Source organism: Apodemus sylvaticus, chromosome 1 (genome assembly GCF_947179515.1).
Source record: "Apodemus sylvaticus chromosome 1, mApoSyl1.1, whole genome shotgun sequence".
Classification (NCBI taxonomy): domain Eukaryota; kingdom Metazoa; phylum Chordata; class Mammalia; order Rodentia; family Muridae; genus Apodemus; species Apodemus sylvaticus.
Genome location: NC_067472.1, coordinates 20,800,294 through 20,906,658, shown reverse-complemented (window position 1 = coordinate 20,906,658; position 106,365 = coordinate 20,800,294). Strand labels below are relative to the sequence as shown.

The window sequence follows — 106,365 nt, the reverse complement described above, 5'->3', positions numbered from 1 at the left end:
ACATTTTAACGTTCCTTTAAAACATCCTGTGCTCTAAGGAACTTCTGTCCATGATGGAAGGTTTTGTCTCAGAGAAAATTGCTACATCAGACAATTACCAAAATTTCTATTAAAGACTAAAAGCTAAGAACATATGAGTATTAAATATTGAAGGCAATGATTATTTCTTTTGTATTTTTATCAGTATAGTGAGATATTGTAGGTAGAGCAAAGTGACAATATTTTCATCTTGCTTTTTGTATCTTTTTTTAATTCTATTCTTTTTCATTGGATATTTTCTTTATTTACAATTCAAATGTTATCCTCTTTCCTGGTTTCCCCCCCTCCCAGAAACCGCCATCCTATTCCCCCTACCCCTGCTTCTATGAGGGTGTTCCTCCACCCACCCCACTTCTGCCTCCCCGCCCTCAATTCCCCTATACTGGTACATCTATCCAGCCTTCATAGGACCAAGGACCTCTCCTCTCACTGAAGCCTGACAAGGCAATCATCTGATACATATGCAACCAGAGCCATGCATACCTCTTGGTTGGTGGCTTAGTCCCTGGGATCTTTGGGGGGGGGGGGTCTGGTTGGTTGATATTGTTGTTCTTCCTATGTATGAGGTTGCAAACCCCTTCAGCTTCTTCAGTCCTTTCTCTGTCTCCTCCATTGGAGACCCCCCCCCACTCAGTCCAATGGTTGACTTTAAGAATCTGCCTCTGTATCTGCAAGGCTCTGGCAGGACCTCTCAGGAGACAGCCATATCAGGCTCCTTTCAGCAAGCATTTCTTGGCATCCACAATAGTGCCAGGGTTTGGTGATTGTATATGGGATGGATCCCCAGGTAGGACAGTCTCTGGATGACCTTTCCTTCAGTCTCTGCTCTACACTTTATCTCCATATTTACTCCTGTGAGTATTTTGTTCCCCTCCCAGAAGAACTGAAGCACTCACACTTTGGTCTTCCTTCTTCTTGAGCTTCACGTGGTCTGTAAATTGTATCTTGGGTATCCTGAGCTTCTGGGCTAAAATCCACTTATCAGAGAGTGCACACCATGTGTGTTCTTTTGTGACTGGGTTATCTCACTCAGGATGAAATTTTCTAGTTCCATTCATTTGCCTAAGAATTTCATTAATTCACCCCAGTATATTGAACCATCCCTGCATCCCTGGGATGAAGCCTACTTGATCATGGTGGATGATCGTTTTGATGTGTTCTTGGATTCGGTGGGCAAGAATTTTATTGAGTATTTTTGCATCGATAGTCATAAGGGAAATTGGCCTGAAATTCTCTTTCTTAGTTGAATCTTTGTGTGGTTTTGGTATTAGCATAATTGTGGCTTCGTAGAAGGAGTTGGGTAGTGTTCCTTCTGTTTCTATTTGGTGGAATAGTTTGAAGAGTATTGGTGTTAAGTCTTCTTTGAAGGTCTGATATCTTGGGGTGACTCTAACCAAACAAATGAAAGACCTATATGACAAGAACTTCAGATCTCTGAAGAAGGAAATCGAAGAAGACCTCAGAAAATGGAAAAATCTTCCATGCTCATGGATTGGCAGGATTAATATAGTTAAAATGGCCATCTTGCCAAAAGCAATCTACAGATTCAATGCAATCCCCATCAAAATCCCAACTCAGTTCTTCATAGAGCTAGAAAGAGCAATTCTCAAATTCATCCGGAATAACAAAAAAAAAAAAAAAAAAAAAAAAAAAAAAAAAAAAAAAACAGTATAGCTAAAACTATTCTCAACGGTAAAAGAACTTCTGGGGGAATCAGTATCCCAGACCTCAAACATTACTACAGAGCAATAGTAATAAAAACTGCATGGCATTGGTACAATGTCAGGCAAGCCAATCAATGGAATAGGATTGAAGACCCAGAAATGAACCCACACACCTATGGTCTCTTGATCTTCGACAAAGGAGCTGAAAGCATCCAGTGGAAAAAAGATAGCCTTTTCAACAAATGGTGCTAGTTCAACTGGAGGTCAGCATGCAGAAGAATGTGAATCGATCCATTTTAATCTCCTTGTACTAAGATCAACTCCAAGTGGATCAAGGACCTCCACATAAAACCTGACACACCGAAACTAATAGAAAAGAAACTGGGGGAGACCCTTGAGGACATGGGCACAGGGGGAAAGTTCCTGAACAAAACACCAATAGCTTGTGCTCTAAGTTCAAGAATTGACAAATGGGACCTCATAAAACTACAAAGTTTCTGTAAGGCAAAGGACACTGTCAAAAGGACAAAACATTAACCAACAGATTGGGAAAGGATCTTCACCAACCCTAAATCCGACAGAGGGCTAATATCTAATATATACAAAGAACTCAAGAAAGTAGAACCCAGAGAAACAAATAACCCCATTAAAAAGTGGGGTACGGAGCTAAACAAAGAATTTTCACATGAAGAACTTCGGATGGCTGAGAAGCACCTTAAGAAATGTTCAACATCATTAATCATTAGGGAAATGCAAATCAAAACAACCTGAGATTTCACCTCACACCAGTCAGAATGGCTAAGGTCAAAAACTCAGGAGACAGCAGGTGCTGGTGAGGATATGGAGAAAATTGAGCATTACACTTCCAAAGGACCCTGCTATACCACTCCTGGGCATATACCCAGAGGATTCCCTGTCATGCGATAAGAACACATGCTCCACTATATTCATAGCAGCCCTATTTGTAGTAGCCAGAAGCTGGAAAGAACCCAGGTGTCCTTCAATGGAGGAATGGATACAAAAAATGTGGTATATTTACACAATGGAGTACTATTCAGCTAGAAACAATGAATTCATGAAATTCTTAGACAAATGGATGGAGCTGGAGAGCATCATACTAAGTGAGGTAACCCAGTCTCAAAAGATCAATCATGGTATGCACTCACTGATAAGTGGATATTAGCCTAGAAACTTTGAATACCCAAGACATAATCCACATACTAAATGATGTCCAAGAAGAACGGAGTAGTGGCCCCTGGTTCTGGAAAGACTCAGTGCAGAAGTATAGGGGAATACCAGAACAGGGAAGTGGGAAGGGGTAGATGGGGGAACAGGGGGAGGGAAGAGGGCTTATGGGACTTTTGGGGAGTGGGGAGACTGAAAAGGGGAAATCATTTGAAATGTAAATAAAGAATATATAGAATAAAAAAAAGAATTTCATTAATTCATCGTTTTTAATAGCCGAAGAGTACTCCATTGTGTAAATATACCACATTTTCTCTATCTATTCCTCTGTTGAAGGAAATATTGGTTCTTTCCAGCTTCTGTCTATTATAAATAATGCAGCTATGAACATAGTGGAGCATGTGTTCTTATTACATGTTGGAGCATCTTCTGGGTATATGCCCAGGATGTGTTTATGTGTTTTGCCCACAAGTATGTCTTGTGGACCATGTGCATGCACTGCCCAGAGAGGCCAGCAGGGGGCACTAGATGCCTAGGGACTAGAGTTAAAAAAGGTTGTGAGCTGCCACGTGGGCAGGGGGAAATCAAACCTGGGTCCTCTGGAAGAGCAGCCTGGGCTCTTGACTGCTGAGCCATCTCTCCAGCCCCTACTATGCTTTTTAATCCTGTCATAACAGTCTTGTTTTACTAACATGGTTTCTCATTCTTCTTTATTTAGATCGTGAAAGTAAAAGAGTCATCATGAAAAAAATTTCAAAGAGAAGAGAAGAGATTTTTAAAAAGGTAAAGTATTAATGAATTTTTTGAGGGCTTTAAAAAATACAGGTTTTTATAGCATTTTACCAAGATGTACGGTTCCCTGAACGCTGCTCATTTGCATTCCATTACTTTTATGCTCTCTGTTATACCTTCTGATTTTTAAGCAGTGTGTAAACAACTCGGTTATGATAGCATTGAAGAGTACTAGGCTTACAGGGGTCATTAGACACATCCCCTCCTCCCCTCCCAGGCAATGGGAATTTATCTTATGAATTCATCCGCTGGAGGCCATTTCTGCCCATGAGTAGGACAAGAATAAACACAATACCCAAAAATGCTTTGGCTTTTGTTTTGTCTTTTTTGACACAGTTTTTTATCCATCACCCTGGCTGTTGACTGTACGGAGATCCGACTGCCTCTGCCTCCTGAGTGTGGGATTAGAGGCACACACCACCATGCCTGGCTGTGAATGCCTTCAGCATGTTGACTTGAGTTGGTTCTATTCCAGGAATAGGATAGCCGGATCATATTTTCATTTCGTCTGCAGGTTTTCTCGAAGAGTCTGCATACTGCCTTCCCTAGTGGCTGCCCCAGTTTTCACTCCCCACCAGTGCATGAGGGTTCTTCGTTCTCCACATACCCAAAGCCTGATTATGTTGCTGTTTATTCTCTCAGGGTGGCCTTTCTGGCAGGAATGAGATAAAAATCTCATGCCAATTTCCCTGGTGGCTGGACATTTCTAGTGCTTTTCCAGATATTGGCCGGCAAGTCACAGTTCTTGTTTTTGAAAGCTGTGGAGAGCACGGAGCCTCTGTTGGCTGATGAAGGGACCGACTAGTGTGCAACTTTGCAGTTCTTTACCGACTGACGCTAGGCTGTCTTTCCTTAACCAGTTATTTTCTTTGCAGCCCTTTGATGTCACACAATACTATTAATCAATTCCGGTGATCATTTTCTCTTCTGTTGGAGTCCTTTTCAGAAGGCCTTTGCCTATGCTTCTATCTTGTAATGTTTATCCATGTTTTCTAGAAAAGCCCAACAGTTTGTCTAGCAGTTTAAAGGTTACACTAAGGTCTTTGACCTACTTGGAGCTGATTTTTGAAATAAGGAAAAAGATGAGGATCATTCTATATATAAACATATGGTTTTCCTAGCATCATTTGTTGAAGATACTGTCTTTTATTTTTTTATTTTGCAATGTATGTTTTGACACCTCTTTCAAACACTGGGCAGCTCCAGCTGTATGGGCTTATAGCTGGGTCCCGAGCCCACCCAACTATATGGGTATGAGTATGGGTATTGGGAGACTGAGGAAACTCGGTCCTGAGGTCAGCCAAGGGCAGTAGCAGCTGTGACAGCCGCAGGGCAGATGCACTCATCTCAAGGAGAGAAGCGAAAGCTGTGACTTTGGCTCTCTTTATATGAGATCCAGGCTGCTCTAAGATGCCACGCATTTGAGAAGGGGCCTTCCCCTCAGCTGATCTGTCTGGGAAACATCCTCAATGACCCACCCAATGGAATGTCTGTTTCTTAGTTCATCTCAGATTCGTTCAAGTTGACGACCAAGATTAACTATCAAAAGGGCTTAGCAGTCTTGTTTATTTTTTCCCCAAAGAATCAACTCCTTATATGATTGATTATGTATATCGTTATTTTAGTCTTCATTCTATTATTAATTTCTGCTGCCCTGATCTGTGTCTGCTAACAATATTTATGTCTGGCTGATTCTTGTTTTCCTAAGACCTTGAAGTAAATCAGCATGTTATTTATTTGGGAATTCTCGGATTTAAAGACTTTTATATCTGTCAAACTATGATGAGCCTTTTTACCTGTAAATCTTCCTTAGCAAATCCTATAGTTGGATAAACTGTGCTTTCATTTTAAGTGGACTTTAAGAACATTTACGTCTCCTCCCTCAGTTCTTCAAGGATGCACTATTTTTTGTTTTTTGTTTTTTTTTTTTTTTTTTGAGAGAATACATTTCCATCTCCAAGTGTTGGTAATTTCCAGGGTTTCAGCTGCTGTCCATTGCAAGTGTCTTCTATGATGTGATAACAAGGAATTCTTTTGATCGTTTTGTATTTGCTAAGGCTTTAATGAGCTAAGAACAATGGAACACCAGCAGATATCAACAAGCAAAGAAATGAGCAGGCTGTGTTCTCAGCAGCACTTCCTCCAAGTTGGGATGTACATTGCTCTGTCCTTCCCAGGGCCTGTCAGTTAACGCTTCCTCTGTGGGTGGGAGAAGGGCTGCCAGTCTCCTTAATCCAAACAAGGTAGGTCAGAATGCCCTCCCAGTTGAGCAATGTTTGATAAAATTGTTGGGCATTAAAGCTAGGTCTCCTTACCAGTCTCTTACCAAGGTCAGTAATCCTCCATCACCTCAGGAGTCACTACACTGGTGTCTTCAGTTGTCTTGAGGTTTGTGATTAGTGAGATGGGCATATACACTCATGGTGACCTTAGGAGTTTTAGCCATGATCAAGAGTCACTGGCAGACTTTGAAATTCTTCCATAAAATCTATTGACTAGATTCTGTTACAGTAATCTTTTAAAAATTGGGAGTGTTTGATATCCTGTTTTGATTTTCAACAAAAGTCCATTCTTTAAAAATGTTAATATATTTATGTGTATATGTATATATGTATGTATGTATGTATGTAAGTATGTGTTTGGGTGTGTATTCACACATACATATGTATGCCATAGCATATGTATTGGAGGATGTTGGAGGACAACTTGTAGGAACTGGGTCTTTTGCTCTACCGTGTGGCTCCCAGGGACAGAACTTGGGGACCCAGCACTGGTGACAAGCACCTTCACCCCCTGAGCTACCTCACTGCCCCTGAATTCTCATTTTCAATTCAACTGTGAAGCTAAGATGTATCTTTTTTACTTTTCCCGTGCCAGCTTCAGGCTATTTTGGTCAGCAGGTACAATTTTTTCAAGAGTCGTTGCTATTATATATCTTAAATTTAAAGTTTAAAACAAACTCAGACTCCAAATCACTAGAGAGTGAGAGCAGTCACTTTATAAGACTGAGCTCTGAAAGACTGAAAATGTTCACTTTCACATACTGAAAAACAGTAACGGCCCTCGGCTCCTCCTACCAGGAGGGAGCTGGACTGTTTTTTCACATGTGAGAGGGAAGTCAGAGCTGGACACACACATTTGGGAGGCCATGCCAGCACACACTTACCCAAGCCTTGTGTATACTCTCCTTTCTGTGCTTGGGAGCAGGGTGGCCACTGAAGATATGGGGGGGGGGGGGACAGTTAAGAATTGGAGGCAACATATAGATAGTTTTCAGGAAGGAAGGTGTCTGCCTGGTCAGGTGCTGCAGAGAAATCCCTCAAGCAGTGACACTCGTGGGATGTTGGCCATGTTTAATTTCACCAGACTGTTCCAGAAGATTCTGGAGGCAAGCAGTAAATAAACACAAAGAGCTAAGCCTTGATCCGATTTTAATGTTTCTTGTTTTTGGGTTTTTTTTTTTTTTTTTTTTTGAGATTTCAGGTGGCAATGACTTCATTTTAAAATAAATCATATATAAAGAATTCATCTAGGTTAGTAAATACTCCGACTTTGAGCAGACAGACAAGAGAGTGTGAGTGGATGTTTTATAGGCAATGATGTTGGATCTGACTGACATAAGACAAGCTCTTCTGTAACTGCCAGATGTCTCCTAACCTTGCCTGCTTCCCCCACAGATGTCAGGAGCAGCAAACAGCAGCACAGAAGAGATAACGGACAGGCGTCTGTCAAAAGGTTCTCCTGCCACGTGCCACAGTTCCCATATCCTTGGGTTTTAGCTTTTAAGGATGTAATGATTATTTCCATCCCTGCACCTCAACATTCTAGAGAGTAAACATAAACTAGACTTCCTACACGATATAAGATGGGCCCAAGGCAAATACATAGACATTGAACTCACCATGTTCCACTCTCTTTATCATTAACTATGCACATGGAGGATTCAGTGGTGCCCAAGACTGGGTTAGACCTTAGGTATGTGTGGATGGTGCCCAAGACTGGGTTAGACCTTAGGTATGTGTGGATGGTACCTGAGACTGGGTTAGACCTTAGGTATGTATAGATGGTGCCTGAGACTGGGTTAGACCTTAGGTATGTGTAGATGGTGCCTGAGACTGGGTTAGACCTTAGGTGTGTGCAGATGCAGAACCTGCTTCAGAAGACCTCTGTGACTTAGCTCTAGTCTTACTCCTTATTCCTACCAGAACAACTTACAAGTACTTGACAAGAGCAGGAGGAAAAGACCAACTCAAGAGAACACAACCAGTTCAACTTCCTTCTAAAAATTGTATTCAGAACTGCACAATTACTGTCTTTCTCGTTCATCCTATGAGTAGCAGAAAGCAACAAATAGCTTGGAAGGTCCACACTGCCTTTCCAGTTCCATTCTTCCACTTCAACAACAACAGCAGCCACAACAAGCGCCACCACCACCACCACAACAACAACAACAGCAACAACCACAACAACCACAACCACAACCACTACCACCACCACAACAATAACAACAACCACCTCCACTGCCACAACAACAGCAACAGCAACCACAATCACCACCACCACAACAACACAATGTGGCTTTGATTTTCAATCATGTCCCAGGGCTTTCTAGATGGAATACAAATATTCACAAGGAATTTTTTTTCTAACAAAACAGCATCAGAGGTTGTTTGTCTGAGCTGTTTCATGCTTTGCTCGTCCACAAGAAAGACTGGCTCCTACCTGATAAAGCAGCAAGGGAAGGTGGCAAAGGGTAGAGAAAATGTTGCAAAAGAAACACATTTTATCATAGATAAAACTGCTTGTTCCCGATAAGAAGGGAGAAGAGGCTCAGCCTCCCAAGTGCTCCTGAGACTGTGACCGCTTCTCTCTGCTCATCATGATGGGTGGGCACAGTTGCAGCTAAGATACACAATGAGTGCTTTCACTGTCACTGCTGATTAATTATAGTAAAATGAAGTGAACTCCATGTAATGCTGACGTCTTGCTTTAAATGCAGAAGAAAATCGAAACATAACAGAGACACTGAGAGGCAAAGTAAGAGAAAAACTGAAAAACGCTAAGGTAATGCTTTTCATGGCTTTCCCCTGTTTTCAGAATGTCTGTTTTAAGTGGGACATGGATCACAAAAATGCTTTTTTATTGTTAAGAGCTGAAGTTGCCTTACGAGGCTTCAGTTTGAAAAAGCCTCTCCTTCTAGCCTGCTCCATTTTTTCTTTCCTTCTATTTCCTTTTGCTTTCATGTCTTAATACCGTGTTGTAGTTAGAGTTTCAATTGCATTGATGAAATACAATTGAAAAGCAGAAAAGCAGGTTGGGAAGCAAGAGCTTTTTTTTTTATTTTTTCTTTTCTTTTTTCTTTCTTTTTTCTTTCTTTTTTCTTTCTTTTTTCTTTCTTTTTTCTTTCTTTTTTCTTTCTTTCTTTCTTTCTTTCTTTCTTTCTTTCTTTCCTTTTTTTTTTTTGGCTTACACTTCTCTATCACTGTTTATCAGTGAAAGAAGTCACAACAGGAACTCAAGCATGGCAGGAACCCGGAGGCAGGAGCTGATGCAGAGGCCATGAACGAGTGTGGCTTACTAGCTTGCTGCCATGGCTTGCTCAGCCTGCCTTCTTACAGCGCCCAGGACCACCCACCCAGGGGGTGTTACCACCCACAATGGGCTGGGCCCTCTTCCACCAATTACTAATTAAGGAAATTCCCTACAGGTTTGTCTACAGCCAGATCTTATGGAAGCCATTTCTCAACTGAGGTTTCCTCCTCTCCAATGACTCTAGCTTGGGTCAAGTTGACATAAGACTAACCACCACGTTACCCCACCCCCACCCCCATGATATTAAACCTAACCCCAGAGAAGTCAATCTGGTTATTCTGGTTATAGTATTATTATATATGACATCTTAGGTAAAGATAAATGTGTGTGTGTGTGTGTGAACACACCATTAAAAAACATTGAGGAATTTTTTATGTGAATTTTCTGTAAAATTTGTGTTTCAGATCAGTCAAGGTGACAAGCCCTCAGCTGAGCTGCTCACAGATACAAAGACTAGTCGATGGTCTAAGGTGAGTAACTCTTTAAAAAATACTTCTTAAAGACATCTTTATGGAGGTATAACTTACACAACAAGAATTCACCCCCTTTTTAGCTTACAACTCAATGACTTTGGGTTAAACTGTGGAACTGTGTGGTTGACACCAAAATCCAGTTTTTGCGAGCAGATAGCAACTCAAGAGTTGGGCATCTCCCGATGACAGGTGATTAGGGGTCCACCAGGGACGAATGAAGGGCAATCAATCACGGCATGCCTGAAGAGGTAAGGCAGAGAAAATATCTGACTCAGCAAATTGGGAGAGTGACGTAAAATCCTGTGTCAGGAGGTAGCTGGCACTTTGTAATTGGAAACTACCGTTTGTGTTCCTGGCATAGGAACCGGGTTTCAGTTTGCTTACCTAGGAACTGAGGACTCTGCAATCACCTAAGAACCTCCCGGTGAATTATTCTAATAGCCTTCGAGATGCTACCAAACTTACAGACTTGGTGCTACAGTGTGTGTGCAATTGCATTTTTGAAATGACTCAGATTTGAGGGAGTATCTGTGTTAGAGTACAGGCGAGGCTGCAGGAACAACCCCACAAGGAAACTTATGAATTAATTAAAACCAAAAATGTCTGCCTTCGGAGAGCAGTTTTACTCCTCTCCAGTTTGCCAGTTCAGTCACTCAGGCTGATGGGTCTCTCAACCCCTTCAACAAGCTTCTCACCTGTGAGTCCACCGCACTTCTCCCCTCCTAGACAAAGACAAAGAGGAAAGGAAGAAATAAGTTGTAGGTTGCTTTTTCCTTTGTACAAGACAGACGTGCAAACTATGCATATCATTTCCAGTAAAAGAATATGGCAGAAGTGGCTTCATGTCCCGTTAGCAGTGGGCTCTGTGATTAGAGACGGGCAGACACTGCTGGGAGCTGGTTGGTTTGCCATAAGTATGTGGGACAGTTAGCTTTGCAGATATTAAAACACAGGAATTCTTCACACACGTGGTGCACACAAACTCACATAAGCACACACTCATGCATAAGTATAAAATGAACTGACTCCATGAAATAAGAATCCCCACACTAAATGCATGCTTGTGCATTCAGGAAGCAGGAGACAGTGGGCAGGTTGTGTGTGCAAATGGTGGCCAGACTCTAGATAGAAACAGAATATAAGGTAAAGTTTTACATATTGCATGTTTTGAAATTGTTTGATTCCTAGTGTGACTTTTGCTTTTTCGTGGAACTGAGTCCCCTCTAAATTTCTCTTAAGGCAGTTATATATATGCATGAGAAAGAAGTGGTATGTGGGTTTTTTTTTTTAATTTAAAAGAATTTATGAATCATTCTGTAACGAAGAATATGCCATCAAATACTGTGGCATTAGGATGGTAAGGGGTATGTGTGTATGTGCGCGCACGTGTCCACAAGAACACTTGAACACGGAGAACATTGGTCAGAGCCAACATTTTGATTAAAGTGAGAAATAATCCTCTAACTACTCGGGTTAGGGTGAGAGAGTAGAGAAGGAGATTTTGGCTTTGTTCTGTTTCAGTTCTCTCTAGAGTTACCAACGCGCGCGTGCGCACGCACACACACACACACACACACACACACACACATGGTGAAAGGTGAGATATGAGTCCAGGCTAGCTGTGCGATAACTGCTGTGTTCTTTTCTACTTGCCACTAAGCCGCCATCCGCCATGTTATGGAAAAGCGTCCCTCCCCTTACATGCAGACAGTGTGTGTCCATTACAACATTCACCGCTGGTCTGCTGCTGTTTAACCCACAGACTGAAGTCTTGCTGGACGAAGGGCTCTCATTTTTCATCCTGAGTGGAGAAGAAGATTCAGCAGTGAGCCGGTCTTCGCAGCAGGTTGGATTTCTGTCTCCATTTTATAGCTCTATGCTCCCCTGAACCAGCTATTTATTAAAGGCATTGGATGAGAGCTGGTCAGGAAAGCATTCATGTGTGTGTGTGTGTGTGTGTGTGTGCGTGCGTGTGTTGTTTCATTTTGAGACACAGTCTTTTCCCTATAATTCACCTTTGGCCTGGAACTCTGGACTCTCTGGCGTTCTGTACCCTCATGTCCGACTTGGGAGATAAAAATTTCATTGTTAAACCTTCCTCCTCTCTTGGAGTTTAGCTGCCTATTGTAATGCCTAGCATTGACAGTGTGACTGACAGCTTGCCTCCTGGATGTTCAGTGATACACTAGATCATTGAAATGGATTGTGTTAGTCGATGCTCATAGAGGAGGTCTGCGAAGCTAGCTCGGTGGCAAACGTGCTTGCCGTCCGTGTACACGTGAGTTTGATTCCAGAACTCAGGTTAAAAAAAGAAAAGCCAGGTGTAGTGGCATGCGTGTGTAACACTGGTACTCCGGAGAGGCAGGACCCTGGATGCAGCCTAGTCTACTTGGCAAATTCCAGGCCAATTAGAGACTGTCTTAGACTGTCTCGCAGAAGAGGATAGACAGCACCTAAGGACAGCCCCCAAGGCTGTGCATTGCCTTGATGCTCATGAATGCGCATGCGCACACACACCCAGCTCTGTGAGACCATCTTTATTGTTTGTAGTCAATAGATAAGGAGTTGCGCATGCACACAGCATGAAAGTGTGGGTATCAGATCCCCGGCCTGTGTTCTCTCTTGTGTCTTATTGTTCTTGTCCTTGTCTAAAAGAGTGTCTCCTCACCGTTGTGGTCTCCATTACTCCTCACGTCTCTCCAGTTTTCGTTCCTGCACAGTCAGCCTCAGACCGCTCTGTTCTCTCACATCTTCCTGTTCCTTCTCAAACTAGCAGGCTCTCAGCTGGTTGCTGCCGTGTGCTCGCCCCGTCCCCCAATCCCAGTTCCCATTCTTACCCCTTCCTGATTCATCCGTCTCTCTGCCTTCACTGTCTGCGCTGTACTGTGACTTTCTCCAAGTCTTTCTCCTTCACCTTTGCATTTTCTCAGGGCCCTGCCACCCAGAGCCTGCTGCTCCCAACTCCCCCATCTCTCTGTGTATCACCCAACTCCCTGGGTCTAGGTCCTCCCTGCCCTCTCCAGTTCTCTCCGTTCTAGTTCTCTATAGCTCTATTATCGATTTTGTTGGCCTTGGGTTTTTTCCCCACCCCACAGGATAACACTCGTCTACCCACAGCTGTCCTTTACAGGGCATGACCGTCATCTCATCGTTTGAGATGAGGCCAGCCTGAGATGCCTAGTGAGACCCTGTCTTGGAAAACAAAACCAACGAAGCGCTCAGAACATCAATAAAACGTTACCTTTAAAAAACTTGGATAAAACACAAACACCACTCAGAACCTTAATACAGAAACAAGAAGGGAAAACTAAAATGTGAAATTTTCTATCCTGAGAAAATGTCTGTTGCCATGTCGCACAACGCTCTCTGCGCGCATGCGCCCACCGCTTTCTAGAAACAAAACATTCATTGACAGGAAGAACTAGTCAGCGCCATTTCCATTTCCCTGGTTCTCCAGCCTGACCCTGTTGGTGCTATGTTGGCGTCTGTGTCATTCTCACACCTCATACCTACTTCCTTGCACGTCTGTAGGTTCCACTTTCAGACTGCCCGCCGTCAGACTCACGTTTCTGTACCTTCATGGTGCCGCCGCCCTGGTGTAAGTCATCCCAGACTCTCACCTGGATCATCGCCAGGTCTTCCTCCCACTCCCTCCTCCACCCCTGGGACTCACTGTGTACGCAGAGCAATCCCTTAACTAGCAAAGACCATTCTCTCCCTTAACCCTAAGAGTTTCCTGGTTCACATAGGAGGAAAGCAAAGGTCTTTTCAGCATTCCCTGGGGCTTTCCTGACCTGGCCACTTAGCAGTGAGTGCTTTCTGTCTCTCACTTCTTCTCCTCTGCCATCTAACCCCAGCCACAGGGCTCCCTCCTGCTCCTCACTTACTGCCCTCCTCATGCCCCCCCCCCCCCGGGCTTTACAGTTATGTGCCAGAAGGCCGTGGGAAGCCACTGTCCCTGTCACACCAAGACATCTATTTTGCAAGAGGCTGAATTTGAGCATGGCTCTTTCCGGCTGAAAGAAAGATGGTCCACCCTCATCCGTGAAGCTAGGGTGAAGTCTGCGGATGAACTCTGAAGGTTCTGGTGACCACTTTGTGGCCAGGGAGGAGCACTCCTCCAAGATAGACCAGCATCCTCCCTTGTTACACGATGCTCATTTATGTCCACCTACATTTCGATCTTCTCAGCTTAGACTCCATCCCCTGGCAGACGCTAGCACAAGGAATGTTCTGCTCTGAGCTGCTTGCTGAAGACCAGGAAGGCGATGATTTGGGATAGCAGCTGGGTTGGACTAAATGAGAAAAAGTTGGGCAGATGGGTGCTTATTGAGTCAAGAGTGTGCCTTAGCCCAAACTGAAAACAAAGATGGGTCGGTAAGGTCCACAAATTGGGGACCCCGCTTTCCTCAGCCACCAGGATTAAGAACCCTGGCTTATACCAGGAGTGTAGATGAGCACTGAGTGGGGGCACCAGCTGGGGCAAAGGACCCTTCATACTTCATAGTTGGTGGTCAGAATATTTAAGGATCTCCCCTCTGTGGAGATTCCCCCAAATCTTACCCATGCTTCTTACCGTTACACCTTGTTTGACTTCCAAAAAGACACTACAAAGATAGCTGCCCATAAACTATTCCTGTGATTTCATAAGAGGGACAGGAAGGCAGGAGTGACGGCAGAACTTGACACAAACCCAAGTGGTGCCCAACTGTCCTTCAATTAACGCAGGAAGGACATGTGGGGGGAGGGGAAAGAGGAAGATGGCTGAGAGGAAAACAACAAAGACTGTTTGGGAAAAGGAGCTGGGCATGGTGGCTTTAATCCCAGCACTCGGGAGGCAGAGGCAATTGATCAGGGCCAGACTCTCCAGAGTGAATTCCAAGACAGCCAAGACTGCACACAGAAACCCAGTCGATAGATAGATAGATAGATAGATAGATAGATAGATAGATAGATAGATGGATGGATAGACAGATAGACAGACAGACAGATAGACAAATAAAAGAAAAAGAAAAATGTCATCATGTATAAATAATTATTGAGACCCCCAACTCTAAAATACTTGCAAATATTTTTTGCTAGACTTGGTCAAAGAGCAGGTAAGGGTCTGTAGTCATGAGAATTCCATGATCCGGTTGTGCTAGCACATACCGCTTGTGTTGGGTGTGCAGCTCACAGCAGCTGTTAGGAGACTGACGCAGGGGAATCTGGGGAATCTTAGATTTTTATTTTAGCTCAGGGTCTGCTACAAAGTGAATTCTGCCATGGCTAGAGCAACATGCTGAGCCTCTCTTAAAAACCAAACAAAAATAAAAATGATCCTGCAATTCTATTTTAATACTTACCCTAAGTGTATATTTTTAGAATTAAGAGGCTTTTTTTTTAATTGCATGATATATTTGGATGGTACTTTGTTCAATCCATGAAGATTTTAAATTATATAGTCATCTGAAGCAACCTCATTTATTCAGCTTTTGTGCACAGATCCATACTCATGAGAGAGGCACTTATCAATAATAACATGTTTTCATATCAATACTCAGATTTTAAAGCAACGTTCATAAGTAAGCTTATATTTCAGAATTTCACTGTAACCACTTAGCCATAGACTTCTTTCTTTCTGCTTTGTTATTTTATCTTCAATACTTTGTAGAAATTAGTTTCTCTGTTTTTTAGGTAGTGCTACTTTGGGGATGATGGAAACCAAACAGGAGGAGGTTTGAGGACCACATGGACCTTGTGGCCTTAGACCTGCCCTTCCCGTATCAGGCCTTTTTGCTAGGGCAGAAGGGGCCCAAGGTACCATTCCGTTTCAGCAGCATTCACTGGAGAATTGATCAGTGAGCTATAAAAAATATAGCATAATATTAACCTCAAATGAGTTCCTCTTTGTTCAGCAAACCTTATTTTATTAATTATACATACATATATATTTACCATGCCTCCAGGCACCTGCTGGCCTGCCAACTCTCTAGCCCCTGCTGGGCCATCTCTCTGGTTGGAGCCCTGAGTTCCTCTTGCTTCCACGCAGGTGCACGCACCCCCACGCACCCCACAGTCAGCCAAATCATCACCTAATTGCCTGGCAGAATCAAGACTCTTAAAACTTAACCAATCAGATTTACATATCAATAAAATTACAATTTACAAGATGCCGATACAGTACTTTCAGAGCCAATTGATAATGATAAAAGCTTTATCCCAATATTTCTAACCTTGTGAAATCATAGCTATTTGTAGCTGTTAAAACCATGAGGGATAAGGCTCTTTCTGTCCATCTGCCTCCATGTTGGCTTCTCTCCTCTCTCTGAGACACTCTGTATCTCCAACTCTTAGCTCTGCCTCCCTTTTCTCAGGCCTCCTCTTTATTAATGTATTTAGACAGGGAAAATCCTGTGACACACACACACACAATATATTTATATACATACACACACACAATATATATATATATACATATACATACATATATATACATATATATATATATATATATATATATATATATATATATATATATATATAGAGAGAGAGAGAGAGAGAGAGAGAGAGAGAATGAGAGAGCGCACACTTGACCTGGGCTAAATGAATTGAAAGGCCACAGGAAGACTCCAGAATGTGACATTTATCTTCATACCAGTCATGGGAGGAAAGCATGCAGACAGATTTTTATTTTTGATATTCAACAGAAAACCGTAAGTGAGAGTTACTTCAAGCACTCTGCATCTGGTGGTAGTTTCCAAAACGCTGCTGAGAGCCAAGATGAGGATTTTATGGAAGACGTGATTTTAACGGATTTATTTGAAGTGAAAGCCGCCGAATACGACGATGACCAAGAACAGATTAAAAAACAGGAGGCAAATGTTTTTGTGCCGAGTAGTTCTCCAGGTAACACAGTCCCCTGAAATGCACGAGTCATGGGTGCGCCACGTTATAGGGCACCAACTTCTGTGCCTGTCGGAGCAGTAAAGGGTATTGATCTTCTCTGTATCTGTTCTCCCACTGTGGTCTTTAAAGTGATTATCTAAGTTTTGTCCTTAAGTGGCCAGCCAGCAGAAACTCCCGAAAGGCATGCTGCCTCGCATTTTAGAAGATGAAGGACTCTACATTCAGAAAAAGCCAGAGACCTATAAAAAGATCTGTAACAAAATGGAAAATCGCCTGCTCAGCCTGCAGGAGGCAAGTATACCAGCTGATGAGGTAAGCCAGTAGCAGAGAGCGTGCTTGTTTTTTAGTGAAATACTCAGTTAATGTATTTTGTATTTATCTCTGATAGGGAAAATGTTGGTTTGAAGAAAGTGGGGAAATAATGTCATTACCTTCACCTATTAGACAGTCTTGGAATTTTAGGCTCTGCGTGAGCAAGGAATCTTTGAATCCAGCACTAAAGACTATACACAGAAAGGTAAGCAACAGTGATCTGCTTGTAATGACGCTTGAGTAACGACTTGTAGCATCAATTATAACTTAGGTCTTCATGGTTTTATTTTACTTCCTAAGAATACTGAGTTTAGTCATAAAATAGTTAACATCGGATAAAATGTTAATTATTCTTTGAGGTTATTGAGGTCTATTTAGTGATGGGAAATGCTCAAATAAAATGTGATGTGAAAACCACGATACAAAATTTGTATGATTCTCACTTTGTACATAAAAAAAAAAAAAAGCAGCGAATGAACGGTATTCAAGGAATCACCACTTTTAACTCTTAGCTCTGTGGATTACTCTCTCCCTGTTAGTTTTGCCCATTTTATAAATGGAATCATAAAAAAATTCTCTATTTGTATGCAGCAATAGTTAGCTTATTTTTTTCTGTATAGAAATTAATTGTAAGAAAACCACATTTTATTTATCTATTGCTCTATTGATGAATATCAGGTGATCAAGTTGTTGGCCATTGTAACAACACTGCTGAGGAATGTCTGCACACATTGTTTTGACTATACATGTAGATATATTTTCTGCTAGCTAAATATCACAGAATAGAAATGCTAGTTGTAGGTTTCTATGTATTCAGGTTTGCTATATAACAGTCTCTGTGGTGGTTTGAATAAGAGTGGTCCCCATGGGCTCATATATTGAATACTTAGTCATCAGGGAATAGCACTGTTGGAGGAAGATTATGAGGTGTGTCCTTGTTGGAGTAGGTGTGGCCTTGTTGGAGGAAGTATGTCACTGGGGGTGGGTTTTGAGGTTCCAAAGCACAAGCGGGCCAGGCCTAATCTTCCTGCCTCTCTCCCTCACCATTCTCTTCTCTCCATCTCTGTCTCTTCATCTCTCTCTGTCTCAGTCTCTCTCTCCATCTGTGTGTGTCTCTCCTACCTACAGATCAGGATTTAGCTCTCAGCTACTGCTCTAATACCATGCCTGCCACCATGCTCCCCCTCATGATGATAATGGACTAAACCTCTGAAACTGTAAGCCAGGCCCCACCTAAATGTTTTCCTTGTTAGGAGTTGGTCATGGTGTCTCCTCACAGCAATAAAACAGTGACTAAGCCAGTGGTTAATAAGAGAAATGGGGAATTCCTTGATTTATGAGTTGAGTGGATGGATTTTGGTACTGTATACCAAGATGGTGAATTCTTGGGAGTGGAAGTTCTAACTTATTATCTCCCCCAAATAATGCATTCCTGTGTAGCATAGTTCTAATTTTTTCTACTGTTGATTTAAAATCTGCCTCCTGAATGCTGTATTTATTTGAATTTGTCTGGCCATAGAGAACTCATAAAGCACTTTACTCCCATGACAGCTGAACTACTTGAAGTCTATAGACTATAGTCACTCCCTCTTTTAGATTTTGCTTACAGCATAAACTCACTTCCTCTAGTTACTGTGCCTTAGCTACTGCGGACCACAGTCAGTAAGTATCGAGTGAGAGAAGGTGTGTCATATCCAGCTAGTGCTTCATTTACTAAACAAAAAAAGCTTCTCTAACTTGAAATTTCCACAGTTTATCATCTAATAGTTTTAAACTTAAACTGTTATCATCTTGGTGTTTTTCCAGGTCGTGGCCAATTTACCATTATATTAGCTGATAAAATCATTGGAATGACTGTGAGTTGGCCATTATATAGAGGTCAGGGACTTAACAGATATGGTTAGTAAAAAACAAGATTTTATGGCTTTTCTCCTTCCTCCCTGAAGCCCCTATAGATGAGTTCCTAGTTCAGTTTCTAAGGAGGCAGAAGTTTAGGAACAATACCAGTGGCCTCTAGTCCTTAGAGAGCCCCCAGACTGCCATCTGGCTTGGGGCAGAACAACATTTATTCCAGCTCAACAGCAGGTATGACGACAATGGCAGAGGCCGTGTCAGAAGCCATCTAGGGAAAGCAAAGCATGCAAGTGAAATTTCTGGAGATGGTGCACCGTTTTGCATGGCCTGTGACAGGTGAGCTCTAAGAATGCAAAGTCCTTATTAACTTCATCCCAGGATTGATTCCTGCTGATAATATGCCTTTCCTGTCCCCAGTACATAGCCCAGTGGTTCCTGGGCATTAGTCTACCCTATTGGGCAGATTTTCTGCAATATCAGTACGAAAGTGTACTTTTATGTAGTAATGCTGTGTAGACAAATTGATGATTCCATAATTCCTGATGATTTTTTAGAATTCCAAAATTCATACAAGTAATTTTAAACCCTCTATAGAATAAAAGCTGCAAATAGAGCTCTGTAAACCTTCATGTGTAACAGGCTAATTGTACTAGAAATAGAAAACAGGCTTAGGACAAATTTACGACCAAAGAAAACATTCCTTCTAGGTTAGATGTGAGATCATTGTCTGGTAACTAAAGGTAATAAACTAAGAATGGACAATTTATTTTAGCTGCAAGGACAGAAAATAAAATATTGACTGGTTAATCTATACAAGATGTCAAAACTAATGAGATACAAGGTAGATGATTTGTCTCTTGACAAATCTGTGCTAACTTGTAACATAAAAATTATTGCTTTAAACTTATAATGAACTTATGGGAGGCTAGTAACAGATAATGAATGTTTAGTCAGATACTAGTCCTAACAGAAAGATATGTAAGTAATTCTGTTATAACTCCTAAAGCTTTATCAATCTATGACATAAATTATTGCCTTAAATTTACTATGAATTTATTGGAATGTACAAGTATTTAGAAGCTCATGTAATCAATTCTGCTCTAATGGTTCTACCTGATAGTTGTATGAGATAATTTTTAGAGAAAATACAAAAACTAAGAACCACAATAAAATGAAGGTGCAGCTTTCTTCAGCTTCATCCAGTGTATGTCTGCTCTCTCTCTCTCTCTCTCTCTCTCTCTCTCTCTCTCTCTCATTTCTTTCTCTCTCTTTTTCTTTTGTCTCTGGTTCATGAAGAGTTAATGAACTCTGAGCCTTTCACCTGGCTAGTGAGGGGCCCTTGAGCCAGAAAAAAAAAGAGCCTGGTAACTGACTTTTTCTCTTAATCCCTTGCTATAAGCAGGAATTGATTGCCAGAAACCAGCTGCTTTTAGCCACAGCATAGCAAGATAGAGTCAAATTTCCAGAGGCCATCAGCTTCTGGCCCCCAGAACAATGAAGAAGACTTATAAGGCCAGAAATCATATGCCTTTGGCCTTCATTAAATGCTGTGTCCCACCTCAGCAGTACCTGACCCGGCCAGGGCTGGCTCTCAGCAAGGCTGGAAGACAAGGTCTTGGTCAAATTTCTGTTTAAATAACATAGTATCATAGGCCGGTTTACGGAGTCACCCGATTCCTCTTTAGGAAGCACATCTGATAATGACCAGGCTGGCAGAGTCCCAGGACAGGGCAAAATGCTGTGTCCCACCTCAGCAGTACCTGACCCGGCCAGGGCTGGCTCTCAGCAAGGCTGGAAGACAAGGTCTTGGTCAAATTTCTGTTTAAATAACATAGTATCATAGGCCGGTTTACGGAGTCACCCGATTCCTCTTTAGGAAGCACATCTGATAATGACCAGGCTGGCAGAGTCCCAGGACAGGGCAGAGTGTCATGGCAAGAGGCAGGAAGCGTGCAAGACTCAGACAAACAGGTTTTTATGGCTGATGACACAAGCTTGAGATAATCAGTTATCCATTTGTGCTGGTTAGGTTTCTTGTCAACTTGACACAAGCTGGAGTTATCTGGGAACCCCAACTGAGACAATGTCTTTATTGGATTGCCTGCAGGACATGAAGTCTATAGGGGTGTGGGCCACATAAACACTTTCCTCTTCATGTCATGGTTTTCATTACAGCAACAAAGGCAGAGTAAGGCACCATTCATGGCATGCAGCTACTAACCAGTGATTAATATGTTCATGAGAAAAGCAGACTAATAACCTTCTAAAGTCCCACTTAGTCCAACTTCTAAATAACCCCCAATAGCAATCAAATTTCAGTGTGAGCTTCAGAGGGGAAAAGCCCCTTTCAAGCCTCAACAGTAGGTTTGCTATACCAGACTGATCCAGAGGGAAAGCTCAGTGCCATCCATCTGAGGTGGATTCAGTTCTGTTAGATTAGACTGTATGTGCTAAGGAACTTACTATCGCTCTCAAATTGCATCACTAAAAATCCACCACACATATTTAGACATACATGTTTAAACTGAAACAACAGATTAAAGCATAGATGAACCATTTTGCATATAATCTAATACCTCTAGAGTGAAACAATTATAATCGAGGTTCAGTCTAATATTCAAGTAGAGATAGTGTTCTACACAGAAAAAGATGGCGTCCTTAGACCACTTAGAGAATCTGGGCTTTTTGTCAGATGATCACCAGTATATTCAGTTTATAAATAATGTTTTAATAGATAATTCCATTTAACTCTGACTCACAAGACAAAATTCTTAATGCAAAAGTTGAAACACAGTTTGCCATGGTGTTCCTATAAAACATTATTTTGGGTCTTGTAAATAGAAAGTCTGATATCCATATAAACAGTAATGATGTAGATGATAATAATTTACAGCAAGATGACTAAGATGCTGGACTAAATAAAAATAAGCTGTTATAATAAAAAATATAAATGTACTATAAACCTATTTTATTAAATCAAGAGTCTAAACAAATTTCAAAGACTACCAACTTGCTGCTTTTATAGTCCTGTAGCTCTGGAATTTAAATGCTCCTGGCATGCTCTTTTATATGGAAAAGCTACTTGTGGTCTCAAAGGCAACAAAATCGAATGACCTCCATGCATACTTTTCTTTAAAAGGCAGTGAAATCTGACGTGGGATGCTGTTTTAGAAACAGGATGGAAGGTCAAAGGGAAATGTACCAATTAGACCTTAACATCGTGGGCTTGCAGTTCAGCCACCACCCTCTCTTCAATCAAGAACAAGTCCTGTGTGCCAGGCTGCTCCAGCTCTGTGAGTCTTTCCAGGACAGGCAGAAGCAGAGCTTGTCTCAATTGCTCTATGAGAAGGTGAGGGGGTCTTTCTAGGGTCCAACCCTTGATAGTGGGAAAGGATGCTCTTGCTGAAGAGCAGGTAACAAAGAGCATTGCCCTTCAGTGCTTCTGTAGTGAACCTGTCAGAACAGTGATTTGAGAGTAAAATGGAAGGTCTGATTTGTTGAGGAGATATCTCAAGCCTGCTGAGGACATCCACAAATCCAACCATTCTCAACCTATGAGTCATGAGCCCTTTGTGTGTAGAATGACCCTTTCATAGGGGGTCACCCATAGGGGTCATAAGGCCATTGGGAAATAAACACATTTACATTATAATTCATAACAGTAGCAAAATTACAGCTATGAAGTAGCAATGAAAATAATTTCATGGTTGGGGGCCACCATAACATGAGGCTATATTATTATTATTAAATTATTTAAAGGCCACAGCACCAGGAAGGTTGAGAACCACTGCATTAATGCTACTCTTGGCTCTACGACTCAAGAAGAGCATCTGAAATCACAATGACTTTAAGAGGCACCATTTTTAATATTACATATTTAATATTACAGTTTAGCGGTTCTCATTAAGACGAGTAGCAGTCTTGAGCCTCCTGAGAAATCCAAGCATCTTCTTCTGAGGGTGACAAATCTAACTAGTCATCTGTGGCTATCAGGAGGAGAGTCATAAGTTCTGAAGAAGCATCAGAGATGTATCCATTGATTATTGTGTCTCCTCTCATCTAAGCCTTCCTGGGGCGCTTGGTACCCAAGCATTTTGTTAAGAAATGTTCCAGAAAAAAAAAAAACCTGTAGGTCTCATTCATTTAAGTATGCTTAAAATTAAAGAGTATAGTATTTACAGTATTTCATTAACCATGCCATGTCGACATCTCAAAGAGTTGTATCTGAATTGTACAACAGGTTAGATCCTTAATAAATGTCTGCTTGTTAAAAACAAGTGTAGCCTTCTGTGGTGGTACACTCCCAGAGTATCAGTTTTGGAAGGCTGAAGGAGGAAAATTGCCTTGAGTTTAAAACCAGCCTGGGTTAGATAGTGAAGCCTTCTTTAAAAATACATACAAGTGTAGAAATCCTAGATCTGACTTTCTCTGTTTCCCGAGTGCTGGGATTAAAGGTGTGTGCTACCACTACCCTGAAAAGAGCCTGCTTTACATTTATGTACTGTTATGTAAGGGCCTTTTCTTGCCCTCACATATTGCTCCAGTCTTACCTTGTTCTTATTGCCAAATTTAATGGTTAAATTACAAAAGGCAATAGGGCAAAATTTACACTCATGTGATTATGCTGCATACATGTGGACTTCAGTCTCAATTTTGTAAGTCAGAGTGGCAGCCACAGGTCTATGCAATACAGCGAGATTCTCTTTCCTTGATTGCAGCTGAGAGCCCTGAAGGACGCTACCAAACTAGCAAGCAAAAACCCAGAAGTAAGTCAGTTTACCAGGAAATCGCTTCAAGATTATTATCGGCAGATAAGGTAAGTTTTGAGTGAGTCCTGCGTGTATCAAACTTTTATTAAATAACTTCTTCAGAAGTTGTCAATGCTTTGAGAGATATAAAATTTGAAAAAAAAATGCAACTTCCTAGTCTTTAGGGGATTACAGAAGCTAGTCTTTCCTTAAGACTCATGTTTCTGTAGAAACACTAATAGAACTACCACAAGAAGACACTGGCAGGTTTAATATCTATTGATAAAAGATTCCTTAATGAGAAACTTTCCAGAATTCCCAAGGAGAAATTCTGGAGCCGGGAAGCAGAATAAATGAGAAGGAAACTCGCTGGAAGATGCAGGTTTCAGCAGACAGAAAAGTCAAGTGAACTTGGAGATAGGAACGGTAAAAGTCTGAAACAGAAAAATCACAGCCTGGGCAACCTGAGAGCCATTATATAGACTGACCCTCGTCATAGAAACCCCAAAAGAATGAGATAGACCTATGGAGGCTTGAAGCCATGGCAAGGAAAGAATGTGTCAGGGGAGGATACTGACCTGATATCAAGCAGACAGGAAGCAGGGAGAGAAGAAAGGAGAGAGGAAGGTCTGGGTGCAAGACTCATGCCAGGCCATATGCTAGTGAGGCAAAGCCCACCACCCGCCAGTGGCACAGGTGGCGTATGTGTCCACCTGTTAGTTAAGTCAGAATCCCCATGATCTATTCACGTCACGACACCATCAGTGGGGGATCCATATGTGTCACTGTTAACAGTGCTGGGAGAAAGGCGGGCCCTTTAAAGTTGATAAGGCTACCAGGGGCCCATGGTCAAGGATGGTGGGTCTCAATGTCCCAGGAAAGGGCTTTGAGAGCGGACTCTGCCCACCCTCGAGGAAGTGATACAGGTTGGATCCTGAATGGTATTTCTCTACCCTCAAGTATTTCAAATACCACCAGCCCCTCCCCAGCACCCTCCCAAAGTGTCTGACACTCAAGATTGTTCTCAGACTTGCTTCTTATCAAAGCCTCTTGAGATTCCGAGATCCAAAATATATGAACTGTTCCTAAATTAGTAGCTTTAGGGCTGCCCACGTGGAACTTACCAGGCGTCAAGATAAAACTTATGGGAGCATGCACACCCTTGTCATCGGAGCAGACGAAAGCACTGACTGGTTTATACCATGTTGTCATAAAAACTAGAGTACCAGCCAGAAAAGATGGAATCATCACACAGATAGCAAGGAACATCACAAAGTGCCAGGGCCTCCCAGACCCTTTCTCTCAGTGGTCCTTTCTTCCAGCATCTTCTCTATGTTCCTTTGGGATTTTGTGGAGTCCTCAGCTAGGAGAGTTTCCTTTTTCCTGAAAGCTAACATCTTCAGCAGAGCTCTTGCCAATAGTGATAAAGCCTTTTCAGTATACACTTCTACTGGGTTTTCAGTGGATAAAAGAAAAACACCCTAAGACAGAGGTTTCCAATGTGGGTAAAGTGAGTAGAGAGGATCCGTTCCGTATGATACGTTCTACGATGCTCCACATGACTTACAGTTCTTAGAGTTCTAATCCAGGCAATGATTTTCCCAGTGACACCAAGCAGCTGTATGATGCAGAAAGGGAGAAGGACCACTCCCTGCTGCACAGCGTCTTACAGACTTGGAAACAGATAAAATCTCTCCGGCAAAAGCAAGGATTTACAAGCACCCCAGTAAAGCTGCAGTTTCATAGGTAAGTGGCCGCTCTCTGTGTGTTTACTGGTCTCTGGGGGAGTCCTGTGAATACCGAGAAGTCACACTAACTAGGAAAAGATGTCCAAGAAACTTAACTATTTCGCATACTCAATAAAGGCCTGTATCTTGACTATATAAACAAACCTTACAACTCGGCTAGAAAGCAGCTTGATTTAAAGGTGAACAAAGGGTAGACGTGGGCCAGAAGGTAAGAGGGTGGGAGGGTGAACGCATGAGAATGTGGCCTTAAGTGTCTTGGAAAGGAGGAGAAACCAAACACAAGGCAGAGGAACACCAGGAGCACGTCACCATATTCAGCCCTGGGAGCCCTGAATATACAGTAGGAAAGAATATCTAACCATGCTTAAGGCCTCTAACATCCTGATTGAATTTCTGAGGTGGACAAAATGGCTGTCTCAGCAAAAGCATTTTTTTTTAAAGATTTATTTATTTGTTATATGTGATAGTTACACTGTAGCTATCTTCAGACTCTCCAGAAGAGGGCGTCAGACCTCATTACGGATGGTTGTGAGCCACCATGTGGTTGCTGGGATTTGAACTTAGGACCTTCAGAAGAGCAGTCAGTGCTCTTGACCGCTGAGCCATCTCTCCAGCCCTGTGTTATAAAGTGTCTGAGATGAGCCAGCAAGAAGTTGAATATAAAGCTTGCCATCTTGTTCAGGCTGGAAACCCACCCTATCAAGTGTTAGCATCACTTTGTTGAGCTTAGAGAGACCTGGGCTGGTGGGATGGCTCAGTGGATAGTGACACATCCTGCTGAGTGAGACAGTCTGAGTTCGGTTCTCGTGGCCCATGAGGTAGATAGAGAACGACACCGCATGTTGTCCTCTGACCACCACACACGTGTGTGTGTGTGTGTGTGTGTGTGTGTGTGTGTGTATGTGTGTATGTGTGTATGTGTGCTTTTTTACATGTGGAGAGAAACTGTCTGAACCAGTTGCTACCAGCTACTGAATCCAAACCACAACACTGGTAAATACAGAGAACATAGGGTCATGTAGATCAGAAGTTCTCAACCTGTGGATTGCGACTCTTTCGGGATTGAACTATCCTTACCATTCAAGAGTCACCTGGGAGTCAGAATAATAGCTGTTCCTTTTAACAGTGCGTGGTCTGAGCACAGGAGTCTTAAAACTGAATCTCCCTGAGTCTGAGAGCCACTGAATTAAAGGACAGTAAGTCAGCTGATTCACTATTAATGGCTGTGACTCAGAGAAAAGCAACTACCGTTGTCCTTTGTCCTGCTGAGGCTGTTTGGGTGTGTACTTTATGTAAGACACTGACTAAACTGAAGCCCTCATATTACCTGACTGTGAGGCGAAAGTAGACCTAGAAGCTTCAGTCATTTGTCTGAATCATGAAGTGACATTAATGAGGCTCAGGTTTCAATACAGGTGCGCTGGTCCCAAGCCTGTGCAGATATTATACACAGCAGCATCCCTGTGTCCCGTTTCAGAAGGAAGAAGCGTGCACTCTTTTAAACAGCTCTTCTAAGATGTTCTTCACAGTCTATCACTTCTTCTTCTTCTTCTTCTTCTTCTTCTTCTTCTTCTTCTTCTTCTTCTTCTTCTTCTTCTTCTTCTTCTTCTTCTTCTTCTTCTTCTTTTAGTATATCCCACAGTCCCCTCACATGTGTTGAATAAGGGTCATTTTTCTCAGGAGCACACCTTGGTAAGGATTTCTGGATCACACGACAATCTTCTTAGCATTCTGAAGAACCACCAGATTGCTCGCCAGAGTGTCTGTGCCCTTTTACACACCAAGCAGGTCATACATTGCCCCAAACGCATCCCTAAGGCCTAAAAATAAAAACTGAAACTTTTAGCCGGAAAGCACAAATCCCCTAATCAAGAAAATTCAGCTTCCGGGGCAGTTACTTTTGAATACGGTCCAGGTAAGTGGAGCTTTGTTGAACTGCAGTGAAGCCGCCTGCATGGAACTGAGAGTGGAGCCAATAGGTATCAAGTGCAAAAGGCTTTGCCTGACGCATGCTCAGTAAGTACTCAGTTATTTGACCAATCGTAGCTCGAACAGTCCACCAGTACTGAAGTTCTTCCTGTTGGTGCGTCAGCCCCAGTGGTCAGCTGGGACACGCACTTTCTATCATTGGCCACCTACCTCTACACCAGGTTGTTTGCACAGCTTAAACCATGAGAGACAAAAGTGAGATTGTGGCCTTTACCCTCCAGTTAACATATCACCCACCCCACCCCCAGTTACTTTTCTCATTTTTCGTTCAAAATGTACAACTATAACAACTCCCAAGTTACCTACATCACTTCTGCTCTAAACAATTTTATTTGTTGTTAATTAGGATAAAGACAGACACGTGGGATGAGCAGGACCAAATGGGAGTGTCGGAAGGACCTGGGGAGGAAAGTGAAGACACGCCACTTCAAAATGAAGACACGCAGGAGGTGCGTGTCGTGCATGTGTGATGAGACCCTCTGGTCTAGTGAGTTAGACTGCCTCATTACTCCATACAGGTTTCTTGGGGTTCTCAAAAGATACCAGACAAGTACAACTGTATGTCCTTCTGTCTCTGGTTCCTAGGTTCCCTCCCATCCAGCCTCAGACTCTGAAGGAATGGAAGTCGAAAGAGCAAAGCCAATCAGTCTGGTGCCACAGCTTTCTTTCACAGCAGAGTTGACAAACTTGTCCAAGTGTTCCTTGTAAGCACCGTAGAGAAGTGTCTCCTCATCACCGTCGCCGTTACCGACTGTGCTGTTCCTAACAGCAGTGTCAGGTTTCTCGAATACCTCGTGCTCCACCCTGCTACATTTGCATATATACATCCTCACATTTCCTTGTCCCCCTAGCTCAGTGGACTGGGATGCTATCTTAACTTGGAAGGGAGAGAGTTTATTCTAATGGAAGGTAAAGTTGCTCTGGACCACATATCAAGTGCACTCCTGAGGGAGGACACTAACCATTTTAACTCAACATAAAACCTGTACTGCCTAATACATTAGTAAGTTTTATACTTTGTCATGATAGTATTCTTATTCAAGTAGAGATAGGGGATACAAAGCCACTATTAAATAAGATTATAGAAGGACGTAAGTATCGCCGCCCTTTTCCTGAGGAGAGGGGTGCAGGAGGAAAGCAGCCTTTCATTCGTCCTTTAAATGAGGGCCCAAGATAATGTATTAGGTAAAACAAGTGCCCATCAAAAGCAAGGCAAGAAAATGAACCATGAAAAGAAATTGGAGGGCTGGAGAGATGGCTCAGCGGTTAAGAGCACTGACTGCTCTTCCAGAGGTCCTGAGTTCAATTCCCAGCAACCACGTGGTGGCTCACAACCATCTGTAATGGGATCCGATGCCCTCTTCTGGTGCGGCTGAAGAGAGCAACAGTGTACTCACATACATACATAAATAAAAAGAAAAGAAAAGAAAAGAAATTGGAGAACATGTGGGATGGGCCACAGTGAAGACACTGCCAGCGTGATGGCGCCACTTACAGGGAAGGCTCTTGTGAATAAGAGAAAATATCCAGAGGCATCTGGCAGAGTCCAGAGCAGAGAAAGAGACTGGGCATGGCCAGGACTGTCTATGAAAGGGGAGGGAGCACCAGGGAAGAGAGAGTAGAACACAGCGAGAGTGGGCGGACGGAGGGGAAAATCAGGCAGAGGGTTTTTAATTTTTATTTTGTTTTTTTCGAGATAGGGTTTCTGTGTGTAGCCCAGGCTGGCCTTGAGTTCACAGAGATCTGCCTGCCTCTGGTTTCCATGTGCATGAACCGCCACTGCCCTTAAGGTTGGGGTAACGAAATCATGCAGATTTAAAGGAAGATGATTATATTATATTAACAGTGGGTGGTGGGAGGGAGGACTCCTTCTGGGGGCGGTGAAACCTATTTCAAAAGTTCTGGAGGGGTGCTGGCTTGTACCTGTCAGAAATCCTCCTCTAGTCCAGCTTGAGCCCGTTTCTAGGCATATGGAGATCCTGAGACCTGACAGAGAGAAATGTCAGAAAACCTAGAAAAGTCATGCTGGGATTAAGGCAAAATACAAGAAATACAGCCTTCCAAAGAAGTTGCCATCAGACAACATGGCTGCCCGTTTCACAGATCAAAGTCAGTCCTTTAGAAAGGGGGAAAATGATCATGCCGAGGCTCAAAATGAAAAGAATAGAGGCGAGGAAAGGATTAAATGACAGGGAAACTTAGGGGTTCTATGGAAAGCCAGTTGTGTTGGATTGTGTTTTGCTGGGGCACACATGTGAAGGAGTGTTTTCCCAAAGTGGACACAGGTGAGAGACTAAGGCAGACTCATGAAGGAACTTTTAGCTGAAGCAGACACAGGCGAAAAGATGTTCTGTTAAAGCTAGCACGTGAAAGGAGACAGGATGAAAGAGTTCTTGCTAACAATGTGCATGTGTTGATCCGCCTTACATTGCGTGGTTAAGCTGCATAGAGAGAAATGCATAAAAAAAAAACCCACTTCTGGTGGTGTGCTGCAGTTTCTCGTTGCTTCTGGAGACTCTGGCTGATTGGCAGAGTGATGTCAGCTGAGGCTAGACCCAAAGGAGGACATGTGATATCTGGAGGGAGTCTAAATAGGATTCAATGGACAGTGACAGAGGTACAAGGCTTGTGGGTCTCAGTTCTCACAGATCTTCACTTCCCTGAGAGGCACAGCCAAGAACTTCTCCTGGCCCTGGTCCCTCCTGGACTCCAGCTGAGGCTGAGGCCTCGCTGTCTCTGCTAGGTAGCACCATCGCTGCTGATTCAGTTTGCTTTCCTGACTCTACCAAACTGGACTGCTGGTGTATCTGTGAGGTGTTTGTGAGTGGATCAGGCTGCTGCTGCCTGCTAACCTGTGAACTGAACTGCTGATTTCCAGACAATGCAGACAGGACCTACTCCAAAGAGCTCCACCCATTTTCATTTTCATTTTCATTTTAAACAGGTCCACCCCCACCCCCATCCTTTCTTTTTTTTTTCTTTTCTTTTCTTTTCCATTACCTCTGGTGTGTGGTGGGCTACAAGGGAGGTTAAAGTGTTTAAGAACCATCATTAAAAATAAAGTTTGAAAAAATTAAAGTTACAATTAAAGATTGTTTACAACAGAAGAAAGGGGGCACTGTTTCCTGGAGATAATATAATTCTGAGTTGGTAAATTTTCATAATGTGGAGAGCATAGCCCAAGGTCTGCAAGGGCCCTCAGCAATTAGGATGTCCACACAGGATTTGATTTCAAATATGCTCAGTTTATTTGCACAAACATTCCTTATAATGTCATGCTAGTATAAAAAGTTAAAACCAGCCATCTCACGGAGCAGGGAACACTGGGTTTCACTGGGGTATCTTCTCTGGTGTGAACACTCTGAACCTTGTAGGCCCCACACGCATCTTCAGTGAGGTCCTTTAGCAGGCAGGAGGATGGCACTGATGGATGTCAGAGGTCAGGATGTACCCAAGAATTGTTTTTCAATTTTCAATTTTACAGTTCAAAAACTGTAAAGAGGATATTTTTATCACATAAAAATATTTATGGTGCTATTGGACTTAAAGATAGAATTTATTTTCTGAAAATAGGTCATTCTCATATCTTTTTAAGACATCCTAAGATAATTTGGGGGGAAAAGAGCATTCATTTTACATGGTCTCTGCTTTTGTGGGTCATTGATGATTTGTTTGATTCTTTTAGATATGAGCAAAAGAGGAGAGCCAAAATGCAGAAGCTTAAATATTTTATCAAAATATTTTACAATGATAAGCAGGTTTCCCGCACCTCAGTATCTCCCCTACAGTTTGACTTTAAAGTCATGTTTCAACAGATTTTTAACATTCAGCTGATATACTGGCCGGAGACCATCTGCTTGGAGGTATGCCATTGTCATTTACCTTTGTCTTGTTTCATACCACACGTGTCATTTTCTCTTGTTGATGCCGGTTACATAAGGTAGGCTATTTCTTTTATATTAAGGAATGTCAGTTTTTATGTTAGCCACGTATTTACGCTAATAAATGTATAACCTACCTCAGCTATGGTCTTTCATGTCATAAGCACAAAATCGTTTGTGGGCGCTCCACATAATCCCGTCCCCAAGATTCCTGCCAGCCCGGACATGCGGCGTTACCATTCATTCTGAGCGAACTGTTGATGCGACAGTAAGCCAGAGAGCTATTGTGTCAGCCCTCACTGCTCATTTCCCACCCACCCCCCGACTCGGTGGCTTCAGTCTCTTGGAAGGGAGTCTCTTCTCCACCCTCCCTTTCTCTTCTTGCTGTTATTCTTAAGGTACCACCAGGTAGGCGAACACACAGCAGACCCCCGATCTCTTAGGCTTACGTGTTTGGACACTTAGTCTTCCATTGGTGGGATTATCTAGGAAGGCCCTAGCAGGTAGAGCCTTGTTGGAGGAAGTGAGTCCATATAAAATATAAAATTGAGGATTCTCTGGCCTGCCTCTACTTCCTGTTCTTGCTCTTCTTTAAAGTGCAAGGTCACCGCAGTGTGACCTACCAGATTCCCGTGCCTGACTTAACTGTGTGAATGAAATGTAATAGGACAGTACTATTTTAATTATAGTATTTTTTCAAAAATGATTCAAGTGAGTTATTGGGAGTTCTTCTATTTTCCTGTTGTTCCTGTTTTGCATTTTGGTGAGTTGTCAACCATTTGTTTTATTTTCAGGTTTATGAAATAAGTAAAAGATCGACTCTACTGGTTAAACTGTATCTGCCTTTACCTAACAAGACAGAGCTGAAAGGCAAGACTGTCCTGGAATATACAGAATTTAGTTCTGATAAACTGGTCATACCTATGGATGGAGGCGTAGGAAGCAGTGAGTTTATTTAAAATTTCCTCCCCGTGCTTTTTTTTTTTTTTTTTTTTTTTTTTTTTTTTTTAATGTGTACCAAATGCTGAGTACTCTAGCTGGGTGTTCTGAGCAAAACTCTTCCTGGGGAGATGCAACACACATCTATTCACCCTAGATAGGAAGCCCAGGACAGATCAAAGTATGGGTATCACCGCAGTCCACTTTGTGAACCAGTGAGTTTTACTGAGGTTCAGAGATGACTCAAAGGCAGAGGCATCACCAAAGCCCAGCCAGCATGGGCGACAGCTCACAAAGCAAGGAAGCCAGAACACTGCACAGCCTGCAGACAGCTCACCGGGTTGGAGGGCGGCCTTGCTCGGTGCCTCTGTTGTTCTAAACATCTTCCAGGCAGCTGGGCTAGTTTCTGCTCCTCTCGGGCAGTTCCCTTTCCTCTCAGAGAGACTCCGCTTTTATTCTTATTCTTGTAGGGAGGAGCCTAGTGAATCTCATCAGTTTCAAGGACTTCCTGAAGCTATTTTTGAGTTGTTTACCATTTTGTTTAAAGTTCCCCTGCAAACTAGAATGTTTCAGTTTGAGTGAAATTTACACAACACTGGTTATGGTGGCATCTACCTGTAATCCCGTCTCTCAGAAGGCCAAAGATTGTGAGTTCCAGGCCAGCCTGGGCTCCATTGTAAGCTTCTGGGGGGGGGGGGGAATCCCATTTACATTATTTGGTTATAAAAAAATTACTCCAGGTGTCAAAAACTAACTTGTTTAACACTATCTTGAATCAGGTCTTTAGGGAACTTAAAAATTGCCATGAACACCTATGCTTTTTCTAGTCCTATGGAGAAAAAGCATTGTGGATTCTGGAATATGAGCTCTGGTGTGTCTGTGTGTGTGTGTGTGTGTGTGTGTGTGTGTGTGGTGCATGTGGAATATAAGTGTATGTATTCACATGGTATGTATAATTGTGTTGTGTGTATTTGTACAGTGTGTATCTGGGTGTAAGTGTACGTATTTGTGTGGTATGTGTGTATATGCTTATTCTGTAGGCTAAAGGAGGCTACTAAGTGCCTTTTGTTGATCATTCTTTACCTCATTTTTGAGATGGTCTCTTACTGAACTTAGCAGACTGGTCAGCAAGCTCCAAGGTCTGCCTGCCCTTACCTTCCCAGGGCTGGGGTTACAGAGGCGGACCTCCATGCCCAGCCTTCTCCTAGGGTGCTGGAGGTCTGAGCTCAGCTCTTCTTCTGAGCTATTTTTCCAGTCCAGGGATTTGCTTCTGACTTCCTTTCTTTCGTTGACTGTAAGGATGCTGCAGGCTATATCTGCTGTTCTTCATACAGTATAGAAGGTAAAGAGAAGAAGGAAAGAAGAGGTTTTCTATCCCTTTGTTACTCGATTGACTTCACTCTTATTATGCAAGTAGATTGGTTATCACATCTCTGAGAACAAGGCCTTTCCTTCTCCCCAGGATTCCTTTCTTGCATCTTCTTAGGAGTTTTGCATCTGTTTATGCCTATTAGTTGCAAAGGGAGATGTGAACAAGTGAGCAAGGAGAAGGCCGAAGAAAATGTGAAAGCAAAAGAACCAGGAAGGACAGGCTGGAGAACGCAGTCCAGCTCTGGTCCAGATGGACTGAGCATTCTTTCTCTCGTAGAAATCTAGAAAGTAAGACTAAGGACACAAAACATATGGGAATATAGCAACAGTTTCCCATCGTAGTGGTAAATTCTTTGAGTGTATATGTTTTGTGTGTGTGTGTGTGTGTGTGTGTGTGTGTGTCTGTCTGTCTGTCTGTGTGTGTGTGTTGGAGCCTGTAGTGGGGTGGTTAGAAGATACAGGAATGTAATGTAAGGAAAAGGAGGTCTGGCTCATTTTTTTAATAAAAGGTTTTGTGTGTGTGGAAGGGGTGTGTATGTGTGTGAGTGTGTGTGTGTTTGTGTGAATGTGTGTGTGTACAAAAGTGCTCATGCACACTCATGGAGGCCAGAAATAGGCATTGTATCCCTTGGAGCTGGGGTTACAGGTATTTGTGAGATGCCCAGTGTGAGTTCTGGGATCCTAATTCTGGTCCCCATGGTCAGGTATGGCAGGAGCTTTTAATCACTGAGCCACCCCTCCTGCCCTGTCTGTGTCTTCTTCTTCTTCTTCTTCTTCTTCTTCTTCTTCTTCTTCTTCTTCTTCTTCTTCTTCTTCTTCTTCTTCTTCTTCTTTTCTTCTTCTTCTTCTTCTTCTTCTTCTTCTTCTTCTTCTTCTTCTTCTTCTTCTTCTTCTTCTTCTTTTTTTTTTTTTTTTTTTTTTTTTGTCCCTGCCAATGATCCTTACTGGAAGCCAGTCTCAGGTAGAATGGTTACAAAATCCCAGGCATAAGAAACAGAGAAATGCTCATCTCTGTGTTTGGCTCAGTATTTTTCTCTCATCTGCAGTAGGAGTCAGTCCTCCTTTCAGACTCTTAGAGGGGCGCTGGGGTGCCATGAGGGAGGCCAGAGGCTGCCCCTGGGTGATGTTCCACCATTGCTCCGCACCCCACCCCTTTAGAACCCGATGCTCACCAGTTTGGCGAGGGGAGCTGGAGAGTGCGGCTTCAGGGCCCACGGTCTGCCTCCTCAGCTCTGGGCTGCAGATAAGCTCTCTGGGGGTTCAAGCTTCATCTTCAGGCTTGCACAGGGGACAATTTACACAGAGTCGTCTTCCCATTCCCTTAGCCCCTGCGTTTCCAATCCAGTGATGGGTTCTGAATGTCTTTTTAAAACAGATGTGCCTTTTAATCTCGAAGAAAGTGAGAATGAAGAACTTTGCCTTTTAACCTCAGGGAAACTCAGCTACTCCCTCTCATGGGCCTTAGATGAAAATGGAATCCCTTTGACACCCGTGTCGCAGTCGCTGGGCTCTGCATACTGTAGGTAATAAACTTTTCATGTTTGAAGCATGCTTCTATAGCTCAGCGCCCTATGGAATATGCATGTGACGGGGCATGCAAATAGCAGTGCGGTTGAAGGTTGAAGGTTTATTTGAGTCTTCCTCTGCGACAGTGTTTTATGTGGAGGATGATGTGTTTCTTCACTGCTTAGGTTTTACAGTCACATGGACAACTAGAGAGGTCTTCTCATAGTCCTTAACTTGCAGGCAGAGGTCCAGACTCTGAAGGAGTTCATTTCTGGGTATTTAAAATTTTCCCAGTCATTCAAATCATCAAAGAATCATTTACAAATTACCAACTTGGTGGAAAAAAAAATCCTAGAATTCTAGAATGTTCTTTGAGTACTCCATCTGCACAGTGCAATTACTCACGTCTCCAACTGGCCTTGAGCCAAGAGACTGTGAGTGACTTGGTTCTGAGGTTTGTGGTAGTTTATGAAGCAGATGTCATGGGGCTGTGGTAAAATCCAATGGCAGTCTCCTTTTTTAAAAGATAAATTGCATAAGTTTCTCCAGTTTACTTGTGAGCATTCAAGTTTTGCCAAAGCCGCATGTTCTGGGGCATGAGGGTTACACTGTCCCAAGAGGAAGGAAAATTTGTTGCAAGATGCCAGGGGTGTAGGGTTTAGAGGTCTTTTGTAACAAACATAGAAAAATAATTCAGCTTCGAGAACAGAAATAGGAAATAAAAGAAAAGGCCCAGTTCTACATGTGGTGGCTGTGAATTCATTCACAGAGCCGCCATATTGTGGGGTGGGCCCACCACCCCTTGATAACAATCACTGGAGAAGTAAGAACAGACACTGATGAAGAGAGAATTTATACTCTTATTATTACTTCGTGCTTGGGCCAAACCGTTACAGGATCTGTCCAAACTGTAATTCTGTGAACCCAGTTGACAGATGGGAACTGTTCTTGGATGCTTGAGAGAAAAAAAAAGCTTGGAAACCCATTCCAAATTCTTCTAATTATATATGACATGATAACTTATCTATGACGACATCAAGTTAGTTGACAACTCAAAGTACACACTCCAAGATTGCCTTCTTTCTCTTCTTAGTCTATAGCTGATACAGCTGAGTCACTAGGAGATATCATGACTCTAGCTTATGTGTATAGCCCCATGTTTGAAGATAGTGGTTCATGAACAAAGATTCTCCCTTGGCCTAGCCTGCCTACTTAACCACATGGCTCTCTGTTATATTCCAATTATTACAGAACAACCTAAAGTCAATGCTTTCAAAATATTTTTCACACTTATTTGTTTTGTGTATTTGTTTTATTTTCACATACGATAGCACCAGTGGAGGTCAGAGGACAACTTAGAAGAGTTCTTTCCTTCTACTCTTTGGATTCCAGGGACAGAACTCAGGTCATCAGACTTGGCAGCAGGCACTGTGACTCACTAAGTCATCCTGCCATTCCCTCAGGTTCACTTTTTACATTGTGTGCTTTCTTGGTTTTGCACAAGCAGAGATTTAGATTAAATTTTAATATTGTGCATCACATAAAATATTTAACCCATTATTATGTTTAGAGTTTATAAAATATACCCAAAAAGTACTATTCATTTAAAGCACTGTTCTAGTGCATTTCAGCTACTCTGCAAATCGGAGATGGCACAGATGAATGTTTATAGAGTTTTATCCTTAACAAGCTACATTGTCTTTTAATGGGAGAGTATACACTTTATTAGAAAGCTATGGTGAAACTGGAACATGGATTCTCTTTTATCGTTAAATACAGGGTGTGGCTAGATTTACCTCTGGGTTCCTACCGTGGGTGGGCTTTAGCCTGTGTAATGTGTACGTAGAGTCACAAAATATTTTCTCCACATTAGTGTGCTAAGGAATGTGGACGCGAGAGGTGTTCCTGGACTCCCGTGGATCGTGAACTCACAAAAGCTTTGTGACTGGGCAGATGATGTCAGGATTGATCCAAATAACCCCGAGTACTCAGATATAACAGAACTTATTATGGTAACTTTTAGAAACTATCAACACTATAAATATATTTTATTTCCTCATATGTATCCTGTACCTCCCTCCGTTATTTGCTGTGTATTTTTCTAGACACTTAAGAGTATATACAGAGGTAAAAAGTGGGGCACATATGGTTTCCAATGGGTTTAGAGTATTGAAAAGGCATTAGAAACGCAACAACTGAAATGACTACTTTAGACCTGTTGGCAGGCTAACCTTTAAGCTAACATCTGTTAAAAATCTGTCACACACCAGCCATATTATTAGGTACTAAAAAAATGCCACGATGATTTATCAAGAGGACTTAAAAATGTTTTCTTGCATGTGGCCACCATTATCTGGTCATCTGTGCACATCCCTTCAGCCAACTGAACTGCTCTGTGTTCCCAGCATGCTTTACTTTGGCCTCCCTTCATCACTGGCAGTGGCTGTCACACCCACCTTCCGGGTCCGGCACTCATATCCCGATGATGCCGCCATCTGCCTTTTGTTTCTATACAACACTGACATTTTCTCCTTCTCTTCAAGCCATGACCAGACAGGGTAGAAAGCCATGTCAGGCAGCGTGTGTAGTTCTGCAGGTCACATGCCTCCATGAGTTCAATTGCTCCCTCCCTACTCACACCGTCCATGGGGTGAGTAATAATAATTTAGTAATAATTAACAGTAATAATTGTGATAACAACAGTAATAATTTCCTAAGACTTGACATGTTCATGTTTTACAGTATCTGAGACACAAAGGTCAGGAAATCCCCAAATATTTCCGTCTTGAGCAGTTGCAAGATGAATTTAACTTTGTGTCTGAGGAAGAACTGAAAAGGAGCAAACGCTTCCAGCTGTTGGAGCTGAGAAACGCGGGCCAGCTAGATCTCTTCCTCCTGCAACAGATGCCCCTCTATGACAGCGAGATCCCAGACATAGTCTTCCAGGTACCCGGCTCCTCCTCAAGCCCGACTCGCCGCCGGCGAGTGATAGAGTTAATATCATGCTGCTTCAAACCTGTCTCCATTTCTGTATTAATTTTGGTAATTAACAATCAACCCAGATATTTTTCCCTTTCTCCATAGTCACTAAAAATGTACAGATCACCTAAATCCCATCATGCCCTTAGCTTGACTTTACAATGCAGTACTAGTCAATCTACTAAACAGCCCACATCCTTTAGGTTTATTCCAATTTGATGCTACCGATGTTATCGTAAAATATATAACCAATTTTACAGCAGTTCTGGAGAGGAGTCAGGAAAGACACACTACCACAGTGAATGTGGATATTAATTGTAAAACATATCTCAACTTAGATCTTTAGAATCCAGAGAGAGAGAGACAGACACACACACACACACACACACACACACACAGAGAGAGAGAGAGAGAGAGGGAGAGAGAGAGAGAGAGAGAGAGAGAGAGAGAGATGAGAGAGAGATGAGAGAGACGAGAGAGGTGCCGGTCTTGTTGGGTTATGTGCTGCAGCCTGTGATACGAGTCCCTCCCCAGCCACATTTGCAGGGAGCTCCTGGTGGCTGCCTTCAGTCTGCAGTCAGGGGAGTGTTCATATGATGGATCAGTAAATGTTCCAAGTAGGAGCTTCTCTTCCTACTTCAAAAGAGCCTGATTTTATACACTTCAGACACACTCCACCAGTCTCATAGGAGGAGTTTGTAAGAGCTCATCGCTGTCAAAGTGGCCAGGTGCCATAACCCAGCACTCAAACATTCTGATAGTTCAAGAACAATTGTTCCCCCCACCCCCATCTCTAAGGAACACCCCTGTGTGGTGGAATTGCTGCTGTAGGCTGATGACAGCCAGCATGGATTAAAAATGCCAGATGTGATGCCCACTCAGCCCTTTAGAAGCTACACAAAAACTACTCATCATAGTTAAATCTCAAGCCGTAGGTGGAAGCTCAGGTTGTAGGCTCAACAGCCCAGTCAGGAGCACCATGGAAGCTCCGTAGGGGTGGGCGGCACAGGGAGGAAAGGAGAAATGCAAAGTAATGACTTCTCCTCATCTTCTCATTAAGTCTGTCAAATGGTTCAGAGGACAAAGGCTCCTATGGCCAAGTCTGGCAGTCTGAGTTTTATCCCTGAGACTCACATGGTATCAGGAGAGAACTTACTCCTGAAAAATCATCATCCACACACAGGTGCATGTACTAAGGAAATAAGTACAAATAAAAGATCAGTGGGCTTCATACCAGAAGAAAATGGAATATAGTCAGAAACTGGTTTGGGCCAGTTTTCAGTGAGAGAGTCAAAACACTCTGAAGGAGTGTTTGCCACCATCTTTGTGCTTCAATGGAAACAAATAACAGTATTTTTGTCAGAGCACATCAGATTGATCCCTGCATTACAAGCTAACCCAGTTCTCTATTTAGGAGTATGAAAGTCAGGCGCAGAAGGATATGTCCATTTCAGATGTGAACTCTATTACTGCGCAAAGGATTAATTCTATCAATTTTCTGAAAAAGGTAACCAATGTGGCATTGTCAATGTATTTGATTTACCTTTGTGAGAACCCATTTGCTAGTTCTATATATGCTGGGTATACACACACACACACACACACACACACACACACACACGCCATAGATGGTACACAGAGTTGGACAGACAACTCTCTTTAATTTACTTCATCACCAGTGAGTACTCTGAGAGCACAGCCCCAACTCCTGCTTATGCAAGAATGTTCCAGTGTTGCCCTTGTACCTCATCCTAGAGGAGGAGGAGGAGGAGGAGGAGGAGGAAGAAGAAGAAGAAGAAGGAGGAGGAGGAGGAGGAGGGGGGAGGGGGGAGGGGGAGGGGAGGAGGAAGAGGAAGAGGAAGAGGAAGAAGAAGAAGAAGAAGAAGAAGAAGAAGAAGAAGAAGAAGAAGAAGAAGAAGAAGAAGAAGAAGAAGAAGAAGAAGAAGAAGAAGAAGAAGGAGGAGGAGGAGGAGGAGGAGGAGGAGGAGGAGGAGGAGGAGGAGGAGGAGGAGGAGGAGGAGGAGGAGGAGGTCACGGCCCCAATTCCTGCTTATTCGAGAATGTTCCAGTGTTGCCCTTGTACCTCATCCTAGAGGAGGAGGAGGAGGAGGAGGAGGAGGAGGAGGAGGAGGAGGAGGAGGAGGAGGAGGAGGAAGAAGAAGAAGAAGAAGAAGAAGAAGAAGAAGAAGAAGAAGAAGAAGAAGAAGAAAGTCACAGCCCCAACTCCTGCTTATGCAAGAATGTTCCATTGTTGCCCTTGTGCCTCATCCTAGAGGAGGAGGAGGAGGAGGAGGAGGAGGAGGAGGAGGAGGAGGAGGAAGAAGAAGAAGAAGAAGAAGAAGAAGAAGAAGAAGAAGAAGAAGAAGAAGAAGAAGAAGAAGAAGAAGAAAGTCAAAGATTTTAGCAGCCACAGCAAAACGTTAAGCTCTGGCTGACTCTCTTGCCATCCTGGTAGAATAGGGAATAGGGACGCAAAGTTAGCTTGAGGGAAGCACACAAGTGCAGATTTCTTTTAGTCTGTAGGTCAGGATTTGTGTTGGTCACTAGTGGTTGTTGTAGAAATGAGACCTCAGGACTGTCTTTTTCCTGAGTGAAGACCTGTTCTGGCAGTGCAGACTGCGAGTCCAATGGGAAAACTGAGCAAGGACAAAAGCAAATGAACGAGAAAGAAAAGGGTGTAGAGAATTTGCCTTGGTATAACTGCATTGAGAATGATTTTAAGAACACTAGAAATAGCCCTATTTCCACTCACCGAGCTCCCTTCCTATTCACTGCTTGAAATATCAAGGCATGAAATACATAGTAGGCCAGAAACATTGTAAATACACAGTTTTAAATCAGGAACACTCCATTTCTTTTAACTTGCGGATTTTTCTTTAGGTGAGAAGGTTGATCATGAAAAGAATCGTCAAAGTCAGCAAATTTAACTTGTCAGATATTGTGGCTGACTATGAAGAAATTGTATCTACAAGGTACCTCACAATTATTAACTGTGAAATTAAGGCCCTGAGCTGGTGGTATCTTCAGAATCCTCTGGGTTCTCTGTATGTTACAAATATTTATGTCACACATCAAAACTGCAGAGTGTCTCAGAATGCAGAGTGAGATTTGGTGACAAAATGCATCTGTCCACTTTAGGTCACCTATCTGACCTTGTTGTAGTTGTATAATACTTGAGAGAATGTGGGGATCTTCTTTTTGGCAGTTTCTGGAACAAGACAGATAAAAAAAAGAACATCCCTTGCCATCTCTTCTGTTGTTCTGAGGTTTCTCTTGGGATACTGCTCCTGGGCGAGCCGTGGTTGGCAGCAGTGCATAACCCCATCCTCTGCCCCTCGGTGGTGCAGGGCACTGAGCAGCCTGGGCAGGTGGTGGAGCCTTAGAGGAATTGTCTCCATTCTTCAATGCCCATAGTGAAGTCCAAGGGGGGAGGGTCTGAGCCCTGCAGGGGCCACATGCAAATTCTCAGCATCTCCCGTAAGATTCTGACTGCTGCGGGGTGCTGAAATCCACTGCTGTGTATTTCCAGACCTTGAACAGAAACTGCTGTAACTATCAAACTATAATTTAGGTTGTCAGTATGGGCAACTAACTGGTTAAGAGCAATGAAGAATATTGGGATATTAGTCATCTTTAAGAGAGTGATTGCTTTAAAAAGTAATAATAATGGTGAAAGGGAAATGTTTTATAGCTTTATCTTGCTTCCTTTTACTTTTTTTATTTTTTATTTATTTATTTTATTTATTTATTTATTTATTTTTGGACCATGTAGTGAAAGCGCTGGTGCAATCGTATGCCCTTCTGGCATGAGGGGATACAGTTACTTCCTTTGTAAGCTCAGGAAATGATTTCTACTTTGGGTTGAAAAGAGCTCTGTCCCCTTCTGCAATGGATGTAATATGGTTCAGAATAATGGCCTCATGAGCAACTATTTTAAACACCTTGTTTTATTAAACGGTGCTATTTTGTATATATGGAGCTGATCACTATCAACCCTTAGCCAGTTGACAGATGCGATTTGTAAATTCATTGAACCACGACGGAAGTTAAAACCTCAGAGGAAAGAAAGAAGAAAAGTCACAGCCCAGAGTGTCTCTGATGGAGATATCAAGATTCTTGTCAGGATCCTGAGGGCCTATAACATTCCTACCAGAAAAACAGTATCTTATAGGTAGGTGGTGGGCTCCAATGTCTGCAGTTGCAGAACGTCTTTCTTAAATGTGGTAAACATCCTTATTACTTACGCTTAATGCCTGCAGATGTCACTCAGTGCTTGAGCACTTGCCTAGTGCCTGCAATGCTGTAGGTTTGATGTCTAACACACACACACACACACACACACCATACAAATCTTTCATAAAATGAACAAACCTTTAAACCTTCATTTGGATAGTCAGACCTATTTTTAATGTCACATATTAAGAGTCCCCATAGAAGCTCAGAGGTAGGGTGTCTGTGTAACAATCTCAAAGCCCTGGCCCAGAACAAACTGCCCAAACCAAACCAAACCATCACAGGGACACAAGACTCCCAAAGTGACTCAAGGCACACAGGAAAGAGAGGTGAAATTCTGCTTTAGGCATATTCTGCCTAATTTCTCCATCTTTCTGCTTCCTAGTTTATGCTTTGGAGATATTTGCCACACAAGCATCTTTTGTATCACCAAGTAATTTCCTCTTGTTCCTGTTCCCTGTTGGAAGTTTTTGAACTTTCTACTGCCTACCACAGCGGTGAGCCCCCCATGTCTAAAGCAGAAAGACTGGAAAAGTTAGGTAGAACACAGTTTGTTTCTGGTCTTCAAATGGAAAGGTTTATGTGGTCAGAGTCACCACGACAACCTGCTCTGTTTAGGTTTTATAGGACTCTAGCAAAGCAGAATTTCACCTCTCTTTCCTGTGTGCGCTGAGTATGTTTTATTTGTTTTTCTTAGGACAAATCTAGACATTACCTACTGATGGCCAGTGAAATTAAAGCATTATGGATATTAAATATTCATTTCATTAAATGTATCCTGGATATTTAGTGTCAAAGATGATTGATAAATATGAATCTTACTACCCAAATGCCCCAGAAATATCAAGTACCTCCCTCTTCCCTGTTTACCACATATGTTCTCTGCTTGCTTTAGCTAAGTATGGCTCATGGATTTTGTCTATGAAAAACAAAAATTTTGATTGCTAGCTGTTAATTTATATCTAAAACCTCTTAACAGTTTTGACTCTGTTTTACAAACTACAACCTTATTCCTCAACACAACTAATTATTTTTACAACCAATGCACATTGTAATGGCTGTTTGTGAGGAAAGAACATAAAACTGCTAATGTCATTCTTCAGAAGAAAAGATTGTAACATCAAAAAGGAAAAAACCAAAAAACAAACAAAACAAAACAAAAAACCTAAAATCAAACAAATGAACAAAAGCCAAGAAAGGCTGTTTTTTCAAAAATATCACTCAACTCTACTTTTCCCTTGATGCTAAAAACCAGTGGACACGTTACCACAGACTACATCTAGCTTATACTTCAGTTAGGAGCCACTCCTCCACAGCAGTGATGATCACCAATGTAATATGATTTAAAAAAAAACAAACAAACAAAAACAAACAAAAAACAAAAAACAAAACAAACAAAAACAAAACAAAGAAAAACCTCTGTAAGACTCAGGGCAACCCTCATGCCTACCAACACATATTAAAACTATGTCTCCATGTTGTTTTTCCTGAAGAACTTTGAGTATGCCTACTTACCTGAGGTCATCCACATCTCACCTCAGACATCAAAGTGCGACTAAACAAGTTGCCTCGAATGAAGTCATAAATGAGGTATTTAGTATCTGATAAGCTCTAATACAGGCTAAATGCTCTCTGTCGCATCTAGCTCCCGACTGGTCTCTTCATGTCTGTGTCCTCCAGGTTTCAGTTATTTTCCTCCAAGAAAGGAAAGGTGTTCTTTATGAATATAATTCATATTATCCTGTTCTAAGCCCTCAGGCATTATAAAACAAGGTATAAGCTCCCCCGATCACACACAGAATCTTTGGTAATCTTGCTCTTGTCTGTCAGATGTTCTCCTGTCTGTCCACTGCACAGTCATGTCGTCTTGGCTTCCAGGACTTGTTCCCTTTGCTGGGAATGGCCTCTACCCATCTCCCTGCTCTTGGTCAAGTCTCTTCTCTTGCTGCTTTGCTCCTGGTTCTTACTTGGTTGTCTATTTGTTTGGTGTTTTTTCCCTGACAAACTTTAAAATGTTCTGTCTGTCCCTGGATCTTTGAAGAGTGCCTGACATAGAAGAGGACTAATAGATATGTATTAAGCCAATGACTAAGTAATGGCTATTGAAAGGAAGAGCTATAAAAACTAAGGAAACCAGTTACCAAGTAATCCCCTAACTTTTTGCTTTTCTCTATTATGTAAGACCTTATGAAAAAAATCTAGTCAGTGTTTACTCTGCTTTCATTTCAGGACACTGTGCACCCTTTCATAGAAGTTTCCTTTCAACACACTGTATATCAAACCAACATTGCAAATGGGTCTCATCCATGCTGGAATGAAGAAATCAAAGTAGATTTTATGTAAGTTGGAATCTATTTTCCTGCAGTTTCTCATCAGAGTAACTTTGTGGTGAGGGAACATGTTCATATATGCTTGTGTATGTGTGTACATGTAGAGACAGGTACCATCCACCTTCTTCTTGGGAGAGAGCATCGTGTGAGGCTTTTTGTAGGGAGGCAAAAACAAATGTCGGAAGACAGACCAAAGAAATAATTCTATCAAAACCAACTTAAAAATCCAATGAATGTACTGAGGCTATTGGCATGGGAGAGGGATTACTTACAGGAGCATGGATGATTCAAAGGCAGCAATATCACCAGAAAACCCACCCAGCCAGGATATCAAATCAGGAAAATTGCAGTTCTAGAGCACTCTGCAGAACCTGTAGGCAGCTTGATGGGTCAGAGTATGCGTTCCTCAGTAAGGCTTATTGCTTATATAACCTCTGAAGTGGGACTTGTGAATCTAGTATGTTTCAGGGACTTCCTGAGATTTATGAGTCGTTTACTTCGTAAGTCTTAAACAGCCTCCCTCTAGGATAGAAAATGTTTCCGTTTCAAGGGTATTACTGTAGAACACAGGGTATTTCATTGTCCTAGTATTCACCAGCCCTGATTAATGACTTGATACTGTTACATAAAGGGGTGGGTTTTCAGGAGAGGGTTTTCTTCTTGAGCTATGTAAAGAGACAGCAGAAGACCCTCACCAGTCACTTCGTAGGTTCTGTATTCCCAGCTTCCAGAGTTGTGAGAGAGAAGTCGTTCTCTACCTTTTCTCAGGTGTTCTGTAATTGCAGAGTTAAATAGACTATAAGACACTTTCATTCCTTTATCTGAACTTCTACATACTCTACTTTTGAGCAAAGACACCATGGTTATTTAACCCTTTCTTGTCTTGATGTTTTCCTTTGCAAACAGCATTGTTCTGTACTTTCTTATACTTGCCCTCTGAAGCACACTGTTTCTTTTAAGTCAGTGACTCTTAAACATTTTGTGCATTGTAGTTACCTAGACAGCTTCTTAAACATAGATGGCTGGACCTACCTTCTTAGTTCCTAAGTTTGTAGGTTTAGGGCAGGGCCCAGTAGTTCTATGTCTAGCAAGATTGTGCAACATGTATGTGTGTAATCATCAGTGGATTTCCTTCCTTTAAAATTTGTAGCCATTTATATCAATGTTTTAGAATACTTCCATTTTGTCAAGAATGAGCAAAATCACATTTCCTACAATATTCTTGCACATAAAAGACATTTTAATAAAAAGTTGGTAACTCAGATTTTAACTTCAGAAGAAACATGTCCTCATGCTTCTGCTTGCTTCCAAGAAGAGAAAAATGAGTATGGTCTTTGAAAAGCCCATAACTAAGTATGCTTTGAATCACCCTACATATGACCCAATAAAAATGGGCCAAACACCATGTCTGCTTTTTCTGATACACTGTGTTTTACTGCTAGGCACAAGGTTACAGTTTACTTCATATCCAAGTGTTCATAGTTGCTAAACTATGAAGAGTGGAAAAGTTGAAATTTTATTCCTATATGTGTGTCTTAGTCTGGGTTTCTATTCCTGCACAGACATCATGACCAAAAAGCAAGTTGGGGAGGAAAGGGTTTATTCAGCTTACATTCTGCATTGCTGTTCATCACCAAAGGAAGTCAGGACTGGAACTCAAGCAGGTCAGGAAGCAGGAGCTGATGCAGAAACCATGGAGGGATGTTCCTTATTGGCTTGCTTCCCCTGGCTTGCTCAGCCTGCTCTCTTATAGAACCCAAGAATACCAGCCCAGGGATGGTACCACCCACAAGGGGCCCTCCCCCCTTGATCACTAATTGAGAAAATGCCCCACAGCTGGATCTCATGGAGGCACTTCCCCAACTGAAGCTCCTTTCTCTGTGATAACTCCAGCCTGTGTCAAGTTGACACACAAAACTAGCCAGAACAATGTGAGATCATTTTCTATGAATATTTTATATCATTTCATAGTCCATATGATATTGCCATCATTGTATGTAATTATTTATATGATTTTATCTTATTTATATGTTTTATCTGCTTCTACGTTAACATATAACCTCTTCCAACAAATGTCAAGGAAACTCAGAAGAACTAATATAATTGTCATGAGCTCTATGGTAACATCTTTCAGGTTATATGAGCTTTCTCATGCAAGATGCCTCTCTCAAAGTGAAAGCTACCAGATACTGTCCAGGATGTATCAGAGAAGGCGGGAGAGAGAAAGGTGGATGGGGAGGGGAAAAGAGAAGGACCAGTGTGGAGAAAATGAAAGGAAAATGTATTTGCTGGAAAATTTGTAAATTAAGATAGTTGATTATGTGTGTTTGGAAATACTTGGATTGTTAGTGTATAGATTAGAGTTTGGAGTTGATTCTTGGAGGTTGTTTGTTAAGACAAGGCCTTGCCATGTAGCCCAGACTGGCCTAGACTTTGCTATATAGATGAGGCTGGCACTGAACTCCTGTTCCTTGTGCCTTTGCATTCTGAGTGCTTGGATTATGTCATGTGCCCCTGTGCTAAGACAAACACATTATGTTAAAGTAGCTTAATTAGGAAAACATAAAAGAACCAGTAAGAAAAATAAATTTGTGAGTGAATTGAAGGGAAGATTCTAGAATGTTGATAATTTTATGATTCTAACAGTGAGAAAAGTCAAAGATGCAGTAGGAACTAGAAAGTCAGCTAAGGATTCAACTGTCACCTTTTGTTGTCTGTAATAACAACTCCGTTCCATCTCCTTGTTCCCTGTGACATTCTAGTGAATAAGAACTGTATGAAGGACCATAGTGTAGTATAGTGTTTGCCCAGCATACATAAACCACTTCATTCAATTTCCAGGTCTGGAAAAGTGGGGGAAACCTACATGCAAATAGTGACAGTAAATAAAGAATAATTAGCAAACCCTACTTTGGAGTGAGAATTGTGGCAAAATTTGAGGAAAGTTTGAATAGACTATTTAATATAAGCCAATGCAGAGGACTTGGAAATTTAAGATATATACCAAATGGACAAACCGAAAGGTGTCTTGAAGTGATTCTTGTCCATTCTCATACTAGTAGAGTGCTGTAAAAGTGCATTGCCTCCCTGACTTGGCCTAAGTACTCCTAGCATGAAATGAAACCCCAGAGGACTAATGTAGGGGAATTAGCTTATTTCATTTCTCAGAAAAATAGGGAGCATTCGATTTAAAATTATCACAAAACTCAAACACTGTTTTTCAGTGGTCACTGCCAGAAACTGTTATCGGATAATTATAAGCATTATTGGAGATTCCTTAAAGTAGTACTTGCTTTATTAAAAAAAAAGTTTTAATAATGTCAGCACCAATGGTGTGGTAAAGATATTACCAGGCATGGGGCTGGGCTGCTTGCCACTCAGAACCCAATAGTTGCAACCTGAGAGTTTGGGAGGCAAGAAATAACTTTTATTAAAGGGCCAGCATCCTGGGCTGGGGGATCTGTGATCCTCAAAGCTCTTTCTTGGAATACTCAGGGATACAAAGGGCTCTTAATGGTAGGGAAAGGAGTAGAGCGAAACCAGGAACCACAAGGCTACCACTGGGCAAGGCCATCATCACCCTGGCCAGGATATCTCAGCTGGCCTGGACCTCCTGAAACTAATTCCCACATTGTCTTCAGTGAGGTATACTACTTTTCTACAAGTTAAACCTCACAGCAATGTCCTTGCTTTGTGTAGTTGTTACCCAGAACTGAAGTCTTAAGAAGGGTGTCACACACTCTGGTGCAACGCAGTCATCTCCAGCTGGTCTAGGAACTGTAAGTCCAAAGAAAGGCTCTCTGCAGCCTTGGTGATTTTGATGAGTCTTCTCTTTAGGACTGGCAGTGCCAAGCATTGTCTTTCTCTGCCTGGTTCATTTGGCTTAATATGATCTCCAGCTCAACCTGTGCTGTTGTCTGCTTGTATTTTTATCTGGAGAGTAAATAGGATAAGTTACATAAGAGTAAATAAGGCAGGCTGGAGAGGTGGCTCAGTGGTTAAAAGCACTGACTGCTCTTCCGAAGGTCCAGAGTTCAATTCCCAGCAACCACATGGTGGCTCACAACCATCTGTAATGGGATCCGATGCTCTCTTCTGGTGTGTCTGAGGACAGCTACAGCATGCTTCCATATAATTAAAAAGTAAATCTTTTAAAAAATAGTAAATAAGGTAAATTATAATGCAGGCATAGTTGTAATAAACAATAGAAGCAAAGCTTTAAGGCATATAGTTTTTTTCTAAGTTTAAACTTTAGAAAGAAAAAGATCATAGCTAATTTATTGTACTTTATCAATGACTCAATGATGCACTTAGAAAATAAATGGATTTTGAAAAAAAAAAAACCCTTAAACACTCAAATATGCTTTTCTTGTTTTCAGCTCACCAGGACATGACTACAGCTTCTCTAGTTTATCTAAAATAAAAGATAACATACATATCAACATTTTCGATGAAGTGGTAATTGAAAAACATGAGGTAAAATATAGGAAAGTGGCTGACTAATATGGAAATAATTATAAGGTGAAACTGAATGAAATCTTGAACATATTTGTGAAGTTGTCTGTTTCTGAGACAGGGCTCCATATGTAGCCCAGGCTGGCCTTGGAGTCACTGTGTGACCCTGGCTAGTCTTGAACTTGTAGAAGTCCCATAACCAGTGTACACCATCACACCTAGGGTAATTTGCTCTTGATGATATATGCAATATTTTCTTAAAAGAATTTGAGTCAATGTGCAATGAAGTCAGACGGGTGACAAACTACTCTAAATACAACAAATTGTAACATCCAATAAGGAGAAGAAATGGAAAACAGGCCAAGGACTTGGGAGAAGCAGGTGTTTATGATGGAACATTATGTTTAAATATGAGCTCCTTAGTAAGAACGGGAAGATAGGCAGAAAACCTTACATAGTTTTCATTACTGACCAAAGAAAACACACCACTCTATATAAGACACTAAGTTACTTTAAGACCAGAATTTTGTTGTTTTCTATAATTCCTAAAATTAATAACTGCCTTCCCCATACATTAGTGAAAGGTCTCAACCCAAAGCCTAGCACCACAGCAAGTGCTGTAATAAGTGTTTCCTTCCATTTAGCTTGACATGAAAAATGCAAAGGTGTGTATCCACCGTAGCTACTGTCTTCAGGCAGATAAGTTAAATGCTTTCATATAACTGGCTTTAAAAGTCATTGGAACAGCTACTAGGGTGAGGTCTATCCTGCTCACTGCAGAAAGGATCAGCTACCTGGTGCTGTCTCCTGTAGTCCTGTTTAGACAGACGCCTTACTCTCCTGCAACTTAAACTGTTGAGCAGTGTACATGTGCTGTGTTCTGTATGAATAGAACAGAAGGGGCATTATAAAAGTCAGCAGATGTTCTGGGTTATGTAAATCTACATTGAAAGAAGTATTATTTAGTACCTTAGCCCTTTAGGTAAGCCTTCTCGTGTAGGTGTGTCCAACCTGTAACCCACAGGCCACACACATCCTGGAAGAGCTATGATGAGGCCCAACCCATCTATAGATGATATCATATATGGCATCAAAAAAAAATCAGACACACATACTTTAGAATTTAGAAGGCCAGGGAAAAGGGAAAGGATTGGCATGGTGCGTATAAATAACAAACTTGTAAAAAGGACAACAGGAAGGGGAAGTAGAAATGGCTGTGCTGAAGACAAATGCCCTGAAGAACTGGCCTCATTATCTCGGTTCTGTTGAGGGGACAGACAGTTCCACCTTGGGGGTGGGGGATGGAGGCTCTAGGTCAGAGGGCTTGGATGAGACCTTACAGTGCAATGCTCAGAGTTAGATCACGTGTAAACAGTACTGAAAATGTTCTTACCAGCAATGTCTTCAAGCCAGCTTTCCAAGAGTGTACAAATATTCACATTAAGACTGTAAATGACTTCTTAGTAAAAACAGAGGGTAGGCCACTAAATGGCAGTTTCTTGATGGCTTACATCCAAGGATTTAAGCTAAGTACCGGTCTTGTTAACTGGAGTATGTCAAGCTGGGACAAGGGTTTTTGTGCTTACAAGCTCATCCTGAAAAAGGTTCAGGGCTACACACTGGGATGGATTCCTAACACCCAGTGTAGTTGCTGGCTGATAGACTTTCTATCGGCTTACACCCACTTCCAGGCAGTCTTCTCCTGAGAACATCCCACAAGAGCAAACCCCCATTTGAAAGACAGTTTGGGTTATTATTTCTTACTATTATATTCCTCTTTTCCCCTCTATTATTTTCTTGTTATCAAATCTTTACTCCCCACAGATCCCCCCTTTGTTAGCTTATGTGTTAGCAGAACCCTGAAGACTTAAACAAGTCTCTCAGACACAACGCTGATTTTCAACACTAGAGGTGGCAGAGCTGTTTGAACAGCATTTGGGGCCTGGGCTACATTCAACTATATCATAAACCTGATAGGCATAGAATGAACATAAATGTATCCAGCATTCAGATGATGGTTTAAATGCTTAGGAAAGGATACAGGTAGGAGGAGGAGGAGTGAAGAGCGAGGGGATGAGGGGGAGGGGACGGATGGGAAGAAAGGGGAAGGAAGAAGAAAGAGTCTTTTGAAAGACTTCACACTCTCTTGTTTCTCTCTCGCTCTTTCTCTGCTTCCCTTCCCCCTTCTCTCCCCTGCTCATGGCCGCCTCTTCCCCTCCCTCCCCTCCCCTTCCCCCTCTCTACATTTCTCTGCTTCTACTATCCTGTTAACTCCCTTCCCTATACCCTGAATAAACTCTATTCTATACTTAAAAAAAAGAAAGACTTCACATCTTTAGCATATCTTTGCCAGTGTCTTATAATCTCTAATACTTCGTTAGCTTCTTGTTATTCCTCACTTTATCCAAGTGCTTTGTTTTCTTCTGATTATATTGTTTGTGACTATTTTTAAAATATTTGTGTTCCTATTTACTCATGTGTGCATGTGTGTTTACATGTGTGTGTGTGTGTGTGTGTGTGTGTGTGTGTGTGTGTACAGAAGCCAGCAGGATGTCAGCTCCCCTGAAGCTGGACTGAGTTAGTTCCTGGAGTCAGTGAGTTATTGATGGTGGTGAGCACCCTGGTGTGGGTGCTGGGAACTGAACTCAGATCCCTAGGAGAGCAGAACTTGCTTTTTGACTACTGAGCAATCTCTCCAGCCCCTTGTATCTGTTTTTAAAGACAAGATCCTAACCTTTAAAGATCCTAACCTTTAAAGACAGATCCTGATCTGTTGTTCAGACTGATGTAGAACTCAAAATTCTCCTGCCTTAGTGCCCCAAAGGAAGGGACCACAGGGATGTACCAGCACACCCACGTTCTTTGAGATCATGGAGCTCTGAAGTAAAGGTGGGAAGCTTATTTAGCTATCCCAAGGAAGGCGGTCGTTGGGCAAGGTCCTGCTTCGCTGCCAGCAGCATAGCCTGTGAAAATGTGGCTTAGGAGAGAGCAAACCTCACACTGAACTTACATTGGCTGTAGAAAAGAAGGTGGGACTGCACAAAGCAGGAAAAGCTGAGGCAGGAGGATAGCCCATAACAGAGAGACTTGCTTCTGCATGGGTCTTTGCCAGCAGGGCGGACAGCACTTGCTGCTGCAAGTCTGGAGTGGCCTGGGTTCTGTTTAGCCTGTGCCTCCATAACTGATTTATGTTCCTGGTTTTTTCCCCTCCTCTGGCCCTGGTGCCTAAAATTAGAATTTCATCGAACTTCTATCAGAATTCTCATTTTTTTTAAAAAAAAAACACCAACTATTTGAATTTTTATATTTTACTCTGTGTTTTCTGTTTTATTTCTGCTTGGAGTTTTATTAATGTACTTGTGATCAGGATTTCTGAATTTATTTGGTCAAATGTATTCAGTATCTATTTATTTGGTTGGGTTTTTTTCTTTGTTTTGTCTCTGACTCAATCCTGAATGATAGAAACATTCTAAAATTATGACCTCATCTTCAAATCATCTTGGTCTGCATATTTTCTGAATAGCTATATTTTTAATTTGTATTATTTTCTGTGTATGTTTTAATTATATATTCTTCTTTAGTCTATGACTTTTGAATATTATGCTTTTACATTTTTAAATGTTTGAGAGGTTTCAGTGTAAACTTCCAGTTTTAACTTTTAGCCACATTGTTTAGTTGCATAAGCAATCATCTCAGTTACTTCCTGGTCTACAGTTTTACACAGTTTTCATGGTCCTACTCTTTGGCTGCCATCTAACAGACCCTAATAAAAAGAGAAGGGCCCATTGGGCATGGTAGGTTACAAAGAACTCACATCCTAAGACAAAGAGGAAAGGGTTATTACAGTTTGCAAGGATTGTGTGCTGAAATGTCAGCACTGAAAATGTTAAACTGACTCTGAGAATCTATCTCCTCCTGACCCACACTAATTGATACAAGTGAGTCTTCAAACTGACCATCTTAAAAATCAAATTTGTGTGGTGATTCAGGGTCAGACTACAAGCACCTTCGAGGGAAAGGCTCACAGCTCAAGGTCAGTCTCAGTTACATACATGGTCTCAGGAAGAGACCTTGCCTGAACACACACACACACACACACACACACACACATCACAGGCACACATGAACACACAAATGCATGCACTGAGAGAGAAGAGAGGCGGAGAGAGGAGAGAGAGAACAAAAAATGAAAAAGATTGATTTGTCATCATTACCCATGAGTTTGTAAAAGCATTCGTCTTATAGGAAACATTTATGTGAGTTTAACTTAAATTTGCTTTAATAGGATCATTGTCTCAAGAGCTGCAGTGCCCACTCATACATTCAAAAGAACTGGCTGGGCTCCATCAGCTTCCCTTTCTCAGCACTTCTACAACAGCCTGAGGTAACAGAAAAGTTCTTTGCTAATTATCCTAAGATTCCTTTCTGTCCAATAAAAGCACTTTCTGGTGTTTTTGAGTCAGATTCTGTACTGCCAGGTTAAAAGGTTAGTAACTATTACCAAGTACTTTGGGGTCTGAGAGGGCTTGTAGGGCGTGACCATCTCTAGGGGATACCTATAAACTTATTTCTTACATTTTTAAAGTGTTTAAAAAGACAGAACAAAACAGCTAATCCTAAGTCTTAAAGCAAAATTTGTATTTGCATGAAGGCCTTTGTAAGGCCAGATCCAGGTACCAAGAATTTCATCTTCCCAGCCTTGCTTATCAGTTATGTCAGGTTGATGATGAGACTGGACTCTGCAAGGCGGGGCTCGACTGCTGGATTCAACGGCAGCAACCAGCCTGCATGACCAGCACGTATGAAGCTCTAGTCCACGCCCCACTTTAGGCTCGGCTACTTACAGAAAGATCCCGAAATCTCAGAAGCTCTGCCAGACCCTAAGGACTGGAAGAGTCAGAGTGAGTTTCATTCTGGTGAAGTGTGAAATGCTATAGTGTTTCTGCGGTGGGATGGGATGGGTTCTCTGAGGATGCAGAGCAGTAGCACCTTGCTATGCCTGGGCTGCTGGGGCAGTGGAGGCTTGGAGAGTTTGGCTGTAGGTAAGAGAAATTTGTTTCTGTGGCTTATTTTTCCCTTACTTGTTTGACTCTTTGAAGTGTTTTAATGAGTCTCGCAAGCACTTGAGGCCATTTGAGTAAAAATGAATCATTTATTAGGACCTGATTTAGGCCAGATGCAACAGGAAAAAAAAAAACGCATCTGTGTAAGTCAGGGGTCTCCTTACCTCTCCAGGAAAGAAGTTCAGATGCCCGGGACCAGCTGCTCAAGGACATTACCAAGCACCTGAGCTATCTTTATCCTTCTGTCCCACTGTCCTCTTAGTCCTCAGAGTTGTAAACTGCTCACTGCAACTCCAGCTTCATAGCTGTGCCATGGCAGGAGGTGGGGGAGAATCAAGACAGCCACTCCCCATGTCAAGGAAGATGTTCTCCTGCCACCCAGACTTCTGCTTGCATTTTATTGCTGGGACCACAGCCCTTCTGTCATGGTACCAACTGAAACTGTTGCCTATTTTTTTTATAAAAGGAGGTGATCATAGATAGTAGTTGGAAGATAGAAAGATGCTATGGACAATCGCATGAGGCCATGATAGAAATGTATCACTGATAAAGAGATCCAAGGGGTCAGAGGTATAGGGTTTGCTAGACTTGCAAATCTCTTCAGACATCTCTGCCTCGGACCAGGCTGTATGATGGGGGAGGTAGCTACAAAGTATGGGTTTCAGAGATGGCAGAGGCTAGATTATAATCCTGGCTCCACTGATTAGTTCTGTGATCTTTCACAAATTGCATCAGCTCTCTGATCCTCAACTTTAATACTTTAAAGAAAGGTAAGGATAGTAGCCACCTTGCGGAATGGAACACGGTGTTCCAGCATTTGGCACACTGGGCACTGTGTACACAGGGCAAGGATCTTGTACACAGTGAGGGCTCCTGACCATTAGCTGCTGGTTGTCGCTCTGACAACCACCCCCTACTCCCCACCCTCCACCCAACATGAGCACTGAGAAACGCCCCAGGATCTCTAGAATAGCAACATACACTCCAGCTCTCCCTCCAGCCCCTTAAAGTAGATTTCCTGAGAGCTCTCATCTCTGTGGCATGGCAACCAGGCCTCCTTGATTCACCCTTTTCTTAACTTTTACTCTCTTTGAGTAATTCATAATTGGTCAGGGTTCCAAGGTGCCAAGAGTGTCCTTTGATTTCCCCGGAGAGCCTGGTCATTCTCTGGCAGGAGCCCATGTCCGTGTGTAGGCCGAGTCTCTCCTGGGCAGAAGACTGATCCTGGATATAGGTTTAGCGGTTTCTTGTCCTGTGTTCTTTCAGATTAGTGGGACGTTTCAAGTGAACCTCCCACCCATTTTGCTCGGGTACACCTGGAGTAGCACCTACGTCCCTCCTAGAGAAGACTACAGTGGGCAGAACCCCAAAGAATGCACCTTCCTAAACATTTTTGCTACAATTGAACCTCAGATATCATATGTCACGTACAATCCAAAAGTAGACGAGGTAGGTTTCCTGCCGAATCATCCTGAAACAGATCATCAAACAGTGTAAACTATTTTAAAGACCAGTGGAGATTTCAAATTTATCAGAAGTAAACATTGGTTTTCCCTTATTTTATAAGGGGGAAAGGCACAGTGTTAAGCTATTTTAAATCTGATTTTTAGTTTTCAGACCAAATAGACATTTTACAGAGAGCGCAGACTTTTACCAGGAACTGTAAAGCCATGTTTCCTAACCGAAGAGTCGTGGCGACTGTTTTTAATGGCGAAGGGATGTACATCTTAGTCACAAGATACATCAAAGCATTGAATCCACCTCAGCAGCTTCTGGATATATTTCTTCATGACTCAAATGCAACACTTGTGAGTAACAAGTTTTTCTTTGAGTTATTGTTTATAGCAGTTTCATCAAGATTATAGAGAACCTGTGAAGATTCAAGAGTATCTTGTGTGTGTGTGTATGTGTGTGTGTGTGTGTGTGTGTATGTGTGTGTGTGTGTGTTTCTCTGTGTAGCCCTGGCTGTCTTGGAACCTACTATGTAGACCAGGCTGGCCTCAAACTCAGAGATCTGCCTGCCTCTACCTCCTGAATTCTGCACACTACCACTGGACTCAACTGTACCTTTTATTTGGGGGTCAATCTAGGCGATTGGTTATCCTTGGATAATTTATGTTATTTGTGAGTTATAAAGCTCTCTTAATATGACCCTTTGACCTGAAAAATCTATGCCTAAATTCAGGTAGGTTGCTTTTATTCTGTACTCTGCATTTCTGTCATGGTTTCTTCCTGTCTGTCTGTCTTAAGGCCCACTGTCCTGGAGCTAAGGGTTCTCTTGGGCATTTGTTGAACAGAGTGGGGCATGGGACTTAACTGCATGAAGTCATTAGTGCAAAATGTCGTGGCTGTGCATAAAGGGCACCTGTTCCGCATCACTTTGAGCATTAAAGAACTTCCTGTGTGTTGTCCTTTCTCCTGCCTTGCCTGAGTCTTAGTCTGCCTCATTCTGGTGGGGAGGGGACATCCTTAATGTAACTTGTGTTCAGGGGAAGCAGGTCACACCTCTCTGTGTTTCTGGTGCAGCAGCTTATATAAGTTTATAAGAGGAGTTCAGAAAGATGTTGAACCAAAAGCAAGTCAAATAGTCCTTGTTTCTCACCTTTAAAAAATGCTGACCAGTTAAAAAGTACACATTTAATGTTGATGCAGTGGTATAGTATTTTTAAATTGTAATAATTTAGTACAATAAGACAAGTATTCTCTGAGTCAGGCTATTTGGGCCCAGTCCCCAGGGGCTCACCTAGCGTGTAACCTTTGTGACTCTGAGCAGGTGATCTTATCCCTCTAAGCTTGTTCCTTCTGTCCCCAGACACCTGAAGTGTGTTCTGGGGGAGAGGCTGTGACGAACGGTGAGCATGCTCAGTGAGCGTCAGTTAATGTTCATTCCAGGACCTCATCGCCCGGTTTGTATCTCTGATTCCTTTTGCGGCAGAGACATTGGATGAAAATGACAGTTCTGACATATGGATGACATCAGAGGTAACAAAGGACAATTTATAGTTAAAATGTATACGACTTCTCACTTGTCTTTCCTCTTAAGGAAGCACTTCTTACGTAGTAGTCTGCCTTGTGAAATATGAGAATGTCACAGGGCCCCAAGCCTTAGCAGGCCCTGAGATCTTAGCACAACTGACTCCATGATGGAAGTACCATTCACACTCTAAAACTCAGCACATAGCACCACCTGCCAAAACTAAAATAAAGGCCTAATCCATCAAAGTCTATATAGTTCTGAGAAAGTTTTTAAATAGGTACTAACCTTGCTTTTTGACTTTTGTACTTCCAATTCTGGCTAACTATTCTTAACTGAAGTATGTCAACCCAGAACATGGTTGCTGTGCTAAAAAGCTCTTCCTGAAAAAGGTTCAGGGTTACATTAGGAAGCCAAGCATCAAGTGTAGCAGCCAGCCAGCTTATAAAGGCTTTCTATCAGCTTAAGCCCACATCCTGGCAGTCTCCTCTGGTAGGCACCTCACAACAGAAAGTATCTGATAATTTGTGTATACTTTCCTGCTCCATAATCATTTATGAAAATAAGTCATTAAGGTGATTTTCTATTCAAAAGTCAAAGTAATACCGCATGGCTATTTCTGTTCTGTGGGAATGTCAGCAGTGCCCTATTCTACTCTCCCCAAACCCTGTCACGTAGCATCAGATGTGGCCAGGGCACACTGGTGTGGCTGTATCTCTTGCTATGCTGTCATAAGGTGTTTCCATGCTGCTGAATAAACAGTTGGTGCCGGGAGCTCACCGGCCTCCTCATCCCACGCCATCGCCCTGGCTCTCTCTCTAGGGCTGTCATGAGCATGCGTCTCATCTGCATGGTATCACTGGCACTCAGCAGCAGATTGCTACTGTATCCCAGTGGGCACAGTAAAGAAACTGCTGGCACGACAGATCACCCCATGATCTGGGTAGGGGTTTTGTTGTAGATAGGAGAGAGAGGACAGACAGAGCCACCTGAAGGAGCCCGGGGCGGAGAAAAATGAAGTAGACAACATGGCCAGGAGACTGGGCACGGCCAGGGCTATGTGCGAGAGACGGAGAATAGCAGCCGTTAGGGGGGGAAAACGTGAAATAAAGAGAGTTAGGGGGAATCGGAGATGCAGAGAGAAAGTGGACATCAAGAACTAGAGAGAGAAAGTGTGTAACAGAGAGAACAGTGCAAATGGCCAGGATAGAAGAAGGACAAGTGGCCATGGGGAGGGGAGCCCTTAAGCTGGAGGGAGGGGAGAGGACAGGAGAGGAGGCCTAGGATGCCAGCATGGCTGTGAAATGTGCAACAGGTGCTTGGCACACTGGGGGACACAGAGGCCAGCATGGACTTTGATATCCTGATAAATAAAACAAGTAGCCGCGTGTCCCTTCTAGAAGTAAGGGAAATGACTCCTTTTGGAGTCGGTTTATTTTTTGTTTTTATTTTTATTTTTATTTTTACTTTATTTTTATTTTTATTTGAGAAGGGAACCAGTTTCATAAGTTCCTGAGAAATTCTGTCTTTTATCTAAGTGCCAGAAATCCTATAATCCAGTGTAAGCTCATTTCTGGGTATTTGGATAGCCTGGGAGACTTAAGAGCTACCATTTGAACATGTAAGCCCAATGTTGCTAATAGATAGTCAGAAATCTAAAGGTTTACACAAAAGTTTTCTTTTAAAAAAAATTCTAGGGCCAAGGCTGGGAGTAGCGCGGCCCATGCCTTTAATCCTGGCACTCAGGAAACAGAGTCAGGCAAATATCTCTGAGTTTGAAGCCAGCTTGGTCTACATAGTGAATTCTATAACAGACAGGGACTCAAAATAACAACAACAACAACAACAAAACAAAAACACACAAAAAATGTCTATGGACCAAACAAAACATACTTACATTGGCACGGTCATAGGCCACCAGGCTGCCTTTCCTGCTGTTCCCATTCCTATTTGCCACACTCTTACTCAGTATCCTGTGTCTGATCTCTTACCTGTATATAGCTCATCTGTCCAGCACTTTAGGGTAAGAAGTTTCCATTGTGCTTCCTGATTGGACATCATTTAACTTATATCTCTTCCTTTCTTTGAGTCAAATACTGTATTGGTATAGGACGCACTGTAGCTCCATTTCCCCCGGATCCTGTGTGATTCCTTATCTGATACACTCCCTTGGAAGTTCAGGGCAGTATATTTGTCTTGAGTGAAAAGTCTCTCATTGCAGATATAAATTCTCTGGCCACTCCGTATAATATTCATATCAACTGTCCCATTATCAGAATGGCCTGGTGTTCCAAGTTAATATTCTCTTCTTCTTACACCTTGTCAAAGTCAGAGTTTTCTGCCTTGCTTTTGTATTAAGAGCCTGATAAAGTGGCTGTCTGGACCGCAGGGAGTGTAAGGCTCTAAGTGCCTCGCTTACTGGACTCAACTTTCTCTTTCCATTCTCCTCTTCTCCCTCTCCTACTTTTAGAATACACTGTTATTCTTGTTCCTTTTTTGCCCCAGTGCTGCATTAGTTTGGCCATCGGAAATAAAGAAGAGCACGCTATCCTTCTCTGTAATTTCTTTCTGTACTTCGGGAAGAAGGCATTGGTGATCCTGGGAACTTCAGTACTAGAAGTAAGTGCTGGGAAAGTGTGAACGAAACTCAACCAGACTTAAGCTGCTTGTCTGGTAGACTTCTGGCTAACCAGAGAGCTTCATGGGCAAGCATTTGTGACCTGAGGGTAATGCTGGTGCACCAACATTTCTGCAGATTTTGCTTTTCTTCTTGTACAATGGCGCTCTTGACATGGCCTCTGGGAATATTAAATCACCTCATATCACAGCAGCTGTTTGTGGTGAATATGTAGCGAATGAGCTAGGAGAGAGGGGTGCCGTGCGGCATCGCGCGCACAGCTCTGTGGCTATCCTCATCCACCGCCACCATCTGATCTCAGAAACTACATTGTGAGGCTTGAACAAACACTCTAATGGTGTCTTCTCTGCTTTTACATTGTGCTTCTGAATATATCCCTCCCTGCTTTAGGCCCTACAGGGATGCCTAGTCATATGTCAGCATTTCTGGTCTTGCTTTTTGTTTGTTTGTTTGTTTTGTTACTATGATGTGACTTATTTCCCAAGATCCCTTGCCATAGCTTACTATTTGTCAAATTTGTTAATGTCCCCTTTGATCCACTACCCTGGTTGTAAGTGCAGTAGGTGGCACTAATACCAGTGGACCCAGCTATACCACTCCTGGGCATATACCCAGAAGACACTCCTACATGTAATAAGGACACATGCTCCACTATGTTCATAGCTGCCTTATTTATAATAGCCAGAAGCTGGAAAGAACCCAGTTGTCCCTCAACAGAGGAATGGATACAGAAACTATGTTATATATACACAATGGAGTACTATTCAGCTATTAAAAACAATGAATTCATGAAATTCTTAGGCAAATGGATGGAACTAGAAAGTGTCATCCTGAGCGAGGTAACCCAGTCACAAAAGAACGCACATTAACTCACTAATAAGCGGATGCTAGTCCAAAAGCTCAAAATAAACAAGTTACAACTCATCAAGCTCAAGAAGAAGGAGGACTTAAGTGAGGGTGCTTTGGTTCCTCTAAGAAAGGGAACAAAATAGTCACAGGAGCAATAAGGGAGACAGTGTGGAGCAGAGACTGAAGTAAAGGCCACCCAGAGACTGCCCTACCTAGGGAGTAATCCTATAAGATCTCAATAAATAACTGTAATTTGATCCATTGAGGCACTCCACGGTGAGCAGGTTCCAGCTCAGTTGGTGGTTGGGGTGAAGCGAGGCACAGTAATGAAGAACAAGTGCTCTGGGCCGGAGACTTAGAGACGCAAGCTGGGCAGAGCAGTGTGGAGACTGGCTGCGGTTATTTGCCTCTCGGTCCTGTTAACCTCTGCCCGGGACTGAATGTTATCATTACTTGAAGTATTGATTTTTCCACCAAGAAAGTCTCAACACTATGAGAAGATACATGCAGAGCAAAATAATAACTATTTTTTAAAAAAAACTTTTAAAAAAAAACTTTAAAATTTGTATTTATTATTCGGGAGTCACATGCCACAGCACACCTGCGGTAGCCAGAGGAAAACTTGAGTGCTTTCTCCTTCTGCCTGGGCAGGTTCCTGTGGCCAGGCCAGCAGGCTTTTACCAGCTGAGCCACCTCACTGGCCCCATAACTAATACTTAACTGTCTTTTTCTAAATACATATCTATTATCGTTATTAGTGTGTAAGTGTATGGGTGGCAGGAAGACATGCCAAGGCACACATGTGGAGGTCAAAGGGCAACTCTGAGGAGTTTTCCTTGAACTTTTTCATGGGTTCCCCAGGATGGAGCTCATGTTACTAACTTAGCTTTCCATGGCAAGTGCCTTCGCCCACGAAGATGCTCCCCAGCCCCGGTCTTCTTATCCATTAGCTTGCTTTCCTGTATACTTGACCTTCTAGTTGATTCCCTCTGAGCTTTAGACCGGTTTATCCTACTCGGCCTGGTGCTCAGTCTCCAGATATGTGCTAACCAAAGTGAGTCCGCACAGTACTTTTGTGAGAATTAGACAAAAGTGACCCTGTCACAATGCTTTAGGACTGTCTGCTAGAGAGTCATCGTAGCATACTGAGTTTGTTAGAGTAACATGTTTTATTGCCACCAGTGTGCCCTACAGAACCTCTAACAGTGGCACTGGCTCACAGATTCTCTTATTTAAATCTTACTACTACCTAGGTCTAAGGATTTCTGAAACTTTCTTGACTTTGATTTTGTTGTGGTTGACGTTTGTTTTTTGTTTTGGGGGGCTTTTTTGCTGTTAAGTTGTTTTTCTTTTTAAAAAACATTGTTTAAGCCCCAAAAACCCATAACTTGGAATAATTATAATTTCTACATATAGAAGGAAGTCAACAAACACATTGTGTGATGACTCTTCTCCCTTACGCAGGGCCATGTGGCTTATGTATTAACCCAAGAAACTGGCGAGTGTTTGCTTTGGGATCCATCAACTGGGCAATGCCATAAGCAGTTTGATCCATTTTGTCCCTTGCAAAGTGTAGATTGCTTGTTCAATGATAAAAATGTAAGTATGTGAATAAAAAAACTTGAGTTATTTCTTCACATCATCCTGAGCACACATTAGATTCTCCCAGGAACTTTGAAGTCATGGTACCCCCTAGTCTGTGGGGTCAGGGATTAGCCCATCTTTTACCCTTAAAGCTAGTTTGTAGAGCTTCTAATGTTGGCACTACCAGGCTAATGCTGCCCTTTCAGAGCCCCGGAATCTGTTCCTTCCTCATATCCCCCTTGGCTTCAGCCACTTAAGTTGACTACAAGCCTATAAAATTTTGTATCATTCTTCCCCGATGTAGTCTTGTGTTTCTGTGGGCTTACAGTGTCTATTTGTTAATGTTTTCATAGGTCTGGTTTAATATTCAACAAAATAATACACCAATGGCTGTACAATTTGACTATTCAAAAGAAAGCTTCTGGAAACAGCTGCTTCCAAAAAACTTTCAGGGGAACAAAGCCCAGAGTGTACAGGTAAATACTCCTTCAGGTGTACCTGTGTGAGTGTTACTATTGCTTCTAATCTTTGTTATTTGTAACAGCCCAATTGTTGAATTACTCAGCAATGCTCACCCAAAATGAATCTTCTCTGCCACCCAGCTTATGTTTGGGCTACTTTGATGCCTTTCCTGTTATCTTCAGAAAAAAAATAATTTGAGGAAAAGAATGTCATTGCAAATGTTATTTAGGTCTTATAACCTTTCCCATCAGAAATAAAACACATAACATTCAAGATGGCATGTAAGTTTTCATGTCTTGTGATGATCAAGTATAAAAACTGATAAGTAGAAGTGCTTCTCTGGACTCAAAACCACAGTGATTATCTTGCAGAATGAAAATAGGACAGAAATGGTACGAGTTGGTGGAGGTAACGCAAAGATGGCAGCAAGGTCTAAAACCACATCAGCAAGGGGAGGAGCTAGAGTGGGCATCCCTTCAGAAGCCGGACTCTGATGGCGCTCTCTTCATTTACTTTTGAAATAAGACAGGAGGAAAACGGCTTGGTGTCCGGAGTCAGGAGACCAGCTTGACCCGGTATCTACGTCATGGCTGAGCATATGTGTACTGTGATCAGTAGCACTTTCTGGATTGAGGGCCACGGGATAGCAGTGGGAAGGCAATGCAGAGTCCACAGACTAGGAGTTGCGAACCAAGAGAAAAGGAAGGGGCTGTGAGGAGGAGAGAGGGAACAAAATGAGAATAACGGATGAAAGAGTGCATAGAAGCAGAAATTCAAATGTTCGACCTTACAATCAGGGGAACATAACTTAAAAATAAAAGATGTGTGATCATAGAACTATTAACAAAAAGCCGAGAAATGATGGAGGTATACATTTCCTGATAGTATGATGAGGTTGAACTTGCTCAACTTGCGATCTACCAGTTGAACCATCTAGCTGTGCGCCCTAGAAAATATGCTCAGTTAGAAAGCACAGTGGACAGCTGAGAATCATTTGAAACAGCAAGGAATTGGAAAGCATTCCCAATTAGGAAATTAGTCCGTGAGTTGTGAAAAAACGCATATGATGAATTTGTCCATGGCAGTGGAAAATGTTTGAACAAGTTTGCAGTAGTTCTCAGTCTATACATCATTACCTTGGGATGGATGGGTGAATCTGCACATCAGTAGTTTTTCAAGCTCCCCAATCCCAATTTCCAGCCAAGGTCTAGAAGCACTGGCCTAGGGCTAGGCATAACAAGAAGAATGGATATAAAAAGTGTTATAGGAAGAAAAATAAAGAGAATGTGAAATAATGCATAAGTACAAAAATACTTAGTGAAGTTTGGAAAAGACATATGTGTACATAATAGTACACACACTTTTATATACAATAGATTTGTAAAGGCATTTATAGGAATGCTAAGTACCAAATGCCTCTTAGAAGTCACCTTTAGATGGGGGAAGGGGAAGAAGAGCGATCCAGAGAGAAGTATACACAGCACAATAAGGAGCTTGGTATACATGTGCCGATGCCAAGCCAACACTCCCCAATGATTCCACCTCCAGGATGCTGGATTCTTCTTAATCACAGCCCCAGCTGACCAGACACCACAGACCATTCACACAAGTCTTTGCTTACATCTGGAAGTCACAAGCCAGACCTTTCTCATCTGCATTGTGTGACTCTTATCTTCTAAGCTCCTATCGAACAGCCAAGGAGCTCTTAACACTCGTCAGCTTTCCTAGCCCCAAAGTTCCAGAGTCTTTCCACAGCATAGTCCTAAAACAGCATGGTCAGGTCTTGTCACAGCAATTTCTTACTATCCCGGTACCAGTTTCTGTCTTCATCACTGTTCTTTTGCTTTGAAGAGACACCATAACCAAGGCAGCCATCATAAGAGAAAGCATTTAACTGGGGGCTTGCTTACAGTTTCAGAGGTTTAGTCCATTATCATCATGGTAGGAAGCATGGCAGCATGCAAGCAGACCCTAGAGTGGTAGCTGTGAACTACATATACCTAGAGTGCTAGCTTGCCTTTCTTCTTCTTCTTCTTCTTCTTCTTCTTCTTCTTCTTCTTCTTCTTCTTCTTCTTCTTCTTCTTCTTCTTCTTCTTCCTTTTTCTTCTTCTTTTTCTTCTTTTTCTTCTTCTTCTTTCTTTTTCTTCTTCTTTCTTTTTCTTCTTCTTTCTTTTTCTTCTTCTTCTTCTTTATTTTTCTTCTTTTTTCTTCTTTTTCTTCTTTCTTTCATTCCTTCTTCCTCTTCCTCTTCTTCTTCTTCTTCTTCTTCTTCTTCTTCTTCTTCTTCTTCTTCTTCTTCTTCTTCTTCTTCTTCTTCTTCTTCTTCTTCTTCTTCTTTCTCCTTCCTCCTCCTCCTCCTTCTTCTCTAAAGGGCCAGGGATACAGTTTAGTGGTAGAGCATTTGGCTATTGTGCATGAGACCCTGGATTCAGTCCTCAGTACTGCAAATAAATAGAAAATAAATAAAATAGAATAAATTTGAAATGAATGAGTAAAAACCTAGGCAGATATAGAAGGATACAATGGTTACATATAGCTGAGTGGCTGGCTATATGTTGGGGAGGTGTCCATTCTGTCATGCTCAATGACTGTGTGTGTATTCAAGGCAACCCTCAACAGCAAAAGAAAAGCACAGTCACAGGGGCCAAAGTCAGGATTACCAAGGAATAGAGAGTTTTCCCCACCTTCAAAGAATCCCCTTTTCTTTTAAGTACTAACAGAAATAACCCCTGTCGATCAGTTCCTTGTGCATCCTTCTAAACAGTCTCCATGCAGATCAAGCTATGTGTGTATTTTTATATTTCCTGTTTGAAGTGCCATTTTTTAAAAAGGGAAATGTGCTTATCTTTCTTGTGCAAACCACAAGTAGTGGTTTCGGTGCTGCTGCCTCCTAGAGAGAGTGATCTGTTCAGAGGTTTTGCTTCTGGTTTTTTTCTGGTCTGTTTATTTCTTTCCTTGTCCAGTCAGGTGGGGTTTAGCAGTTTCCTGTTGGTGTTGTGTTAGATATAGCTGCCACAAGGTAAAAGATACACCCCTCTTCTTTGACCTTCCATATTCAAGGAGGAAAATCCATCAACAAAGTCCCAAGCAGTAGCCACAGGAGTGATGAGAGCCTCTGCAGAAGTCCTGAATGTGGTTTGGGGAGCTCACAGCAGGAAAAGGGGGGAGGGACTTGGCAGGGGGGTATGGAGGGGGTGTTTCAGGAAAGTGGGTGACAAGCTAAGTGACCAGAACTTGCCTCCCTTTTTTAAAAAAAAAAAACTGTTTAATTTATTTACATTCCAAATGTTGCCCCCCTTCCCAGTCCCCCCCAAGAGTTCTTCACTCCCTCTCCTTTGACTCTGAGAGGGTGATCCTATTCCCCTCCCCCCAAGCATCCAAGTCTTGACAGGATTAGGCGCATCCTCTCACAATGAGGCCAGACAAGGTGGTTCTCTGCTACATATGTGCCAGGGGCCATGGACCAACCAATGCATGCTCTTTGGTTGGTGGCTTAGTCTTTGGGAGCTCCCAGTGGTCCAGGTTAGTTTGATGCTGTTGGTCTTCCTGTGGAGTTGCCATCTCCTTCAGTTCCTTCAATCCTTCTGTTAGCTCTTCCATAGGGGTCCCAATCTCAGTCCAATGGGTGGCTGTAAGGATCTACATGTCTCAGTCAGCTGCTGGCAGAGCCTCTCAGAGGACAACCATGTGTCCTGTCTGCAAGTACAATATGGCATCAGTAATAGTATCAAGGTTTGGTGCCCGCCCATGGGATTGATCCCAAATTGGGCTGCTCACTGTATGGCCTTTCCTTTAGTCTCTGCTCCATTTTTGTCCCTGCATTTCCTTTAGATAGGAATAATTCTGGGTCAAAGTTTTGAAAGATGGGTGGGTTGCCCCATTTCTTCACAGGGGCCCTGACTATCTACTGGAGGTGGTCTCTTCAGGTTCCATTGCTCCAGTATTGGCTAAGGTCACCCCCACTAAATCCTGGGAACTTACATCCCAGGTCTCTGGATTTTTAGAGGTTCTCCCTGCCCCACAACTCCTGAAGCTGCATATTTCCATTCATTCTCCTGGCCCTCTGGGCTTCTCTCCCCCATACCTGATCCTACCCCCCTCCTTTCCCACCCAGTTTCCACTGCCTCACATGATTATTTTGTTCCCCTTATAAGTGGGATTAAAGCATCCTCATTTGGGACTTCCTTCTTGTTAAACTTCTTACGAGTTGTAGCATGGGTATTCTGTATTTTAGTTTAATATTTACTTATCGGTGAATACATACCATGCATGTCCTACAGAAAATGTGGTTCATTTATATAATGAAATACTATTCAACTATTCAAAACAAGGAGATCATGACTTTTGCAGGCAAATGGATGGAACTAGACAATATCATCCTGAGTGAGGTAACTCAGAACTTGCTCCTTGAAATTCAGGGGAAAGAATGGCCTCTAGGGGACAGCTAGCAGTGAGCTCTGCAGTGGCCAGGGAGAGTCTCTAGGAGCTTCCAGAGCTGCTTGGTTGCTGCAAGAGCAGAGATGGGTCGAAGGATGAGAAAAATCCTGGTAGAGACCTGAGCCCTAATCTTTAGGGAAGTCAGAAGCTATCATCACTGCAGGAGGCCATGATCAAATCCGACCGCTGGACTTGTATCTTTATTGACTTTTTATGGTGCTTGAAACTTACCCCAGAGCTCTGTGCTTGTAAAGCAAGCACTACCATCGTGCATTATCTCTCCCTGTCAGTCTCCTGCCTTACCACATGCATCCCAGAATAAGCTATTATCTGAATGACCACTACTTTACATGATCAAGAACACATGTTTCATTGTGCAATACAAGCACACCCAGATCCAAGATTAACAGGAAAACTTTTTGAAGTTTTGAAGAACACAAAATCTTGCAAAGAAAGGCCCCTTCAGTGAAATTGGAAAGCTCACAAAACCCCATCACAGGATTTACCGAGTCAGCATACTTAGGCCTCATTCTCAGACCTGAGGGTCTCACTGATCCACAGGAGTCACCTCGTGGGTAGGTAGTGGCTGCTGGATCAGGGACTCAGTCTCCCTGCTCTGTCCAGTGTGGCTACAGCCCCCTCAAGGTGTTTGGAGTTCAGACTTTTGTTTCTTGCTCTGCTAGGCCATGTTCAATGGGCCTGAGTCTGCTCCTTACTGTAGCAGCTGTCTAACCACAGCATGCACCAGAATCACTGGGGGACTGGTTAAAACAAGGACCACTGGGCCTCACCCTAGTTTCTGATTCAGTGGCTATGATAGCAGAGTTGAGAATTTACATTCTTAATAAGTTCTCATGTCTGGGGTTGGTTGTAGGGCCACAGTTTGGGGATCTAGAGACCCGATAGGTCCTAGTGTTCTTCCCTTTTACACAACTTTCTTTCCACTCTGGGGATCATCTGTCCCCATCCCTTCAGCTGCCACTATTCCTTGGTTCAGAAACTCAAAGTAGAGACTGTTGAAAATCAGCTCCTTAAAACTGGCCTTGTGAATCTCACTTGGAGCTAGAGTAGCGTTAGTTAGGAACGTGAGATGTGAACCCACCGTGGGACAGGAAATGAACAAACATGAAGGACACTGCTCCCTACTGTAGGACAGAGTCTACTGCGTGGAGGCTTTGAGATGGAGGCATGAAATCTGTGTATTTAAGTACATATACATATGCAGGTACATATAGGCATAAAGAACTGATTCCTGCCAGCTACAAGAAACACAGACCCAGAGAAGAGTGGTTATAAACCATGCCAGAAGGGTAACAGCATTATCTGATGTCTACTGAGCCTGTTCTAATGATCAAAGCAACTGAGGTTCAGAACTTTGCCAAAGTGACCATAAGCATGAGAGACCAGTGTGTGAGGTCATTTGGTGCTTTCAGTAAGTATTCTAGATACTTGCCTAAAAAAAATTAGAATAGCAAATGTGTTTTACCCATGAAAGCTATCTTTTACAACCCCACCTCCATGCTGAGTAAGTAGTATGGAAATCGAAGGAAATGCGTGATCTCTGAATTTGAAATGGCTTTTTCAAGACAGACTGGTTTGGGTCCTGCTTCTCCAGACCCAGGATTTCAGGGGTGACTTGGATTTAAAGGTGGTCTCTAGAGTTGCTGCTAACTTTCAGCTGTCTGCATTTCAGCCTGAAGAGATCGTTTACTCGGATACCGATAAAAGCATGGTAGAAGATCTGAAGAGCAGGTACTCTGTCTTCCCTCACATCTCATGCCCAGCCATCTTCTAATCATCTAGCCCGGCCTCTCAAATTGCTCATTAGACTTGACAACAGTGGAACTGGAGTTACAGATGGTTTTAAGCCACCATGTGGCAGCTATGAATTAGGCCTGGGTCCTCTGGAAGAGCAGTCAATGCTCTTAACTGTTGAGCCATCTCTGCAGTCCTCGTTTCCCAGTTCTTAAGAAAACAAGGAGTAAGCACAGTAGAGAAAAGGTTCCTTTTGCACTGTTTACTGTTTGCACTGGAGCTACTGTTTACTGTTTGCACTGTTTTACTGTTTGCACTGTTTTACTGTTTACACTGTTTACTGTTTGCACTGGAGCTACTGTTTGCACTGTTTGCACTGTTTGCTGTTTGCACTGGAGCTACTGTTTACTGTTTGCACTATTTACTGTTTGCACTGTTTTACTGTTTGCACTGTTTTACTGTTTGCACTGGAGCTACTGCTTACTGTTTGCACTGGAGCTACTGTTTACTGTTTGCACTGGAGCTACTGTTTGCACTGTTTACTGTTTGCACTGTTCGTACTGTTTACTGTTTGCACTGTTTACTGTTTGCACTGCTTTACTGTTTGCACTGTTTACTGTTTGCACTGGAGCTACTGTTTACTGTTTGCACTGGAGGTACTGTTTACTGTTTGCACTGCTTACTGTTTGTACTGTTTTACTGTTTGCACTGTTTATTGTTTGTACTGTTTACTGTTTGCACTGTTTTATTGTTTGCACTGTTTACTGTTTGCACTGTTTACTGTTTACACTGCTTTACTGTTTGCACTGTTTACTGTTTGCACTGCTTTACTGTTTGCACTGTTTACTGTTTGCACTGGAGCTACTGTTTACTGTTTGCACTGTTTTATTGTTTGCACTGTTTACTGTTTGCACTGCTTACTGTTTGTACTGTTTTACTGTTTGCACTGTTTATTGTTTGTACTGTTTACTGTTTGCACTGTTTTATTGTTTGCACTGTTTACTGTTTGCACTGTTTACTGTTTACACTGCTTTACTGTTTGCACTGTTTACTGTTTGCACTGCTTTACTGTTTGCACTGTTTACTGTTTGCACTGGAGCTACTGTTTACTGTTTGTACTGGAGCTACTGTTTACTGTTTGCACTGTTTACTGATTGTACTGTTTTACTGTTTGCACTGTTTATTGTTTGTACTGTTTACTGTTTGCACTGTTTTACTGTTTGCACTGTTTACTGTTTGCACTGCTTTACTGTTTGCACTGGCGCTACTGTTTGCACTGTTTTACTGTTTGCACTGGAGCTACTGTTTGCACTGCTTTACTGTTTGCACTGTTTACTGTTTGCACTGGAGCTACTGTTTACTGTTTGCACTGTTTACTGTTGGCACTGTTTTACTGTTTGCACTGTTTTACTGTTTGCACTGTTTTACTATTTGCACTGTTTACTGTTTGCACTGTTTTACTATTTGCACTGTTTTACTATTTGCACTGTTTTACTGTTTGCACTGTTTTACTGTTTGCACTGTTTTACTGTTTGCACTGTTTTACTGTTTGCACTGGAACTGCTTCCAGAACTGCCTGAACTATCTGTTCTAAGGGCCCAGAGTCCACTGGCATCATTATCAGAAGGCAAAGCACTCTGATGCCAGACCCCACTGAGATCCACTGCACACGCCAGCTGACATACCATAAATGCAGGAGTTGCATTGTAAACTCAGTCAAGAAGAGACTCTCAGCTGCTTCTCTCTGACAACCTGTAGACACAACCCCACGAGGCCGTCTCACTCACAGCAGCCCATGATCCAACTTACACCCTTCTCCCTTTTTCCACCATGGTGCCACCAGGCACTAGTGCAGGGGTGGTCCATACCTCTGCTCCTGTGGAACTGCATTCTAGTGTGAGTGTGTGGCTGTGGGTGGGAGTGACCACCAAATTTAGTCTCTCGCCTCCCTTCCTTCCAAGTCCACATCCTGAATTGACTGAACTAATGATGCCACTCCTGCTAATCCCAGAGACTAGATATCTGCATTTTTGTAAAGGCAAGTTCCTGGAAACACTACACCCTTTGTCCAATGAACCTTTAGAGGTAAATGTCTCAGTCAGTAATCACATGGCAGACACTGTCCATCAGCAACTGTTTATACTGGGGTCTGGAAGAGATGCTCTTAGTAGACCCCATTTCTGGCTATGCACGGAAGATTCTGGCCTTCCTGAGCCAACAAGAACCTGCCTCTCCATATCTGATTGATCAGTGTAAATCGTAGTTGGCACCCCTCACTGTAAGTGCCTGGTTTCCTCCTAAATCCCAAAAGTTTCTTTCTCATTTATGAAGTGACAAAGTTCTTGTGACAGTGAGTGAGTCGAGTCGCAGTTTGTCACTAAATTACTCTGCGTTCTCACCATAGGATAGAAAGGGCGCTGAAATGTAAAATGATGGAATGGCGACCCAAGCACCCGACGCGCTGGAATCGACAGTGCACTTCTGTCCTACGGCAAATCCTTCCGAAACTAGAGTTTTACACGGGAAGTTTTGCTTCATTTGAAGACAGTGAGCTGGAAAGGCTGCTACAGTTTTATTGGGTTTGTATATGACTTAATGTGCAAATGACATCTGGTTTTAACTGTCATTAACTGGAAAATAGCAGCACTCTAAACTATCTCTGAAATGCCTAGTTTTTTTTTTGGTCACCAAAGACAGATAATTTGGAAATCCAAAGGTAAGAATCTCCTGTTCAGGGAGATTAGATGTCTCCCAGAACTCTCTGAGACAGAGTAGAAAGAGATCTGTTAGGCGCTGGGTACTTCGACTGTCAGGGAGGTGTCTGCAGGTATCATTTATTTGGAAATAGGAAGGAAGCTGTTAGCTTTCTTTATTTTTAATAGAATTTGAAGTTAAAGAGATAAGTAAGATATGGTTAGCTATAAACTAAGGTGTAAAGCTTGGAGCTTCTGTGTAAAAATATCTAAGTAATGAAGCATAGTAGACAATAATTAGGCTGAGACCGAGCTCTTCAGCCTGGATTCTACTTACTTACAGATCAAAAAGTTGTGGTGTAATCACCATCCCATGAGTGGAATTTTCTTAGAACCAACTGTATGTTTCATGACACATAAATGATGGTTTTTGAAGAGAGATGTTCCTGCAACGGGGAAGTTGAGAAATGATCTCAAATAATGTATTTGATTCTGTGTCATTGCTTCTGGGCAAGAGGAATCCAGGAAACCTCAGTGTCTTCTGTGCGCCAATTACTTCCAATTTCATACGCACCAACGTCACTGTTTACCCTCATCTGCACACTGACATCTCCCCGGGTAGGGAAAAGACATCTCAAATTCAGCAAGTCCATAAACAAGCAAGGCAGACGTTTGTTAGTTGTCCTTCTCCTTTTCTTACTGTCAGCACCGGCGACCCTTCACTCACCCCACTGCTCTCTATTGACTGGTCCACTGGGTTCTTACACTCTCCACTCTCCCCCTCCAGGAAGCTAGATGTCTCCCAGGAGAACTCCCTAAGAGAAAGAATGAGATCTGTGCAGTTGAGTCTTTCAGCTGCCAGGGACGGGTCTGCAGACACCATCATCCATTCAAGAATAAGAAGGAAGCTGTTCTTACTTTGTTATTCTAGTTTTTAATAGAGTTTGGAATTAGAGAGATAAATAAAATATAGTTAAATTTAAGCCAAGCTTTAAAGCTTGGAGTGTCTATGTGAAAATGCCAGACTAGTAGGTGTTGACCTGTTGACACAGGTAGCCTGCAGCCTGTAGTCAGATCTTATTTTGACCATTTGGTGGTTTTTACAGAGGTCAAGTCACCTCACCCATCTCGACCTTCCACCCCATTGGATAACAGGGGTAAAATTAGTTGTTTTGTGGTTGTAGTAAGGATCAAATGAGTTTATATTTAGCACTGTGCTCAGCTTCTACTATTTAGTAAATGCTAAACATTGTTTCTGTTCTGTGCCAGGACTTAGGCAGTGAACAGTGAAGATATAATCAAGTGCATTCACACAGGCCTGGGCTACAGTGGCAGATCAGAAACTCTCAATGATGAAATCTTGTTAGGTGAGCTAGATAAAGGACAGCACATGGGAAAGCAAGTGAACAGATTTAATCCTCCTTCAGGAAGCAATGGAAGACTGGCGGGTTCATGGCTGTCATCTGTGTCCTATTATGTAGTGTTACTTCATTCCTTCGCACAGTAGGGACTCCATAGAAACTTGGTTGATGTTGCATAAACCCCTCAGATTTCCACTTAATCCCTCCTACGTAGGACCCCGACATTTCTTTGATGGCAGTTTGATATCTAGAGGGTCCAAGTTTATGCCATGACAACTGCACACATTCCGACATCTGAGAACCTTGGTTGTGCTCCAACCCCGTCTGTAGAGCAGGGATGACGACAGAACTTACCTCACACGGTTACCTGTGGCTTATTTAACACTGTATCCAGACTATCATAGTCACTCACCAAAGGTAATTACTGTTATAACTGCCACACCACTAAGGTTTCTGTGATCTTTCTGCATACCATAATTCCAGACTACTCCTAAGACTGTAACGTACCTGTGTTGTTCTAACCTTGATCCAGGTCACAGGATTTCCCATCCAGATGCCCTACACAGATGTCCAGGCAGTCATTGATGCTGTATACCAGACTGGGATTCACTCTTCTGAATTTCCCCAGACGGAATTTGCTTTGGCTGTGTACATTTATCCATACCCGAACAACATTTTATCTGTGTGGGTCTATTTGGCTTCCTTAGCCCGACATCAGTGAAACAGAAGACAAGAAAAGGCAAAGAGTCCTATGGTCTCCTAGACCCAAGTTTTCCTGACACCTTGAGATTTTGCTGTTTATTTTCAAGTTTATCAATGCTGGGCATAATCTGGATTCCTGTATTGAGTTGAGTACTATGGAGACCACATCAGCACCCCTTCTCCAGCCTTTGCTGATGAGTCTAGGTGACCTCCTGACCAACCCACCTCTTCTGGAAGACTCTTCAGGTATGACTGCTTTGTGTACTGCAATCCACATTAGATCTCCTTCTGGAAAAGAAGCAATTCTGGGCTGCTTCATGCTGCTTAAATTGTGGAGGTCACAACACCTTCATCTGAGCCATCTGGAGAGTCTTATTAAAATGAAGATTCCTAGATCCACCACGACTTCCTGAGTCACAGCCTCTGAGAGGAAAGCAGCACTATTTTCGACAAGCTCCCAAGCAACTTGGGATCTTGTCCCAAGTTCCCCCATTGAATGAGAGACCACCCTTGATCAATACTCATGAGACATGGGTATGTTCAATGCTAGTCCTAGTACAGTTCCAGGTGAGAATTTCTCAGAGAGAACCCTGGGGTCATATTCTAGTCTGAAAGCCAACAGGCTCAAGATGTAAGAAAAGCCTGTTTCAGTTTGAGTTTCAAAGCCAGAAAAGAACTATGTCCCAGCTTAAAGAAATTAAGCAGGAGGAAATCTCCAATCCCTCCTACTCCATTAAGGGAGGGCAATCTTTTAACTCTGCTCAGACCTCCAGCTGCCTGGCTGAGGTCTACCCACACACAGAAGGGCAGTCTGCTCTCCTCAGCCTAGCAAGTCAAATATTCTCCAAGCCAGCATTCCCACAAATATCCAGGGTATATCCGTGATGTTTGATCATTGGTTACCCCACGGCCCAGTCATGTAGATTCCTAATAACGATCTACATCCATTTTAACCAGAAGTAAAAATTAGTATGTACAATTTTAATTTTGATTAACTCCCTGGTAAATTACATATTATAAATATCTGTGGATTTTGACTCCGTTTCCTGAGACTAGCATAATTCTGCACTGTAGTGGCTTAGAAACAAGATCTAGCCGGGCGGTGGTGGCGCACGCCTGTAATTCCAGCACTCTGGGAGGCAGAGACAGGCGGATTTCTGAGTTCGAGGCCAGCCTGGTCTACAGAGTGAGTTCCAGGACAGCCAGGGCTACACAGAGAAACCCTGTCTCGAAAAAAAACAAAAAACAAAAAACAAAAACAACAACAACAACAACAAAGATCTAGGCTCTTCCAGATCCAGTCCATTAGAGGCGCGATTTACCTTTACTCAACGCTCCAAGTGCCAAGTGTCAAATGTTTTAAAGAAGGACAACAGGTGTCATAGCAATAAGAGCAGTTAATGGGCTTATCCAACCTACGTGGGAGATGATGGAAGTGTAGGCAGACACTGAGTGTGAATGCGTTTGCAGTGACATAAACAGTGCCCGGGTGTAGAGTTGTACTAAGGAAACAAATCAAGAGCACAGTCCGGGGCTCCAGGCTCCTCGTGAGTGTTCCGTGTCCAAAGGAATTTGGCAGAGCCTGAGAAGAGCCCCGGACGTTCCCCGGATGTTCCCCGGACGTTCCCCGGATGTTCTACTGCAGACAGCTCCCTAGACTGGGACGTATGGCTGAAGCGAGGTGCACAGTACACCTTGGGGTAAGCTACCATTTTACACGAAACGAGGCAAGCGGGCTATACATGCTATAAAGGCCTGTATACTTCTGGGAAGATACAACAAAAACCACAGCAGTAGTGGTGCCTCTGGGAAAGGCCACCTCTGGAAGAAGTGGAGAAGGGGGTCTGCTAGTCTGCATGGTTTTATGTTGGTTGGATGTTTTGCCTTTTGCTTGCATTTATTTTAAAGTGTTTTCTCTTTTTAACAAAAAGCAATGGCTTTCTCTCTCTTTTTTAACATTTAAATACATTCTGTGTATTTGGTTTACAATGTTTTGGTTTTGTGGTACTTCAGTAGCCTGAAGCCAGGGACTCAGGTACGCTGGGCAAGTACTGTCCTGCTGACCCTCCCCTAGGTCTCAGCACACAGCATTTGATAAACACATGCATCAGGCATAGAGAGCTTCATGAAGAATCATCTCCCCTGAGTGCTCCGATTTTAGTGTCTGCGCTGCCAGAGCGTGGCGACTTTCTACCACCTGAAGTTCCCCAAGTTCACAAAAGCCTCCCAGAGACTCTGTTTCCCCCCAGCCCCCATTTCTTGCAACCAGAGGTTCTAGAACCAAGGTTCTATTCTCTGTTATTCGGGTGCCTTGCCTGGTTTACTTTGAATCCTTTGCTAGTCACTTTTGAAGTTTGGAGTATCTTTCCTGAAGACGAAAACTGTCCTCCATTTTCCTTCCAAATGTGTTTTCTCCTGAGAACCCTTTCATGTTTATTCTCCCCTGTGTCTGGCACACCCATCCACCAGCGAGATATCCAGTCACTTCCCCTCAGGCCTTTGCATGGCTTCCCCATCAGAAAACAATGTCCACCTATCTAGCCTTGCACTTTGTTTTCCTCAAGGCACTTGTTACCCTGTGGTATGGGTTTATCTTTCATTTATTATGACTTTCTCTTCCCAGTAGAATGTAAACTATGGGAACACATAGTTAAAGTAACTGTTTTCTGCCCAGCTCACGCTAAAGGAATGAAAAAAAAAAAAAGACTGAAATTCCTTTTAGGAAAGTAGACTCTAAGACCACCAGAGACATCCAAGAATGAATACTGGCATCTTATAATGAGCCATCTAAGTCTAGAATAATACATGATTTCTGAACCAGTATCTCCCTGCAAACAACATCTTCAAAGTAGAGACTGTCGGACAACCTGCTCATTATAGGATCACATAGACAATTACCACCTGTGACCCACTTTTCTGGAAAGGTTCTTAAGAAAGGTCGGGACTCTAAATCATTTGGAAGCCAAAAGCTGCTTAGTAGTCATGCATTGGAAACTGAGGACGTGGGTACTATTTAAATACCATAAACGACATGGAAATTTTAGCCAGATAACGTCCTTCTTTCTCTATTGGTAGTCTCTACCCAAAATGCACCGGGCTAGGCTGGGTTCTGCCAACTTTCACTTGCGTGCTTCCATTTTTTTTTCCCATCAGTTCCCGCATCCTGGCTATCCTGGGACATCGTGTGATGCTGTCACCCAGGGGTCCGCAGCAGCCCTTCCGCGATGCATGCAAATACCAGCATGCTAAGTCATGCTCCCACAGTGTGCGCTCATCTTTTTTTGTAGTAGTAGTCCTTTGTCACTCTTCCTCTTTCTAAACAAAATATTCAAAGTAAGGGGTGAGGTCTCATGATTTATGTTTAAATATTGAAAGAAGTCGCTCTATAGTCTCTGGAAAATTGAAGGAACCCATCTACTTCTTTTGTGGTGGTCCTGCTGACGCTTTCAAATACTATTGATGGGGTTTCTGCTACTCACATCCCAGCTCCAGCATCCCCTCAAAAGACGCTGGAGTGTTCCCACCGTTTAGGGTTTCCTCACTGACCACTACAGGTGGTTAATTACATCCATTATGGATTTGACCAGTCAGGACGTTAACTCCAGTCACAACTCGCGTGAAATCGCTGAAGCGAAAGCAACAAGAGCTGATCTAGAAGAGCTAAAAGAGGTTTAGGGGGGGAGACTGGAGCAGAACTTGACAACCAAAGCGCTTTGGGGTCTGCTAACAGCTAAAGCCCATTTGGCAAGCTTAGGGTAGGGGCGAGGACCCCGGAGAGCAGCCCCTCGGAAGCCAGACAGCGGGCCGGATCCGCGCTACCCCAATTTTTAATCGCAGGGCTGAGACATCGCAACTTTCTTTGCCTTCATCCGGGATCCATCAAAGATTCTCTGCAGGTGAGCGGCACTCGGGCGCCGACCGAACGCCAGGGCTGCAGAGCCAGACTGCCTCCGCACCGGGCAGGGCCCGGAGACTGGCTCGCACCTGGCTCGGCCCGGCCGCCGATTGGACGGTGCGTTGCGACCCCGCTGTATCGCGAGAGCGGATTGGCAGCGCGGGGCGGCCCGTGCCTCGGCGCTGGCTTTGTACCGCGAGCCGCCTGCCGGTCCTTTAACAATGGGCGGCGCGAGCGCCCGGGTGCTGGGCCCTAGCTGAGGCGGGGGCTTCCCGCGGCATGAACGCTGCCGGCTCCCCGTGCACGCCGGCCGGGCTGGGGCTCTGAGGGCCGCGGTTCCGGGTAAGAACCCGCGTGGGCCGGCCAGGCCTGCGGGAGGGCAGCGAGGGGAGGCGAGGCGCGGAGCACGACCGGCCCGGCCTCCCGGCCTTTTGTTTGCCGCTCCGGGGCCGCGCTGCGGCGGGCGCACGGCAGACCCCCGGGCTGTGGAGCGTGCCGGGCTGCCGGCGCAGCCCTGGCCTCGCGCGCTGGTCACTCGTCCTCTATTCCTGCGGCGTCCTGACAACGTCAGGGCACCCGCGCGTGTGTGCAGGCGGCTGAGTTCGAACCCAGAACTCAGAGAACCCAAAGTGGGCCGTCCCGCCCGGAGCTTTTCGGAGCTCGCACTTTTCTGCCGTTCTCGCAGCGGGCGATTGCACACTAAGCCCGCGCCTCCCCACTGGGTAGATCAGGCCTTGCTGGCATTGGAGGATGGCTTGGGGTCGGGTCAGGCGAAGATGAGCAGCCGCACGGGGTGACCTGAGATCACATCCCTGGAAGAGGGGGCGCAGAGGATCGTGGGGGGACGTGGGGGAAGTTGCTGGCGGTGACCGCGTCTGGGGCGTGTCTTCCAGACTGAAGTTGCGGCGTCTGGCCGGGCGCGCCTCCGGCTTCCATGGAGCTGGAGGGGCAGTGGTGGCGAGGACAGCTGGCTGCGGATATTCACCAGGCGCTTCGGTACAAGGTAACCCCGAGGCCCGACTTTCCCAACCCTGCTCTTGTGCTTCCTGGAAAGGCTAGTCGGATTCTTTACTCTCTGCCTACCTTCCAGGCCAGAGAAGGAGAGTTTGCTTATTTGTTAAAGTTAATTAACTTCTTCCCTGGGCTGCATCAGAAGAACCTGTAAATGTGGAGAGGACTGGGGCGTGGTCATTGGGAGAAGGAAAGTGGATGATGTTCCGATGTTGCCAGGTTGATCATGGTGTGGGTGTGGGTGTGAATTTGTACCTAGAGAACGGCCATCCTTGCTTCATACTTGCTGTTGTGTATAGCTGGTGTAAGTTCGGTACATAACTCAGTTCTCTAGCTTTCCCCAAACTTGCTGTGAGACTTCGGACTACTTAGTTTTCTGTTTCTCAGTTTCTTTGTCTGTAAAAGGAGAAGTAACAACGACGGAACGTTCTTATAAGGTGACTGTGAAATCTGTTACGAATGTACAGTACGGGAACTTAGAGCAGTGTAAGAGCTATGTGCTAACTTACTGATGCTTGGTCCTTCAGATCGAGGCTATTCAAAAAGCCTTAAGGTGGAAGGAGCTACTCCTCGATGATATCGAGTGTCGAAAGTAGATACAATGTACTTAATAAACACTGAAAAAGGAATACACTCTTTTTGAACCAAAACCTGTGTATTCTTATCTAAGTAATGATTATAGGATGAATGTCATAGGTCAGATACATGAGATAGCCCTGCTTCTCTGACAGGCAGAAGAAAGATCCAGAAAGATCAGCTTAACTCAGTTTCACCTTGGATGAAAACTGGGAAAGAATCAAAACAGCTGACTCTTTAATAAGATCGTGTAGCTTGGGATTTAAGGATTTTAGAATGATAATAGATTTGTATCTGATGTATATGACCAAATTAAGCAGATTAGGACATTGAATCTTGGCTTAAGTTGTTAAAATTGCATCCAGACGCACACCCCCAGCTTGAAATTTCCAAAAGTTCTTTACTAATCCTGACACTCGGTCTCTTACCCCGAGTACATCCTAGACCCCTATGAGATTGCTCTACATAAACGCTCCCAGTGTGGAAAGGTTCTTTGGAATGTTAGAGGGAAAAGTTGTCCCAATTCACTTTTGATTTTTGGGAGGTATATTTGGATTTTCTAAGTGTCAGTCTTTTTATCTCTCTAGTGTGTAGCAAAACTAGTTACTTGGTATAAATGATACTCTGTGTGTGTGTGTGTGTGTGTGTGTGTGTGTGAGAGAGAGAGAGAGAGAGAGAGAGAGAGAGAGAGAGAGTTTAAAAGTTGTTTTCCCCGCCATCCCTGTGATTTTAAGTTCTAATATTTTATATGTAGGTAGTTTTAATCATAAGTAATTGTCTGAATTAGTTTTGCAGGTGATCCTAGAAGTAGACTTTTCTCTTTTTTTAGGTTAGGGTCTGTTGCATGCTTAGGTAGTCTCTGAAGGAGCCCTGTAGTTAGGTGGATGTGGAGGGTTACCTCTGAAGCCTGTCTCAGGCCACCTGTTGCAAACTACCTGGGGTTGTCTTTATGTTGTCTTTAAGCTCAGTTTAGACAATGTTCCTGCTTTCAGGCAATCGTAACCATTTTATAAAGGATTCGCATTGATTGGTGTGGCTTGAACTTTACAACCGGAGAGGTTACTATTTGTAGTGCACTGGAGTCAAGGACATTAAATAAACTTTTCTCATTAAAGATGCTAAAGTCAGCTATTAGTGGTTTGACCATTTGTTATTAGTACTTAGCATATGCAAGGTGATAGAGCAGTAACTAGTGTCACCGGCCTGGCCCTTGCCTCCAACAGTCTGTTTTATAAGGTGAAGGCATCTGAATGTAGCGCTTCCCCAGGGCAATTGCCATTCAAGTGGGTGGAAGATGACCTAGGTTTAGACCCACCAAATTTTAAAGAGATAGTTGATGTGACTAACATTGTATTGACTGGGAAGAAGTGAAGTATAATGACTGCCAACTGGGCTACTTTTGTAAATAAGGTTTCCCACTCCAAAGGACTTTAAGTGCCTGTCTTGTTATTACTGTGCCCCATATTCCAGGCTTGTAACTCTCTGGAAAGTGTTTGAGAGCTGCAAAGACAAATGGAAACAATCATAGTGTTGTGAGAAACAAGAAAATATTGGTCCAGGGAGTTAGTTGTAGTTGTACTTGCTAGTGTCCTGTAGGCCTTTATTTCCAAACTGGCTGGAGAGGAGACTTTAGGTGGTAATTTGGCTTCCCTGACCTCCAGATTCTTCATTTGATCCCCTGGGATAAGGGTGTTCCATTCTAAGGCACTGAGTAAGAGAACAGAGGAAAGTTGAGCTGAGAAAAGTGTAGTTTATTTTCCATACTTGCGCAAAGACAACAGGTTCTGACAGTCTTCTGGTAAGCACTTGTACTTTCCCGCTGAAGAAGACAAATGAATTGTGTCGTTGATGCTATTTTAGCTCTTCTGTGGAGGCTGGGGACATAGATAGCGACATAGCTCAACGGGTAAAGGTGCTTGTGATTCAAGCTTTCCCCAAGTTCACGTAAAGATGGAAGGAGGAAACCAACTGTACAAAGCTGGCCTCTCGTCTCCATGCGTGCACCATAGCGTGCACGCCTACCCACAAATACCATGACTCACACAGTAATAACAGTGTGCAAATAAATCTCATGCTGGTGGCCCTGGGTTCCAGGCTCTTTTAGTAATGTTGGTAAGATTAACATAGCTAAAAATAAACCCCACCAATATTTTCCAGGTATGATCTCCAGTTTGACTTTTCTACTGTCTTTGACTTTTTTTTTTTTAATTTATTTATTGTATGTAAGTACACTGTAGCTGTCTTCAGACAGCCCAGAAGAGGGCATGAGATTTCTTTATGTGATTGCTGGGATTTGAACTCAGGACCTTCAGAAGAGCAGTCAGTGCTCTTAACCACTGAGCCATCTCTCCAGCCTTCCAGTTTGTCTTTTAAGGTAATGTTCAGGCCTCTTTTTCTAGAACTCCCTATCCCTGTGGCCAAGCTAGGTCTTCTTTACTGTTCTCAAGCATATTGTATGACCTCTACATTCTAATGTTTTGAGACAGTTTTCACTGTTTATCCCCGGGGATAGAAGTTATAAGTTTTCAGATTTCTAAACTAAAACTCAGTACTCATTGTGCAACTTCCCAGTTCTCCAGTACCTCCCCCAGTAACCACTTTCCCACTTTGAGCCTCTATGACTTTGACCAAATACTTCATGTAAGTGGGATCATATTACCGTAATAATTGTCCTTTTGTGTGACGTAGCGTATGATCTCCAATGTTCACCCTTACAGCATATGTCATAGTTTCCTTTTGGAAGCCTGCTCATACGCGTTTGTGTTGTTAGTTTACTTTTTGCTCATGTGGGTAATGGTATTATGGACATGGGTGTACAAATGCCTACCTATCTCCCAACTTTCAAATATTTGGGATGTATAATTAAAAATGGAAATATGGAATCATGGGACGATTATTTTGAAAACCACTGGACTGTTGCCTCCAGCAGTTACCTCATTTTACTTTACCATTAGTGATGGGCAAGGATTCTAGTTCCTCCATAGCCTCCTCAGTGCTTGTTATTTTCCCTTTGTTCGGGGCTTTTGGGGGTGGGGTTGTTTTTGATAATAGCACTCTAAGCCGGAATGAAGTGGTAGCTCGTGGTTTTGGTTTTGCGTTTTCTTAATGATTAAAGATGTTGAGCATCTATTTATGTGCTTGTTGGTTTCTTTATGTTTTTTCTTGTATGTTGCCATGTTACATTGAAGTTGTGTATGTGTGGTGTGTGTACATAGTTAATACTCTCGGTGTCTTCCTCTGTTCATTGTGTTGCCTTGAGGAAGGATCTCTCACTGAACTACAACTCTTTATGGCTGAGTTGGCTGACCAGCAAACCCTGTGAATCTGCCTGTGGCTGCCTTCCCCTCGTGCTGGAGTTAAAGGCCTGGGCAGCTCTACTCAGCTTTTTATATAGGTTCTGGGGATCTGATTTGGGTCCAAAGCTCTCTTGTCCTCTCAAGTTACATTCCCAGTCGCAAAATCTCCTAATAATATAGAATTTTGAAACAAATTGTTTAATATTGTCTTGATTAGAAAAAGTTAGGTATATGAAGGATGGTGACAAAATAAAGATCGTAAAGGATGGGAGAGAAATAAGATTAAAAGATGCTGACAGGTTCGTCCTGGTCTCTGCAGTCCTGCAAGCATATTGTCTGCACAGTTCCAGGAGGCTGCTCACCAGTCCACTCCCTTTCAACCAAAGTTTTGATCTCCTTGGAGGAAGAGTCTATTTACAGTGTGGTTGGCTATGTGTTTGTTTTCTTAAAGCCGTACACTTCCCACTCAACTTGATTTCTGCATCCTCTCAAGCAAAGTGGGCCTTAAGCTCTCACTACACGATATGTTAGGAAAACACTGTTAGGCTTTGATATTATGAACATCTGTCTATAGATGAAATATTCTTCCTCTTAAATCCAGGAACTGAAGCTGCCTTCTTACAAGGGCCAGTCTCCTCAGCTGAATCTCAGGCGGTATTTTGCCGATTTGATTGCCATCGTGAGCAATCGCTTCACGCTCTGCCCTTCGGCCCGACACCTCGCCGTCTACCTGCTGGATCTGTTCATGGACCGCTACGACATCTCCGTCCAGCAGCTGCACCTGGTCGCGCTTTCCTGTCTGCTTCTAGCAAGTGAGTATGAGTCTGACTTACATGCTTATGTGATAAAACTATAGAGAACTCACTGGATTATTATCAAATCCCATTTTCCATTTATTGCATTTAGGAAATGTATATTATAGTTATTAGTGAGATATTAAAAAATAGCTCAGGCATTTTTTTTTTTAAAAAAATCCCCATTTGTTGTTACAAATGCTTAAACCCTGCCTCGTCAAGATTGATACAAATACAAATTCTAGTCGCCACATACAATACAGGTAATTGTCAACTAAACATGATTCTAAATCTCCTAGGAGATTCTCCTCTACAATGAGAGTCTCCAGAGAGGTTTAACTAAGGAAAACCTACTTTGAATGCAAGGGACACTACCCCACAGGCTGGGGCTAGGACTAAACAAAGAGGAAAAAGAAAGACAGCTAACCCCGGGCATTCCCTTGCCTCTGCTTCCCTGTTCCCACCACGGCGTCTTCCCCACCCACTGTAGACTGTCCTCCCCAGGACCGCGAATCAAAGCAGACCCTTCTCCTTCAGGTTTCTTCTGGTCACACATTCAGGAGTGGCAGCAAGAGCAGTAACCAGGACGCTGGAGCAGAATCTAAGTAATAGGCTCTGGGTATTTTTAACACTTTAAAAATCCCACAGGTGATTTTTGATGTGCCATTTTGATCAAGAACTATTTTTTCTTGATCAGTGAGTGAGTGACAACCAGAAACAACGTTGGGAATGCTACTAGTACCTACTGCATAGATGCTTTGGATGCTGCTAAATATGCTGTAATGTGAAGGACAGGTCCCCGGAACGGAGATTCCCTGACTCAAAACATGAATATAGCTGATGTTGAGAAACTGGATCTTAAAGGTGTCACACCTGTCTTTGTCTTGGTTACTGACTTAGGCTTTCTGACCTTAATTGGGTCCGCAGCGACCGTTACACACGTGGCTTCGGTATGTAATTCAATAGACGTGTACTCATTACCCATTCAGAATGTGCTGCTAGGCCGCTCGTTGCCAGACCGCACTTTGAGGTTTGCTAGTGTGTGCACTAGAGAGAGAGGGCAAGTAAATAATTAACGTTGAGTTTTTCTCTATTCAGTAATGTAAAAAGGTCACAATTGATAGGAAGTGGAATTTACAATATTGTTTTTATATTATCCATGCCATTGAATCCTTATTTCAAAGAAGCATATAGTTGCTATCATCGCCTTTGACCTCTGATCTCACTGAAAAGTTTGACTTCAGTATGGTGGCTATAAGAGAATTCCCATAGGCTGTGAAGTTTTTAGACACCAATAAACCTATAACCCAGTGTGTTATTAGGTGATACAATTTCCAGACCTGCACCTCCTAAGTTTTATTTTCTTACCCTGAGACTTCTACATGAATGACTTTGGTAAATTATTTTTGATCCTTTTTGAAACAAGATGAATGTAAATAAAAACCCAACTGTAGTGATGGCTTCCCATTGTCTGTGGGTTGGGGCAGAAACTGCTTAATGTAGCATTTAGAACCTTCTTACAAATCACCTCTGGTCTTGTCATGTGCCTCTTGAGCCAAGTTCTTTATCAGAATACTCTATACTTCCTGAATATCTTATCTCCCCCATTAAAATCTGTTTTCCTGTAAGATCTATATATACAACCCTCCCCCCCCCAAGCCAGAGAAGTAGTACTTACACATTTATAATTAACTAAGGAAATCTCATATATAATACTACTGATATTTCAGCACTGGCTCTGGATTGAAGCCCTTTAGAGTTTGTCTACATGAGCTTGGAAAACCCCATACTTGATAGGTCAGGTGTATGAAAATCTACAAGCAACGTGTTTTGTTTTGGTTTAGTTTGGTTTGGTTTATCCCATAGAATGTAGGTTATAGAATCAACTCATGGTAGAGACATACTCTGGCATAAAAGCAGCAAGTGCTATCTTAAGTTGTTTAGATTAACAGAAAATATTTTTGGACCGCTATGGCTGCTACTGTCAACTCAACCATTGCCAAGTCCCACTTGCTTTCTGTGGTTCTTAGAGTATTCTGAATCAAATAGGAATCTAAGCTTGATGAACTATGAAATAATGGATGACATTAATGTAGTTTCATAAAATAACTTACATTGTGATTGGTTTGCTTGCTAGTAACTTACCAAACTAGCTAGGGTTACTTATATTATATGGAATCAGTAAGGCCCACTGTGAGATCTAGTTGGTTCTTAAAGAATTTAAGCCAGATATGGTAGAACCTACATTCAGGCAACATGGGGAGAGCCTGTCTGCAGGAGGCTAAGTTCCTATACTTGGCTGTCTCCACAGCAGAGGAAGTGTCTTAGGATGGGGTGAAATGTACTGCTGTGTATACTGTTTGGTGTAATTAATGTGGCATGTGTCATTGTTAAAGCTTCTTTCTAGTAACAAGGTGTGGTTTGTATTTGCTATAGTTTAGATATGAATGACACATGTTACTGTCTCAGTTTCTTCCGGCTACCATGGCAGAGCACCATGAGCAGGTGACTTACAGAGGCATTTAATGGGCTCACCATTCTAGAGGGTGGCAGAGTCCATGGCCTCTGTGGCAGGAGTGTGGCAACGGGCAAGCATGGTCCTGGAGCAGAAGTCGAGAGCTTACATATTCAGACAACAGCCACAAGGCCGAGAAAGAACCAACTGGAATGGTGGGGGCTGCTGAAACCTCAAAGCCTACCCCAGGGACACCCCTCCAACAGGGCAGAATTCTACCCACTGCGACAAGCACTTAACCATGGAGCCTAGGGGACATTCTCATTCAGTCCACTGCAGTCACCTACTACTGGAAGAGCCAGATCTCTCGTCCCTTTGTCCTGCCTTTTACCTGCTCTCCTGAGAGAATGGCTTTTACATTCCACTTCCCCACCTTAGAGTGGGCCAGGCGTGGCCAGGGTGCCCATCAGCCCTACAGAGTAAGTGTAGGTGAGAGCTGGAACAATTGTCTCCACTCGGTCAGGAACCAAGGAGATTGGGATTTGGGTAGCAACAGTCTAGTCTCTCCTCGATCACTAAAACTATGTCAGAAAAGCTTGGTGTGCTCATAAACCAAGAGTCTTTTTTAGTGTCTGAGACTTCTGATAAATTTATGGGATTGCTTTAGTGTTTCTTTTGGCTTTTCCCCCCATTTCTTTCTTAACCCTTGCTCCCTACAGGGTTTCTCTTTCTAGCCCTGACTGTCCTGGAACTTGCTCTATAGACCAGAGTGACCTCAACCTCAGATATCCAACCTGCCTCTCACACTTGCTGGGATTAAAGGTGTGCACCACCATGTCCGTCATTTCTTAGATTCTAGCACCTGTTTTCTTCCATTTGGATACCAGGGCCAGCTCTCCATTAGAAAGATTGACTTCAAATTCTGATAGCCTGCTGTCTGCTCCCTGCACATGAGGCTGTATTATGAAATAAAGAATAGTTCATAACTATTAGATCAAGAGGCAGTTATATAATAGATTGGATGCTGTGTGTAATGTGGCCAAAGACGGAGAGATCAGAGTTTGTATGTTCTCGGAACTAATGCTTGCCTCCCTGCCTGGGAAACACACTACTGGAAGTAGGAAGAGAGGCCTTCACACTGTCTGATTTGTGGGAAGTGGGAAGAGGGGCCTTCACACTGTCTGATTTGTGGGAAGTGGGAAGAGAGGCCTTCACACTATCTGATTTGTGGGAAGAGGGGCCTTCACACTGTCTGATTTGTGGGAAGTGGGAAGAGAGGACCTTCACACTGTCTGATTTGAGGGAAGTGGGAAGAGAGGGCCTTCACACTGACTTGTGGGAAGTAGGAAGAGAGGGCCTTCACACTGTCTGACTTGAAAGCAGTTTATAGTATTTAGGAGTCAGATTGTAGTGACAGGTTTTGTAGGTTTGAATCACCAATACAATAACAGATTTCAGTAACTCTGGGTCTCACTTTAATTCTCTATAATATGGAAATAAAGACACTTGGCTTATAAAGTTGTTCTGAGGAGCAAGTAGAGCCACATAGGAAAACTGCAGTGTAAAAAGCGTAGCGTTGTACTGACAGTTTCTCTGTCGCATTCCTGAAGCGTCTGCCTCTTTCTAAGGTAGATCTGTGCTCTTCAGAAAAATGACTTCTTAAGCTCCAGCTGCCCCCTGTGCTCGCTGGCCTGTTTGAGCAGTGCTGAGCTCACAGGCAGGTTGGAAGCAACCTTGAAACGAGGCCTCGGATAGATGCTCATGATTGTGGGCTCAAGGTGAGGACTTCTCGTCATAGGCTGTCAGTGCTAACAATTTGTAGCAAGTGTTTGTTTCTCTTGGCTCCCCAATACTGGCTTAGGTGAAAAATTAAAGTTTACAGTTGGTTCGATTCACATCTTAATTTTTAATGAATTTTGCTTCCTTGTCCCCCATGAGTTGCCTTTTCCTGTTCTTCATTTCTCTTTTAAGCTGATGGCCTTAGTGATCTCTGAGGATTCTTTGTGGAGAGTGTAGATGACTTCCGATTTGGTAATGAAGAATACTGGCTGGGCTCCAGAGAGCACGGTCTGCCTAATCCCCGGAGCAGTGGTCCCTGCCACGAAGCTATCATCTGCTGCTGTCTTTGAAAACATGTGTTTCCATGGCTGATCTGTACATTTCCTGAGAAGGAAAGACAGCGTGGTATTTTGTTTCTGGCCTCTAATACTTTATTTTCTGGGAAGCAGATAGGAGTTTCCTGCACCCTCATTTCCTGTTTGGGTCTTTTATCAATACAGTCATATGGCTTCTGGTATTTCCTTTCAAGTGAGAAAGCCCCTGATCTTTGTGATCTGTGTATGAACAAGCAGATGTGAAGGACACTGAGCGGTTGGCACAGTGACAGTGCAGATGCACATGACTCATTCATGTCTTCACACTTGTGAAACTCTCGTCCATGTAGTGTGTGTACCAATATCCATGATGAAAGGTTTCCAAAACTTACCACTGAATAAGAATCCAAAATGTGGTTATTATACAGCATGTCACTTATTTGTGTATTTTACATGAGGTCTTACTATATAGCTGGCTGACACTAAATTTCCTAGGTAGACCAAACTGGCCTGCCTCCCAAGCACGAGGACTAAAGGCCTGTGCACTGTGCCTGGCATGAAGTTTATTTTATTTTATTTTTAAAAGATTTATTTCTAGTTTATGTGCATTAGTGTTTTGCCTTTATGTATGTCTGTGTGAGGGTGTCACATTCCCTAGAGCCGGAGTTACAGTTTTGAGGTGCCACGTGGGTCCTCTGGAAGAGCCAGGGCTTAATAGGTAAGCTATCTCCAGCCCCATGCAATTCATTTTTAATGAATGATTTGAAAATCAGCATATCCTTCACATTTATAGCTAAATATTTATAACCAGATAAAGTCTGTCATCCAATAACTGTCCCATATAGTCTGGCATTGTGTTTTGGTTTAGAAATGCAGGTTTGGGAATTAAAAGTCATCCTCTGGCCTTCGGTTTTGGTTTCACTCAACTTATTTGTCCTTGGGTGAACTGACCTTATATAATGCCTTGGTTTCTTGAGCTTGAAATTGACCATAAATAGTTTTTATTTTTTGATGATGAAATTTTCAAAGGGAGAATTTGAAACCCCCTTGATCCTTGAATCATGGTGAATTATGATTCATTTTTTTTCAAAGCAACTTAAAGTATGACATAAATAAACTCATTAATTTTTATAACATTCCTTTGAAGTGTGCAGCCAGTACTGCTGCTACTCAAATGACCAAGTGCTTGAAAGCCTTAGTGACTCATCGGAGACTGAGCAAACACCTGCGCCTTTCTCCCTCTGCAGAGCTTTGTGTGATTACTCTGCAGCAGTGACTTCCTTTCCTGCTCAGTGGTCATGCTGAGCTCTGCTGTAGTGTGAACACCACTGCTGTAGTGTTGTGAAATGCCACTTTACATGACTTGAACTGGCAAAGGCTCTGTAGATTTACAGTCTGAATTGTGTAAGTTTTACCCCTCAGCAGTAATATTTAGAGTGGTTTTGCGCTGGAGATGGCAGTGGGGCGGGGTGTATCTGGGAATCAGGAGAGCGGCATGGGCAATGGAAACTGTTTTGAAATTAAAATTGGCCAGCAGTGTAGTTCAGTTGTACAAGAGCTTCCAAACGTGTGTGTACATAGCTCCTTCAAGACCCAGCTGCAGTTCAGAGTTAAAGAAGTTCACAGTCTCTCTAGAGCAAGAGTAGCTGTCTCCTGCTGCTTTGGGTTTAAGTTTTTCACAAACTACCTTAGAGCCCCCTGGTGTCGGGGACAAAGCTTTCTAGTCCTCTTCTGTTCCCTAAGAAGGCCTCGGTGGGCAGCAGCACTTTGTCCATCTCCAGGAACCAGTGCGAGCAAAGCCCTCCTGGCTACCCACTGCCAGCACTGGCCCTGGCCTCTGCTGTCTGTTCTAGCAGCGCTAACAAATCCACCCCTTCAAGAAAAGACCCTTCCTTCACCACAAAACGTTAGTTTCCTTGCTTTGGCAGACTTTCTTACTTTTCCCTGTAAAATTTTTATAAATGGGTAAATTAAAATTACAAGGTTTCCAAGGAAAGCAGATGATATTGAAATCATTTTCAAGACAGTAAAACAATGTTTATATATAATAATGTGTGCTTCTGAAAAATAACTTTCTAGCAATAGTTTTGAACAAGAATTAGTGTAAAACCCCTTGAGAGAAAGCCATACTTATAACTTTTAATCTTCAGTGTAAAAAAGAACACTACTGAGAGAGTGTGTGCTCTAGCCTCAGTCTCTGTTCTTCTGTGAACCACCATGTCCCAGAAGCAGGCATGGCTTATAGAAGTATCCAAGTGCATGCTTCATGCCTAGGAATGCTTATCTGGAAATGTAAGTGTAAGTTGGTTCATAATCCATAGAAAAATTTTTCTTAGGTGGAAAGGAAATCTTGCTCCTCGGCCATGAATAGCTGGTGAACATCAGATGAGTATTTTCTAAGAAGTTAATGCTTCAGATAATGAGCTCCTACAGTGTGGCCTTCACTACTGTTCTGCTCTGAGTAAAGGATTTAAAAGAGGATAAGAATCTTCCTCTCTCCCTCCCTTTTGGCTTTAAAACATTATTGGAGGGACGGGAAGCACAGCCTTGGGTCTATGTGCTGTGTGGAGATCAGAGGGCAACCTTGCAGCCTCTGCTTCCACCCTGGGGGCGGGGTCTGGGGATGCACTCAGGTCCCAGGCTCGCATCATGAGCACTTTACCCACTGAGCCACCTCAGTGGCCAGGCTTTGAGCTCTGGAGACAGGTTTTCACTATATATCGCATATGTAGCCTCGTACTTCCTGTTCTGTGTGAGCTCCCCAAATGATTACAGGCACCTGGGTGATATGCGTGTATCCCCATACCTCGCCCCTCTCCGTTTCTGAAAAATAACTTACAGAAAGACAGAGAAGTAGGTTTATTCTTTGTGCTTTTGTTTGTGAAATAGCAGTGCCTGTATTAAAGGCATTTACTCAGTTTTTTTTCCATAGTTTCTTTTTCTCTGCTCTTGAGATTATGCTGAAAACTTGCCAAGATTAAATAGACTTGGTGCTGACTGGTTTTCAGGAGAAGTTAAGAGCTACTAGCTCAGTGGCCAAGCACTCCTCTGCGTAGAGTTCTGATGTTAAATTCTTGACACTCTAAAATGATGTTGGCCTTGTCGGTGTGTGTGACTGTTTCCTGTATGCCACAGGACGCCATTCAAGGGGCAGCGTGTGTGGCTGTTTCTCAATGGGATGCACAGTGTTTTCAGAGAATGGCTAAAGGTCAAGGGTGGGGAAATACTAGGAAGAGGATGGTGTGGGACAGAAGAGCGCTCTGGCGCAAGTGCATCTGTGTGAGACAGAGGATTGCTCTCAGATCCGTACCCACTAGCACATCCCAGTCAGCTGGAAAGACCTCCAAATACCGCTTGGCTACCATTTTTCCCACTCCCTTTCACAAGGTAAATTTGAAGAAAAAGAAGACAGCGTGCCGAAGCTGGAGCAGCTCAACAGCCTGGGCTGCATGACCAACATGAACCTCGTGCTCACCAAGCAGAGCCTGCTGCAGATGGAGCTGCTGCTGCTGGAGACCTTCCAGTGGAACCTCTGCCTCCCCACGGCTGCCCACTTCATCGAGTATTACCTCTCGGAAGCCGTGCACGAGACGGACCTGCACGACGGCTGGCCGATGGTTTGCTTGGAGAAGACTAAGCTCTACATGGCCAAATACGCGGATTACTTCCTGGAGGTGTCTCTGCAAGGTGAGCCGCAGGGAATGGCCTCGTGTGACTGTGCGTGCTGACTCACGTATTCTGTCGCTCAAGTTCATTTTTGATGTCTCCACAGATTATGCCTTTCTAAATTATGCACCTTCTTTAGTAGCTGCTGCGTGTGTGGCTTCTTCAAGGATTATCCTCCGTCTGTCTCCGACGTGGCCCACGAGACTGCACCGTCTCACCGCTTACTCCTGGGACTTCTTAGTGCAGTGTATAGAACGGCTGCTGCTGTAAGCCTTTGTTTGTTTGCTCTTGCATTTATAATTTCTAGTTAGCATTTTCCTTTGTGTATAGTATATCCTGAAAATTACTTCTCCAAGGCTCGGATTTCTTAGGCTACCTCTGTCAGTCGCTTGCTGCTATGACCTCACATGCAAAGGAGCATTCTTTGCCTGTGACCCTGTCACTGGTACGACCCTCAGTGCTTGGAAGGACAAGGAGCTGTCCGGGCTGACCTTACTCCAGTCCTGCTCTCCATACCACTGAATTTAAGGGTTGCCAGGATGCGACCTCAGATTCCTAGTTGTAAAGAGTCCTCAAAGCCACCAGCACTGTTCATACTAAGATGAACACTTGAGAAAGATACAAGGAAGGTGTCACTTGTCGGAATGACAGTGACCCAGGTGGCAGCGGTGGTGGTGGTGGTGGTGGTGGCAGAGGTGGGAAGCGGGCATTGCTGCGTTCGTGCCGGGTACTGTTACTGTTCCCTTTCTTCTGTCTCAGTGCTCACGATAACGACGTGAAAGAAGCAAACAAGCAGAGGGGACCAGCGGCTCCTCAGTCGGCACAGCTGACTGTGTTCCAGGCAGCGCAGCCCTCACGGCCGGTTCCCTTCCAACAGCCTCAGTATCTTCCTCAGACCTCCATGCAGTATCGCCATGCCGAGTCTGAACAGCCAGGCCGTCCGCAGATCGTGTCTGCCACGCACACCTCGTCCTACACGCTACAGACTTGTCCTGCGGGCTTCCAAACTAGTGTTCAGGGCCTTGGCCACATGCAGACTGGTGTTGGGATGTCCCTGGCAATACCGGTAGAAGTTAAACCCTGCCTCAGTGTTTCTTACAACCGGAGTTACCAGATAAACGAACATTTCCCATGTGTTACCCCATGCTTTGAAAGGTGATGACGTCTGTATGCAGGTCATAGACTGTTCCAAGACGGATAGCTCTGGAGCAAGTTTTTTGTACTCCTCTTCAGAAGGAAAAGGATACAAATAGTACCACAATGCAACAGGCCCCAGCACCAGAGGACTGAGTCTCCCTTTCGGTACCATGAGTACTTAGGAGGACTTGGCAGGTACTGACATGTGTCAAATCCTATGTGACAGAAATGTCCCAATTCTTGGCTGATGGTCCAAATATTTCATAATGCTCAATACAGCAGAAAATTTGCCATCCTAAGATTTGACCTGTAACAGGCTTTGGCCTTACGCTGGCATATATATCAAAGACTTAGTGTTTATCTGGGGACTTGCCAAACCATCTTTTATGAAGGAAGTTACAGTATTAATTTCTGAAGAATTTTTTTAATCTTTAATCAGGTTTTTTTGACCTACTGGTAGGTTTCTAAATTCAAACTCACTGGTTGCTATGTATACTAACCTGTGCAGTTAAAAAAATCCAGATAATTTTATATAACTTCATATCATAAATACAGGTGCTGGATTTATATACTACAATTAGGGGCGAAGCAGATACATACCTTGAAATCATGGTCATAAATTTCGTTTTGCTCTGCTACCTTTCCCCACTAAGTGATCAGCCCCGATTCTTCAGGGTTAAGCACATTTAACTCAGGGAACTTGTAGTACTCGGAAACACTTGGCTCTAACCAACATGCCTGGGGAGTGTCAGGACATGAACTGCCTGGTCACAGAAGCTGCGGTGCTCCTGCCGGGATGAGACTAGATCGTCGCACAGGACAAATGACCGTGTTCCTGTGTTCATGCGTGGACAGGCTGGGCACACCCAGAGCCGTCAGAGGCTCACACTCAGATTGACTGTTGCTCTTTTAGACAGTTTTCAGGAGAGGGCATTATTCTATAAAGCATCAGTGCTAGAGTAGAGTCAGGTAGGATTGTTCTGGAGTTGAGGGTGGCTAGGGTAGTGCTCAGGTTGGGCTGACGCTGCACTTTGTTACGGGAGGGTGGTTCAGTGAACACCCTTGGGGTCCAGCAGGTCAGGCAAGCAGGGGTGCTGATTTCAGAAGCCACTTTCTGCGGCTGGATGTGTAACTACACAGGGACAAGTCATTGTATTGGTAGTAAGTAAAAACAGCAATAATAGGCAACCTGGCCGTAAAACATGTCAGGAAGAGGACAAACTTCAAAAGTAAAAAAATAACTGATAAACTGTACTCTTATCCACGGAAGAGGAAAGAGCTGTTGAAGGGAAACTGTCTGGTTTAAAATAAGTAAGGTGTGTTTGTTTTATAAGATAGCACTTGAATAGAAAAGGAACTGTGGCAGCTGGGAGACCACAGTGTCTGTTGGGAGAGCTCTCTGTACAGATGTGGGTGTGCAGCAGGAGTCATCGGCCTTCGCTAGGAAGGGAAAGGAAGGATTCCACAGCGTGATGGCCTGACTGAGGCCGCTCCGCTGGAGAAGGCCAGTGGGCAGCGTCTGCCGACAGTTCTTAGAGAAATGTTCTTTCCTTAAAAGGAAGCTAACTTTTATATTTTGCATACATAAGGCATGGTGTGGACTTACTAGTCTGGTGATGAAAACCACTCAGGTAAGAACACTCATGACAGGAACACATCACTTTTCCTCTTTAAAAAAGGCTGCTAATTGGATTTTATAATTCTTAAGAAAACTTGAATTATTAGGAGGAAGTAGGTTCAAAAGATAATGTATCTTTCACGTTCACAGATAGAGCCCAGCAACATGAAGTCCAATGCTCAGTATTGTAACTACCTCAGTAATGCTATGAATGTAAGAGACCGGGATCGAATCCTAACTTGAAACAACAGCCAGTGCCTGTGGTAATTTAATGTCTTGTCAGTGCTTTTATTGATTGGTTATATGTCATTCTTGCTGTCAAAGAATGTTTGCCTTTTTTAAAAAGCTTATTAACACTTTCCAGTTTATATTTAAAAAGCTAAAAAACACTGGATTAATCCTTTTGGGGGGTAGAGTCAAATAATTGATGACGATCTCTGCATACCCAGGTGGGGAGGCTGGGGAATCATGGCTATTTTTAAAAACGCAGGATTCAATATAAATACAATTCAACAACAGTTAGCTGGGGATGGGGGAGGCGTGTGGGTTTCATTTTGTTTAATTTATTAATTAGTCTTAAAAGTTTTTTTTCTGTTTTGTTTTGAGATTACTGGACCATCATTAAATGTGTACTGTGAAAAGATTAATGATGTGTGTAAAGGACTTAGCCAGAGTCCATTAATAAACACTATTCAAGTACAAAATGCAAACCAAAATATCTGTGCTATGACTAACTACAAACAGCGAGTATGGTGCTAAGTCTACACAGCAGGGTCAGATGAGTGCTGTGCACTTGATTTTAAAATAAAAGTAGTTTTCACTAAAAAAGGTCTTGCTGCTTCTGTTTTAAATATGGGCTTGTTGGCGTGACCTCATCAAGTCATGCTGTCATGTGTGTCAAGCTTGCAGTCACAAGTGTATTTAATGAGAGGTGTCCAGATATAGGGCATTGTGCAGGGACAGGAAATATTTGTCCCTTTGTGTATTACATCCTGAGCCCTGAAGCCCAGTAGAGTAGAGCAAACAACTCTGTTGCCTTAAAATGAGTTGTGTGTTAGTAACTGTAAATCCTTTTTTTTTTTGTTAACTGAACATAGTTTTTTTAATATAACATTCTGGTAAGTTTTCTCTTGTTTCCCAGATCCTTCCCATCTCTCTAACTCCAAGACTCTTTATTTCAGTCTTTAGAAAACAAACAGGAAAAATAAAAACAAAAGTAAAACATAGGACAGAACAAAACAGAAGTGTGTGTGCGCGCACACACACACACACACACAGAGGGAGAGAGACAGAGAGAGAGAGAGAGAGAGAGTGGGCACACAGAAAACCTATTAAAGCACAAAATCAGAAACCAAAAATATATGAGTTGAAGACCAGTAAGAAGGGAAATGGCCAAAAGCATCAGGAGACAAACAAAACAAAAACCCCAAAACCAAAAAACCTCCCAAAGTACCAGTGCGTTCCTTTTGAGTTGCCCATCTACAGCTGGGCATGGGCCTGCCCTTGTGTGTGGTTTGTATACTCAGTAAGACCACTAGAAAAAATAATGTTCCCTTTGTGTGCTGTTGTCTGCTGGGAATAGCTTCTTGGTTAGGGATGGGCGTGTGAGAGCGTCTTAGCAACGGGTAAGCCTTTTTTATTCACCTAGGTATAAATATCATTTGCTACTTACTTTAGCTGAAGCTAAGCAGGTTTTGATATGGCGTTGGCACCTGCTCTTAGGTGGTGTCCCTTAGGGCTGAATTTAGGAAGCAGGAAAAGGCAGCAAATGTAAATGTTCTAATCCGGCCAAGCTTCGCACTGTGACCCTAACCCAGGAGGCGAGTTGCTAAGCAGCTGCTTCTGAAGCAGATGGTGAATCCACCGCCCACCATCCACAAGCGGCCAGCACTGACCTCCTAACTTGGCACACTAGAAACAATTGGAGCCAGAGCCTGGGGCTATGTTTAATGATCCTGATGGCTTAGGAATCACTCAAAATCCCATTTAGAATCTTCATTTCTTTTTTCAAAGTAGTCAGTACAGTCAGTTGATTACATACAGCTCGAAGTGACCCTGTCTGGAAGGGGCTCATGCTGTACTTGGGGTCTTGTACCCCACTGGTACTCCTTTTTTTTTTAAAGTATGTTGAACTTTATTCACCTATTTTATTTGTCATTTATATATAGTTCCTTTTTATTGAAGATTTTATTTATTTACATTTCAAATGTTAATCCCCTTTCCTGATTTCCCCCTCAGGAACTCCCATCCCATCTTCCCTCCTCCTGCATCTATGAGGGTGTACACCCACCCACCCACACCCTTCTCCTGACCCTCGAATTCCCCTACACTGGGGCATCGAGCCTTCAGGGGACCAAGGGCCTCTCCTCCCACTGATGCCCGACAAGGCCATCCTCTGCTACATATGCAGCTGGAGCCATGGGTCCCTCCATGTGTACTCCTTGGTTAGTGGGTTAGACCCTGGGAGATCTGGGGGATGGGGAGGGTTGTTGATATTGTTGTTCTTCCTATGGGGTTGCAATCCCCCTTCAGCTCCTTCAATCCTTTCTCTAACTCCTCCATTGGGGACCCTGTTCCCAAGATGCCATCAGAGATTCATGGCCACCCTGAATTAAAGGAATTCTTAAAACTGGGGTCCTGGGCCTTGGGCGTGCTGTGCAGCTTAGAAAAGAGAGATGACAGCCTCTGTCCTAAAGCTTTGTCAAAGCGGATATCTTGTTTCCTGGTTCACAGTTCCATTCTGTGCCTTCTGTTGGCTTGCTACCCTTCCACAAGTAGGGCACGTTCCATTTTCTTTCTAATAACCCTTCATTTTAGAACAGATAGAGGCTTACAGGATTCCCAAAGATCCCACACCCAGCTTCCTCTCCTACTCGTGTTACATTGTATGTTGCAGTCATAGTGCACCAATAGTGGGACATTATTGAAGTCTGCGTTTTAGTCATTTTATGTCTGTGTGTTCATGTGCATCTGTAGATGGAGGCCAGAGGATCATGTCAGGTGTCTTTAATTGATCTATACCATTTGGGGGGAGGGGCAGGGAGATGATCTCTAACTGCACCTATGGCTAATTGGCTAGACAAGGTAGCTAGCAAGCTTCCGGAGTTCTGTCCCTACCCCCAGGGCTGGGATTACAGACTTGTATTGTTGAATCCAGCCTGCCTGCCTGCCTGCCTTCCTTCCTTGTCAGTGTGTACGTGATGAGGGGACACCTGTATATGCATGCTTGTGTAGGTCATAGGTTGATGTCAACTGTTTTCTTCAATCACGCTATTCTTTACTGAGGAGGGTTGCTAGCTCAACAAGAGGTGCTGGAACCCTTATGAGCTAGGGCCTGTGAAGGAAGATAAGTGAGCCCTTGAAGGGGACGTTGGGACTCCTTTCTCTTCCTCGACCTCTTGTTCTTCGGTTGCAACAGAATTCTGACTTCTCTCCCCCATCAGTTTCCTACCCAGCATATCACATTTAGTAGTTAAAAAAATTTTTAAGGCAACTCTAGGTTATAACAATCTCAGTGATGACATTGACAGCTTTGAATATTATTCCTTGGTCAGGTATTTGATTACATTTTCTTATGGATGGTTTATTTTTTTAATTTATGAGCCTTAAATGGCTCATGGCTATGAAACAGACTTGTGCCAATTTCGAAGGAGTATTCTGATCGTAGTAAGGGTGCAGGTAAGATAACACTGGGCTGTGCAGCTTTGAACGCAAATGTGAGTGTCATGGGATGTCCCATACCTCAGGCCTTGTGATTAACACGAGGCACTTTACAGAGAAGGAATGCCCTGAGGCTGGGAGGTGAGAGGAGACTCCAAGCATGAGGAGTTCTGCAGTAATGGTGTCAGGAAGTAGGGGCATGGTGCTTAGACACTGATGCTAACACCAAGACAGACTAGAATGGATAAACTAATTCTGCATTATTTACAAAAGGAATTACTTTTTTTTTTTTTTTGTACTAAGATGCTGGCAGAATAAATAAAAACCAGGCTACTATACAATCATGGCATCCCACAGATATAACTATAAGAACAAAACTACAAATATTCCGGATTATTAAAAGAAATACAGAAGTCAAACAACCCATTAAATATTTTTTTTAAAAAGTTCAAGAGCTGGTGCCCTGCCTCTTCTCTGCCATGCTGTGGCGCTGGTGATAACCCCTCCTCTCTTTTGCCCTCACCACTAGTGGCAGGGGGGAGAGCTGGCCCTGCCACTCACCTGCTGCAGCACAGTAAAGCTGACCTAGGATGAGCGGGGCGGGGGGGGGGGGGGGGGGGGGGGGGGGGGGAGGGGGGGAGGTAGGGTGAGCCACCCCACTCTCCAAGGGCATGTGTGGGAGAGCTGGTCCTGCCTCTTGTTTGCTGGCAGTGGTGCAGACCAGGAGAGACACCCTCTTCCTCCTTCCTCACCGTCTCTGGTGGATGGGAGAGCTGGCCATGTCCCTCACCTGCCGCACCACGGAAGTGAACAGGCTCTGCTCCTCGCCTGGGTGGCAGGGCTCCAAGGGCATTGAGAATGGGAACTGGTGAGCTGACCGTCTCTGATACCTCTCAGGCCCAGAACCAGGGCTTAAAAACCCCGACATCTACCCCATCAACTATCTGCTGGAGTGCACCGAGGGGCCAGGTCTACTGATCCAAAACTACAGGATCTCTGTGACACAGGGCAACAACAGGATATCTGAGAGGAGTCCCAGTGAGGATGCAGTATTGATAGAGTAGCGGAAGCCAGAGGCCTCGTACCAAACTAATGAGTCATCGCAAAAAAACACAAAAAAACAAAAACAAAAAAAAATAAATTTTAAAGAAGGCAAGCAACGAAGTGTAGACAAAAGGAAATACTGTGGAACACATTGTCACACTACCGCTTCCACAATGAGATTCTTTTTTTCCTTTGTTGTAAGGCGGTTGCAGGGGTGGGGGTCATGTACGAGGGAGAGGAGGAGATGATTAGGATTAGAGTGCATGATGTGATAGCCACAAAGAACCGATAAAAGATTTTTAAAAGTGTAAATAATGTGAGACGTAGCAGTTACAAATAAATATACCATTTCTTGTAAGAAACGTTTCCTAAAAAACAGTTCAGGAGCTGGATGTCTAACAAAAAATAATGAAACTTAAGTCTAAAAGTAACACATTAATTCAGGTAAACAACAAATAAGGGAAAGGTGATTTCAGGGGCGATAGCAAAGTGGGTAAGAGCACCTGCTGTGCACACTTGAGGACCTGAGTTCAAATCTCCAGACCTCTCTAAACAGCCATATAACCCAAACACTAGACAATGAAGACAAGTAGGTTTCCCAGAGATCGCTGGTTAGCCAACCTGCCTGAACCGGTGAGCTTCAGGCTCAGTAAGAGACTAGTCTCACTGGGAAAAGGCAGAGGAGAATGAAAACCCCCGGACATCCTCCTCTGGCATCAGAGTGCGCATGCGCAAGTGCATGCTGTACCGCACATCAAGCGTCACACATAAAACAAAAACTTCAAGAGAAGTTATCACTTAAAAAGTGGAATCAAAACTCATTGTGTGAAAGATACTATAAAATTATTCAGAAAGACTGAATATAAAAGTTAATTACCATTAAAAACTCAGAGGAAAAAAATCGGCATTTTAACAACAAGCCAGACACGGTGGCTCGGTCCTGTGATTTTTGAAAAGCATTTTGAAAGCTGAGGCAGGAGGATTAGGACCAATGCAAAGCCAGCCTGTTTCAGTGAGAGCCTGTTTCACAAACAGAAAAAAGGCATAGTCTTGCTAACAGACACATATCTAGTGTCAAAAGTTGTACGTGCAATAAGGGTGAACAGTTGGGAGCAGCTTGGGACAAATAATTAAGCAGTATTAAACAACAACAATATATATATGGAAAATTTGGAGAGATAAAGGAATCACTGGCAGGAATCAGTTATCTAAACATAAGGTAGTAAAGATCTTACCATATCATTTTGGTAATCTGACAGTGCACAGAAGTTCTAAGGAGGAATGTGAATGCTGCAACGGCTGCCCTCTTGGGTTTCGATGCTGTTCCTTCGCGGAATCCGCGTCTGAATCTGCAATAGACTAATGTTTCGTCTCTTAGCCTTGCCACCCCAGTTATACGCTCTCTTGCTCTCAGCCGGACAGGCCCACTTTCCCCAGGTTGACAGGTTGACTTCTGAAGGTGGTAGGTAGGCTGTTAGCCACAGTGGAGGCACAACATGCCCGTCTTGTTACGATGCTTTCCAAAGGATGACGTCCCTTTCTCCCCAAGTCTTTAGACAACTGAAATCACTTTTTTTATTAGCCGAGCCCAGCGCCTGAGGTCAGAACACAGTAACTTGCTTCTTTGCCCACTTCCAGCTGTCTGCAGCGTTACTCAAGGAGACGTTCACGTTTGACGTTATTCAATGAATGCAGACTATTCCCACTACAACACAGCAACTGGTAATTGACCATCTATCTTCAAGTTTCCTTTGATAAAGTCAAACTTATCAGAGTTTTCAAAAGATGAACAATTCTTGACTGTGTTAATCTACAAAGAAAAGCTACAGTCAAGTTCAAAGAATAGAATTAATGTGGAAAACACTGTCACAAAAATGCAACTAGACATCAGAAGGTATACGGTTTGGGGACGTAAAAATGCTTGTTTACTAAAGAAATTGTGATCATTTCAACACATTAGAAAATGTTCAAAATACATTCTATTCATAAAATTTATTCTGACAACTTTTCTAAATATGCTTTGGTTATATTATAAATTCATGCACAGTGTTACTAGTACTTTGTGAAATAGAAAAGAATATAAATTATATATTTAATATGCAGGTCATGTAATATATCTGTGACCCTGTAAGCACTTGTGTAAGAACATCTTCATCCTTTGATATATCTTGGTGGTCAAATATATCTATATGTAATAGAGAAATATTTTATTTTTTAATGATACTTTAATAGCAAGATAAGTCCCTATTAAGAATGTCAGTCACTTGTAATATTTTATTCTTACTAATAATAGTGAAATAAGTAATCCACCCATCTTGTTTTATATCTATACAGCTATGTAAATGTTCATCACATTTAGAATTCTTAAACATATTTAGAAAGATTACTTTGTGTTTTTTGAGATATGAATGCAACTTGATCTTTAAAGGTGGTTAACCAGTTGACTCAACTCAATTATTTTGTTTGTTTGTTTGTTTTTTGAGACAGAGATTTTCATGTGTATTCCTAGCTGTTCTGGAACTCACTCTGTAGACCAGGCTAGCCTTGAACTCAGAGATCTGCCTGCCTCTGCCTCCCATGTGCTAGGGTTAAAGGTGGGTGCCGACACTAATTACTGCCCAACAAAAATTTATGTATTTTTTTAAAACTGCCTCCTTCCTTCCAAAATGTATAGTTGATCTTTCATTCCCTCGTGTCATTGGCCATTCTATTACGTTGACATCATAGTATAATGGTGAAAGTCTGGAACTCACATTTTTCTCCAGAAATTTCCCAATAGAGCAGAAAAAAAAAAGTTACAGAATTATGCAGGTGGCATGCACCTGCAGTACTCACTGGGTCTTTTAGTTGCTATGAGAAGTAAGCTACTGTGAACACGTGGCCTTCATCCTCTTTAAATATTTTAAAAAATTGTTTTATGTGTATAAATGTTTTGCCTATCTGTAAATCTGAATACCACATGTATGCCTGGTGCCCTTGGATACCAGAAAAGGGCAATTGGATACTCTGGAACATTAGGAACAGTTGTGAGCTTCCAAGTGGGTGCTGGGAATCATACCTGGGTCCTCTAGAAAAGCAGCAAATGTTCCCAATTGGGGGAAATTATATTTTTTTAAGAGAAAAGACTTCTGTCAAGAAGTGAACTAATTTACATCCTAAAAATGTCCTAGATGGAAGTTTCAACAGATAGTTACTCAGATTTTTTTTCCAGTGTGAAGAAACCCAGGAGTCTTTGCACTTAAAAAAAAAAAAATTCATTTCTAGAAGCTTTAGAACTGTTCTGAAGGAAATGTTTATTTAATACGTTTCTGTATGTGTGCACCCTGTGGTGGTTTGAGTAAGAATGGCCCCATAGGCTCAGAGACTTGAATGTTGGTCATCAGGGAGTGCCAGTACTTGATAAGGTTTAGGAGGTGTGGCCTTATTGAAGAAAGTGTGTCACTGGGGTTGGGCTTTGGGGTTTCAAAAGCCTGTAACAAGTCCAGAGTCTCTCTCTTCCTGCTACCAGTGGACCTGGAGGTAAAACTCTCAGCTACTTCTCCACTATCATATCTGCCCTTGTGCTGCCTTGCTCCCTTCCTACCGTGATGATAATGGACTAAACCTCTGGAACTCTAAGCCAGCCCTATTTAAATGTGTTCCTTTATAAGAGCCGCCATGGTATCTGTTCACAGCAATAGAACATGAAGACACACCCATATGTGTATGTGTGTTTATAGGCCATAAGGGGTATCAGATCCCCTACAACTGGTAACCAGTGGTTTGTTAGCTGCATAGTGTAGGTGCTGGGACTGGAATTCTGGTTATCTGCAAGGGCAGCAAGCACTTATAACCATTGAGCCAATCTCTCCAGCCCCAGCTGTATCTGGAAAGTAACACTTGAATCTCTGTTTTGTTTTACATGGGTCTCTTATGTCTGTGTGAATTACCACTCATGTTCACCCTTGGCATTGCTCCCTACCACTGGCTACTCATGTCTCTGTCTCTCTGTCTCTGTCTGTCTCTGTGTGTCTCCGCATTTCTGTCCCTGTCTCTCTCTTAACAAATTAGGGTTTTAATTGTTTCCATGACCAAAAAAAAAAAAAAAAAAGCTGTGGAGGAAAGAGTTTGTTCAGCTTCCACATTACTGTTCATAGTCAAAGGAATCAGGACAGGAACTCAAATAGGGCAGGAACCTGGAGACAGGAGCTGATGCAGAGGCCATGGAGGGGTGCTGCTTACTGGCTTGCTTTCCATGGCTTGCTCAGCTGGCTTTCTTATAGAACCCAAGACCACCAACTTGGAGATGGCACCACCCGCCAAAGGCTGGGTCCTCGCCCATTGATCACTAATGAAGAAAATGCCTTACAGCTGGATCTCATGGAGGCATTTCCTTAGCTAAATAAAGCTCCTTCTCTCTGATGTCTCTAACTTGTGTCAAGTTGACACACAAAACCAGCCAGGACACCCAGCCATGTTATTTGTTTTAAAGATGTGGTCCCACTATGGAGCCCAAGCTAAGCTCAAACATATAACCTTCCTGCCTCGATCCCAAACGTTGATATTACAAGTGTGAACTACTGCACTGGGTTTGGGTGAGTACACAAGCCACAGGACGCACACCTTCAGTGCGTTTTGGCAAATATAAACAAGCATGGCCACCAATCGAGACTCAGGATATTGCCATCGCCCTAAACACTCCTCTGTCCCTTCTCACTCAGTCCTCCCCGTAACAAGCCCAACTCCAGGCTCCCACTGGGAACAATGCCGCAGGGTAAGGACCTGATGATGTATGATTAACTTATTTTTCCTAGATGTACAGAGCCAGACCAACCCAAGACTTTCTCAGAGGACAAAGGGAACTTTAATTCTGTGTCTTTGTCCAGGAATTGACTTGGCAGGGCTGGTCTAGGGCTGGAACCAGTGCATCAAAAGACACAAGGTTGTGACTTCTGAGGACCAGACCCTCCTGGGCTGTGATTATCAGTTCTTTGGCAGCTGTGTCTGAGATATCTTGTGTTATCTTTGCCAACCTTGTCTGACTTAACTCTCTGCTGACCTTGGCTGTCCCCCATCTCTCTTTCTCTCTCTTTCTCTCTCTCTCTCTCTCTCTCTCTCTCACACACACACACACACACACACACACACACACGCACGCAAATAAGATATGATGTTGCACTTCTTAATAACCTTACTTGACATAAGTCATCAGCATATGCAAGATGCAAGATGTCCTGGTCCCAGCTATTGCTTTTGTCTTCTTTATTTCTTATCATGGATCCAACAACACTTTGCTGTTCAGAACCCTTGTTCTGCTGGCTCAGGACACCTGGAGTTTCAAACAGATGAACCCATACACTACATTCCTTTTGGGACTGTCTTCATTTATTTTCATCCTGTTTTTGAGATTTACCATCTTGTTTGTTTTTATTTTTAAATTTTAATTAATTTATTTGCTATTATTGTATGTGATATGTGTGTGTGGACCTGGCACTACCAGCCTTGAATGCAAAGAATTTTGCCTACTAAACAATCTTGTCAGCCCAGTCTGTTTTTATTTCTGCATAGTATTTTGTTTGTGCTTTGAAACATCAATAACAAATCACATCATGTTAGAAATTCATAATGAATGGTATTTGGGTTCATTAAAGCCTTTGTTCATTCATCCACTTATCTTATCTGTGTGCCTGTGTGCAGATGCACATCCATATCTGTGTACAAGTGTGGAGACCAGAGAGTCACACTAACTATCTTCTTTCATCAGTTTTTGAGACAGGATCTCTCACTGAACCCACCACTCACCAATTTGGCCAGGCTGGCTGGCCACCAAGTCCCAGGGCTCTTCCTGTCTTCCCCTCTTCTGCACTAGGATTATAGAACTCATTGATCTTTTCCGTCATTGTTTTTTCCCTTCATTCCCTCAGTCCCCAAACATTTTTTTCTGAAGTGTCAGCCACTGTAGGCTACAAGCCAAGTGTAGTACCACATGTCCCAGAATCCTTGTACTTGAAGCACTGAAGCCAAAGGACCCCATCTCAAGACCCTGTCTCAAATTAAAACTAAAATTAAAACATACAAATACATTTGATCTTTGAGGGAAAAAAGTTTTTTTGTGATAAAAAATATATCAGTAGCCCAGTCTTTATGTAGGAATGTGAAGACTATGGACCAGTATTTAAAGTGATGGGGCAGAGAGTCAATGCTCTCCGGAGACTTCCAGAATAAAATATTGCATTCTATCATTAGAACAAAGTCAGATGGCTGCCAGAGCCAAGATAACATGTCCGTGTTCCAGGCAGGAAGAGCTATCTATGTCACGTTTATAGGAAAAGCAAGAGTCCTCCCAGAAGTCCCCAGAAGATTTCTTCTTACTTCATCATCTAGAGATGGATCTCTCGAGACCATCTATAGGCCTGAGGAAGTTAATGAAGCTCTTGCAAAAAGGAGATGAGATTTCTAAAACTGACACATAGCAATCTTGACACAAAGTTGGCACTGTGTCATCACAAACAAAGCCAAGGTTCTAAACAAGAACTGCACACTGTATCTGGCAAGGCTTCTTGTGATGGCTGTGAGCCTTGGTAAAATGTCAACACAGACATGGTAATAAGAGTATGCCCCTGCACATGTGCAGAACTCTCCTTTACCCCTGTGCATTGAGGACTCTAAAGCAGCACACAGTTGGCACACTTATTCCTGTTAATACATGGATTGGGCCTCTCAATGTTATCTGGATCTAGAAAAGGGCTGTGTGACTTAGCCCATTCTAAAACAAGATACAGATAGAAAACGTTTGCAGGTTCCCCCCAAAAAGTCCCTCAAGTCTTAGAGCTGAGTAAAGCAGTTTCTAAGGCAGGGGTTCTCAGCCTTCCTAATGCTTTGATAGAGTTCCTCATGTTGTGGTGATCCCAACCACAATTTTTTGTTGTTGCTGCTGCTTCATAACTGTAATTTTACTACTGTTTTGAATTGTAATGTAAATACCTGATCTGCAGGATATCTGATATATGACCCTGTGAAGGGTCCTTGACTCCTCTAAGGGTTGAGACCCACAGTGTGAGAAGCCCTGTTCGAAGGGCTTCTAGAGTCAGATTCTTCCTTTACACTATTTCCCAGTCATGTTCACTGCTCAGCCCCCTCTTGGTTTCTGAGGATGAATAAAGAGACTCTGACTTGAGGACATGCCTCTGTTGTGTTAACTCAATGGCCATTCAGATAAATATATCAGATTTCAGTATTCACAATCAGAAAGGCTAGGTAGGACAATTGTAGGCCTTCCCCACCAGCAGAGGCTTACCATAGTAATCCTCCAGCAGGTATGAGCAAGACATACTCACTTCTGCCAACTTGGACATGGGAAGGAGAGAGAATATGTTCTTGTTTCAGAAATTGACCCTTGGTTAATTTGAAGCCAATAAGACTCATGGTTGGATTCCCTGAGTAGCAGCTGTCTAACAGTGTACAGAGAACCTTGCCAGTTCTGCATGAAATTCCTGCAGCTGCTGCAGCCACTTTGCCGCAGCTTGATTTTGAAGTTATGTCACCTTTTTATCCACCAGCTATAACATGAAATGCAACAGAAGGCTGGCAATGTAGCTCAATGATGGAGTGTTTGCAGAGTGCTCCTGAAGCGCTGGGCTCAATC

General features: G+C 43.0%; 2 protein-coding genes across 5 annotated transcripts; both read left to right on the top strand.

The window, feature by feature from the left end:
• Window positions 1–3,629: 3,629 nt before the first annotated feature.
• Cc2d2b (coiled-coil and C2 domain containing 2B) lies at window positions 3,630–73,993 on the top strand. Its single transcript, XM_052172314.1, has 34 exons — window positions 3,630–3,671; window positions 7,358–7,415; window positions 8,680–8,744; window positions 9,677–9,742; window positions 11,508–11,591; window positions 16,435–16,633; window positions 16,788–16,924; window positions 17,022–17,150; window positions 21,939–22,148; window positions 23,518–23,615; window positions 25,153–25,293; window positions 27,631–27,733; window positions 27,870–27,988; window positions 30,970–31,147; window positions 31,960–32,110; window positions 34,851–34,998; window positions 36,855–36,993; window positions 37,724–37,927; window positions 39,375–39,467; window positions 40,841–40,932; window positions 41,961–42,131; window positions 43,687–43,783; window positions 44,423–44,532; window positions 48,903–48,999; window positions 53,264–53,362; window positions 55,308–55,490; window positions 55,652–55,849; window positions 56,934–57,023; window positions 59,521–59,634; window positions 61,967–62,101; window positions 62,440–62,562; window positions 68,679–68,737; window positions 71,145–71,319; window positions 73,327–73,993. The coding sequence occupies exons 1-34, from the start codon at window positions 3,630–3,632 to the stop codon at window positions 73,513–73,515; spliced, it is 4,296 nt and encodes a 1,431-aa protein (XP_052028274.1). The 3' UTR covers window positions 73,516–73,993.
• Window positions 73,994–77,303: 3,310 nt separating this feature from the next.
• On the top strand, window positions 77,304–94,859 carry Ccnj (cyclin J). Of its 4 annotated transcripts, none has more exons than XM_052186212.1 (6): window positions 77,304–77,392; window positions 78,285–78,394; window positions 82,876–83,086; window positions 91,004–91,303; window positions 91,389–91,548; window positions 92,042–94,859. In XM_052186212.1, the coding sequence occupies exons 2-6, from the start codon at window positions 78,326–78,328 to the stop codon at window positions 92,439–92,441; spliced, it is 1,140 nt and encodes a 379-aa protein (XP_052042172.1). In that variant the 5' UTR covers window positions 77,304–77,392; window positions 78,285–78,325; the 3' UTR covers window positions 92,442–94,859. The 4 variants fall into 4 exon arrangements, with proteins under 4 accessions (XP_052042172.1, XP_052042186.1, XP_052042178.1 ...); XM_052186226.1 differs by lacking the exon at window positions 77,304–77,392 and adding an exon at window positions 77,644–77,733 and having other exon boundaries at window positions 91,425–91,548; XM_052186218.1 differs by lacking the exon at window positions 77,304–77,392 and adding an exon at window positions 77,644–77,733 and having other exon boundaries at window positions 91,422–91,548.
• The last annotated feature ends 11,506 nt before the right edge of the window (window positions 94,860–106,365 follow it).

Coding starts and splice junctions, on each gene's coding strand:
- Cc2d2b (XM_052172314.1), top strand. CDS start 3,630: ATGAAAAAAATTTCAAAGAGAAGAGAAGAGATTTTTAAAAAG. Junction 34,999..36,854: donor CTGGGCTCTGCATACTGTAG/GTAATAAACTTT, acceptor TCTCCACATTAG/TGTGCTAAGGAATGTGGACG. Junction 39,468..40,840: donor CTATCAATTTTCTGAAAAAG/GTAACCAATGTG, acceptor ATTTTTCTTTAG/GTGAGAAGGTTGATCATGAA.
- Ccnj (XM_052186212.1), top strand. CDS start 78,326: ATGGAGCTGGAGGGGCAGTGGTGGCGAGGACAGCTGGCTGCGGATATT. Junction 78,395..82,875: donor ACCAGGCGCTTCGGTACAAG/GTAACCCCGAGG, acceptor TCTTAAATCCAG/GAACTGAAGCTGCCTTCTTA. Junction 91,549..92,041: donor TGTATAGAACGGCTGCTGCT/GTAAGCCTTTGT, acceptor CTTCTGTCTCAG/TGCTCACGATAACGACGTGA.